This window comes from Nilaparvata lugens, chromosome 7, assembly GCF_014356525.2.
Source record: "Nilaparvata lugens isolate BPH chromosome 7, ASM1435652v1, whole genome shotgun sequence".
Taxonomy (NCBI): domain Eukaryota; kingdom Metazoa; phylum Arthropoda; class Insecta; order Hemiptera; family Delphacidae; genus Nilaparvata; species Nilaparvata lugens.
This window is the reverse complement of record NC_052510.1, coordinates 35,563,238-35,707,416: the sequence shown is the minus strand read 5'-3', so window position 1 is coordinate 35,707,416 and position 144,179 is coordinate 35,563,238. Positions and strand designations below refer to the sequence as shown.

At 36.2% G+C, this 144,179-nt stretch overlaps 2 protein-coding genes across 5 annotated transcripts; one reads left to right on the top strand and one right to left on the bottom strand.

The window, feature by feature from the left end:
* Positions 1 to 35,418: 35,418 nt before the first annotated feature.
* LOC111051291 (leucine-rich repeat protein 1) lies at positions 35,419 to 117,315 on the bottom strand. Of its 3 annotated transcripts, XM_039432632.1 has the most exons (8): positions 116,852 to 117,315; positions 112,551 to 112,850; positions 110,014 to 110,247; positions 73,627 to 73,739; positions 57,196 to 57,369; positions 51,069 to 51,305; positions 45,695 to 45,802; positions 44,131 to 44,627 (listed from the first exon to the last, which is right to left on the bottom strand). In XM_039432632.1, exons 1-8 carry the CDS (start codon positions 117,020 to 117,022, stop codon positions 44,507 to 44,509), a joined length of 1,458 nt encoding a protein of 485 aa, XP_039288566.1. In that variant the 5' UTR covers positions 117,023 to 117,315; the 3' UTR covers positions 44,131 to 44,506. The 3 variants fall into 3 exon arrangements, with proteins under 3 accessions (XP_039288568.1, XP_039288566.1, XP_039288567.1); XM_039432634.1 differs by lacking the exons at positions 44,131 to 44,627; positions 45,695 to 45,802 and adding an exon at positions 35,419 to 36,192; XM_039432633.1 differs by lacking the exon at positions 45,695 to 45,802.
* LOC111051284 lies at positions 38,172 to 43,702 on the top strand. Of its 2 annotated transcripts, none has more exons than XM_039432636.1 (2): positions 38,172 to 38,287; positions 43,158 to 43,702. In XM_039432636.1, the coding sequence occupies exons 1-2, from the start codon at positions 38,233 to 38,235 to the stop codon at positions 43,361 to 43,363; spliced, it is 261 nt and encodes an 86-aa protein (XP_039288570.1). In that variant the 5' UTR covers positions 38,172 to 38,232; the 3' UTR covers positions 43,364 to 43,702. The 2 variants fall into 2 exon arrangements, with proteins under 2 accessions (XP_039288570.1, XP_022193453.2); XM_022337761.2 differs by lacking the exon at positions 38,172 to 38,287 and adding an exon at positions 41,848 to 42,127.
* Positions 117,316 to 144,179: the final 26,864 nt, after the last annotated feature.

Genomic DNA, 144,179 nt, shown 5'->3' with positions numbered 1-144,179 from the left:
TTCACCAGCAAAACAAAAAATCAATAAGTCTCTTTATTCTGACGAGAGAGAGAGAGAGACACTGGTCATCTGAGTTTACTGATTACAATTCACACAAGTCTAAGCTGAGGGGCGCGTGGTGGTGGTGGGTGGTGGTGGTGCCCTCCCCCCCCTCCTCCTCTGTGTGCGTGTGTGCAAGGGGGTGGTGGTGGTGGAGTTCTTGCATGCAAGACGCAAAAACATCATTTGAATAATTTATTGAGACAATGACAAGAGTGTGCAAAAACATCATTTGAATAATTTATTGAGACAATGACAAGAGTCTACTAGCCTACCCTATCATTATCCCCCTTCGACCCTTGCCATCCCACTTCTGTTGAGACTTACCACCTCCACCGCGCACTTTCTCCTGTTTTGTAAACGACATAAAACAGTTTCAATTTGACCGGAATGTTTTATTGCTGCCTGTAAACTCAAACGGAACACTTGTCTCTCTGTATAAGCAACTACCATTGAAAGCAATCACACTTACCAGCCAGCCAGCAGCCTTTTGTGTGTGTGTGTGTGTGTGTGTGTGTGTGTGTGTGTGTGTGTGTGTGTGTGCATTCATTCTTATTATTATTTTATTGAGAGAGAGAAATAACAATTGTCGTCGTTGTTAACAAAAACTTCTTCTTCTTCAAAGGTATGTTTCACAACTATTTGTAACATCTTCTTCTTCTTTTCTCATTAAAATTATTTCAAAGTAAAAAATCCAAAAAACAACCTCTTTTGGAGCATCAGTGTCTATGTCCCATAAAAATACTTAGTAACGTACAAATGTCGTTGACAGGATTTCTTTGACATTACATCGCATATGTTTTAATTTCAAAATAAGAGTAGATATATCGATCCATTCATTTTTTGAGAGAAATCAACCCCGGAGAGATATCGTTCATTTGACAGAAACCCAAAGAGTATACTTTGATTTTATTATGAGAAACCTAATGTATTTTCACTACTATAGGTAGTGGACACAAATAATGATAACAAACACACTAACGTGAAAAATACTAGAGTAAATATTATCATAGCATTTTTTTTCTAGTGTAAATAAATTAAAAAAATGACACCAAATGATCTATGGACCTGTGTCGAATTACGAAAAGATATGGAAAGTGTTTTGTGTAATTTAGTTAGAAAATATGAAAATAACCTATTCATCTTACAGTTTAGCATTGAATAATGCTAGAAGGTTTGCTAATAATGGTTGGTATCTCCAATTCAGTTTTGTTGCAAATACCTCCATGTTCTTTTGAACATATTCTAGCCATGGATGGTGAAAACTGGTATTACAATTGCATTAAATTAACTTTTCAATTATACCACTTGGGCTATCACTCATAAATACACACTAAATTCACCGTCATTTGTGAATTATAATTGGTGGTCTCGTCTTTTTCCAAGAAGCACACCCACAACAAATGAACAAATTTTTTTTCTTAGGTGACTGCTAACAAAATTTACTCGCAGACATAGGTAAAATCTATTGTTTAAAGAAACAACAAGTTCAAGATCAAACATTATCATTGTGTAATAAACTATTTTGTACCGAATAAATACCATGACTTTCTCAGATATCAGCTGAAGAATTAGTCAAATCAATTTCAGCAGAAAACGCTTCTTATAAATTTACGAGCTTACAAGAACTGTTACCAGAACAAAACTATCCTTAATATTAAAGTAAACCAGAGCGAGTGTACATCATCAACACAATAGAAAAAACTAAACAGGTAATAATCTTTTTTCATTGTTACTTTGTATGTAAATATTGTTGCTGTATTATGTTTTTTTCTACCATAGGTAATTTGTAGTAGTAACTACAAATATGGCACCAATTGAACGGAGAAGATTGGCGCAAACTGCAGAAGAAGAAGAAGAAGAAGAACAGCAGACAGCTGTTAGTGGAGGGGGAAAACAAATAAAGGACAAAACAGCAGATAGATATAATCCATTTAGTTTATTAAAGAATGAATTTAGAGGGTGTTTGAAAACTTATTATTATAACAATTATGCACACAGTAAATCCGGTCACGAACCATTTATAGACTACAATCCAATGTTTAATGGTTTAAAAAATTATATTTACAATTTATTAGCTCACGAGTTTCATACAAGCGGCGCATTAAAGTTTAATATTGTGGTGGAATCTATATACCAGAAAATAAATAAAGACAGTCAAGAAATTGTTGAGATAGCTGATGTGGCTTTTAAAACAATCAATTTTATTGTTACATCATTAGACAATTTACAAAAACAGATTCGCGATTCATTTTTTAATTTACTTATAGAAGAGACAAATTATCAAGGAAAATCCAGTGGTTGGTCCTTACGAAATATTGACGGATTGATGCTGAGAATTAATAGATACAGACCATTGAAAGAACCAAATGGTTCTTCATATATTAAGCTTCCCAACAGTATATCTAAAAGAAATTGTATCATAAACCCACAGAATCAAACAGATTCTGAATGTTTTATGTATGCATTACTAGCGTGACACATTAAAGGTAGTTGTAAATTTCGTGTTGATAATCATTATTTTCGTTTGTTAAACAATAGCAATCCAATATATAATTTCAACAACATTGATTTCCCAACCCCAATTTGTCAACTAGATAGATTCGAAAAGAATAACCCGACAGTTTCTGTTAATGTATCTGTTAAAAATCTAATTTATCCGTGACAAATTAGCGAAACAATTAGACAAGACCATTTTGATTTGTTACTGCTTGTTGAAAAGGCGGACACCGATGATGATGATGAGGAAGAGGGCGGGGATGAGGGAACAACTGATGTAGCTACATGTAAAGTAGAAACCAAATCACACTATTGTTTAATTGTCGATTTTGAAAAACTTGTTAGGAAACAATTAACGAAACATAAAGAGAAAATATTAATCTGTCGTCGATGTTTCACCCATTATACCTGTAGTCGAGATGGAGAGAGACGAATGAAAGAACACGAAGAATTTTGTTCTCAGCAGAAAGTAACCAGGGTTTCTATGCCTAAAATTCAAGAGAATGGTTCACCGCCATTTTTAGAATTTAAAAACCCATTGAGAAAGTATAAACTACCCCTAACCTGTTATGCTGATTTTGAATGTCTTCTCGTTAAACCAACATCATCATCATCACCAGCAAACTCAGAGTCTGATGATAATGATGATGGTGATGATGATGATGGAGAAATTGATAGCACTGCACAGAGAAGGTCAAAGGGAACAACAACAAAAGTAAAGCAAAACCATGTCGTCATGTCCTACTGTTTGTATTTCGTTAGGGATGAAACACAAATACCGGACAGTTCGCCACTAACACAGAAAATACCGTCACGTCCTATACTTTATAGAGGAGAAGATGCTGCCATACATTTTCTAACCACTTTAACTGAATATGCTACCCAGGTCATAGAGTCGTTAGATGAACATCATATTGGCATGTACCCATTAACAAGAGAACAGGAGCAAATGCATTCTGATGCAAAATTTTGCAACACATGCGAAAAGCCTTTTGAAAACGATAGAGTTTATGATCTCTGTCATCTCACTGGTTACTACAGGACTGCTCTTTGCAATGCATGTAACTTACAAAGACAACGCCAAACATACATCACAGTATTTCTACACAATTCAGCATCTTATGACACCCACCTAATTGTCTCTGCACTCGGTTCCGTTTGTAGTAATAAATTTGAAAAATTACACGTGATTCCTCAGACAAGTGAAAAGTATATATCATTCACTATAGGATTGTCCAATCGACTCCATCTCAGATTTCTTGATTCGTTCAAATTTCTACCTGATAGTTTGGATTCATTAACCTCTAACCTATTACAACCAGCTGGTCTTACACCATCTATTAAGGAAATAGCTGGTATTCTCAAACACACATCGAAACATTTCGAACATCAAAGTTTACCTCTTGTATCACATAAAGGAGTTTTTCCATACAAATATTGTGATTCTTGGGCTAAAATGAACGAGGAAAGTTTACCACCTATAGAAGAATTTTACAGTTCTCTTTGTGATAGTACAATAAGTGCAGACGATTATCAGCATGCACAAATGGTTTGGAAACACTTCAATTGTCGCACACTTGGTCAATACAGTGACTTATATTTGAAAACAGACGTACTACTCCTAGCTGACATAATGGAATCTTTTCGCAACATTAGTCTCGAGACTTTCAAACTTGACCCAGCACACTATTTTACACTTCCTGGTTTTTCTTTTGATGCTATGCTTAAATATACTAAAATTAAGTTGGAACTTTTAACAGATTACTTGATGTACGCATTTTTCTATTCCTCTATCAGGGGCGGAATAGTTACGTGTGTTCACAGACATGCAGTTGCAAATAATCACTATACTGGGGCACCTTACAATACCCAAAAACCCAACAGTTTTCTAGCTTTTTTGGACATTAACAATTTATACGGATTTGCCATGTCTGCAGCTCTTCCCAGGGCAAATTTTGCTTGGATGAGTTGACATGAAATAGACAATGCTGTTGCCAACATGAAAAATTGGAGCGAGGACCAAACAGTAGGCTATGTTTTCGAAGTAGACATAGAATACCCAAAAGACTTGCACGATACACACAACGATTTTCCTTTTCTGGCAAGAAATCAAAAAGTTTTCCCATCCAATCAGACTCGACTCATAACCTCACTTACAAATCACACAAATTATGTATGCCACTATTTACTGTTGAAACAAGCTATAGAACACGGATTGAAATTGACAAACATTCATAGAGGCATTTCTTTTGAACAAAGCAGATTTCTAGAACCATACATAAGTTTGAACACACAGCTAAGACAACAGTCTAAGAATAAATTTCAAAAAGATTTCCACAAATTACTCAACAATGTGATTTTCGGTAAATCGTGTATGAATTTATGGAAACAAATGGATTTAAAGTTGGTTAATAACCAGAAATCGCTATTGAAATATATAGCTCGTCCCTCGTTCAAAGATCGTTTGATTTTTGGGAAGAACATATGTGGTATAACTCTACACAAAGAAAATATTTTGCTAAACAACCCTATTTACATTGGTTTTTCGATTTTAGATTTGAGTAAAACAGTAATGTATTCATTCCATTATGATGTAATTAGAAAGCTATATGGTCCCTGTGCCAAACTCCTTTATCAAGACACGGATAGTCTGATGTACCTGATTAAAACCGTGGACTTTTATTGTGACATAAGGACAAATGAAGATTTAAAAAATTGGCTAGACATGTCAAATTATCCTGTAGATCACCCAGCTTATTCTACACATAACCGTATGGTTGTTGGTAAGATGAAAGATGAATTTGCTTCTAGAGCTCCTTATCAGTTTCTGGGTTTACGGTCAAAACTATGGGCATGCAGATTGTATAATGAAATTATTGGTCAACAGCAGCAACATTTTGATAAAGAAATAGAAGATAGATTAGAAAATGAACGTAAAGTAGGTCTAATTAAAAAAGCCGAGGGTGTGAAACGATGTATATTGTCACGCGAATTAACAGCACAACATCCAAAGTCTAATCAATACATTTCATTTCAAGACTATTTTAATTGCCTATTCGAAGGTAGAGAGGTGTACAGAAGCCAGAATTTAATTAGATCGAAAAAACATAAAGTAATGACAATTTCACAAAATAGGAAGGCGCTTAGTTGTCAGGATGAGAAAAGGTATATCTGTAGTGATAAAATTAGTACATTAGCTTTAGGACACTATAAAATTCCACTATTAACAGATGAGGATCCTGTTGTGTCTTCTACAACCTCAACCTCTACATCCTACTCTCCTTAACCCTTAGAGAAAAAAAACATCTTCTAGTAGCAAATAATTTTATTTGATGTGTTACAGATGATATCAAAAAATTATTAGGTTGTATGTTGATTCCACCGAAATAAGTTACAATATTGAACAACAGTGCATGAGAATAAGACATGCAGATTCCGTGATTGTATCAGCTTGTGTTCAACAAGAAAATTGTGGAGCTTATTGTGTTAAATTCATATTCAAAATGAATATAAAACAGATTATGGTTTGAAATTGAATTGACAGTGCGGAAAGCTGATTTTACATGTGTTGAAACAATTGTAAAGTCAAACAGTGCGTCATTTCTTTTGAAAGGTACATAATTATTAAATAGTGAAATACTCAACAACTTCAACCTTATAAAGACTCTATAGTGTGTGTGTTTATTCGTGTTTTTATATATATATAAATCTTTTCACTTATTGTTGTATGTTACTAACAACACTGACACTATTTGTTTGTTATTCAGAAGAAAATCATAGTGTTTCTAAAAACAAAAGATGTGTATGTGTTTTTGTCAAATCAAATTTGTGACTTGTATGTCACTAACACACTCTAGTGTTTCACATATAAATATTAAATTTATTAATATTGGTTACTAACACTCTTGTTTGTTATACACAATACACTCACTCTTGTTTGTTATTCAAAAGAGAATCGAAAACAAATCAAATTTGTGACTTGTATGTCACTAACACACTCCAGTGTTTCACATGTTTTTAGAAATCTTTCACATATAAATATTAAAAATTATTAATATAGGTTACTAACACTCTTACAATAAACTCGATCTTGTTTGTTATTTCAAAAGAGAATCGAAAAAGTTTTTGTGTGTTCATTACAATAATGTGTTAATAAAAAAAGCATAACTGAATCACACTGTGTCTCTCTCTCTTTCTTTCTTCTCTTTTCCTTACTCAAACTACACTAAACACACAACTGAAAACTGTGTCAGTTGTAGAGGAAAATCAATATAGCAAGCTTGTCTTGTGACAGTTATTTTTACATGCCCTACCCCAATGGGGGGGGGGAAGGGGTAGAAAAAACAAAAAAACACTACAAGCAAAGTAACAAATTATTCATTCCAACAACAATTATTCAGCTTCCATTCCTGCCAGCTTGTTAGCCAAAAAGGAGAAAATCAATAGCTACAAAGGTAAGTGGAGAGGTAAGAGAAGACGCGGGGTAAATTATGCAACCCGCAGTACACCAAATCAATACTCTCTCTGGTCTAGTGTCTATGCACTTTACAAACCTTACTGGGTAAGGTGGAAATCAATAGAGAGCTAATATTAATATTTAATTTCAATAGCCTATTAGATGTACAACAATATTGTGTGTGTCTGTGAAATCAATACTTGCTCACTGAGCGCTGTGCGCGCAATTAGCAGTCTGTGTAATAGACGTCTGGTAATACTTCTTAAATATTTAATTTCAATAGCCTATTTCATACTACACCAAACAATTGAGTGTGTCTGTGAAATCAATACTCTCTTGCACTAGTGACACTGAGCGTGTGCGCGCACCCCTGCTTATGGCGGGAAAAAAAGATTTGGTGGTTATGTTGTCTAAACTTCTAGTAGTTTGAGGATAGAAAAAATGGAGGCGAATTCCCATGGCGGGAGATTCAGAGGTTATGTTGTCTAATCGAGGTTAGGAAAAAAGGAGGGAAATTCCTATTGCGGGAAAAAAAGATTTGGTGGTTATGTTGTCTAAATCTTCTAGTAGTTTGAGGATAGAAAAAAATGGAGGGAAAATTCCCATGGTGGGAGATTCAGAGGTTATGTTGTCTAATTGAGGTTAGGAAAAAAGGAGGGATATTTTTGGAGGGAAATTTCGAGGTCAAGTGACGTCACTGAACAGCTGATGACGTCACAAACCGACCCACCGACCCTGCCTAGGCCGGGGGGGGGTGGTGGGGACGACGCTGGGGGGAGGGGAGGGGGAAGAAACAGCTGATTTTGATCGGAACTCCCCCTTTTTATACTACTGCAGTACATGCCAATGAAGCCCATAAAGAGGGGGTTCAAAGTTTGGGCTATGGCATGTGCTGTCACAGGTTACCTCATTGCTTTTGAGATGTATACAGGAAAGGATCCCAGTGGAGATGTAAAACATGGTTTGGGTGAACAAGTTGTTTTTAAATTCACAAAAGTCTTGGAAGAGTTTGGCTATTGTGTATTTTTTGACAACTTTTTCAGTTCTATTCCTCTCATATTCGAGTTATTGAAAAATAAAATATTTGGATGTGGTACAATAAGACCAAATAGGAAAGGTTATCCAACAGCTCAACTTCTTGAAACAAAAAAAATGAAGAAATCAGATAAAGATTACATTCAGAGTGGGGATGTTTCCATATGCAAGTGGCTTGATAGAGGTAAAAAACCAGTAAGTGTCATTAGTAGCATGCACAAAGGTAGTCATGAAGTGAATATACTATGCACAAATTCAAAAGGGGACAGGGAACAAGTGAAAACATTTGCTTCAATTAGCGATTATAATAAATATATGGGAGGGGTGGATAGGTTTGATCAGCTAATGTCAGCCTATTGTATTGGCTGGAAGTCACGATGCTGGTGGGTAAAAATATTCTATTACATGATTGACTGTGCTATAGTAAATAGTTATATATATAACAAAGAAAGTTCAAAAATGTTGAAAGAGAAAAATATTATGTCTCAGTTGGAATATAGGCTGAAATTGGCAGATGAACTAATAGATGGTTATTCCAGTAGACAACGAGCTGTGTTCAAAAAAGGTAAAAAATCAAAATTTATTGGGGAGCACAAGCCAGTAGTGGGCACATACAGAAGATGTGCTCATTGTAGCACAGCAAAAAAACAAAAGAGGTCGAATTTAATTTGTAAAGGCTGTAATGTTGCTCTATGCAAGAAATGTTTTACTGTTTATCATGAGAAGAAGTAGGTATTAGCATTTGAATTAGTATTGAATTATTATTAGTTCTGTATTAGTATTTTGAAAGTAATTAGTAATAATTTGTAATGTTGCTCTATGTGAAAAATGTTTTACTGTTTATCATGAGAAGAAGTAGGTATTAGCATTTGAATTAGTATTGAATTATTATTAGTTCTGTATTAGTATTTTGAAAGTAATTAGTGATAATTTGTAATGTTGCTCTATGTAAAAAATGTTTTACTGTTTATCATGAGAAGAAGTAGGTATTAGCATTTTGAATTAGTATTTTAGTTTTGTATTGAATTATCATTTGTTCTGTATTAGTATTTTAAGTAATTTAGTAATTTTTTGTAATTTCCAATTTAGTACTATTTTTAGTAATTTAAAAGTCACATTTATGAATAAGAACAAATAATAGATTCCAACTGTGACATAATATATTGACTGTATTGAATGTATAAGCCGAAATAATGTCAAACTGTAGCAATCTTTTCAGATCACTTGCAAAAAAAATTGTTTGTAAATAATTATTAGATATAATTTTGAAGTTTCAATATATTTCAGGAATGAAGAAAGGTTTTACATTTAAGCTACGTATATATAAGAACTGAGATTAGAATATATTTTTACGCCTGAAAAATAATATGTAACTTCAATATTTTTTTTATGATTACTTGAGAAAAATAATTATAATAATATATGAATAATTTTTTTTCATTCTTGACTATTCTTTTTTTCACATTGTAATTGTAATATAGAATTATTAACATTGTTGTAATAAAATTAATGATTACAATAGCCATGGTAAATTATTTTACCACTTACCACTTATGCCCACTAGTAACTGGTCAAGTGTCTGAACATTCTCTGGTATAATAATTTACCACCCATTTTCTCAAAAGTAGGTAAAAAAACAGTATTTTTTATGATCAATTCTCAATTATAAGGTCATAAACAATGTATAAATGAATTTTTAAGTCTACAAAACAATTGGAACCTTATGCCCTATAAAGGGTTAAATGTGTCCTAAATATTTGGGCGAATGCAGGGGTGCAGGGGGGAAGAATTTGGAAGGTCTGGAGGTTTTCCCATAGCCTCCAGTGTAGTATGCAACAGATTTGATGTTCAGTTTTCTCAGCGATCTTATAGTTTTGGCAGAGAATTTTTTGTATTTGGGAAAACTTCAAATTTTCGATGAAAACTCAATTTCCTGGGTCGCCATTCGAATTTGGTTGAAATTTAGCTATGGTTATAGGTTTATCTCCGGAAACTGAACGAAAAAGCTACTATTAAAATTTTCGGTTGAAACAAATTTAAATGTGTCCAAAATATTTGAAAGATTACAGGGGTGCCGTGAGGAAGAATTTGGAAGGTCTGGAGGTTTTCCCGTAGCCTCCAGTGTGATATGCAACAGATTTGGTATTCAGGTTTCACAGAGATCTTATAGTTTTGGCTAAGAATTTTTCGTATTTGGGAAAACTCCAAATTGTTTATGAAAATACAATTTCCCGGGTCGCCATTTTAATTTAGTTGAAATTTAGCTATGGTTATAAGCTAATCTCCAAGAGCTGAACAAATAGCTTGTAATAAATTTTTTGTGGGAAACAAATTTAAATGTGTCCCAAATATTTGGGCGAGTGCAGGGGTGCCGGGGGGAAGAATTTGGAAGATCTGGTGGTTTTCCCATAACCTCCAGTGTAGTATGCAACAGATTTAGTATTCAGTTTACACAGCAATCTTATAGTTTTGGCTGGGAATTTTTTGTATTTGGGGAAACTCCAAATTTTTTATGAAAACTCAATTTCCTGGGTCACCATTTGAATTTTGTTGATATTTAGCTATGGCTATAGGTTTATTGGTTGCAAGCTTGTGATAAATTTCTTGTGGGAAACAAATTGAAATGTGTCCCAAATATTTGAGCATGTACAGGGGTGCCGGAGGGAAAAATTTGGAAGGTCTGGAGGTTTTCCGGAAGCCTTCAGTGTAGTATGCAACAGATTTGGTATTCAGTTTTCACAGAGATCTTATAGTTTAGGCTGAGAATTTTTCGTATTTGGGAAAACTCCAAATTTTTTATGAAAACTCAATTTCCCGGGTCGCCATTTGAATTTAGTTGAAATTTAGCTATGGTTATAAGCTAATCTCCAAGAGCTGAACAAATAGCTTGTAATAAATTTTTTGTGGTAAACAAATTTAAATGTGTCCCAAATATTTGGGCGAGTGCAGGGGTGCTGGGGGAAAAATTTGAAAGGTCTGGAGGTTTTCCCATAGCCTCCAGTGTAGTATGCAACAGATTTAGTATTCAGTTTACATAGCGATCTTATAGTTTTGGCTGGGAATTTTTCGTATTTGGGGAAACTCCAAATTTTCGATGAAAACTCAATTTCCCGGGTCCCCATTTGAATTCGGTTGGAATTAAACTATGGCTATAGGCTTATCTCCGGGGGCTGAACAATAAAGCTTTTATCAAATTTTCTGTGTGATGCTGATTTCAAATGTCGAAAAAATTTGGGGGTGTCTAGGGGGCCAGGGGTTTGAAATTTTCGTGATTTGGAGTTTTTCCCATAGCCTCCAGTACATTCCCTAATTGATTTCGAAGTTGGTTCTCAGTGACAATCAGCCGTATTGGCTGTGATTTTTTGTCTATGTGGCTTTCATATAATAAAGATTCCCCTCAGCTGGCTGAACACATAAATCATCTTCCTCAACCTACTATTGAGATATCTAACATGAGTGCTCCATGTCAGTCGACTATGTATGCACATACCTAGGTATTTGTAATCATAGACAGTTTCTATCACGTCACAGCTGCATTTGTCACACCAATCAGCACCGCATGTATGAACTCTCAGTTTAATGTTGGTAGGAGGAGCACAGCTGTAACGTAGGAAAATGGGCAAACATTTGGTCTTTTTAGTGTTCATACTGAGTATATTTGTATTGAACGAAATTTTCAATTGCCTCAGCTCACTTGAAGCAATTCTTTAGACATGCTCCCACCTGTCCCCCTCAAAATAGACTGCGGTGTCATCAGCAAAAAGCATCATTTTCCTAGACATATTTTCCTGAATGATATTGTTGATGTAAACCAGGAATAGAATCGGACCAAGCGTGCTACATTGGACCACACCATATCTAATGTATTGTACGTTGCTTTCTACTTCTCCAATGGATACCAATTGGTGGCGATTCGAAAGAAAACTTTTGACCCAATCATGTGCTACACCTGTAATTCCTATGGCCGTTAATTTATTTATCAGCAAATCATGATCAATAGAGTCAAATGCCTTTGCCAGGTCAATAGTAATAGGATATATTTATATTATTTATGCCCTGTCTCAAATAATCACTGAGCAGGAAGAAACAGTTGGGAGAGTTGCAGTCATCCCTAAACCCAAATTGGTTATCTATTGGTATGTTATTATTCTTCAGATATTTGGTGAATTGCTTCTTGAAACATTTTTTGATAACTTAGAAATGAAGCTGAGAAGACTCTGACAAGACCCGAAAAATGACTGTTTCCAATGTCAAGAGTCACAGCAATCCAAGTGAAGTTGAAGATTCTCTTGGAGAAAGACGATTCTGACTCTGGATACAATTCTGACTGTGATGAGATTCAAAAGAAGACTGTTTCCACTGTCGAAAGTCACAGCAATAGTAAAGGCATGAGAGTTTATGATAAAAAATCAGTTTGTTCCTTTTGCTGTGAATTATGTTCAACATGAACAATGCATCACAATCCTGGTTCTATCATATATTTTCCTTCTTCAGTTTCCAACGACAACAATTCTACTATAATACATGATTATTCCAAAGTTCAAGAATTTTGAACTATGGCCCACAAAAGTTCGGATCATCATGAACCAGCTTCAATGCTCTTCAATTCTTCTGCTTCACAGTTTCATTCTCCTGATATCATCAAGGATCTTCCCACAATATTCTGTGATTCAAAAGTTATTGATTCAGTTGAAAATAACAAATGTAAAAACGCCAGTCATCTCAGCAATTGAATAAATTATCATTCAGACTCTTCTATTTGTGAGAATCAAAATAGATCTTCTGCATACTCAAACGATCTTATTGGCCAGAGGTAAAAATCCTGTTTTGACAATTCACGTGAAGAAGAATATTCTGATGGAGAATGGACTGATTTTGACTCTGAATTCAATTCTGACTTGGACAAGACCCAAAAAATGACTGTTTCCAGTGTCAAGAGTCACATCAATCCAAGTGAAGTTGAAGATTCTCTTGGGGAAAAAAGAAAGATTGTTTACCTGCTTAATCTATTATAGGAATTAGCAATAATGTCATCATCAATACATCCTTAGCATCAAGATCAACTGAATCATTCCCTGTCACATGATCGGTGATGTCATCATCCTCTGAGTTTCCTATTGGATGGTAATCTCTTTTCCCCTTACCACCTAGTTTTCTGTGACCCTGCTCTGCTACAATGAGACCTGGGGTATAGTCAGTTGTTCGTAATCAAGCCAAGTGAAGTTGAAGATTCTCTTGGAGAAAAAAGAAAGATTGTTTACCTGCTTAATCTATTATAGGAATTAGCAATAATGTCATCATCAATACATCCTTAGCATCAAGATCAACTGAATCATTCCCTGTCACATGATCGGTGATGTCATCATCCTCTGAGTTTCCTATTGGATAGTAATCTCTTTTCCCCTTACCACCTAGTTTTCCGTGACCCTGCTCTGCTACAATGAGACCTGGGGTATAGTCAGTTGTTCGTAATCAAGCATGTGAACAGGTCACATTCTCCTCTCTGTGCGACGTTCCCGGTACTAATTTACTATAGAAGAATTATCCTATTTTTGTGTTTGATTAAGTAGAAAATTGTGGGTCAAGTTCCAGACAACTTGAAGATAGATTTTCCTTGCAGATTTTCTTTCTTATAGTTATTTCTCCCAACTTGTATCACTTGGGGTGTGTGAGTTAACCCTGAGTTGAGAAAAACTGTAGGATTCTTAAGTTTGCCATACCAAACAGTTAAATGTTAATTTAATTAATTTAATTTTCTTGTTTAACTTTCATATTGTAGGGTGGTCCCTGTATTTATTTTTGTATAGCAGTTTCGGACAAGCTATAATTCCTAGTACGGAAATCCCGTTCTATTTCCTAGAGAACTCAGGTACAGCTTAAGTTTGTCCCCATCGAAGTTCTCAGACTGCAACAAACTTCCTCTTACTTTCTCTAAACTTTTTCTATTCTAAAATCCAAAAACAGCTTGAGATCTGCCTCTGACAAGACCCGAAAAATGACTGTTTCCAATGTCAAGAGACACAGCAATCCAAGTGAAGTTGAATATTCTCTTGGAGAAAGACGATTCTGACTCTGGATCCAATTCTGACTGTGATGAGATTCAAAAGAAGACTGTTTCCACTGTCGAAAGTCACAGCAATATTAAAGGCATGAGAGTTTATGATAAAAAATCAGCTTGTTCCTTTTGCTGTGAATTCATGTTCAAAACTTCCTGAACATTTAGAGATGTGTCATACTGATGAAACTGAAGTGATGAAGCTACTTGCAACAAAGAAGGGTAGTAGGGAGAAACAAATTTTCCTGAACGCCCTGAGGAAGAAAGGCAATTTTACTTGTACAACAGAGCAATAATTGGTGAACAGAAAGGTTCAATATTGTCTTGTAGGCATCCAGGTAATACTATGAAGAGTAGTGTATTCCTACCTTGGGAACATTACTTGGACTTCTATAAAAAAGTTCATTAGCCAGACATGTCAATAAATGTCCCATAGAGCCTGTTACATCATTCAAGAAAGGGAGACAGAATAATGTAGCAATAAATGTAGAAATTTGGTAGGTGGAGATACCAAATCGAACTATTTTAAAACTGTCCTAAGCTGTATAAGGGATGACAGAATATCCCTCATTGCTCGAGTAAATTGCACCAAGTGGAGAGATCAAGACCATCTTAAATATGACATCATCCAAAAAATGTGAAAGCTTGCAAGGCTCCTGAGAGCTATTGGAGATAACTCTGAAATTACTACTTTGAAGAGAGCTATTCAGCAAGCGAATTTCAACGTTTGAATAGAATCAGTTGAACATGTAGCTGAACTTGATGGAGCAAGTGGAGAACCAACGCTTGCACTGAAAATTGGTTATTCTCTCCAGAATTGTGCTTACATATTGAAAGTGAAGCCATAATAACATTGTAACAATGCGTTTTAGCACACCTCAGAAATGTTTAAAAGAACTTATAAGTAACACAGCAGTAAAAATCTGAGTAACACAGATTTCTAATCAGGCAGCCGATGCGGTCACATTGCTACTTATAGTTCTGTCTAGTTGAAGTTTTGTAACAAGTTTTTGCTGGCCTCCTGTTGCAATTACAATCCTAGCCTACAGTTAACCCCAAATTAAGTTATTCAATTATTCTAGATTATTATTTGATTGCTGATTTTTTGTGATATCAATCATGACTGGAGAGAGTTATGGTTGCAAAAAACAAATGAGTGATAGCATAAATTAATAGTGTTCCATATCCAGTTTGCCAAACAAAATATCATTCCAAGCGTGTCATCAATGAGACCACTAAAAAAAAGTGGAACTGTATCAAGTGTTCATCTGAGACTTCGTTGTCATCTGGAAAAATCATGAAAGAAGACTACAGCATACTTCTTAAAGCCATCAATGACTTTAGAGCAAAAAACAAAGATATATGGCTCAAAAACAACAAAGATGGGACAGCAATGACTCCAATATAGAACAAGTTCAAAAATGAATCAAAGGTATGAAACAAGATATCATAGACATTAAAAATAGCACTGTTCAAGTAGCCAAACAATGTGACACAGCCTGTCAGACAGTTGAGAACATTCATCTTGAAAACGAACAGTTGAAAGAAAACCTGAAAGGGGTAAAAGAAAGGAGCTGGGGCCGCCGAAAACAATCAATGAACAGGTAGAAGTTCTAGTGACCCCTCAGTGGTCACCTATTGTTATTGAATTTCGACATTTTCGTGGTCTATTGTTAAGGATTTCACTCCAATGAATAAATTGGTGGACCAGTCTCATTACTTGAAGGCATTTTCAGCTGTAAACCAGTGGTAGCCTACAGTGATTGGATAAACACACACATTACTATTGTTTATAAGTACAAATTTAGTCAAACTAAGAACGTATATTATATTATTTTTTATAGATTACATCCTAATACGTCCTTTTATACATATTCTTACCTCCTATAATATTCAGTGTACATGATGAGACTAAATAGATGAGCATGAACACACACCATACACTTTCCATAAGCTGATGCTATAATTATCATATTATACATATATTCTATGATTATTATATTTATACAAATAAATATAATACACATATCATCAGCTGATAAATAGTGCACATGGTGTGTAACCACAAATTATATGTAACTCAAGACAGTCTGTATACTGCTTGTGAGCAAGATGAGTTTCATCAAATGAACCATTGGGAATAATTCAATAACAAGTACTTGATCACTGATCTGGATTCAATAATCAATTTTAATGATACAATTATTATAATAATTGTATAAATGATAATAATTGTATTATTAATAATACAATTTCAATAATACAAGTAACAGATGTAAGGTTCAAAGTAATAGATGAGTCCCTACCAGCTAAAACTGCCTTCAAGAAAGCAGACCGGGCTACTCCAGCCACTAATGAGGGTAATGAAGCAGATTCAGAGGACAATAGAGTGTGATAGACGAGAGTTGAAGGATGAACCTTTTTGGAACAATAACCCAGTGTACAGGTAGCGCAGCCCCATCTCCTTTATTTAACCCCCTGAAAGTAGTAAATCAAAAAGTAAACAGACAATGTTCAAAATTCAATTTTCGTTTTCAGTGCAATAATATTAGTTTTCACACTTAGCTTGTTTCGACCACATGTGTCTTCAAAGTGAACAATTTCAAGTACAGTGTTATTTAACTTTAAATGGAACCGTAAGTAGGTTTTCTCACGTCAATCCACCATGAGCAAATGATTTACTCAATTTTACATATTATTATGTTCTAACAATTTTAAACTCTTGGACTTTAGCTTACTTGACCAATATCATCCGGGCTCTTCAGGATAACCTTCCTAGGAGTCATTACATTACTTTACATTATTATTATCTACTCATTGGACTGTGCCTCTCAGCATCAGTATTTCAATATTGTGGAACTTAGCGCAAGTGCAGGTTACCATTCTCTTGGACTTAGTGTAACAATTTACATAAGTTTCTTCATCAAGTAAAATTATTTTCAAGCATAAAAGAAAGGAGTACAATAGATTTGAATAGATTTTCAATGGAATAGAAAATAAACCGCCAACCAGTTGCGGTTAGTAACCACTAGGAGGGCTGTCTCTAGAACCTGCGGAGCTGATTAAACTGTTGTTCACCAAGGAACCATTCTTTGAAGGAGTCATTCTCGAGTCAGCGTTCACCCAGTTCAGTAAAAAGAGTTGATCCCGCCTTGCTGCAATGTATCGTGTTGTTTCCCACTCAAAGTTAGATGTATGTTGATTTTCTACAAGATTAATCTGATCCAAGTGTTTTATTCCTTTGATACCGCATCTATATGAACCTGAGACTTATTATTGTTGTGTATAGTTCATAAAGACAGTATAAGAACTAAGCAAGTTGTGCTCCCGCCTAGTATTGAGATTCCCACCTTCATATGAAAGACTTTGTTTTACACTGTGTCAAGTTCTGCTCCGGGGAGGGGCATGAACATGCACTAAAATTGATAATTACAAACTTTCAACAATTAAACCAAAATTACAATCATAAACCATGAGCAATATTTCTTAACGTTTGATGCCCCACATTGTGTCGGCATGTGTCAGATTCCAGTCTCTGGAGGGGCGTCATGTGTCATGATCTTACTCCAAAGGGGGGACACGGAAAAGTATAGTTGGAACTATGTGATAATAAATTGGAATTATAATTGTTCGGTCTTGAGTACGATTTCCTTGTACGTTGGGTCTTACCTTGTGTCGGCGAATGTTGTAACCTATTTTGTTCCGTAGAAAGAAGAGGACGTAAAATGAACAAGTAATTTATGGTTAGAATAGTCAGATTAAATAGAATAGTTGAACGGTTGTAATATTTGAGGTTATGATTCAATGATAGATATTTGCAGGTTAGATTGATTGATCTTTGTTTAATCGAATTGTCGATATCACTTAAATTGATGTATCGAAGCAGAATGACTAGTATATGGATGGGACAGATTGAAAAAGTTAATTTGCTCAACAGAGGGTTTGTCGGTCTACAAAGGTAGCCGAAGTAAGGGACCTGAGACTCTAACTTAATATGGTAGGTGGCTATAATATAGTGAGGTGGAATTAAATTCACTTTAATAATAAAATACAGTTCAACTTGAATCTGCTGAAAATAAATCCTGTTGTCACTATGATCAGACAGAGATAGTAACTTTGGAGTGAACCTTTTCTCCAAGTGATGACCAATATATCCAGAATCCAATACTTGTGCCGTAATTTGGAAATATATTAGACCGCATGAAACAACAGATAGAATGGCAAATCCATGCGAACCAGGTCTCTGATAAATACTATAGGTTATGTAGCGAAGTGCTGGACCAAAATAGTAAATATTTCGAGTACCGAGTTTAATTCTAACGTTGTCTATACGATCTATTACCTCTCTTTTCAACGTTGATCGGCTGATGATGCGGGATTCACTTCACCTCGGTGTAGCAGGCCGGTGGGAGTCGATTTACTATTTGATTCTGTGGGATACTCCCAATGACAGAATTTATTACTTGATAAGAAAAACGACCACCACTTACCACCAGAATAGATAATAGTCTAATGATAGATACTATACTCGCTACTGTCTGGCTATTGCAAAACAGGATGTGTCCTGAATGACCAATGTGTGTCGGCCGAGAAAGAACGAATTTGGAGGTAAAAATGAAGTAAACCCAGTTTAACAAAACGGTAATATGGATATATTCTGAGAGATAAACTGTCACAGCAAATATGGAATAAATTAATGAACAGATTATTTGAATAATAATTTTCAATAGATACAAAATAAATATTGGTTGATAGCAGATTTGAATCTTTAATTTATAAATATTATATAGAAAGTTCGGTATTCTTCAATTAAACAAAATGAAATGGATAATAGCCCTTGGAAAGGGTCATAAACTGAACTAGTTCAACAAGAAAAAACAAGTTAATATGAAATAGTGATTCAGAAAATAGAATAAATTAATAATTGAAATTATTCTCAGGGTGTGGTTTCGCCTAAGGAAAATAGACCTTTTAGCTAAATACAGCGTGGATAGTTAAATGTATTTAATATTATAAAAATTAATTATGATAAGTTTTGTACCCTTAAAACTATAGTCATGACTTTTCTAAATGAACGAATTTATGCGCTGTACAATTTTCGCAGATTTATGGGGATCCCCTTTTATATATTCGAACAACTTACGCAGACTTTTGTTTCCGTTTTTTGGTTTTTTCGAAATATATTCGGCCGTAGAATAGATCGTTCCGGCTGGGTCCTTCCACGTGGCGAAAAATGTTGAACAGACTTCACTGATATAATTTCGGGGTTTATTTAAATGAAATTTAAAATCTTAATATCACAATTATTATAGGAACTTTGGAACAACTTTTTTAAAAAACAGAAAAACGAAGATTAAGTTACATGAAACAGAAATTAAAGCTTTTAAACAATTAGGTACGTGGACTAGGTCTGCATCCTACCGATGATCCTTGCAAAAAGGCCTCGAGTCTTCCTCTTCCAATTTTCACTTCAATTTCTCCTCCAAATTTTATCTTGCCAAATTTACATATTAATTCGGGATTGGTCCGATTCTGTGACGTAACCAATACGCCGAATGGGTGGTGTCACTGTGTCCAACTTTAAAGCTTTAAAAATATGGTGAAATTCCTGATTGGAAGTTGTTCCAAATTATCATATAGTTTTTTATAATTATAATAATACACAAATAATAGAATTCGTCTATGATGATAGGCTTTTAAATTGGCTTCAATGAACAGCTAATGATTATAGAACATAGACATGCTAGTATAAGATACAGTAGACAAGGATATATATGTTTATAACAATAACGAATATCATAATAAATAAATATTTCTTTCTATTTTTTTGTTTATATTGTTTTTTATACGCTAGAATATCGACCCTCAAACGTCATATATGGCTAAGCTAATTTGTTCATATATTTTTAACAAGTATATTTTTCTTTGTAGTTTAAATAAATAAATATTCGGGCTTATTTGGCCTAGAAACGAAAGTATAAAAATGAAAAATTTAATAATATATTATTTCTTCGATCGATGTTTAGTCGAACTGCCTTCTCAATTTGCTACTTGTTAATGAGCTAGCCTTGGTTTGTTTCGGGGTTATGTTTTCATTTCGAAACTAACCTTCAAATATAACTTTACTATTCCAATCCATAGGCATATAAACATATATGGTTTTTTCCATTGACTAATTTTTTGGAAGGCATACAATTACAGATTTATTTATTTCTTGCCTTGTAAGTTAGATAACAATCGTCTATCGACCTCAGATAAGATTATATGTTTCTACGGTGATAGAAGCTATTCCGTTCTTGTACTAGCCTATGAACAAATTTATTCTGTATTTTGAGGGCTGTATGATCATTGGTACATCACAACTGCCTTGCTGTATTGAACTTGATTTATGTGTTTGAATAGTTCATTTAATAAACTTATTGTTGGTCTGGTCCTACGATTATTGATAAAAGTGTATTTGTTTCAACTTGTGTTCACTCAGTCTGGTCTGACTTTACCATTTAGACGCTACTAGGTAATTTGTTATTGTGCCCACCTTGGTGGCTGTAACAAAAACCCTGGTCCATCTCCGAGCCAGATAAAAGTGAACCAAAAGACCTATGGATGAATGTAAAAAGATTGCAAGTATAAAAAAATGCATTAAGTTGAAAGAGTTTGAGGTTAGATATCAATTTGAACAACAAATATCGATTATTCTCAGAGTATCGATTGTGACTATCAAATGAACTTGCTATTGACATCATCAGAGTATCGATTGTGACATTGAATGAACTTCCTATCGAAATTGTCAATTGTCCAATTGTCAGAACATCAACATAACCTATTTTTGTAGTGTGACTGCAAGTATCTAAGTATTTTATCAACATGGAAATCTGTACACCACTCAATAGAATGAAACAGTTGAATCAATCCATTTTATCACTTTCTGAAAAATATCAGGATAATGTGCCAATGAAATTGTGTTATTTATACTTGAATTACAATCAAAAGTTCAGCAAGCTGATTGACAAATTTGAACAAATTGAACAAAATGCTTTGATGCCAGCTCAAGTTTTAGAATTCACTGAGTTGACCGCACATTTTCAAGAAATATCTGACCAAATTAAATTAGTGGAAGCCAAGCCCACTCAAGTAAGTACCACTACAAGTTTTTCTGCTATCAATTCATTTGTCAAGGCTCAATTGAAAATTCCCAGGGTTGCTGGAAAAACTAATGAGTGGAATTCTTTTAAGAATGTTTTTGATGCAGTAGTGCATTCAAGCCAAGAGTACTCTGATGATGCTAAACATCATTTCTTGACATACTACAACTGGGGATGCACTTATGCTTGTTCAAAATCTGGCCAACACTGAAAATTGCTAACTACCTGGTCTTCTCCATTCCCCAGAAAGTGTAGACCGAGTCAGAATGGCACTTGTTACTAGTCCTAGATGATTGACTCAACGACACTGACTCGGTCTATATTTTCAGGAGTATGAACTGGATGGTTTGGAAAACATGCATTCCCTCTACACAATCATGTATATGTGTATCTGCTCATTCCCTAAATCACAACACTTGTAATGTAGAAGCAGCCTCGTTTGACTAATAAAAAGAGCAATCAATAATATTTCTGCCTTACAAGTTATTGTTCATGTGTGTAATATTAAAGTTTTTTCTAAGAATTTTAGTAATAGAACAAATTTGAATAATTTGGGAAATTTACTGTTCATTTCAGGTGTGAAAAAACACACTTTGGAGGTGAATCAACCATTACTGATCCTGAGTTCACACATCCTGAGAGACATGAGACACCATATCACTATTTTAAATATTTATTTGATGATGCTCTTATTGAATTGAGAATACTAATTTATGCTCTACACAAGTGTCCGGTAAATGTTTGGGTATAAATAAATATGATATAATGGATTTTCATGCCAGAGTTACTTATGGAGGTTGTTCAAATGCCCAGCTATACCAATTACTGATCAGGTAGTCTCAGATTCGATAAAATAGCCAATATAATGCCATTGAAACGATCCCAACATATTAGGAAGTTCTTACATTTTGCTAATAATAAACACATGAATGATGATTGTAATTACAAGATTAGACCTGTAGGCTACTAGAGCACATAAGACAGAAATGCGTTTCATTGGAGCAGGAGAAAAACCTCCATTGATGAAATGATGATCCCTTTAAGGGTACCTGTGCTGGCTCTAGATGCCAGTACATGAAGAATAAGCCAACAAAGTGGAGATTGAAATTGTATATCAGAGCAGGCATCTCTGGTATAATACATGACTTTATTATATATTGTGACAATGATACATTTAGGGATAATGTGTAGACAGATGAGGTGCAGCAACTTGGTTTTGGTGCTAAAATAGTTGTTGTGGCCATTCTTGAATTGAGCGCGCTGATGTAGCACTGCTCTGTGCAGTGCTGCCTCCTGGCGGTGGATTGTCAAAAACTGTCGTCAGCCCAGGCTTCTTGTCAGTCGGGAAAGAAAGCAGACGGAGTCAAGAGTGTACAAAGCCATACCATTCCGGCTCACTTTATTTGTTATTTTGTTATTTGTCTAGCCGGACAATATATGTCAATAATTGATTGAAGTGTTTAATGAATGTCGTGAATATTTGGGAGAAGCAAGGAGCAGTGAAATTAATATTGCCAAGCAGCTTGTAATCATCACCAGGCCACAGTATCAGAGTATCAGAAAGGTATTTCCTTTCCCAAAGGTATTTATCCTTCTCATATCTATATTCCATCCTGTATTTCGATTCCAATACCTTTGTGACATGGGTAGTATTTTATTACTTATTTATTGATTGATTTTTTCGTGTTTTGGATTTAAGATTTTTTCAGGAGAAAAGACTCTGATTTTAGAATAATGATTTCCGTAGTTGGACTTTAGTGAGAAAATATATAATTTAGTGAGTAAGTAGTATTTTTGCAGTGACAATAAGATTCTGCTAACTTATGTCTAAACGACTCTGGGAACCAGCAAATTCAGGGATATTTGCTAGTTCTCACGGATGAGGCGGCTCCACGAGGCAAGGACAAGGCGGATGTTTGGTAGCCTGTAGATATTTTCAAAGAGGAATACTGCAGACCTGGCAAGTACCCGCTTGCCGAATCTTGTGAGAACCAACTCTTCCAATAGCAGCAGTTAGGCCTTCTGGCACACTGATGTGGAGAGGGGGGAAGTTTTCCGGACAGAAAGCTTCCAGTCGTTAAACAACTGAGGTATTGAGCGGATCAAAATCCAAACCGTATTGCAAAAAGTTAAGTTATTTTTGCGGCATTATGATATATGTGAGTGTCCTGTGGTTTGGGATTACGGTGGGAGTGATAGCTGTGGGTAAGTGCCAAAATTTCTAGCTCCTTATAAAACATTTTCACCCGGCCGAGACCCTGATTAATAAAATCATTGTTGTAGTAAATTTCTAGTTAGCAGGAAGGTAGTTTTTGAAGGAATAATATTTGAATAAAATGTACTGCATATTTCATTCTTTAAATTTCAAGTAATTGTCATAGCCTAATAAATGAGAAATTCTTTAGGTAATACCATGTTGTTGTCTATCCAGTTCCCATGACTCCTTTGAAGTAGTAATAAGATATCTTCAACCCCCATCAAGGGCGGTTACAAAACTGGTGGTGTGCGGTGGGATAGACTGCAAAAATGTCTATCGAACGAGTTTGGAGTCATGGGACAAAATTTCACTGTTAGAAATGAGAAAATAATAGAAAATTTGAATTGAAAAATAGATTTAATTGAGAAAGTGAATGATGATTACTTTATTATAATCAGATCTTAGATGGAAATAGAATTGTTAGATTAATAGAAATAAGATTTTTCAGAGAAACCATTCAAAATTTAAGATTTCAAGTCAACCCTTCAAGATGAATGAAGTACAACCTGATCCACCTGTTCAAAATGTAGATAGATCAGAAATAGAGTGTTTACAAGATCAATTGAGACAACTTAGGGCACAATCGGAACATGAACACTTAGAAAAAGCTAGATTACAGCAAGAGTTAGACACTGTTAATGCTTCAAACAGTCAACAGGTTCGACCAACAACCTTAGTATGTAAGGATTTAGGTTTACAATCACTTGTAAGAACATTTTCAGGTGAAGAAGGTGGACAAAAAGTAGAGGAATTTATTCAAAATTTAAAATTTGTAGCACAGTCTGGTAATTGGTCTGATAACAATAAAAAGCTCATATGTAAATTAAAAACATCTGGGGCTGCGTCTGTCTGTTTGAATACTCATCCCGAATTATTATCCGAGGGAGCAACTTTAGTTGAGTATGAAAAAGTTCTTCTAGAAAGATTCAAAGAGTTACGAGAACCTGAAAGTCATTTATTCGCGTTGAGTGCGATTAAACAACACCGGAATGAGCCAATACGCGCGTATGCGGATCGCTGTCGAGAATTAGGCTTAAAGGCAATACCAATCCTCAACGATCATCCTACAGAAGCTAAATACGCTCGCCTCCAACTAGATAGAACGGTTTTGACAGCTTTCATTCGAGGATTATTTGGTTCCGAGTCCATAACCCTACAAGTTCATCCCCCAAAAACCTTGGAAGAGGCTTTAGTTGTAGCCGAACGAGTTGAACAAGCGACCACAGCAAATCAAGACAACGTGTTCGCTCTTTCATTTAAGAAGGATCAGAATGTGAAATCATCCGGATATTTTAAGAGCAATCCAAATACACAGTTCGTACAGTCTGATAAGAAGGGACCTTGCTTTGCATGTGGTAGGATGGGTCACTTTGCTAGGGAATGTACCAACACGGGAACAGACCATTCCCCAAATAAGCAGAGACATTTTTCTGAGTCACAACCGCGTAAATTCTACAATAAATTTGTGAGATACTGTTTTGTTTGTGGAGAATCTTCTCATACAGCATATAATTGCGCCAAACGCGCTGCTCCTGTGAAAAATGAAAAAAATAGTGCCCAAAAACCACAGCACTCGGAAAACTAAGATTGGCTGGGAGTCGCCCAACTACTCAGCCTAATCATGGAGAGGGGCATTGCAATATAGTTCCAAGAGTATCAACTCGCGGTAGAGGAAGTCACGTTACCATCGAGATTGAAGGTCAGTGCAAAACATTTTTAGTTGACACCGGCATGGAGATATCTATTTTGAAAGAGGCTATTTCAGGTGTAAAACTAATAGAGGAGAAAGCTGTTGCTAAGGGTGTGACAGGCATGAATTTAGCAGTGATAGGAGCACAAGTTTTACAAATAAATGTCTCAAAGTTCAAGTTTGAACATAGATTTCTTATCGCCAATGTTGAGATTAAAGAGGATGGTTTGCTTGGTTGGGATTTGTTATCCCAATTGTACGCAGTTATCGATGTAGGTAATAATTCAATAACATTTGGAGGTGAGAAAGTAGGTGAAGTTCAAAATGAGTCATACAATAATATTGAAACATCATATTTTTGTGATTGTGTTAGTGAAAATGAAAGTAGGAAAACTATAAGCTGTAATGCCCCGTCCGACCCCACCCATCCACTCCATGACAGGAGGAGGTCTGAGTTCAAAGATTGCAGAATGCCAAGAAAGACCCATTGTTTAAATGATCAAGTAAGACCGGCTACAGTATGTACCTCACAAAGCACTTTTATCCCTGCTCATTCTGAAATTTTGATCGATGTTTCTCTGAGAGATGTAATCAAGGAAGGGCTTACATTAATTGAACCCCCATTAGATCCACTGCCGGGAATAAGGGTTGCTCGTAGTGTTCAGCATGTCAACAATTCAATCTCATTTGTTAAAGTTATAAACCTTAATCCATATCCAGTACAGCTATTAAAAAATAAATGTATGGGTATTGCAGAGCCTGTGAGGATTACTGAACCCTCTTTACAGATAGCATCTGTATCAATGGATGAAAATAATTCAAAATTAGAAAAACAAATTGATGAGACTTTATCACATCTAAAGACTGAAGAAGCTGCGTTAATAAGTAAAGTATTAAAGTGCTATATCACAACATTTGAAGAGCCAGGATTAGAGGGATGTAATGTACCCGTTGAACATCATATCCCCACATTTGAAGAACGACCGATTGCGAAAAGACCCTATAGAGTACCTTACCACATGCGCCCAGTAGTGGAAGAGCATATAGCCGAAATGCTGAATAAAGGTATAATTGTACCGTCAAACAGTCGTTGGAGTGCACCGATTGTACTTGTAAGAAAGAAGACAACCGATGGAAGCCTCAAATATCGTTTCTGTTCAGATTTCAGGCTTTTAAATTCAGTTACTAAAGCAAATGCATATCCATTACCGCTTATAAATGAGACACTTGAAGGACTAGGCAATAGTAAATATTTCTCAACTTTGGATTTGCAAAGTGGGTACCACCAAATAAAAATAGCAGAAGAGCACCAAGAAAAGACTGCTTTCACAACCGTCGGTGGGCATTTTGAGTATAAGAGAATGGCTTTTGGATTGACAGGTGTCCCTCATACATTCCACAAATTGATGGACTCCCTCCTGGTCGAAATTTTAGGAACAGAGTGTTTTGTTTATTCAGACGATGTAATAGTTCACAGTCAAACAATCAACGAACATGCAGAACGTCTAGCTCACGTGTTAGCGATATTCGAGAATGCTTATTTGAAAGTAAATCTCGAAAAGTGCAATTTTGTGAAAAGTTGTGTTCGTTATCTGGGTCACCTGGTGACATCAGAAGGAGTGAAACCTGATCCGGAGAAAATCAAGGCGGTTAAACAATACCCTGAGCCGAAGAACGTGCGAGAAGTCAGGAGTTGGCTTGGTTTAGCCGGCTATTATCAACGTTTTATTGATGGATTTGCCTTAATAGCTCAACCCCTAACACAATTAACAAAGAAAGGAGTGGACTTTGTATGGGGGCCACAACAGATGGAATCATTCGAAAAATTGAAGAAATTATTGTGTTCGGAGAATGTTCTTATATTCCCTGGCTTTGATCGCGAATTTATTGTTGCAACAGACGCGTCGAGCACATCGATTGGCGCGATACTTTCACAGCAAACGGATAACGGAGAGAGGCCTGTAGCATTCGCCAGTCAACAATTGAATGACGCCGAGAAAAATTATAGTACTACAGAACGTGAACTGCTGGCTGTTATGTATGCAACAAAACAGTTTCGATGCCATCTTTTAGGAAGGAAGTTCATGCTAGTCACCGACCATGCAGCTCTGAAATGGATGCTAAGTCTATGCGACCCTTCATCCAGACTAACCAGGTGGGCTCTGAGATTGGCTGAGTTTCAGTACGACGTGGTTCATAAGCCGGGTAAAAGACACTCCAATGCAGATGCTCTGAGTCGCGCCATAAATGGAGTACAAATAGAAGGATTATCGGAAGATTGTGTTGCAGCCGAACAGCTGCATGATGATTGGTGCAATAAACTGTTGGAATCAAATCTGGGTCAAATAGAGAATGGATTAGTATGGTGGACCAACAAAAACGACGATCCGTCTCACTGGAAATTAGCTGTCCCTAAAACACTAAGAACAACTGTGTTGAAACTGAATCACAGCACCCCTTGGGCGGGACACTCAGGACAAGAGAGAACCGCTAGTCGTGTGAAACAGAGATACTATTGGCCCGCACTAGGAAAAGATGTGAGAAAGTTTGTAGCAGAATGTCATGAATGTGCTCGTCGAAAAACTCCCGTGTCTTTGAAAGCCCCTGTCCAACCCGCTAAAGAGCCGAGTTATCCTTTCGACCTTTTATCGATGGACGTAGTCGGCCCACTTCCAACAACAAGGAATGGAAACAAATACTATGTTAGTTTTATCGATCATTTTACGCGTTATGCAGAGGTCATTCCCATCATCAATCAAACAGCCGAAACAATAGCTAAAGTCTTCATCACCAAAATTATAACTCAACACGGTGTACCCAACCATCTACTGAGTGATCAAGGCCGAAACTTTTTATCCAGTTTATTTGTGGAAACTTGTGAAATGCTGGGTATTGACAAAATCAGAACGACAGCGTATCCGGAATGTAATGGAAGAATTGAGCGATTACATCGTACCCTGAACGAGTCCATAGCACATTTCATAAAAAGAGACGGTACTGATTGGGACACCTGGTTGCCCTATGCCCTGATAGCATACAGATCCACACCTCATGCATCTATCGGTTATTCTCCTCATTTCATGCTATATGGACGAGAAACAGTGCTTCCAGGATCGTGTGTCATACCAGATGAGGTTCGCGGAAAAACTACTGAGTTTCATCTGAAAGAGTTGAAGGGAAGATTCTCAGAAGCATACAAAATAGCAAATGAACGATCTATACAAGCGGCGCAAAAACGAATGAAGCAAGCCAATCTCAGTAGAAAACTTCGGAGTTTTGAGGAAGGAGATTTAGTGTATCTGTTAGAGCCAGCTGTTAAACCAGGAAACTCAGCGAAATTCCACCTTCCTTGGGATGTTGTTAGTAAGAAGCTATCTGATGTAAATTATATGATAAATTTATCGGATGGAAAAAGAGTAATAGTACATATTAATAGGATGAAACCATGTTATAAGAAAATGGAGGTTTTTGAACAAGAAAATGAACCGTTGTCAGATAAAGACATAGCTGGGAATGATGAGGATCTCGATCATAGGAGGAATGAGGAGTTCATCGATTATCGTGCACCCAAGGATGAGGATGACGAACTTGTTGAAGCCGAAGAGATTGAACGAGAAGAGGTGGTAGAAAATATTAAAGAAAATGTCGAGGAGGAAGAAGAAGAAAATCTCCCTAGCCCCCTAGCCCCGTGTTGGATGAGAGAGAAGACCCACTCTACCCTCCAGGTAGAAGTAGAATAGTTGAACGATCACCTTATTTCACTAGAAGTCAAGCTAGGAGTAATGCTTTCGATGGACGTAGAAATTTGCATTAGAAGTTCAAACTAATTATGTTATGACAGCTTGATAATTATTGGACAGTTGGATCGAGTAGACTGTTCTTATTATTGAGGAGTCAGTATAATTAGTAAACAAACAAATGCCCCGAGTAAGGCGTTAAACTGCTCATCATCATAATGAAATAGATTTCAAAAATGAACTATTGATTTGAATTGATAAAACATGAAAGGAAATTGTTTGCAGCGAGCCTCTAAACTGCTTTATTTTTTAGAATTCAGCTAGCTGAATGTGAAGAAAAGTGAAATGGAAAAAAAAGGAAGAGTAATCTGAGTAATTGAGTATAAGAGAAATATCAGTGGAATAATATTGTGTAATAATTATGTGTTATTTTATAAATGAGTTGAATTTGAGTCATGAATTGGCCTTTATAAGTATTGGCCAGATGATGAATTAGAATAGAATTATGTAGTTATATTATATTAGTTGAATGAGAATATTTTCGACAAGGACGAAAGATCAGCCTTCAAAAGAGATAGAGCGAGAAATACAACGTTGCTACTTGCCGTGAGACAATGCAATCCTTCGTCATCAGAAATACATCTGCGACGAACCTATAGGATTAGTGACAATGGACTATAGATATACTGTAAGTTGTGTGGAAGGACCTACGACAACATATTGACGAAGAAGAAGAAGAAGAAGAAAATAACACAAACAGCAGTAGCCTTGTTTGTAACAAAGTTGACCCGGTGAGGGAGATGAATGATCTACTGTTTACGTTATTGTTATGATGAAGATGATGAACAGATGTTAAAAAGCAGACGTGTACAAAAATTAGACTATTGTTCTTGTAAAATAGTTTGAATGAATTAGGAGTAGGATGCTTTGAGACTATTGTTTGATACGGTAGGGAGGAAAATATTGTTGATATTTACTTGATTGAATGGAATTTATTATGGATGATAGTTGATAGATAATTATGTGTTCTTATTGTTGTTAATTAGGTGCAGAAGTACTTGAGAGTAATTTTTATAGAACTTTAGTATTAGAGTTGGAAATGATATTGCTATTACATAAAGGTTGACTAGAACTTCGGGTGTTTTTATAGAACTTTAGTATTAGAGTTGGAAATGATATTGCTATTACATAGAGGTTGACTAGAACTTGGGAAATGAATTAGGCTATTAGTAATTGAGGCGGTAGACGGAAAAGGGGCACATAAGCCAATGTGCCCTTTTTCCAGAGATTGCTTTATTGGATCGGCCATCATGTTTTACACATAACCTGAAAAAATCAAACAAAAATATTGAAAACTAACGTTGGTACAACTGTCTTTATACAGCTGTATCAAGGAGGGATTTGGTGGTCAGGGTCAGAGAGATCAGTGCTCCTATTGTTGATTGATTGTGGTTATGTTTCCATCATGGATACAAATGAGAATAGTTTGATTTTAACTGATAATAGTTTGGATTTAAAGATAGAGAATGGAAAATAGAGAATCTATAAAGATTTTATAGAGAATGGGATGTAGCTCTCAGTCCCATGTTTCTGCCAAAACCTTTATCAAAGTCCAACAGGTTCACTATCATGAAGTACGTTATTATGAAGATAAAAGAAGATGGAACTCTGTTGTGCTCCGAAAACTTCAACACTTTAAATTTGAAGCCATTCAAATTTTTTAAAGGTCCTATTATCCATGACATTCAACCACAGGTGATGCCCTACCCTGCAGTGAGTAGTGAAAAGATCAAAGACGTAAGATCCCTGTACAGATTCCTTGAAGATCAAGACAAAGATTGGATTGAGAACTTATTTAATAATGAATGATTGAAACCTAAACAACATTGTCCTATGCATATTTCAATATTGATTTTTTACTTTACTTTTTTTTACATGAGATTACATAATAGCATTTGAAAATAGACATTTTAATCAAAAGATGACTTTGAAGCTTTTTTATGTATGTGTTTTTAATTTTATAAGCAATATAACACTCAGCATTGAATAGAATTTATTTTCTTGTTAGGCCAGTTTCACACGGCAGAGACCTCGCTCCTGGAATATCATATTACAGAAGATCATATTTCATATTTTGCAGCTCTCCTGTACTTTCACATGGGGATCTTACGAATAAGCCGACAGATCTAACAACTATGCCGACGTTTGCTCAAACCTATGACTCATCACTTTTCCTCAAAGTCTAACTTCCTTAAAAATATAGATAGAAGATTTCTGATTTCGGATTTGGATTCAGCGACCCCAAATTCTTTAAAGCGTAAGTCCCATTTTCAAAAATACCCGAAAACAAGGGAGTTATAGCTGTTTTTAATATAGCTTTCCATTATCATATGATTATATAGTACATACTAAGATAATAATACTCCTGCCTCACAAAGGGACAGGCAAAGGTTTTAAGAAGTTTTTGAACACCTGAGAAGTTTATACATAAACATTTTTAATTTTTAAAAGTTCTAGTTTTCCAAAAAAATATTGAACTATGAAAAGATGAATCCAAATATGAAATCATAAATCATCTCCACTCATCACCCAATAAAATAGGAGGAAAAGGAATGTTGTACAGTAAAATTCACTGAATTTCAATTGTCATTCAACAATCCAATTTATCAGGTTCAAATCGTTGAATATCACTTTAAATTCTCAGCAATTATTGACTATTTCTTTTTACAATCAGAAAAATCTATTATGAACATACAGTATAAACATTGTGCTGATCTGAATCGATCTATGGTAATAATAGGAATTGAAAGAATAGAAAATGTCATGGCATTCCAAGTAGTGATGTCTGTGTATTAGAACTGCTGAGTTGATAATGCATACTGAAAAAAAGTCATGAATAGCTCAGACCAGCCTGGCGACTTTGATGCTTTTGAAACCGGAATCTTGTTTTATTTTTATTAAAGAATGATACAGAATGAAAACCATGTATCATAGTACAAAGCTTTGTATCATGAGTAAGATTGACAATCATGGCTTGTCGATTTTAGTTGCTGACCTAAATCCTCATTCCTCAGTCGTAGAACTATGGACCAAGCGCGAGCATTTGCCTTTTATGTCATATACCGTCGACACAAACTTATGAAATTTATGAAAAGCTAGATAGCTTGAATAGTGATCTGATATTTGTTACACGTTTTTATTCTAAGACATAATATGTCTTGTAGACTAATTTTTAATGTTTCTTCAATCGGCAGGAAAACTTTGGTTTTTCAAAGTTATCTTACTCCCTTATTTTGGGGTATTTCCAGAAATCAAGATAAATAACCTACCAAGTTTCCTACACGAATACAGTGTAAGTTGTATTATAATAGCTAGAGTACTTACGTACTGTATAGTACAGTACCTGTTCGTTTTTACCGTATAATTATATGATAATAGAAAGCTTTATTAAAAACAGCCATAACTTCCTTGTTTTCGGATATTTTCGAAAACGGGACTTACGCTTTAAAGAATTTGGGGTCGCTGAATCCAAATCCGAAATCAGAAATCTTCTATCTATATTTTTAAGGAAGTTAGACTTTGAGAAAAAAGTGATGAGTCATACTTTGTGGAAACGGCGGCGTAGTTGTTAGATCTTGCCTCTGCTTGCCTCGAGGGGAAAAGACGTGACAAAACGAGGTTCCTGGATAGGAGTCACCATGTGAAAGACACGATTTGACTCAATGTACTTCGACAAAAAAACGAGAACACTGTTCAGTGTTCAAGTTGCACGTCTCCTATGGCCTCTTTCACACGATAGGAGACGTGCAACTTGAACACTGAACAGTGTTCTCGTTTTTTTGTCGAAGTACATTGAGTCAAATCGTGTCTTTCACATGGTGACTCCTATCCAGGAACCTCGTTTTGTCACGTCTTTTCCCCTCGAGGCAAGCAGAGGCAAGATCTAACTACGCCGCCGTTTGCGAAAAGTATGACTCATCACTTTCTTCTCAAAGTCTAACTTCCTTAAAAATATAGATAGAAGATTTCTGATTTCGGATTTGGATTCAGCGACCCCAAATTCTTTAAAGCGTAAGTCCCGTTTTCGAAAATATCCGAAAACAAGGAAGTTATGGCTGTTTTTAATAAAGCTTTCTATTATCATATAATTATACGGTAAAAACGAACAGGTACTGTACTATACAGTACGTAAGTACTCTAGCTATTATAATACAACTTACACTGTATTCGTGTAGGAAATTTGGTAGGTTATTTATCTTGATTTCTGAAAATACCCCAAAATAAGGGAGTAAGATAACTTTGAAAAACCAAAGTTTTCCTGCCGATTGAAGAAACATTAAAAATTAGTCTAAGACATATTATGTCTTAGAATAAAAACGTGTAACAATATCAGATCACTATTCAAGCTATCAAGCTTTTCATAAATTTATTTGTCTCCTCATGGCAGAAGGTTTGCGCCCAACGTTTTCACTTAAACATTTCTATGATTAAATTGTGATAAAGAACATTATCGTATTGATCTTCTAAATCCAGTTACATGTACATCGATTTTCGTAAAATTGATTTTTTACCGTTCCTCTGAATTCTAAGAATTCTATGAATTGTTTATACAGGTTCATCACAACTTCTTAAATAACAATATGTTTGCTTCAACAGAATTCATAAGGACGACAAAACATCGAACAACAAAAAAACGCTTTCTGAGTAACTGGCTTTAACAAAGCATGGCTTCACGAAATACAGTACGATAATTTAGAATAGTTGGTACAATGGTTATGCTTTTCGCATTATGGCAGCACTGGGCTTTCTCACTCACTTCTCCAGTTGACACTTGTTGACTTGTCAGTTGTTGACTTGACTTTGACACCTGTCATTACGCGATGTCCGAGTTTGATGTGGAGCTGTTGATTACTGCAGTTTGCAACCGACCTGCTCTTTGGGATAAAAGTCTTGACATCTACAAGGACCGGAATGAAGTCGCCAAAAGTTGGATGGAAGTTTGCAGAGTGATCAAAGAAGATTTCGAAGCTTTAACCATTTCCCAACAGAAAAAGTTTGGTAAGTAGGATATTTCTATAATGATTTTGTTTTCCTCGGTCTAGTTCCTGGAATAGTTTGAAAATCTATTATTTATAGGTTTTTCAATTTTGCTTGCTTTCTTCAGCATGTTTTTAGTTTCCTATTGATTCATTGCTGTATTTAGAAAAAACTACACTAAGATTTGGTGATCCCAGCATAAAGATTTTGTTAGACATCAAAGGAAAGTACTGCCTATCCATTCTAAATTAATTCATCTAATTATCTAAGAATTAACTTTCAATCAACGATTGAAATTTTCAATAAACATTTATATGAAATTTTCAGTTGATATGTAAATGAATTGAAAATAAGAATACATTATATAGGAATGAATTATTTATTTTAAATACATTCAGTCAATATAGGAATTATTGATTTGATTGAAACATTTATTTTATGAAGAAATGTTAGGTAGTCCGGTAGTCATTGAATATTGAGAAATCAATGACTCACACCCAAAATGCTCAATTTGTTCTGGACCTTTGGAGGTGATCTCTCTCTCTCTCTCGCTTTCTCCCTCTTCCCTCACAAGTTTTACATAATACCAACTGCAAAAGTCAGTCTAAATTTAGTGATGACAAAATTCTTCAAAACATTGATGTTCCAATACAGTAGGTACCTCGATTTATTGAGCAGATTACCATCGATCTATCAATTACTTACTAATTTTTTTAGCCATTTATTATAAGATAGAATACAAACTGAAAGTAGCAATAAATTATTCAATAGTTTTGAAAATGTCACAGACAAATTTCAGAAACAAATATTATTTAAATCTACCGTATAGCTTGTAAAATATTCATTTAAATATAAAATTATTGTTATTATTTTCATCTATCATTGTTGATACAGCATTAATCTCCATTTCAATACTAAATGTTAATAATGTTAATACTAAATACAATTGAAATTCAGTGAATTTTACTGTACAACATTCCTTTTCCTCATATTTTATTGGGTGATGAGTGGAGATGATTTATGATTTCATATTTGGATTCATCTTTTCATAGTTCAATATTTTTTTGGAAAACTAGAACTTTTAAAAATTAAAAATGTTTATGTATAAACTTCTCAGGTGTTCAAAAACTTCTTAAAACCTTTGCCTGTCCCTTTGTGAGGCAGGAGTATCATTATCTTAGTACGTACTATATAATCATATGATAATGGAAAGCTATATTAAAAACAGCTATAACTCCCTTGTTTTCGGGTATTTTTGAAAATGGGACTTACGCTTTAAAGAATTTGGGGTCGCTGAATCCAAATCCGAAATCAGAAATCTTCTATCTATATTTTTAAGGAAGTTAGACTTTGAGAAAAAGTGATGAGTCATACTTTTCGCAAACGGCGGCATAGTTGTTAGATCTGTCGGCTTATTCGTAAGATCCCCATGTGAAAGTACAGGAGAGCTGCAAAATATGAAATATGATCTTCCGTAATATGATATTCCAGGAGCGAGGTCTCTGCCGTGTGAAACTGGCCTATCGTGTGAAAGAGGCCTTAATGAAACCTGAATTTGTACATAAAAAATTAAGTCTCTGGAAAAAGGGCATATGTAATCTATTTTTCAATCATCTTTATTGGAATGAGTTAAACATATAATCATGTATAACTTCTAATGAACATGGAAACAAAATATTGAATTTTTATAAGGTAGTAACAGAATGTTTAATTTTTTCATAAAATATATATTTCAACTCAAACTAAAACTTTGGATGCATTTTTCTCAAAACGCAATTTTGCTCTATGTGCCCTTTTTCCGTATACCGCCTCAATTATATAAATTTTGCTTTGAAATGATAATTATTCTAGGATTGAGTTTATATTTGAGTTTAATTGGATAAATGATTAGGTATAGATTTGTTAATGTTAGATCAGTAAAAATTGTGAAGGGCTCGGTCGGTTATCCTTTCCCCCAGAGAACTAGAAACGAACAATATTATTTGGGACTGGCACTTCCCGTATCTGTGTGATAACTGTGACTGTTGTGATAGAACTTTACTGACTGTTACACCAGACTTTTAGGTGAAGGTAAAAAGTGTTCCAGACCACTCACTACACTACCAGTGCGAGACTAAAGCAGCCATTCTTCAGTGCGTTATGAGCTGAGTCATCTTTTGCTACTCATCTTCCTTGATCGAAACCGCTACGCTACCTTCTCTTCTGAGATGCTACAGAGTGTGAGCCGGGGACAATCACTCTGTGCCCGATCAAATCAAAATCAAATCAAATCAAATTTATTTGCCATAATATCGAAAATACAAATCAAAATAGACAATACAAAGTTTTACACATTAATATAAACAATTTCTATAAGTACATAAAAATAAAATTTGATAATAAAACTTATTATATAGGCGCTGCCTGCAAAACCTCTAAGGTTTGTGTGCTGGCAGCGAGTATCAATAACAAAATACAACACTAACAAATTTATTGAAGTGAAAAAGAAAAAAAGAAATGAACTTGGACCTAATTATTTAAAAAAGTTGTTAAAAGTACTTCATATGTGTATAAAATGAGCTATGTTTATTGATTTGATCCAGTCTGCTATTTTTTTTATATTAGTTTTTGTTGTCTTACTTGTAATTAGGTTCGATGGTATTAAATTGATCAACCTATTGCTTATATATGTGAATTGTCTCCGGCATACAGTAAGGTCAGTTCTGTTAATTTGGAAATTGGATTGCATTCGAAAATTATAAGTTCTGATTTGTGGTGTGAATAGGTTTCTGTTTTTAATTATATAAAGTATAATATTTTTCACATAAAGTTGTTTAACTGTCAAGACTGGGAATTCTGTAAAAATAAGATGTGTGGGGTATCATCTGGGTCGACCAAGGGCAGCTTTTATTATATGTCTCTGAATCAAGGAAATTTTGTTGAAATGTGTGTCCAATGCTCCACCCCAAACCCTAATCCCATACTGAAATACAGACTGAGCATAAGCGAAATATATTAATCTCAAAATAGATAAGTCTCCCAGACCGTTCAATCTGTAAAACTTGTGGATAATATGTTTCAATTTTTGACAAGTCTTATTTATGTGCGTATTCCATTTTAGTTGAGAATCTAATATCACACCTAAGTACTTGGTCTCTCTCACTCTCTCTAATGACTGACATGCACAGTCTCCACCTCCCTCCTGTAAGCCTTCACTATGGTGATCAGCCACAGACATCGTGTCTCAGCTTTCTACTCTTCGGCGAACACCAGAGTTACAAGGAAACGACAACGAGCATATAAGAGCAATAACAAGGAGGCCAACTCTCCCCTGGACCGATCAGCGTGGATGAGATAGCTATCTCCAATCTCATGTATGCTGTGCAGCAGACTAAGAAGCTGCAACCGACGTCTGCCGAGGACAACACCATGAAGTTCATCTGTGGAGGACTGACACTCCTTTTTCTGGGGCTGTTGGGAGCCTACTGCTTGTACGAGAGGTGCTACTTCCAGGTGTGTAGTCGCACGCCAACTTCACTACCACGATGGAGGCGCGTGCTCTGTCCAGCACGCCCGGAACCGGCAACAGTACCTGTAGCAGCCAAGCCACTCAACGTAGCGCCCCCAACTGCGATTCCACCAGCAAGCAACTCCATCCCTTTAGTCGACACCGCTCAACCAGTGCAGTACAGCAAAGTGTTATTGTGGCAAGTGTGAAGTGGAAAGAAATCAAAAGTATGAAGTGAGAAGCAATCGGGAGGGATAGTCACCCTTTTGCAAAGAAGGGGGTAGTGTGACATGGGTAGTATTTGATTACTTATTTATTGATTGATTTTTTCGTGTTTTGGATTTAAGATTTTTACAGGAGAAAAGACTCTGATATTAGAATAATAATTTCCGTAGTTGGACTTTAGTGAGAAAATATATAATTTAGTGAGTAAGTAGTATTTTTGCAGCGACAATAAGATTCTGCTAACTTATGTCTAAACGACTCTGGGAACCAGCAAATTTAGGGATATTTGCTAGTTCTCACGGATGAGGCGGCTCCACGAGGCAAGGACAAGGCGGATGTTTGGTAGCCTGTAGATATTTTCACAGAGGAATACTGCCAACCTGGCAAGTACCCGCTTGCCGAATCTCGTGAGAACCGACTCTTCCAATAGCAGCAGTTAGGCCTTCTGGCACACTGACGTGGAGAGGGGGGAAGTTTTCCGGATGGAAAGCTTCCAGTCGTTAAACAACCAAGGTATCGAGCGGATCAAAATCCAAACCGTATTGCAAAAAGTCAAGTTATTTTTGCGGCATTATGATATATGTGAGTGTCCTGTGGTTTGGGATTATGGTGGGAGTGATAGCTGTGGGTAAGTGCCAAAATTTCTAGCTCCTTATAAAACATTTTCACCCGGCCGAGACCCTAATTAATAAAATCATTGTTGTAGTAAATTTCTAGTTAGCAGAATCGTATTGGAAGGTAGTTTTAGGAGGAATAATATTTGAATAAAATGTACTGCATATTTCATTCTTTAAATTTCAAGTAATTGTCATAGCCTAATAAATGAGAAATTCTTTAGGTAATACCATGTTGTTGTCTATCCAGTTCCCATGACTCCTTTGAAGTAGTAATAAGATATCTTCAACCCCCATCAAGGGCGGTTACACCTTATGATTGATAATCTGGCACATATAAAAATTACGACTGGTGAGTCTATTATCTATACTAATTTGAGAACTTCCATAGCTTTGCTCACAGTAAATATTTCTTTTAATTCCAACTTGGCAAGTATTTTCATTAAATACAATAATAATTTAGATACAGTCCTCTCATTCTACAAAACATTTTTGGTCCTACGAGCCTAATTATCATTGAATCAGTGAATTTATTGAATTTGAAACTTGCTTTTTCCATTTATTATTTGTATTTAGATGTTGGAATCTCTATTTCAATACACGAGTTTTTTTTTGTATTTGTCGGTTCACGCTCAAAACAGGTTCAGGCTCAAGGTCGAATTGGACGACCTCATTATCTTCTTATCTCTGTCGAGCGTTCGACTTTATCGATCGATTATCAGCGAATAAACGATGAATATTATTGTAGTTATTGCTTTATAGCTTTGTACTTGAATGAGTCTGCTTTTCACTCGACTGCTTGGAAGTAAAGAAACATCGAATGGGATGTTCTTTTATTGTTCCTATTTTGCCTTTCGTTTTTTGTTGTTGTTTTTTTGTCATTTTGTATAGTATTTGTTTATGTCATTTCGTTGGTTAATATGACAGACAAGGTAGAAAATACGTTGAAAGTCTTGCAAGCAAGAAAACAACATTTATTCTTACAAATTCAGCATTTGTATGACTTATCAAAAGGCATTGAGGATAAAAAGGTTGCCGATCAATTCATAATCTTAGGAGAGAATCTTCCAAAGACATTGGAGGAATTCGAAAGTTGCGTCTTAAGAATTCAAGAGTTGGAAATTGAGTTGAAAGAGGATTATGTTCCTGAATTCACAGATGCTCATCTCGATTTAGTGGCTTTCATTAAACAGGAATTGAAAAAATTAAATCAATCAGCTGAAACTGAAGTTGTATTAAATCCCACAGTTTCAGCAGTTACTCAATCAAATCCTGATCTCAATTTGCCACGTATAGAATTGCCGACTTTCGACGGGAACCAATTGAAATGGGCCAGTTTCTATGAGTTGTTCAAGGTTTTAGTCCATGATAACGAATCTTTGACCAATCAACAGCAGATACAGTATTTATTCTCACGATTAAGTGGTGAAGCGGCTAATCTTATTCAGCATGTATTGCCCATTGGGGCCAATTACCAAAATATATGGACGTCATTGGTTACTCATTATCAGGACACAAGATCTCAGACCGAAGCCTATTTGAAACATATTTTTGAATTCGAGGCTCTTAAAGTCGAAAGTAGGTGTGGTCTGACTGCAATTCTTGATGAGTAATAAAACGAGTTCTTTATGCAACCAGATGCACCACACATTGTTACATTTCGGGTTGAATGAGTCTAAAAGTAGTGTAGCGTCTGTGAGTGTTGAGAAAAATCTTTCTGTCACCTGTTATTCTGCTACTAATGGTAGTAATAGCATTGTCGTTTTGTCTACTGCTAGGGTGTTAGTGAAAATTTCATCTGGTGGATTACATGAACTTCGTGTTTTGTTGGATAGCGGTTCTCAATCGCATTTTATTACATCCAGTGCTTGTAAAAAATTGAATCTTCCAATTAGTAAATTAAATACTGTTGTTCACGGTTTTGGAGGAAAGGAGACGGTTGTACGTGGACGTACATGCTTCTCGTTTCAATCTAGAATTGACTCAGATATTTGTTTCTCCGTCAAGTCTCTCGTGGTAGAGAGTATTGTTGAACGGTTGCCCTCTTGTGAAATAGATAGGTCTAAATTGTCTCATTTGAGTGGATTACAATTGGCTGATGAACAATTCTATTCACCGAATACAATTGATGTGATTATTGGTGCTGAATTGTTACCTCATTTGCTGAAGTCTGATCGTGTGGTGGGAAAGGTGAATGAGATTACAGCTATAGACAGTCTTTTGGGTTATATCCTCATGGGAAGAGCTCCGGTTTTGTCGTCGTCATGTGATACGAGCAGTCATGTTGTGTGCAATCTTTCATTGGATAAAATGGTTCAAAAATTTTGGGGATTGGAAGAGTGCCCTGCCTCAACACGGCCGCTAAAACCTCAAGAAGTCGATTTTAAGAATAACTACATTTCATCTGTTTGTTGTACTGAATCGGGGAGGTTTATCGTTTCATTGTCATGGTTGAAATCCCCTGATAATTTGGGTGACTCATATAATTCTGCCAAACTACGTTTTTTGAATTTGGAAAGACGTTTGGAGTTGGATTCTACATCGTGTGTTGCCTATCACGAAATATTGAAAGACTATTTGAAACAAGGACACATGTCATTGATAACCGATCAGTCTGATAAGAGTGGTTATCACATCCCACATCATGCAATTGTTAAAGCAAGCAGCTCCACAACGCCAATTCGTATTGTGTTTGATGCTAGTGCTAAGACCACCACATCGCTATCATTAAATGAAATATTGCATGTTGGATCGAAATTGCAAATGGATATTTTTGCTGTGTTACTCAATTTTCGAAAGAAATTTGATCAACTCATGAAATATCTGTTTGTATGATATTATATTCTTAATATTAGTAGACAATAGAAATTTATACAATTTTTAAAATATTTTATTCTATTAAAAATACCAGCCAACAAATATTTCTGATCTGCAATTCAAATCTGAAATGCGTTATCTGGAGTCAGCCATTTTTGGTAGCCGCTCAGCTGATATAATTGTTACAACTTTAGCCGATAGATGGGGCAATCGGCAGTGCCAATCAGCCGACCGGTTTTTAAGTTTTAGATTTTAGGTTATGTTGTTAGGAAACATTGTCACCAATACGTAAGTTATTAAAATGATTTTATTTGCAGTTTCTATAAAAAAATGTAGATGGAGGAAAAATGTTGTATACATCACGAGCGAAAAATACTTTTTTTCCCTCAGGAAAATTGTTGCCCTCGGCTTTGCCTCGGGCTTCAAACTTTTTCCCACAGGGAGAAAAAGTTGTACTTTTCACTCTAGATATACAAATAACTATTGATCAGCTGATTCGTCTTACTCTGTAAGAACGAATTCTCATAGTGAAAGGTTAAAACAAAACAAGAGCTTATTTCAATCGTAATAAATATAACATATAATCGTAGTATAACAGTTTAATCATTATAAGTTTAATTTAAAGTTTATTTATTAGTTTTTCATTCAACTTAAATTATTTGCAATAATGTCAGGTAATAATATGGAAGATTTTGAAAATCAAGAAGAGGTTACACTCTGTTTGGAGAATACACTCATTTTTTTAGCAATGAATATTCAAAGTTATCCGGAGGTATTACAGAAGAGTCAAGCACCAGAAATGAAAAGAAAAAAGGATGCTGCATTAAAAACCCTAGTAGTACGTTACCAAGAAAACTTTGGGATCCCGATAACAGCCAAGCAGTTGATGAAGAAGGTAAACAACATGAAAACGAGACTAAGGAAGAAAACTGACCTAAACAAGACTGGAAACGAGAAAATTGAACTGAATAAATGGGAAAAAATCTTATTTGATACACTGGAGGGGGGAAGTAATCCCACAATCGGAAATATTCCAGGTAATTAACTATTAACCGGCTGCTGTTCCATATTCCTCAAATGAGTTTCAGCTGTAACATAACATAAACATTCATTTTTGTCATTCATGTGAGATAGGCGAAATATCATATTCCCGAAAATCATACAGTTTCATGTAGCCAAACTGTAAAGTATAACAACGACCTAAAAGATGAAGAAACCTTGAAGAGTTTGAAAAGTGAAAGGGTAGGTCAGGGGGTGAGGTTTTTGCTTTTAAATGTCAAAATTATTGTATTATTCGAATGTTTTGATAATTGTAAAGCAGAAACAGGAAGTTTGTGTTAAATAGTTTGGCTACACATCACCATACGACTTTTGGGAATGCGATATTTTGCCTACCTATCAACATCAAGACCAACTGGATAACTTGTAGTTATTTAGAAGGTCAAGGTTGTATTTTAGGCCGCGGTTACATTGGATTGATTGGATGCGAGTTACGCGCTCACATTTGATGCAAACTTGCGAACTATAGTGAGGTCCACGTTATAATGGCACTGAAGAAAGATAGGAGAACAAAGTTGCTGATCATCTGTCTTGTCAATGCCTTCTATAGACGGTTACTGATGGTATCTGATACAGGTTTATTGCTGTAATTAACTGTTGATTATCGTTTTAAATGATCAATTTTATTTTATCAAGCAAGAAATCATATTTTTCAATAATTTCATAATGAATTCTTATAACTAAGATGAAATATTTTGTTAATTAATTATTAATTCTGCATTGTTAAAAGACGATCTGGCAAGAAAAGCGAGGAAGAGATAGCGCTATCTACTTTGTTAAATGATAGACAAGGATAGTAATACAATTGCCAATCAACACTGCCATTATAACGTAGACCTCAATATAGGTATAATCTTAAACCAGCTATAGAATGGACATGCTGGGAAGTCTAGCCTCCGAAGCCAACATCTACATCCATGTCGCCCCATCGTGACGTCAGCATCGGATAGAAAACTTTTCTGTTACTAACATACTGCATTGGATTACATTTTACATTTACATTTTCAGGAGCAATACAATGTGGGGTTTTGACACCACAAAACAAGCAGCAAGAAAAAACAAAACCAAGCAAACTATCAAAGAGAGAGCTGTCAACTTGTGATCTGACCAGCAGCTGGCATGAGGACTCCGGGTACAGCATCCAGAGCTTATGCTCTAATCTTGTTTTGGAGTATAGAGAGGAACCACCAAAAAAAAATCCATTCAAAGACTGAAAAATTTGAAACTTTAGAAACAAAAAACCTCTCAACTGCAGAACTGCAGAGACTTGTTCTGTTAGAACAGTTGAATGCAGCAAGAGCACAAAAAGAGGCTGCTCTAGCCCAGATTGAATATTTTAAAAAGCAAAATGAAATCATTACTTTCAATCTCGTATAGCAATTTTTTACTTTTTTCAAATGTTATAGGTTATGTATGTATAAATAAATTTCTATAAAAACGTTTGATCATAATATTTTTTTAATAATGGTAAATATCATGTTTTCATATTTAATTTCATAATTTGATTTTATATTAAACTAGACAAGAAGAAACTTTTGAATTAAATTATTTAATAACAACTTTATCTTGAACTTTCCTTTTTATATTCAAATTAGGATATTCTAAAGGTCAATGTCTGAGTAACTTATAAATGAAACTGAACTCATTTTTATAATTATAACAAACAATCGATGGTAGCTGTCAATTGACGCCTGACTTGACATCCTTTCTGCCGGATTTGTCTCTCATTATCATTTTCAACTATAACTGCTTGACAACTGTCATCATCGCCATTCATTTCTTCATCTAATGGGTCGGGAAAGTCTGGATCTTGCAAGTACTTGGCAACATTATGCAGTATTATACAGCATACAACTAGTTTTGGAACTTTTCTTAAAGGTACTCTGCAAGGGTGGTGTGTAAAGGGAAATCTCCTCTTTAATTGACCAAAACATCGCTCAATAATTACTCGTTCTGATTTGAACAGTTTGTTGTATTTTCTTTTTTCAGGGGTTTGTGGATTCAAATAAGGGGTCATTAACCAGGGTTCAATTGCATAGCCAGTCTCCTAACATCACACAATGTTCAAATCATTTCACCTTTTCTCGTATCAGTGAGTTCTTCCATATTCTGGAATCGTGAACAGAGCCCGGCCATCTTGCATCTACACTTGTGAATTCTTCTTTTGCATTACAAGTACATTGTACATTAATGGTTGTTAATCCCTTCCCGTTGACATATTCATCACCATGATCAGTTGGCTTTAAGATTTTAATGTGTGTGCAGTCAACAACTCCAATACATTTAGGAAACTTGAAGCGTTCTTGCCACTCTAATTTTGCTGCATTGATTTCACATTGATTAGAAGGAAATTTCACTCAAACATTAACTTTCTGGACAATCAAATCGCTCACTTCATCAATTGTTTTGGACACTGTTGATTGATGAACATGTAGTTCCTGAGAAATTCCTGATTGATATCCAGGATTGGCCATGTATCTGGAAAACAGACATTTCAGATGATAGAAATAAATACTTTTTCAAGTACAATTTAAAATGTTATCGGCCAGTTGCACAAAAGAAAATTACATTCAATTATAAAGGATGACATCATCATCTTATGGAGCTGAATAGGGAAGTAAGCTGTTGCAACAGCTCAGTTAAATGTTGTCATCTAAATTTAATTTTCTTTTGTGCAATTTGACCAAAGAATTAGTGCTTTCGTGTATGTGGAACTTTTGTGAAAGTAAAGTTGTTACTTAAGCAAGTAATAGCTACCTACTGAGACAGATATTACTTGCAAAATTAAACTTTTAAACATATCCGCTTTGCAAGTCAAACTTTCGTGCATGTTATTGATGTTTAGGCCTAAAGTAAGGTCCACGTTATAATGGCAGTGTTTGGTTAGCAATTGTATTGCTATCCCTGTCTATCATTCAACAAAGCAGATAGTTCTATCTATTTCTCGCTCTCCTCTTACAATGTAGAAAAATAATTAATCAACAAAATATCTTATCTTGATTATGAAACCATTGAAAAATATAATTTCTTGCTTGATAAAATGCAACGTTGTTCTCCTATCTTTCTCCACTGCCACTATAACGTGGACCTCACTACAAGTTGTTCTGCATGTTGGTTGCAGGTGCTACTCACTTGAGCGCTACATGCTACATGCTAGTGTAAACACCGCTTGTTTTTGGTCGTCTGCTCTGTTTTCTGAATTGAGTTTTAGGTTATTTTGAGATCTGAATTTTAAAATAATAGCGTAAAACATCTCTATAATTATCTCCAGCATAATCTTATAATTTCAATAGCCTTTTTATAATTTTCTAAATTCTCATCTTCTTAAATGCCTATTTCCTATTCTGTGATGGCAGTAACATAACAACAAGGGCACTGCCCCATTGGAACTCCATCCATTAGGTATCTTTAGTATTTAATCTCTTGTAGAAATAATAGTGCTATATATCACTTTTAAAAAATTCAATTAACATTTAACTTGTTAGAATGCTATTACATCTATTGAAAAAACAGTCAATTTTGCTTTAATAATTATTTATACTAACCTCAAAAAAATCTGCATCTTTTGTATAGATGTTAGAGCTCCTCCTCTCTTTTCATTTATATTTCCAATGAAATGTTCAGCCAGCCACTGTACATTTTGATGGTTGAATCTAAAAAGAGTTTTATAGTTCTCAACTATTGGTTGTGATCGTATCTGGTAAAGTTTCCTCTTCCTCACACGAATTAGTTGAGCCATTTCACTATGAGCAAAAGGTGATAAGCTGCTCTAGACTAGACTCACGTTTTTTGAAGCATTTGCTTCAAAAGTTGAGCAAATGCTCTAGTTTATTCATACAATTTTGAGCAAAAGCTTTTACTTATGAGCAAATGCTCAAATTATTTTTTTGATGAGCATGAGCAAAAGGTTTTGCTCACGTTTATTCATAAAAAATGGAGCAAATGCTCCATATTTTAGAAGTATGAGCAAATGCTCAACTTTATTCATATGCCCCAATGTATTACGAATATATTAGCAACGAATGAATATATTAGCTGGCTTCAAGAAATGTGGCATCGTGCCTTACAATAGGAACATCTTCAAGGAGGATGAATTTGCTCCTTCAACGGTAACAGTTCATCCTGCTTCAGCCCAGCCTAACTCAGCCTAGACAGTAAATGAAGAGATCCAACTTGATATCAATGAAATTCATCCACTTGCTGGACCCTCTAAAGCAATGTCACCGGAAGAAGTGAGACCATTCCCAAAATCTGAACCAAGAAAAGCAAATAGCAGAGGAAGGAAGAAAGGAAAAACCTGCATATTAACAGACACGCCTGAAAAAAATCGAATTGAGGAAGAAAATAGATTGGGGATGGAGAAAAAAGCTAATCTGATTCAAAAAAGTTTCAAGAGAAAGCTAAGTTTACCAAAAGTAAAACAAGAGAATAGACTTATTAAGAGATCTAAGAAATTGAACACAAACAAAAAAAATACACTAAGCCCTTCATCATCTGATACAGATGACTTGCAAAAATCAAATGAACTGAGTCCTATTGATAGTGAGGAAAGTGAGAGTGAAGATGAATTCGAGGAAGTGAAGGAAGATGGGGAAAACATTAACATAAATGATTTTGTCTTGGTAAAATTGTGCTCAAAGAAAACTGTTCGCCACTTTGTTGCACAAATAACAGAAACACATGGAATCTCCAAATTTACTGTCAACTTTCTAAGTAGAAAAATGTTCCTGGTTCTTTCAGATTTGTGATGCCCGATGTTTCAGATCAAAGTACTGTGGATATAAGAGACTTGGTTGTTAAATTAGCTCAACCCAAGGTTTCAGGACGGACTAAAAGAGCAATGAGCAAATTTTGTTTTAAATTTGATTTGAATGATTTCAACATGGGCTGATATTAGATACGATGTATTTGTGAGAGAAAAAATAAAGATTTTCAAATAAATATATTCAAACAAAGTTTTGGAGTTATTTAGTACAATTTCCTTATGATGCGTGAATTTGAAACGACTTCTAATCTAAAAATAGGCGAGAGCACATTTTTCTGTCCGATCACTGGATTTGGCGAAAATAGATGAAAACTGGAAAACGAACCGAAAATACGAGGTTTTTGGGCCATTCTGTATCTAGTACAAGGAAATTTTGCATGAAGAAATTGGTTCTGAACTCCTCTGAAGTAAGCAAATAAAATACTGTATTAAAAAATCAGAACTACAATATAAATATTGCAAGCACAAATTTATGTAGTGAATAGACTATATAGGTTACAAACATGTCTTTTTTGGGACATATCGGTGTATTTCGGGTGGAAGGAGAAAGTTGGGACAGCTATATTGAACATTTCTAATTATTTATTACCAGTAACGATATCAAAGATGAAAAAAAGGTCAGTATTTTTCTGACAATGGTTGGAGTCAAAGCCTTTTCTTTGCTACCTACGTGACTTGTGTAGTCCAGCTAAACCAGCAACAAAGAAGTTTGAGGAACTCACCAAAGTTATTATCAAAGAACTTTTGTATCCTAAACCCAATATTATAGCAGAACAGTCAGAGAAATCAACTACTCAATGAATTCGTATCTGAATATTCTGTACAGCTTAAGAAACTATCTATTCCCTGTGATTTCAAAGATAGGCTAACCTCATAACCAACTTCGAGATTGGTTAGTGAGTGGTCTTATCAAAGACAATATTAAACAACGACTATTGACTGAAAGTGATCTTACTCTTGAAAAAGCATTTCAAATTGCTACTTCATTTGAAGCTGCTGAGAAAATGCTGCTGCATTAAGTTTGTCAACAACTTATTCACCAGCCGTGAATCAAATTGTATCTGATTTGTATCAAATTTTGTAAGGACAAAATCAATCATAACCAGCCCAGTAGTCTCGGTCTACCAATCAAGAGGTTATGAATCAGTTTGCTACTGTTGCGATGTGAAAGGTTATCACACAACCAATAAACGTAAGTATCGTAATCTTACTTGTAATTTCTGCTCTAAAAAATGACATTTACAGAAAGCTTGCCGTCAGTACAAAAATAATTTTTCAACTAATCAACAAAAAGCTGAAACAAGTTCCAGTCGATGTATCATATATAATTAACTGAATTATAATTCAGTATATTAATTATATATTAATTAACTCCTTCATATATTAATTAACTGAAAATAAGTGATACTATCGCCAATTATCAAACTAACACCTATAGTGATGATGAACACAAATTGTTTAACATGGACTTCTCTAGATTGGAAAAAGTTGCACCAATTACTCTACATCTGGATGTGTCTCATGTTATCATAAATTTCGAGATAGACACGGTTAACATTTTTAACACATCAAGTTGAATCCGACAGACTTGGTTCTCAATGGGCCCGTTCTGTGTACATAGAATGTGGTAAATTGTCCGATTCACAATTTACCAATTAAAAAATTCCGCGTCTCATGGGAAGAATTTTGACAGATTCTGTACCAGAAACCAGTTCCAGTTCCAACTTTCTGTTGCACAAAACAGGTGCAGGCAAAACAGCAACATCTTCTGCTTTCTTTACATGATAGAACCAACTCCAACCAAGATGTCAAATAACGACAAACATTATGATTTAAATGGATTTATCTATGTTGTGAATGCTACAGAAGAAGTTCATGCTTCTCTTGAAGGTAAGTTTATTTTTTATTTTGACTATTAATTGTCTATTATTGAACTATTATGGAAACCAACCTGTCCTGAAAACATCATGATAATAACTGTTGATAACATGATAAAAGCTGTTCATATTTTAACCGTTATTTGGTAGAGAGTTAGTGGGGAGGATATTTTTATATTCTTTCCGAAGAATGGACATTGATATGTCCAAAGCTCCGCCAATTTATGTAGATGCATAACAATATAATTATTATCTATAGTTATTATATTACAAATTGCTTTTTCATATCATATACAGTTCAATAATTATTTTCTTAGTCTATATCATGTAAATTCATCTATAATTTTGCTGTATTGTAAGGTATTGTATATAAGTGTATAAGACAGTATATATTGTAATCTACATAAATAAAGTACTCAATCAATCAAACCGTGATTAACTTTATGATCCAATCAGAGAAGATGTTTTTAAAAATACGGCTTCTCTGATTGGTTCTCGTGGAATTAATCACGGTTAAAATTTAACCGGTTTTAGTGCAACCGGCACTGATAATTATAGAATATTTCCATTTACAACATAGCCAACCTAGACGAACCTATAAAGTATTCTTTGATCTGTTATAGCCAACATAAAATATTTGCGTGCACTAGCACCAGCTTTAAATAATAAAATTGATTTGATAGTTGAAATAATTATTATCATAATACACTACAATAACTGAACCAATAACCAATAACTGAACCTTTGTTAACTGGAACAATTTACTGTACACAATTCCTACACTCATGAAAAGATTATGCTTCTAGGTTGCTTATTTTTTGATGTCAAATATTCTTTGATCTGTTATAGCCAACATAAAATATTTGCGTGCACTGGCACCAGCTTTAAATAATAAAATTGATTTAATAGTTGAAATAATTATCATAATACACTACAGCGGCCTTTGTTAATTTACGCAGTTACTCTACAACACTTTTTGGTGGAAATTAATTTCAAAACTGCGCGCCAAAAACTTGAACCACTTGATCTGAAGTGGTGTTCCATGGGAACAACCATTCACGTGATCGGCACCAGTCACGTGATGGAACAATTTACGATTGGAACTGGGACAATTTACTGTACACAGAACGTACACAATTCCTACACTCATGAAAAGATTATGCTGCTAGGTTGCTTATTTTTTGATGTCAAATATCAAGGACTCACTCAAGAATTACCCTTGTATGTTAGATCAAATGATTAGAGGTCTTTAAACGCCTCTCTGATTGGTTCTTGTAGCATTGCATTTAACCGGCATTTACAGAGTGTCCACTAAATCAGGCTCAGAAAATTCCCCTTATATTTATTTGTGATTAAAAAATTGAAACAATTTTAAGTGGAAATTTGCCTTTACTAATATAATTGACTATTCATTCCAGAAACGTTGATCAAGATTGATTCTACTAATCAATAGAGTTGCTTGAATATGACCTTATACCTTTACAACTGGTTTCAAATTTTACATAGATATTTATCACTGCTACTTGATAGACTATTGTGTTCATCAATGATATTGTTATCAATAGTGAAAATAAATTTGTAAAGCTGTTCAATGTTAGGAGGAATTTAGTGATTCAGAAATATTTTTAAATTCTGCATATAGACTAATGAAAGCCACTGTACTATGTCAATTAACAAGCGGTTTGTGCGAAACAAATTTTAGCATTCCTGTATGTGCCGGTTTTATTATTTGTATTGTGAAAAAATACGTTGTCAAAAAAATAAGAGATTAATTACGGTACGATGATTTGGCCAAAAATCTCAAATAATTAAAAAGTAATTTTGATTCTATCTCTTTAACAAAACTCACTCAAAGAATTATTAATAGATGAGTCAGTGGCGGTACTTCTGAAGACAGCAATCAGTGGTTGAGCTGTGTTAGTATTTATACTGATTACTAAGTCTTTCATTTGGAAGTTTTGTGGTAAAATTTTGTGATTTATCATTACTATAAGACCTACAGTGTGTGTTAGCAATTACCAGCTGGCCAGAGGTATCTAGCCATGAAACGCACTCTTGCTGTACCCTGTACTTGAAGTCTTATTAAATAGAGAACTATTACATTTTTATAACATTAATAGCGATATACAATTAATAGTAGCAGTAGCGATATTACTATAATGATTAGATGTAAGTTCATTTGGACCATGATTTAGTGAAGCATTGTCAGCGTCAGCCATCGTTGTGAAGTGGTTGGTTTACCTACTATGATAAGAACCGTGTAAAAGTGCTGGTTACCGGTGGAGAGCTTGGAAGTAGTCGGTAGCGCACTGCGGCTGGCAGCAGTGGAGGCCGACCGTCGAGTTGATGCCGAGTGCCGAGTCCCACACGAGCGACGAGCACACTCGGCGAGCTTCGAACTCCTCGAGCAGGAATGGCCTCGATGAAAGTGTGGGCCGGCCGCATTCGCACTCCGTAAAGCAGTCCAGGTAGGAGACCAGTGTCGGCGGCAGCGTTTTCGACGAGTATCGTGTACTGCAAAATCAACGAAAAGCCTCATTTCTACAAACGAAAGACAGCATTGAAACTATAGCATGATTAATATTAGCTAAAAGATAAATATAAAAAATGTGTATCAATTATAGCCACCTTGTGACGGCAATGGAGGGGGCTGTGGAGGGAGGGAGGGTGCTGGGGCGGAGGAGAGTGAAGATGGTGAATGATGTCAGGGAGGAACGAAAATACTTCATGCTGAAGATAATCGCACAGGACAGAGAGGAATGGGCAAGTAGGTATCATGTATGGATTTGCCCTAGGGCAGAACACTGATGATGATTATGATGATGATGATGATGATGATGATGATGATGATGATGATGATGATGATGATGATGATGATTGATTGATTCTTTTTAATCTCCATTTGACCTGACTCTGATATGTTATTAATTGGTATTGTTTTAATCATTAATAGATATGTTGTTGTTGTTTTCCTGTTATAGTTAAATTTAAGTATGATCTAGACTGATTCAGAGAGTGGTTTAAAAGTTGCATTTTTCAATGTTTTGCTTACACGCCCATATCTTGTGAAAATTGCGTTCAACCGACATGACTAACTATTCAGAAATAAAGCTTGATAAATTCTCTACAATATTTGTTCTGTGGTAATTTGTGATATCTCCAACAGTTTTCGAGATATACGCTCTTAAAAGTGTAAACTTGTTAAAATAACAGCTTTTAATCCTATTTTTTGATGTTTCAGGGCCTACAACTCTCCAACAATTTATCGTAAAAATGAATGATCACCGTAGATTTGTAGAGCTTTGTTTTCTGTTGAATTTGATGTATTATTTTACAACTTAATGTTTTGCTTCTATTGTTATAGCAGATTCAATGTGGGGGTGAAATTTTCAACTCTGCAACAAGTATCAACTTAGCAGTTCCACACCTTCAATAGACGGGCTAGAGATGCGTATTTTCGCTATGTTTACCTCCCAACTAATCTTCATTAAGCTACAAAGTAGTCGAAAATTGTGTACCAGAGGTTCCAGACTCGAATTTCATTGTCAAGTGATCAATTGTTACAATATTAAAATTTCACCCTCCACATTGAACCAGCTATACATAACAATAGAAGGAAAACATTAAGTAGTGAAATAATCAAATCAAATTAAATCAAATCATTAGAAGCAAAACATTAAGTTGTAAAATAATACATCAAATTCAACAGAAAACAAAGCTCTACAAATCTACTGTGATCATTCATTTTTACGATGAATTGTTGGAGAGTTGTAGGCCCTGAAACATCAAAAAATAGGATTGAAAGTTGTTATTTTAACAAGTTTACACTTTTAAGAGCGTATATCTCGAAAACTGTTGGAGATATCACAAATCTCCACAGAACAAATATTGTAGAGAATTTATCATGCTTTATTTTTGAATAGTTAGTCATGTCGGTTAAACGCATTTTCCTCAAGATATGAGCGTGTAAGCAAAACATTGAAAAATTCAACTTTTAAACCACCCTCATCCCTTTAGCACAAGGAATAGGGATGGGAACTTTTGATATGTTCACCCCCTAACTGGTCCCAACAAAGCTGCGAACTCAAAAATTGTGTTCAAAACATTCTCTCCAAATTCCTTTGTTAATTGGTCTATTTTTGCATAACTGAAGATCTCACACTCAATACTGAATCTGCTGCAACAGTCGTGGGGATGTGCGTAAACTTGTGAAATTATACATCAAATTGAAGAAAATTTGATGCTCTATAAGCTCATGATCTGCATGGACTTTTCCCATCGATATTCAAAAAGTTATAAGAGCAAAAATAGCAAAAAATTGAAGGAAAATGTGTGTTTTTTATGCCACATCTTTTAGAGGGGATATCTCGAAAAGTAAAAGAGATATAGAAAAAGTTGTTGTATCAATATTGTAGGAAATAATGTAAGCTTTAATTTCTTATAGAATAGTCATGCCTGTAAAATGCATAATTTTCGAGTTATATGCGAGAAACCAAAAAATGGTACCTTTGAACCACCCCCACCCCCTTCGCACGGTGGGTAGGGGTGGGGACTTTTGATATGTTTACCTCCTCACTACCCTAAACGGAACTGCGGGGTCAAAAATTGTCTTCCAAACTTTTCCCTCTATACTCTTTTTTGAGCATTCATTGCCTGGACTAAATGACATTTTAAAAGTTGATAAATAACCATCCTTTAGTGAGGTCCACGTTATAATGGCAGTGGATAAAGATAGAAAAATAGCGATGCCGATTCTCTGAAGTAATTAATTATATTTCTACATTGTCGAAAACATAATAATTGACATCGTTTTGGAACTAGAAATGGATAGTACCACCGGCTTTGTCGAATGATAGACAAGGATAGCAAAACCAAAGTTGATCAAATACTGTCATTATAAAATGGACCTCATTAGACTTCATCCATGCTTCAGTTAGTCTACACGTATAGGTTAGATCTACTCGTACCGGTATAAATAATATTGAAAGGTTATTTCTGAATTATTTCCATTAGAATTACTTATTTTAAATAGGATTTCTATTATTTTTAAAAGAAATTGGAATAGAATACCTACCAAATAACTTAATTTCTGATGTTTTGAAATTTATGTTTTTGAAATATCACTGTCGAAGCAGCTTTTTAAATTAGCCGCCAACTAATCTCAGTTATTAAAGCTAATTTTTGAATCAAATTATGAAAAATTAGTTTTCTTGATCAATTTGACATTAAATTAATTATTTTATCAAGGAAATGATAATCATTATTAGATCAAATTCAATAGGATGAATTGATTAACAGATGTGTTTACTCAGTGAAAAAATGGAGAGACTTAGCAACGTTTTTCTCCTATCTTTCTTTACTGCCATTATAACGTGGACCTCACTATAGTTTTGTATTAATTGTAAAGTAAGATTTACTTTGAACTGTGAGCATTGGTTGAATGGGAAGCGTTTTAACTATTTATAATGAATGCTAACCGTTACAAGTGAATGTCACTGCAGTAGATAGATGAAAATGGTTAACCTGTTATTTCAATATCATACCGTACACTGAACACATTTGTTTGAGTAAAAAATATAATTATTATGATCAGACCATTGTCATAATATACAGAATGTTTCAGAAGTAGTGTCGAACATTTTAGGGTATTGTTCCTGGATGATAGGAGACTACAAATGTCGTATTTGAAGTGTCCAAAACTCAACGATTATCCTTATAGCTGCCATTTTGTTTTTTTTTTTTTTCACTTAGGAATTTTTATCTCTAGAATGAAATGTATTGATGTGAAATTTGGCATGAATATTTATGCTATACAGACTCAACTTCAAAAAATAAAATAAAACATGTTCTAAGTAAATTTCCAAAATGGCGGCCATTTAAAATTTTTGATTGCAAATTTCACGAAAACCGTTCACTTTACAAAACATTTACAAGGGATGTTCGACACTACTCCTGAAACACTCTGTATAAATCATAATATACAGGGTGCTCTGAAAAAAGATGCCTATAAGTCAGGGTGTGATTCCTCACATCAAAAGTAGAAAAAAGTTCTAATTAACATAGGTCCGAAAATGCTTGGTTACCAAGTTTTACAGAGTGAAAGATTTCGTCTGAATTTCAGTTCCCCTGCTGAAACGAAGCCCTATGGGTATTTGTTGGCTGTCAATTAAGATGTATAATTTAGCGTATTTTATGTAAAATTAACTGGAAAATTGAATAAACCGTTTCCAGACGGACGGTTTACCTACAGTAAGTTCCAAGATATATGACGAATTTAAATACACGGAACTTGGTCTCGAAAAACAAGTTCCTTCAAGATTTGAAGCAGATTTACTATATTAAATTTACAATAAACACAACATATTTTTCACAGAACTTGCAGAAAATTTAATTTCGAAGAGAAAGATGTAAAATAAGTCTATAATAGACAAACGCAAACTAAAAAAATAATCTTTAATTACATACTAAACGATGAAAATTAAGACAAAATCTGTTAAGGTTTCTTTGTCAGGGAGGTCTCTTTGTCTCAAAAAAGTTGTTTTGTACTCAGGGTACCTTGAAACCTATAGAAATTCGGGTACCTTGATTTTTTGGAAAGGAATACTTTCCTTACCTATGGTAGGTAATAGGGCAAGGAAAGTGATTGACTAAGTGAGATCTAAGATTTAAGTCGACGGTTTGGCATTTCTCTTAATGTTTAAATGTTTGAATGTTTAAATGTTTATATGTTGCGCATTTACGGCGAAACGCGGTAATAGATTTTCATGAAATTTGACAGGTATGCTCCTTTTTAAATTGTGCGTCGACGTATATACAAGGTTTTTGGAAATTTTGCATTTCAAGGATAAATAAAAGGAAAAAGAAGCCTCCTTCATACGCCAATATTGGAGTAAAAATGAGACTATAGAATTATTCATCATAAATCAACTGTCGAGTGGATTATAAAACGCATGCCATGAGGCATGCAATTCAATATCTCAATGAAACTTGGTAAAAAATCAGCAGCTGTGTAGACTATAAATTGCATACCTCATTGAATGCAATTTTTATGCACTCTTAAATAGGATGCAAAGAACTTAATATAAAAGCTTGTCTGGGTGCTTAGATGTCTTCTGGGTTTCTCGCGCTGAATTCCGGAAAGCGTTATATGATAATTAAATCTTGTATAAGCATGATCTGATCAAATAAATAGTTGGTGTATCAGTGTGGATGTGCATATGGTTTGAGACGTCGTTCAGTTATAAATGTTATTTATTCTATTGATAAAATTCGTATTCCTTAATTTTTATATATTTTGAATTCCCAATTTGTTTCATTTTTACTTTTTTCATAAGTATATGAAATCTTTGTATTTTTCATTTTTGAATTAGGTGGTATTTTTTTGTTTGTATTATTTATTATTACATGAGTTCGAATTATTTTTATCATTATTTTTATTTTTTTCATTTGTATCTGTACAATTTTTATTGTTGAGGAGACATTTGAGGAAACCCGTTGTCTCCATTGTGAATAAATAAATAAATGAACTATTGATTGCGTGCAATAACGCATGCAATTAATAACTAAAATAACATTGTATTGTCTCTCGAACTATCTCTGCTTTAAACTTGGGCTGTCCTGTTGTGAGTATGTCTTGAAGGAGATTAGCTTTTGATGTTAGCATTTTTGATACACCAACCCCAACAGCCATTAGCCGTTATCACACCGATATCTCGCCGACACGACATACAGACAGGATTTACTCTGATGGACAGTATAAGGGGAGGCTGCGGTTTAAACTGCGCGAGGTCTACTGTTCACAGAACTACTAGTAAGCAGCGTACTTATTTTACTTGTTTTGTCTCCATATGCCAGTTGTGAGTAGTCTTTGCTAGAACATCGTAATATTTGCCTTCTGAAATTCTCGCATTTTATGAAGTTTTTGCCTATGTCTGATTCAGGAAAGAAAATATCCAATAGGCTACAGCGTACAATACAAAATATATACCTTTAGGCCGGCCACTAACGATAGAACAAGGAACATGTTTGGACACACATGTTCAACAGATGAGTTATGTCATCGGCTTAAGGTTTCAAACAAAACTTTTCGAGGTTAGGGTTTTGTATCTTCGATTTTTTGTTTTTCATTTTTTCTTTGCTGCCATATTTGAGGTTAAATTATTTCTTCAGCATTATAATTTGAAATTTTCCAGCATTTTATTCATAGATATTGTTTGTTTATTCCATGTTAGGAGGTGCTGCCAAACAGATGTTTTTGTTCGAATTCATTTCTGTTCACACATGTTCGACAGACATATCATGTCGTTAGTGGCCGGCCTTAGAACTTGTTGTAACATACAACATGTTCAAGCATATAGTGTTCATTTATCAATTATACAATTTTTTTTTCAGATAAAACACTAACTTGAGGTCGAGAAATACAGATGCGGCAAGTTGAGCTAAACTCGGGATCTCAAATTCGGTGTTTCTTTGGTTGCCTTGTTTGAAGTTATTTTTGGATATATCAAACAGGGTCAACCTGAGCGATCGAAAGGTCGAGGGCAGCCACTCTATTCTGTTGTTCGCGATTGAAAGATTTCTGCAACAAAAATAAAAGCATGATGTGAGTAGCTCGTAAAGTGTTCTGGAACAATTCTGAATTCAATTTTAGCCGTGCGTGAGAAAACTTCTATTGCAGAAATATCCTAAATAAGTTTTTCTATAATACTTATAATGCTAAATACCACTAACAATCATGATAAACTTAGCAAACGTTTATGATAAAACTTAGCAATGCAAGGCTAACGCAAAATATTAATCCAAGATATCAAATACTTCAATTATAACCTATCTTTTGAAAATTTTACTGTTTATAAAATTTTAAATTATCATTTTTATTTATAACATTAGTGAAAAGAGCAGTTTTGAGCTGAGCATGTTGCTCTATCCCACTCATAGGTATATGATTTTTAAATAAATGAATCCAAGATATCCAATACTCTTTTTAATCTTGTAATGATAAAAACTCAACAGCCAGCACAAGCTGAAATGTATCTTTTCAAGCGGATTTAATATCTAGCGATTTCTGTATTTTCGAAGTTTGAAGTTGGTCTAACTTTAGATAACAGCAAAAAATATTGTACGTTGCAGCTCAATGTAAAAATATGGTCCTATAGAACTAAAGAATTACACTGATAACAGATTCAACCTCGATATTATTGATTCTGCGAATGCTTACATGAGCGAATTTCAAGTTATAGATGAGCTATAAATATGTGAATATTGCAATTATTGCCTATTAACAAGCTACAGAAACATATCGTAGAGATGAAATAAGTTGGAAAATAATATAATATCTGGAATAAAATACTGTAGTATATTTACAGTTATGTGTATGATCAAAACATAGTCAATAGTTATACCCATTGTTATCGTATAGTAGCTGATACAGCACTTATAATAGTATATAAGCTCTAGTAATTAAGATTTTTTGTCTCATTTCTGTATTTTGGGCAGTCACTATGCCCGTTTGTTTCCTGAATAAATCTTTTTAAAAAGGATGTCACGTGTTCCGTTTACCTAACTGGGGCCCGAACAAAAGGGACCGCAGACGTTTCGGTAAAGTTCGATATACTTTTTTTCGCGACCAACTGTCTCGAATCCAAAACGCGAGTGTAACTCCTCATCTGCGGCCTACCCTCATCACTCTGGAACCAAGTGCACAGCCTTCCATCCTGGCAGAGAAAAACAACACCTGGCGGCCCCTGACCAACGGAGAACCAAGCGACACGGATTCATCCACGGACGAGGACCAGGACGATCCAAGTACGCTCTCCAAACCAGTTGTGAGTACCAAACAAAAGAACTTCATCAAACCCTCAAAACTGCATCCAGTCTTATCTTCAACTTCAGATATTTCAAAAATGGCAACAATCACTAAACCTATTCCACATGAACTCTTGAGATACAAACCTCATTACGATGGTACTTCTCACAAGTTACATCAATTCATATCTACTTGTGAAGACCCTTCTATCGGCTACTGTGCTGAGAACATTCAAGAGAAAGAAGCTAATCACTGGATTCTTTTCAAAGCTGCTATGTGCAAACTTGAAGGACCAGCCGAAGCAGTAGCATTTAACAACAGTTGTTCTTCAATAAAAGACTTGATAAAATCACTGAAACAAAATTTTGCTGATAACAGATCTGTACCTGAACTCATTGCTGAGTTGACTGTGATGAAATCCTATCAAAGGGAACATCCTATTGAATTTTTGAACAGACTTAATGAAAAACGTACAAATGTAATCACTAAGTATAAGCTAGATGGTTTTACAGGTTTACTATTAGAAAATTTGATTTGTCAACTGAATGCTACACTTATAAATACCTTTATGCATGGAGTTCACCCAACATTAGGGTCACATTTGCAAGTACTACAAGTACAAGACCTAGATGATGCTAGGAATAAGTTAATAAACGATTGTAGTATTGTATTACAGCAATTACGCTACAAAAACACTATTGAAACAATGAACAGGGTAGATGGTAGGAAACTTTCCAACAACACAACAACATTTAGAAATCCTAATTACGAACAAAACTTTCAAAAACAATGGTCACACGACAATTCTTTCGAACAAACACACAGACCCTTCCAAAGTAGACAACAATTTTCACCACACAATGTTCAACAAACTGACTTCCCCCAAAACTTTTAACAAAATTTTTCAAATCAAAGCTTCCAAAAACAAAACTATCGTCCAAACTTTCAACAACAACGTTTTCCACAACAAAGCTTTCAGCAGCAAAACAGTAATTTCAAACCAAACACTCAAGTGAGTTCGTCAAACACAGTGTCTATGCGCACTCAAAGATCAGACCCTGTACAAAAATTAAAAACTCACAGATCACCATATGAAGTAAACTACTAAGAGGAAGAACCAGAAGATAGCTACAATCAGAACCCGATTGAAGCTATGCAATGTCAAATAAACACTTTGACTGAATCACTCAACAAACTCACGAAACATTTTTTAGGGTCAGGCCCCCAGTTTTCGAGCGACTCGACTTGAACATCTTAAACAAATCTCTTCCTTACTTTCTCGATCAAAAGAAAAGGAAATGGCTAGTAGACACAGGATCTGCTAAAAACTATTTGCATCCATCATTGGTCTCTCCTGAGATCACTCGATACAAGGAAGACTTTATTGTAAAAACTCCTAATGGAGAAAGTAAAGGAAACGAATATATTTTTTTCAACACTGAAAATGTATTTTCACGACCCCATAGAATAAAGATGTATATAATATTTGATTTCTCCACTAAGTATGACATACTTCTTGGAAATGAAACTTTACGAGCGTTTAAGATGAATGTAAACTTTGCTAATGATAAACTTGAATATAAGGATGGAATGAAAGAATTGTTGTTTTTGCTAGATAATAAGAGTGTTACATTACAACCAGGCTACAACGTGATCTCAATCCCGGTTAAGTCAGCCCCAAATGTAACAACAGGATTAATTAAAGAAGTGAATACAGATGTATATACTGTTGAAGAAGGTATTTTAGAAATCACTGATAATAAATGTAAATGTGTTGTTTTTTCAAATGAGCTTCTGACTATCTATCCGGAGCCCATGGATGTAGAAGATGTAGAAGAAATTATAGAGCCAAAACAATTCACGACCAATTCAATCGGTAGAACTAAATATCAGACAGGCCAACGTTCTTCATCTACAACTTCAAACATCAAAGGAGAGATATAATATATTGGCAGTGTACAGATCACCTTCCTACGCCAGCATAACAGAGTTTTTAGAGGACTTTGAAACGGTGCTTGGTAGACTGAGAGGTCAACTTATTATTTGCGCAGGAGACTTCAATATTAATACGCTACAGCCACATCACCATTCAACTTGATGACTATTACGACTTATTGAGTGAACACGGTTTGAAGAACTGCATTAAAAAGGCTACCAGGGTAACAGCGGGAACGTCTTCTTGTTTGGATCATATGTTGACCAACTGTAAAAGTAAATCCATCCAATCGTATATCACGCGAGTATCACAGACCACTTCATTACAATTCTTGGACTGGAAGAACATCAGTTAGACAGAACAAATAGGGAGCATAGACAGAACAGAGCTCAACTAACTGTCAACTCTCATCTAACTGTAAATCTGTCAACTTGATCGGCTTGAGGAGAGGACTGCGAGTGGAACAATGGACGGAGGTTTTTGAGTCAAATAACACAGACTCAGCTTACGAAAAGTACCTAGAAATTCTACAAAAACATATGGAGAGCAATACACATCATTACAGACAAAAGAAGAAGATCAAGAGCATAAAACCATGGATAACACGAGGACTTATCTCAGCTATAAGAGCAAGGGATTCTCTAAATAGAAGAAGGAAGCTGGACCCAGAGAACGGAGAACTTGCTAACTACTACCGAAGATACAGAAATACACTGACGTCACTCATCCAAACTACAAAAGAAAATTATTTCAAGATGCAACTAAATGAAGCGAACAATGATGTAAGGAATACATGGAAAATAATCAAGGATGCTACAGATTCAAATCAGATAAAGGATATACAACTGAATGCTTTGAGAATTAATGGTGACATAGTCACACTGAAAGATAATCCTAGAGAACTATTGAGTCATGTGAATAATTTCTTTGTTAATATTGGAGAGAGTATGGCTAACAAAATATCTGAGAGTCTGAATAAAAATATTAACCAAATTATAGCAGATAATGTACCAGAATTGCATGTACCAAATAATATGTTTCTTTTCCCCATAGATGAAAAGGAAATAATAAACACAATTGATTCTTCACACAGCAATAGTGCACCAGGCCTAGATGGATTAGATAACAGGACCTTGAAAGGAATAAAAGATTTAATTTCTAAACCTTTAACTCATGTTTTCAATCTGAGCTTGTTATATGGTACTTTTCCAAGAGCAATGAAGCAAATCTGTGTCAGACCTATACATAAAGCAGGTGATAAACTAATTATTAGTAATTATAGACCTATTTCACTGATTAGCAATGTATCAAAAATTTTAGAAAAACTAGTTCAATCAAGATTAATAAGCTTTTTAGAAATTAATAATATTCTTTCTCCTAAACAATTTGGCTTCCGCAAAGGTATAAGTACAGAATTAGCTGTACTAGAATTATCAAAATTTGTAACTAGCAATTTCGAGGAAAAGAATAAATGTCTAGCAGTATTTTTAGATTTAGCAAAGGCCTTCGACTCTGTTTCCCATGACTTATTAATAAAAAAGCTTGAGGCAATAGGTATAAGAGGAGTGGCACTTAAAAGTTCAGATCCTACCTCAGCAATCGACAGCAAAAAACAAAGGTTGAGAACCATATGAGTGCAGAGGGTCCATGAAGTTTGGAATACCTCAAGGAACAGTTTTAGGACCAATTTTGTATTCGATCTTTGCAAATGAATTGTGCTCCATTCAAATTCAAGGTAGAATTATAGCCTTTGCTGAAGATACAGCACTCCTTTTTCAATAAAAAAACTGGGAAGAAGTGTTCCAAACAACAGAGATAGAGCTCACAAAAATCACTAGTTGGTTAAGAAATAATTTATTGTCATTAAATTCAGAAAAAACAAAATTTTTAGCTTTTTCTTTAACAAATAGCACAAAACCACACATGACAACAATGAAGCTTCATAATTGTGATAGAAATAGTAACAATAATTGTAATTGCCCACTAATAGAACGCTCTGACAATATAAATTATTTAGGAATAATGGTAGATGATTCATTGAAATGGAACAAGCACATAACATATACAACTGCCAAAATAAGGAAGCTTATATACAAATTCGATCAATTAAGGCGTATCATAGACAAAGAAATGTTAAAAACTGTATACTTAGCATTAGTTGAATCTCTTTTAAGGTACGGTCTGTTAGTTTGGGGTGCAGCTGACTTCAGTTTTATAGATCCATTATTTGAAACTCAAAAACGCATTTTGAAAATAATGGGGAAACAGGGAAATCCGGTTTCCAACTGTAGAATCATTTATAGAAAATAGAGTACTCAGCGTTAGGCAATTGTATATATTGTTGTTATTAAAGTATATGAAAAAACATCAAAATAGGAACCATATCATAAATCATAACCATAATACTAGAATAAGAGAACGTTAAAATCAAGAAGTACCAAGAATGAATACAGCATTTGGGCAAAGATCACTAGGATATTTAGGGCCTACAATATCTAATAGAATACCATTAGAAATCGAAGGAGAGGAAAATTTCAATAGCTTCAAAAGAAAAATTAGACATTGGTTATTCAGTATTGGGATACAAAGTAGTGAGGAACTAGTAGTAAGTAGGATTTAGATTTAAGAAATATTTTTTTTAAATAAGGTAATTTATAGGTAGAAAATAGTACCTCGGTTCAGTATCTTTGTACTAGGTGATGCTCAGGGTAATAGATATAGTTTTAGATTTTTTGGATTTTTTTGTATTATCTGTTGTAGCATAAATTAGTATTAATTTGATGATAACCTCGACACATATATTATATAGTGAGGTATCATTTTATAAAACTTGAATATTGTTATATTATTGAAAATGTATGAAAAAATATGTAATGTATGAATTTATGAATAAACTCCTCTGGATGTGTCGTCCAATATCCAGAGAAATTATTATTATTATTGTTATTATTATACATTGTCCTGAAAACTTGGCAGACATAATTCAAGATATACCAACTCTATTATGAACAAGTCACATGAACGAGGAAGAAAAACTTAAAATAATTAGCCTAGTTCAGCAATTCCCTGAAATAATAAAACGAGAAAATGATCCCTTGAGTAGTACAAATTTGCTAAAACATACAATCAATACGAAAGACGATCTTCCCGTTTACACAAAAAAATACAGATACCCACAGATTTATAGGAAGACATTGAACTTGAAATCGACAAACTTCTACAAAACAAAATTATCCAACACTCCAATTCGCCATACAACAGCCCTATTTGGGTGGTTCCCAAAAAACCTGACGCATCAGGTAAGCGGAAAATCCGTATGGTTCTAGATTACCGTAAATTGAATGATAAAACTATTGATGATAAATTCCCCCTACCCAACATTGAAGATCTGTTTGGCAAAACAGAGCACGGACATTACGAGTTTTTACGTATGCCATTTGGGTTAAAGAATGCACCCCCTAAGTTTCAGAGGACCATGAACATCATTTTTTCAAGAATGACCAATGTACTGGTATACATGGATGATATAAAAATTTTCTCTGATAGCCTCGAATAACATTTAAAGCATTTGAAATCGGCATTTATGAAACTAAAAGAATACAATTTGAAAATTCAACTTGATAAGACTGAGTTTTTCAAGCGTGAGTTGTTGTATTTAGGGCACATCATTTCGGAAAAAGGTGCCTAACCCCTCTAAAGTTGAAGCCATAAAAAACTTTCCAATCCCTAAGATCGCCAAAGAAATCAAACAATTTCTTGGACTGACCGGTTACTATCGCAAAATGATTCGAAACTATGCTAAAATAGCTAAACCACTCACTGCTGCTTTGAGAAAAGATCTAAAGATCAAAAGACCAATCCCAATAGCAAGGACTACAGGGAGGCTTTTGAAAATTTGAAACTAATGTTACAAAACAGCCCCATCCTACAATTACCTGACTTCTCGAAACAGTTTCTTGTCACCACAGACGCGAGCAACTTTGCCATCGGAGGTGTATTGTCCCAGAAGTTTGATGGTAATGACCTCCCAATAGCCTATGCATCACGAACACTTAATAAGAGCGAGGTTAACTTATCGACTATAGAAAAAGAGCTACTTGCTATTGTATGGGTATGCAAACATTTCAGACCATATCTATACGGACGTAAATTTTTGATTCAAACAGACCACAAACCTTTACAATGGCTTAGAAACATAAAAGAACCTAATTCAAGACTACTCAGATGGAAGTTACTTTTAGATGAATTTGACTTTGAGATTAATTACGTGCAGGGAAAAACCAATCACGAGGCAGATGCACTGTCCCGCATACCCTCGCAGCCCATCAATTACAACGATGATAATGACTTTTTAGGCTTCAGCAACGAAGACCTACCCTTTCATGGCTTTGACGAAGTAAACATAGACGATTTGATTCAGTTGAATAGTAACGATGACCCACCACGATTTGGATAGATGATCCTAATGGTTATCTTGATGACATCGCGAATGCTTTAACTCGATTCAATAATCACGATAATGCTAATGCTAATACTTCTGAGCCCCATGATATGGAAAATAATGATTGTGGAACTGGTAGCTCTGTTTTCGATATGAATGACTATATTCTTCTCCGTGAAGACAATGCCGATCATACCGATACTCATCACCAACTAAAGAAATTGACGACAATGCTTTACCAATTCATAATGACACTGACAGCCTTGTGACAATTCATTTAGCAGACAGTTCAAATGAACAAATTCAGATAGTAGACGACGATAAAATATTGAACGTTGAACATAATCAGATACTTATTGAACGCGGAAACAAAACACCTACCCTTCAGAAAATTTTTGATAAGAACAGATTACTTCTCTGTTTTCAAGATCCCTTAGATTTCGAACACATAAACAAATTTTATTTAGAATACCTGAAACCGAATACCACTAAGTCTTATGGTGTATATTGTTCAAGAGATGGTTTATTGAGTAATCAGTACGAATCAATGTTTAATAACTTTGCTAAAGTCGTTAAGGAAAGTTTCACTTCAGTTAAGATTAAACGGTATAAAAATGTTAATCTTGACATTACTGATCCCGACGAACAAAAAGAAGTAGTTTCCAATAATTATCATACTGGAAAAACCTATCATAGAGGAATTCCAGAGAGTTACTCACACATTCGACGACGGTACTATTGGCCTTTAATGATGCGTGATATTACTAACTTCATAAACAAATGCCCAATATGTTTAAAGACTAAATACGAACGTCGCCCCATTCGTGCAGAATACAAAGTATCCTCTACTCCTACAAAGCCCTTTGAAAAACTGCAACTTGATGCCTTTCAGTATGACAAACGTAAATTTTTATCAATCATCTACTGTTTCTCCAAACGACTCGTAGTCTACACCCTCACGAGTCTCAATCAAATCGAGGTAAAAGACCATCTCTTCGACTATTTTTCTCTCTATCCAACCCCCAAGATCGTACAGATGGACAACGGCAGAGAATTTGACAACGCTGGTTTACGTGATTTTCTAAAACTTTATGAAGTCGAAACTTATTATGTTACCCCTGGTCATCCAGACTCGCAAGGGTTAATTGAACGAACTCACTCCACTCTAATTGAACTTTTAAATTCTATCCAACTTCAAAATAGAAATAATACTACTGAAACCAACATGAAAACGACCGTGATTGCGTTCAATAACACACTCAATTCCACCTTAAAAATGACACCAATGGAAATAACATTCGGCATCTCTGAGAATTCTTTTCTGAATGACACTTAGTGATGTAAAATTCCCGGGAATTCCAGGGAATTCAAAGGAAATATTCCCAAAAATCATAAATTCCCGGGAATTTATGGGAACTTAAGGAAATTTATGATTTTTTTCATAAAAAATGACCGAAAAAAGACGTTTTTTGTCACACATGGTCTCAATCACCTGTTATACAACAGATCAGATTTATGTAAGAAATATAAGGATAAATAATTTATAAATTGTAGTAAGTTCAAAGAAAACAGTAATTTGAAGTTCATAGACTGAAATGAAAAATAAGCACTCAATAAATCATTCAATTGCACCACTATAATCATGCTACTTTCATGTCTTACAAGTTGAATAAGATTTTTTTACTTACTTATAAATGCCTGTAAATCAGGTAAACAAAGTCAACAAAGTAATGACTGTAATTTAACTTTCATTGCATGACTTTATTCAATTTCTCCGCACAAAAATAATAGACCCCCTAAATAAAGATTAGAGTCTAATATAAATCCAAAAATAAGAAATTATAAAATACAGCAAAATAGGCTAAACTAAAAAAAGGAGCATACTCGAGTTTAATTCAATATTAAAAAGAAAATAATTACACAGCTCAGAACCTTTCAAGAGTCATTGAGCCTCACTTTACTTGTAATAAAATACTAGTCCAGGCAACGATGACGAATCCTCAAAAAGATATAGAGGCAAAAGATTGGAACCCAATTTTTTTACCTCGCAGTCCTTTTAAGGATAGTGAGGGGGTAAGCATATAAAAAGTCCTCACTCCTACCACACTCAACACTAAAACTGCTATAAAAACTGATGGAAAGCATAAAATGATGAAATAATACATTAAGTTGAAGAGAATTGAATGCTCTACAACTCACTGTCTTTTAAATACTCGTCTTTCTAATACAGTCCAGTCAATGAAAGATTATAAGGGGAAAATTTGGAACACATTTTTTGACCCCGTAGCTCTTCTTTTAAGGATAGTAAGGGAGTAATCATATTAAAATTCCTTACTCCTACCCCCTGTGTAAAAAAATTACATTTTTTCGATGCATTGTTGTTGAATAATAAGCCTTGAAAGTGCAAAAAGTTGGAAGAATAACTGTATTTTCAAAGATTTTACACTTTTAAAAGTGAATATCTCAAAAACTAAATAAGATATCACAAAACTCCACTGTACAAAACTTTTAGGAAATTTATCTTGCTTCATTTTTACTCAGTTGGCTATGTCGCTGAAATGCATTGTTTCCCAGTTACATGCGTGTCAACCAGAAATAAAAAAATGCAACTTTTAAACTACCCTCATCCCTTAAGCTCAAGGAGTAGGGATGAGGACTTTTGATATGTTCACCTTCTAACTAGTTCAAAAAAAGTTGCGAAGTCAAATACTGTGCTCCAAACATTCCCTCCCAATTTCCCTGACAATTGATCTATTGTTGTTAAACTGAAGATTTCAAACTCAACACTATAACGGCTGCAACAATCGTTGGGAGATAATAAATGAGAACATAGATGAAATTGAAGAGAATATAATGCTCTATGAGCCGTGATTAGTATGGATTTTTTCAATGAATCGTTAAAAAGTTAGTTATAAGGCCAAAAAGATGAAAAAATCGGAGCCGGAAGGGGTTTTCTTCAAAATGTGATACCTTAGAGAGCTCATACCTAGAAAACTATCAGAGATATGGAAAAATGTTGGAAATGAAACTTGTAGGATAATTTGAGTGCTTTAATATCATGATTGTGTTCGACAAAAATTTCCGAAAGGCGCATATTGTACGAGATATATGCAAAAAACAAAATATGGCACTTTCAAACCACCCCCACCACCTTAGCACAGGGGGTAGGAGTGAGGACTTTTGATATGTTTACCCCCTTACTACCCTTAAAAGAGCTACGGGGTCAAAAATTGTGTTCCAAAATTTTCCCTATATAATCTGCCATTGACTGGACTATACGAGTATTTGAAAGACAGTGAGTGAGTGAGCAAAAACTGGCTCAAAGAATGATGATTCATTGATTATATCAATGTAAAATGTGGCTGAGCTTGATCAATATGAAATAGATTGATGATTTATTGATTATATTGATGTAAAATATGAGTGGGATTGATCAATTTCAATCATTTTTAGAACAATTTTATAAATTCCCTTAAGTTCCCATAAATTCCCTATAAAGTAACCGACTTGACCAAATCTTCTGGCATCACACCAGTTCGAGTACACAACTCCTTCATTATAAATGGCACATACACATACATACACAACATAAACATTACACGACTACATGTTGAACTAACACTACATGTTGAACTTAAACTGAAGACTCTGTGAACCTTTTAAGAGCTAAGGATAGTGATAAGAATCGTTGTAATATTTTACGTTTGTATTTAGATGATATTAAGTTAAAATTTGATCATATTCATATAAATAATCTTAGAATTAAGAGAGGTCTCATAAACGGACTTGGTTCCGCAATTAGCTGGATTACAGGAAATATGGACGCTGACGACAAAGCGAAATATGACAAAATTTTAGAGAAAGTGCAAGCAAACGAATATCATTTAGGGCATAATGTCGAAAATCAATTGTCAATCAATAAAAACTTGATACACAAATTTAACAATGAGATTGATGTCATTCATGCCAACAATGTCAAACTAAAAAGTTATTTTAATTCAATCACCACTCAATTCACTTCAATAGAGCTAACTCAACAACATTCTTTCTTATTCAACACACTGACTCTCATAAAAAATAAAATAGACGATATTATGGTGAGCTTAGAATTTTGTCGACTAAACATAATCCATTCAAGTATTCTGTCTAGAAACGAATTGACTTTATTAATTCATTCGGCTAAATTGTCTCTCATTTCTGATGAACCCGAAATTTTGTGGCAGCTAGGGTCTGCACATTGTCATGTGAAAAATGATTTCATTACGTATTTTATACAATTGCCTTTGTATTCTCATGCCTATGAGACATTTTTCCTCCTATCTTATCCAGCCGTAAAAGGAAATGAATTGCGAAAAATTGTTGATCATCCGTCATTCATAATTCGAAAAGACAACTCATTGTTTGCAGGAGATTGTGTACTAATAAGAAATAATTATTATTGTAAGAATATGTCTAGAATAGTAGTTAATAAGTGTTCTAACGTTATTTTTTAATGAATAACGATTTGCCTCGGTTTGGCTGCAATCGGTAAAGCATGAGTGTGAAAATATATAAGCCTGGTCGTGGTTTTTTAGAATACAATTTCGATAAATCCTTATAGGCTCGCTCAGAAGCTCTTGCCATTCATTGCTCTTGGACAAAGGACAATTTATAGAAATCTTTGGAAAAAATTATTTCCAGAGGTTTAATTAATAATGCAATATATTGTTGTGTAAACCAGCTTATTCTATTACTAATAAAATCGGATGGTAACTCTCTTAATAATTCAATACTGATAATTAATAAATAGATATGAGATTTGTCCTGCGTGGTATTGGGAAATAAAATAAATGGTACACCATAAAAAACTTGATACATATATTGTACGAATAAATATTAAAGTCGGATAAATATGGAAATATATATAGAGCAACAAACATACACAATAAAAACAAGAATAAATATATCAAAAGAAAATATCACAGACTGGTACACTATTCTTTAGCTCTTTAGCACGAAACATTACCATGTGCTTTTTCAATTCATTGTTAATATGCATTCATTGGTATGCAGCTTAGGTATCGACTTGCTGTTGCTTGTCGATTTAGACAATCTCACTTTATATATTATTCCAAAGATCATAGAATAATAAATTGATAAATCAGAAATTATAAATATATTAATTTCTGTAATTTTCAGTATATTTCTTAATAATATATATATATATATATCTCAGGGTATAAGATTCGGCCCCTGATGGAAATAGATAAATCAATTTATCCAGTGAACAAGAGCTACATTATATCATTACAAATTATTAAATAGAATCAATGATTGAGTGAGCGTTTGTATTACAAGATTAAAATTTAATATTCCTTTAATTTGTGTACCTTTGGATATGTAAATTGACTTATTCTTATTTAATAAAATATTTCTTATACCTTCTTAAGACTTGCACAAGTTTTATATTATTTTTTAATATTTCAATTCAATTCAATTCAATAATTCTTTATTGAGGTATTCAGCACACAATGACTAATGATTAGAACAAATTTTTTTTTATCTAGGCTAAACTACATGAATAGCTATAGTTGAATGACTAAATCGATAGACATACAGAAGAATCCAATAATCAACAAAGTCTTGAAGGTCTTATTTTGCAAAGCGTAAATTAAATAAGTAACATGATAAAAAAACACAAACCTCCATTAGAAAAAATAAATAGAAATAAACATGTAATGAATAGCCTACACAATACCCAATCAAAGTGCTCTGACCCAGCAATAAAGGTATAGTCCCACATGAGTCATAGACTTGTGTGTGGGACGAGTACCGTCATATACTAAGTAATTTGAAATTGAAAGTGTCAAATAAAAAATTCAAAAATGAAAGGAAAAAATAAAAAGTTTTGAGCAAAGAACAGCGGCAATGAAAGGAGATAAATAAGAATCAAGGTAGGTACATAAAAGGCAAGTCATTTATATTATAATTTTGCAGATGGCAAAAATTTTTCCTGATTCCGAAGCTAGGGGGACTTCTTAAACGGTATGTCTGAGTTACTCTTTTATAAATTAAGAGTACAAAGGCTCCAGCAGATGTTCAGAGTTACAGGCACCAGTCTCGTATAACCAATTACAAATAATTTTTTTGTAAGCAAGAATACCAACAGTGGGATCAACTATTTCTCTGTTTGGGGCTTTTCTTAATAGGATGTTGGAAACATAAAACGGGTTTGTGCGGTTTATTGATTTAATAATTCTAGGGACCTGTAGGCCCACATTTGCAGAGCTTCTAGTATTGTAATTATGCGTTACTTCTGTGACAATACAATCCCTATTTCTGAATGTAAAATCAAGTACATTGTTTATAACCTTTCCGACGAGCTAGCTTTTATATTTGTTTCACTCAAAGCACTGAGGGCGCCCTAACTTATATATTTCGATGATATATCACTCACGTGCTGAATTTTTATAAGCTGTTGGTGACGATCCGAATTTCCTGGTAGTCCTGGATTTTTGGTGGCCAAAGTCGTCTTCTCCAAGGGATTAAACAAATATTTAAATGACTTTCGCTTTAATGCAGCATCACTAAGTCTTATAGAAAATTAATAAATGAATTTAAACTTTAAGTCTTTAAAAAGTACAATGTAATAAAGGGTCTTGTGCTCTACAAATTTTAGTGTCCTTCCATAGTGGTGTCTCGCAGGCAAGTGTGCAGGTTCTACTTTTATTTCTACAATTTTCATTTCCGACTTACAAATTTACATAAATTTAAATAATTCATTACTACGCCATTTAAAGGTTCAAATAGTCCATGCCAATCTACTAAACCATTACCTATATCATATTTATGATATTTTATATGTCCTCAGGCCATATCCATTACATAAACTGAGTAATAAAAATTTATAAGATCTTATCATTTATAGAAATATTTATAAATACATTTGAATCGGCTCTCTATTGCCGCCCATCGATTACTACAATTTGATTGGTCCATGCAAATTCACTACTGTATACATGCGCCTAGGAACATCCCACTTCCTTAATACTCTAATTTATTTTTATTTGGTGGTTTAAGTATATTTATTACATATAATATATTTTTATAAGGTTTATAAGTTGTTTCTCCCTCTACAACAATTAGCCATGTGCTTTTTTAAAGTCCTCCAGTTGCATACCATTTGTTTACAATAAATTTTTGCCAAGGTGTCTGGCTAGATTTTACGTTATGCGACTTGATCGATCATTATGTCGCCGATCAGTAGGTATTTTAAGCCTAACCTCAAATTTTCCAATACTTTATATAATATAATATAAGTAGCAAATAACTTTCTTTTTCTATTCGGCTGTTCTAATTTTATACCTGTTATTATCTAATCTTTTAATAATCGTTATCGCATTTGGCGATACTAGACTAGCTATTTCACTTCAGACCTATAAAATTCTCCCAAATAGGGATTTTGTTTGCCCATCAGATTTTAATATGTTACAATGTATGAGTCAACTTTTAGACGATAAGGACCTTCATGATTGTAAATCTCTAGTTATAAGTGAGGCTCAACCTTTTATAAGATACATTCAAGTCATAAATAAATATTTGATGTTCAATATTACCACTTGCACTATAAGTAAACAAAATCAAAACATTACAATTTATCCAAGGAAGACTCAATTATTGAACCCTGAAGAATCAGAAAAGCTGTTTAATTTTTTAGAACCATACGTTTATTGGGAAAGCATTGTATCCTTACCCTCAGAACAGCCTGCGAAAACACTATATACAAATTTATCTTTTGACTTGATCCATAAAGCTAATCTAAATATAGAACCACTAGAAATAGAGATTGACAATGGTGTAATAACCGAAACCGGTCTTTCTAATTATCAATAAATCAGTGGTTCTTTGACAATTTTTTAGTCTTTTTCATTCAATATGAATAATTACCACAATATCAAATTCTCAACTACACAAAAAGTGAAAAAAACCACTAGAAATTATAGAGGATTTTACAGCTGAAAGCAATTACCTACTTCATTATATTCTTATACCAATTGGAATTTTTGTGCTGTTGATAATAATTGTTGTAATTTATTACAAAAGTAAAATCTCATTGAAATTTTGTAATCGAAATATTCCTGATAAGAAACAAATAGCTTGTAACTTAGGCGGACCGTACCTCCCAACCGAAACTCCAACTTGAAAAATTGTTCTCAAACTTTTGTATTAGTATGTATTGATAGCTTTGTTGAGTATTATGTTATATTGTTTTAACCAGTTTTTGTATTTTGGGTCTTATCAGTTTTTGGTCGCTGAGGACAGCTCCAAACTTGGGGAGGGAGAAGTTATACCCACTGTTATCGTATAGTAGCTGATACAGCACTTAGAATAGTATATAAGCTCTAGTAATTGAGATTGTTTGTCTCATTTCTGTATTTTGGGCAGTCACTATGACCGTTTGTTTCCTGAATAAATCTTTTTAAAAAGGATGTCACGTGTTCCGTTTACCTAACTAATGATAAACGATTCTTGAAAAATGTATTATAGTTTTGGATATTTGACGAAAATGTTGATCAGAATTCTCAAAAATGAATAAAAGAGTAGCAGGAAAATATTACAGAGTAATAGAATACAATACTGTCAATGAAATGAACTGATTTGGTAGGATACTTACTTTAATGATTTTAGTTTTCCTATTCCTGGAGGCAATCTGACAATCCGATTATTACATAACCTCAAAGTCACCAAACTGTTGAATCTTCCCAATTCAACGGGTAGACACTTCAACTGAAAAATAACGAATTCTGATTATAAAGGAAATAATTATGTTAGATTCATCCTCAGCACAAAAAAAAACTATTCGAACACATATTGACAGTAACACCAAGATACTAATACAGATCGTCCACTGAATCAGGCTCAGAAAATTCCCGTATATTTCACGTTTTTCCCGGTTTACCTCGCTGGTTAAAACACACGATTGATAAGTAAGAAAATACATTTTTGGGTGGGGGTTGGTGTTATGGGTCACTCAGAAGGGGAGTCCATTTGGAAAAATGTAATATTCTTGAATAACAATTTCACAAGTGCACAAGTATGTTTTTCATCAAAATTTAACACCATTATACGATTATAACTGAACAACCGTATTTCGAATAATATAAAAAAGGCAATTTAGAAGAAAACCCGAAACTCTCTAGCCTACCCTTTAACCTTTGTTTAAAACATTATAGTCCAGTCACTACCTATATATACATTGGTGTTTGCAATATATATAATAGTTTTGATTTTTCAATAATATTGTTTGGATACATTAGAGAAGTCTAGAACCAGTTTTCGCATGCGAAATTTCCAATATCTTCCGATTGTCACAATTTCAAATGTATAATACAGAATCCCCCTGGGCGTAATTTTGTGCTCTTCAGCCTGAGATCGGGTAGAGCGCACAAAATTATGCACAGAGGAATTTTGAATTATACATTTGAACTGTGGCAATTGTTGATTGGAAACTAAAATTCATTAAAATTTATTATTTTGTTGCATTTTTACTAGTTTATGTAGCTCAGTACAGATTAGATATAGAGAGCTCCGGTTGATTTCATTTTATTCAGAATTTTATACCTTATCTGAAAAAAGGCGAGAGCAAATTTTACTGTCCGATTAATGGATTTGGCGAAAATTGCTGAAAACTGGAAAATGAACCGAAAATACCATGTGTTTGGGCCATTCAATATCTCGCACAAGGAGATTTTACATGCAAAAAATTGGTTCTGGACTTCTCTTATGTATCCAAACAATATATTGAAAAATCAAAACTACAATTTTCACACCCCCTTTTACATATCTACATTGACTGGACTATTATTAAAAAAACATTTTAGGTTCTGGAAAACATGTTGTATGATTTGAATTACTATCAATGATTTCAAAATCGATAATACCATAGAGAAACAATAGTAAAAAAGGGGGCGATGTCAGGATACACCACCGTCAAAGTCAGACACATCCATCCTAGCACTGAAAATCAGTCTTGTTTTGGCGGTGGCCACTTTTGTCGTTCTTGTGCTGAAAAAGAAGTGTCTTGTTTTGGCAGGGCGAGTCCGTGACTAATTTCTCTACCTGGAAAACAGTCTCTGGTTGTCGCTATCAGCTTTTGACGCTTATGTCAGAATAGCTTGGAAGTAAACTGGTTTCAATTTTGTCACAGACTGTACTTTCTTTGAAATATTCTTTTTAGAACTTAGTGTGACTGTAGAAGTGTGTGTGTGACCACCATTGGACAATACTCCTGCGTGACATTGTATCTTATCTCAACCTTATTTAGTTCTATTGCTTCCTCTCTCATTCTCTCTCTCTGTCTAACACACACACTCTCTCTCTCTCTAACTCTCTCTCTTACCCGGTTGTGTGCTAATGCTCTCCTTTCTTCAAAACCCCTCAGGGTTTTGTTATTATTTCATACAATGCTTCAGACATAATTATCTACAACCTATCTTGAATTTGACTTTCCCATGCCTAGATTTGTAAATTTCTTTGTGTCAATAATATTCATTACTATCAACTCTTGCTTGTCATATTGTGAATTCCCCCATTCCACCGAGTAGGATTGTATAATATAGTTTATGTAGCATCGTACTGGAGGGTTGATGGTTGAATGTGAGAGAGGGCCGGCCGTGCAAAAAAAAAACTAAAACTGCAATTCAATTAAATCCTCACTTCTTCACTTTCTCACTATAGGCCTATATCCCTCACAACCACACTCTCTTGTGAAATACACAATCCCCTACACTGAAATAATTTGACTCCTTCAAGTTATTGTCACGATGTATATCGTAACTAGAGAAAGGAATTGAGTTTAGGGCTCATTTATTTGACGCTCGGCTATCTTTGATAGAATCTAAGGGGTCAACGTTCAAGCCAGCCACTGGCCTACCGCTCAGCGGTGCTGCGCATCCTCTCTCCCCTCCCTCTCGGTCACTGAGGGAGGCTCGAGAAAGGCTAGCAGGAGGCAGTCGAGTTCGGAGAGCCAGGGCGAGCGGTCGAGAGAGGTGAGAAGGAAGCAGCGAGCAGCTAGCAACGTCACAGTACGTCTTGTACTAAAGTGAACTCCGATCTCTTCAGCGACCGGGAGTTGTGTTGAGGCTAAAGACGATTAGCCTCAAACACGGTGAACTCCTTTGCTCAAGACCCGTTTGGGCGAGTGCTGAACGACATTTAACCCGTTTAGACAATGGGCTACCAGTTTCGACCAACAGCGACACATCAGGTTTGGTCGAAACCTGACTCCCCATTGGTAGACCACCAGTGGGACATCGAGGTGCAAGAGGACCTCTGGAAAGGTGTGGAAAAACCTTTCCCGCAACTCCGCGACCGATCCGGACCCCAGGAGGACAGCTGGTGCCCGGCAAGTAGGACTTAGGAAAGTCCAGAGCGCGAGCCGCCGCAGCGCACTAATCCAGTGCGGGATCGAGAAAGGACCTCTGGGATGGTGTGGGAAAACCTTTCCCGCCACTCCGCGACCGACCCGGACCCCAGGAGGACAGCTGGTGCCCGGCAAGTAGGACTTAGGAAAGTCCAGAGTGCGAGCCGCCGCAGCGCACTAATCCAGTGCGGAACTGAAAAAGGACCTCTGGGAAGGTGTGGAAAAACCTTTCCCGCGACTCCGCGACTGATCCGGACCCCAGGAGGACAGCTGGTGTCCGGCAAGTAGGACTTAGGAAAGTCCGGAGTGCGAGCCGCCGCAGCGCACTAATCCAGTGCAGAACCGAAAGAGGACCTCTGGGAAGGCCAGGGAAGGCCTTTACCAGAGCTCCGCGACCAACCCGGACCCCGGGAAGACACCCGGTGCCCAAGGACTAAGACTTAGTCCTGACACGAAGCCCTTTCTCACGACTAACACCGCAAGGTTCCTATTCCCTTCATTCCACGACCAACCCTGTTTGGCTGTGTGAAAGCACGGCCCCTCTCTCCTAAAAAAGGGAAACATTTCTCCAAAACACTCAAAACCCTGTTTCAACCCCCAACTCGAACGAGGGTGGTTGACGGACGCCCCACCAAGACTCCCATCCCCTGCCGCGGCCCTCCCCAGTCGCCGACTGAGTTTAGCCGGCCCAGAGCGACACTGGGAACCCTGATAGACAGGTGTGGGCAAAAATCTACTCAGAAGATTGGCACACGAACGTGGGGCCCAAGGCAGGAGGAGAAAAGCAGCAATGAGTGCAGAGGAGAAATGTAGTCACGCCGGAGAAGACCAAGAGGCGCAAGAGGATAGCAGCGATCCAGGAGTGTCCTGGATTTACAAACTCCACCGGAAAGAAGCAGTGGACCTAGCAGCAGCAGCAGGGCTACCTACAACAGGTACAATGGCGGAGCTAAGGAAGGTTCTTGTGGACCATCACAGGAAGACGGCAGAGGAAGCCAGCAACCTGAACCAGGCTAGCAATGGAGCTAGCACAAGCTACCACAAGGCGGAAGGAGCAATGTCTCTGTGGCCTCCTGTAGAGGAGGATCATCAGGAGTCTTCTAGACTCAGAAAGCTGCCCGAGGAGGCGTCACCAGCTTCCGATGGCGAATCATGCCATTCATGGGTGTATCGATTGCGGAGCAGAGACACGGTCAAATTACTCCTAGACTCGGTGCCCACAGACGGCACCTGTTCCGAGTTGCGGAGAGCGTTAACGGAGCAGCGGCAGCGATGCCTCACGATATTACCACTGCCTCCCGCTGAAGAGACTGTGATACAACCAGCGCCACCGAGGTCAATGTCGGCGCATGTGGACGCTGGCCCACTGTATCATGCGAGACCTGCATTAGTGAGACCAGAGGAGTCGTCGGCTCACCAGTACAGGCCACGACAAGCACCACACTCACCGATCCGAGCTGCAGCCCATCATACACCATTTATGGACCCAGGGACGGTGTGCGATAAGGTGCAAGGATGGAGGTTGTCATATGATGGCAACGGAGACGCTCCTAGCTTTCTAGAGCATCTCGAGGAGTTACAACAAGCCTACAGGCTGACAGGGGAGCAGTTGTTCCCGGCGCTACCAGAAATGCTAGCGGGAAGGTGTTCCTTATGGATGCGGAACCGAAGAGGGTTCTGGCAGCATTGGAACGATTTTGTAAGGGACTTTCGGTCTCGTTATTATCCAGCAACCTACGAGGAAGACCTGGATGCTCAAATCCTGGGTCGACAGCAGCGTGAAGGTGAGGCTATCGACGACTACGTAGAAGAACTTCAGACTCTCATGAGGAGAAGAGGAGATTTTTCAATCAACCACCAGCTACAGAGGCTGTACAAGAATCTTCTACCCCGGTACAAGCTGTACATTAGGGAAGCCGAAGTCTATTCGGTGGACGATCTACTCAGGCTGGCCAGGCAGTATGAGAGGATAAAATCGGAGGAGAAAAGTGCTCAGCGGAGGCAGAGGGCTGTGAAACAGGAAGAGGTTCGTAAACCTGTGAAAGCGCGCCCCGAGCCAGAGCCTACAACTTCACAACGGCGAGTGGAGTCGACTCCAGTAGGACCTACCTGCTGGCATTGCAAGAAAGCGGGTCACTGAAGGTCGGAATGCCCTGAGATTTCTCTCTGCATGGGCTGTAGGAAACCTCGTCCCAGTTGCAACTGTGAGAAGGATCAGAAGAGGGCGACAGACAAAGCCGCAGTGGTGAGAACTAGGAACCAGCTCCAATTGGAACCGGAGTCGCAGTTCGACAACAGACTGTATACCACAGTCGAGGTAGCTGGCCACCAGTATCGAGCACTACTCGATACAGGAGCTGAGTCCAACTACTTAAGCTTGGCAACGTTTGCGAGCTTAGAGGCAGCTGGATGTGCAAAGAGAACTCCGACGGAGAGGGGCGCGATTCTGGCGAATGGAACCGCGGCGCGGCTGTATGGAAAGGTGGAGATCAACCTGAAAGTCGGCCAAGAAATTCTTCCCACAGTGATGACGATCATGGAAGGATTATCCCCCGAATTTTTATTTGGCATGGAGTTCCTGCAGGAGCACAGGGTGAAAATCGACACCCGCGCACGCATGGCGGAGTGGGAGCCTCAACCCAGGGAGAAGAGTGCTACAACTACCCAGAAAGCTGCGAAGGCCAGAGGAAGAGAGGTGAAGTCCGGTGCAGCCCCGATAGAGAGGCAAGGAAGGTGTCCACAGCCTCAGGAGACACGCGTCTTCATGCTAATACGTGTCCGAGATGTCTGGCTGAATGCACTGGTCGACACCGGGGCCGAGTCGTCCTATGTCTCTGGAGAGGCAGCAAGGCGACTGAAGGAGTCTGGCGATTGCCAGGTGAAACCAATTAGTCATCAACCGATCTTGGTGACTGGAGAAAAGCTTCCCGTAGTGGAGGAGCTGAAGCTAACTGCCGAGGTGTGTAGTAGACGAGTCTACTGGAGAGTGGCAGTGATCAACGAGTTAGAATCCGAAATGATTTTGGGATTAAGTCATTTAAGAGCGATTCAAGCAAAACTCGATTTGAGGCAGAGGAGGATGATATTACCTCCGGCTTTAGTGGGACAGGTGGCAGCAGTCGCTTCAGAAAGGGAGGAGTTCGAGAAATTCCTGGAGACGGAGCTGATAAAATTCAGAGATGTACCAGGTGCGACTCACCTCCTGGTTCATAAAATCAGGCTGAAGGAAGGAGCTGAGCCGTTCCGACAACGTCCGTATCCTCGTAACCCGCTTATGCAAGCGGTGATAAACGAGGAGGTGGACAGTATGCTCGATCAGCAGGTCATTGAGCCGAGCAGTAGCCCGTGGAGTTCACCAATCGTCTTGGTGAAGAAGGCTAATGGAAAGATGCGGTTTTGCATCGATTTCCGGCAGATTAATGCACTCACGGAACGAGATGCATATCCTTTGCCGAATATGACAGGCATTTTGGATAGATTGAGGAATGCCAAGTACATTTCTTCAATCGACTTGAAGAGTGGTTACTGGCAAGTACCGTTGGAGGAACAGAGTAAGCAGCTTACAGCGTTTACGGTTCCTGGAAGAGGGCTGTTCCAGTTCCGGATGATGCCCTTTGGTCTACACTCGGCTGGAGCTACATTTCAATGCCTCCTAGACCGAGTAATTGGGCCGGAATTGGAGCCTTGTGCTTTTGCTTACCTAGACGACGTCATCGTTCTAGAAGAAACGATGGAGGCTCACATGCTGAACCTAGCTAGAGTGTTCAGTAGGCTGAGAGAAGCTGGCTTGATAATCAATCAAGAGAAATGCCAGTTCTTGAAGCGAGAGCTACGCTACCTGGGACACATAGTGACGGAACAAGGACTCAGGACTGATCCTGAGACAGTGAGAGCGGTAAACGAGTTCCCAACTCCGCAGCGGCTCAGGATGCTCCGGAGTTTTCTGGGGTTGGCGTCCTGGTATAGGAGGTTTGTCCCGAATTTTTCGGACCTTGCAACCCCTCTTCACCGGTTGCTGAAGGTAGGAGTGAAGTGGCACTGGGGACCAGAAGAGGAGAGAGCTTTCCAGGAGATAAAGGGGGCTCTCACTAGATCTCCAGTGCTCACATATCCTCACTTTGAACTACCGTTCACGCTCCAGACAGATGCCTCTGAGTATGGACTAGGGTCTGCGCTTACTCAGGAGGTCGATGGAGAGGAGAAGGTCATCGCCTACGCAAGCAGAGGGCTCAAGGGGGCCGAGCTGAGGTATTCTACCACCGAAAAGGAGTGCCTGGCTGTGATTTTCGCCCTGAGAAAATTCAAGCCGTATATAGAGGGGTATGAGACTACAGTGATTACAGATCACCAGGCTCTAAAGTGGCTTAGGGCTATCCCTAACCCGACAGGAAGGCTAGCAAGGTGGGCCTTAGAGATGCAGCAATACAACTTGGTTATCAAGTATCGAAGAGGGAAGCTAAACGTGGTCCCAGATGCTCTCTCACGAGCGTTGCCAGGAGGCGACATGCTGGCAAGTCCACAGGAAGGTCAGGAGGAGCCCACAGGAGCAGTAGCCGCCATCGTCATGGAAGACAACAGATGGATAAGGAGGATGAAGAACAATCTACTCCATCATCCACAAAAATACCCCGACTATGTGGTAAGGGGTGAGGCATTGTATCGACACATATGGGCCCGTCAACAACCTCCTGATGCGCCGGAGAGTGATGGCTGGAAGCTATGTGTTCCGAGAGGTGCTAGGAGGGAGATACTTCAGCAGAGCCACGATGCCCCGACAGCGGGCCATCAAGGAGTATTCCGGACTTATCACCGGATAGCCTGTCGCTACTATTGGCCAGGCTTGTATGCGGACGTCGCGAAGTATGTGAGGCGCTGTGAGACGTGCATGAAGCATAAGGTGGAGCAGCGGCCTCCATACGGACAGATGAACAGCCAGAGGAAGGTGGTGCGACCCTGGGAGACTGTTAGCACCGATATTGTAGGTCCGTTACCTCGCTCGAAAAGAGGGAATAAATACCTGGTGGTATTTCAGGACCAGTTCACGAAGTGGACGGAAGCTCGGCCGCTAGCTCAGGCAGACAGCAATGCCGTAGCGCGAGCTTTGAGGGAGCTAGTCGTCACCAAATTTGGGGTGCCGAAGCTGCTTATATGTGATAATGGAACACAGTATACAAAGACTTTTTAAGTCATACTGTAAGGAGAATGGCATCACGTTATTCTGCACCCCACCCTACACACCGAGCTGCAACCCTACGGAGAGGGTTAATAGAGTCATGAAGACTATGATACAGCTCTATGTGGGCGAGCACCATGCGGATTGGGATCGCTATGTGGAGGAATTCTGTTTCGCCATGAATACAGCAGTACATGTAGGCACTAAGTATACTCCTGCCTTCCTCAACTTCGGAAGAGAGTTGAGAGCACCAGGAGATGCTTGTGGTGAGGAGGAAGACGATCCTCGACAGGAGGATGGAGGCACGAGTCGAGCAACCCAGCTGAGGAGCTTGCAAGTACTGAAGCGTGCACAGAAGCTCGTTTTAGATAACCTAAACGAGGCCTATAATAATACCAGGAGGTATTATAACCTTAGGCGAAGACCACTGGAACTAAGGACGGGCCAGTTGGTGTACAAGAGGGATTATCATCTCTCGTCTGGAGTGAACCAGTTTGCGGCTAAGCTAGCTCCAAAATTTTCTGGGCCTTATGAGGTAGAGAAAATGTTGAGCGCTTCTGTAGTGTTGCTGAAAGGAGCTGCTGGTAAACTGCTGACTGTTCACGTGAAGGATATAAAAATCTTGCCGCCCCTTCCCGAGGAGGAAGAGGAGGAAGATGGAGAGGACGGCAGCGGAATGCGAGCTGCCCGCGACGGCCGAGAGGACAATGATGGAGGAGCCAGTGTGGAGGAGAGCGGTGACAGCAGGAGGAATCGAGTAAGCCGGGTGTCGCTGCCCACTCGGCTGATGGAGTATCGAGGAAGAGTAATTCAACAGCAGCAGTAAGGTGAGTGACCAAAAGGAGTAATAACACCGAAATTTGGAGGAAAATACATTTGGAAATATAGCTCGCTTATTTATGGGGTTTGAGATAATTGATAGCATTGGAATAGTTGAAACTAGCCTGATATTGGAGCATGAATTAATTATGTCTTGATTCAGAGAAATATGTGGACATTAGGCCTATATTTAAAAGGTAGCATTCATAACATTTTTTTTTTTTCGAGTAAATGGTCCTGTTTAAACAGAGTCGAAATTAAGCTGAGTGGCAACCCAACCATTCTAGTTCAATTAAACAGATAAGCAGTTTCTAGGCTTTTTCTGTTAAGTCGAAAAATTATTGTTGCTTTTATTTTCGTCTCCAACAATATCGCCATCTTATTGTCTCAGAGCTCTTAATCCAATTCCCCTTGCCAAGCACGGGTCAAAGAGATGGAATTTGCATTATTTCATTTATCATGTTGTCGTCCACAATTTGTGAACTGTATAACGATAATTAACATTGGAGGAAATTAATTGTCAGATTTTTCTGAATCATATTATTTTGTCCATGAAGTTTTGGATTAAATATTTATTTTGATCATAAAATAAAGCCGGCGATAATTGCTTGGGTCCGTGGTAATTAGTGAATTACGATACAGAAAATAACTGGAGTTATTTTTCTGTGGATAGAAGTATATTATGTTGCAACCGATTATTCATGGTATTTGAATAAGTTGCGTGTGATGGGGCAACCGATTATTCATAGTATTTGAATAAGTTGCATGTGATTGCAACCGATTATTCATGGTATTTGAATAAGTTGCTTGTGATTGTGAGTCATAGTGCACTACAATCGTTTTTGTTGGTTTCAAATTTTGATCAATTTCTCTCCAATATTTTATTGAAAATGAAAATGTCCAGAAAGTGGTTTTACTGAAATAAAATCTTCATTATTTCATTATTTCAAATTCATCTCGTTTTGAAAGGCACTGGAGCTATATTAGTATTACAGTAGCCTAGGCTTTATTGTGCTATTGTTTTAATTGTGATTTAGTCACGTTCAGTAGACAGGTCCGAGTTTCCCACGGCCTGTGCTTGTAGACATTTTCTGTGGCTATATTTCTATCTTCAATAAAACAATTCTAGTAAGGAATTTTATGAGAAAAGGCTTTGTCATCGTCTCATATAAGAATTGGCATCAGGAAACAGCATTTTTCCTATTATACAGTTCTGCCAGTTGAATCTGAATTTCAGTGCTACGTGCCTGTTGAGCGGTCGACGCATAGCGATAAGATAAAATAATCAATTTATTTTGTCTACTAAACAGATTATTCTCGTCCGATCCTGCATTGTTTTTCACTTTATTTAATTCAATAATTCCCGTTTATTCCTGTTTTCCCCCGTTTATTGTTGCTTCTCAAACTTCACTCGGTCAGTCTGTTGTGAGCTACCGAGTAGGCAACATCTAGTGACAGGCTATAGCGAAGCAATTTTATTACGAGTGGACTTTGTGATTTTCATCTTTATTTCTCTCATCAACTCTTCTTCAAATAGCGTCTTCGTTTTCTAGTTCATTTTTTTTTTTGGTGCTTTTTCTTGAGTTTTGGACTTGTGTTTTACTTTCCTCCAAACTTTGTCAACGTCATCCTTGACTTCTCTTCTTCAGCATCACTTATTGTCACTTATTACCTTCCTCCCTATTTACTTCTACAAATTTTCTCATCAACCAATTTTTCAAAGAGAAAATGCCGTCTTTCCGGGCCTCTTTCACAGACCAGGTGTTACGGGAGATGGAGCGGCTGTCTCTAACTGAGAAGGCAAGGTTTACGCCTTTCCAAGCGCTGCGCACTCGACATGCGAATCGTACCCCAGAAGGACTCCGGGACATACTGAGGAATTTGAAGAGGGACACCCTCCTCGGGTTTCCTCTGATTCGGGGGGGAGGTATTGCCCTGGCAGTAGTAAACCGGAAGGAGGCTACCACCACCATCTTGGACCCCGGTCACAAGACCTCGGCGGATGATTATGAGGCCATCCACGCAATCATGGCCAAGTTCTGTCAAGTGAAGAGACTACGCCGCATCACTGGATGGGATGTGCAGTGTTACCAGCACGACCGGGAAGGCCTCACCCGATGACAATCGGAACGCATCATCGGTCAACAGCTACTCCGGCTCCTCCAGCAGCGAACTCCACCGGTAGACAGCTTGGTAGAGGCTGCCTCCAGGGAGTTGTTCGAAGAGTTTCCTGCTCTGCGGACGAGCCGCGACCGCAACATAGTAGTCACGGTGACCCAGCCCGCCCCCCAACCTCTTTCCAGTCCGGTTGGAGCCGAGACTCCAGTGCCATCGACCTCCGCCATCGCTGACACTCCCATGGAGGTCCCAGAGGTCCCCACGGAGGATGAAGACGCCTTGCTTGAAGGAGGAGGTGGGGGCTTCTCGATCTCGCCGGCCTATGGAACCCCTGAGGAAGCCGTCCGACCCACGACCCCTCCTTTCGCCGCAACAAGGTCCGCGACCCCGACTCCCCCTACCAGAGTTTCGATACGAGAGAGGGGACTCACTGAGGCTTGGGGAGCAGCCTCCACAGAACCTCGGGAGCATCCAGAAAGTTCCAGCTGCTTTCCTGTCACCAGCAGCCAGCCGTTGACACCTCCCCATCCCGCCGCTTCCGTCCGCCCTGATGAATCCGAGGTCCTTGAACTTTCCTCCGAGGACGAAGAGGAAGACACCTCGTTGCCACCGGCAGTTCGCCTGTCCACCACCGACTGTGGACGAGGCCTTGCCCTCATCACAATTGGAGATCAGCCTACAGTTAGGAAGGTCACACACCAGTCCTTCCGTCCCGGAAAGCGCCCTCGCGCCGGGCGCCTGAGGATCTGAGTGCGGATCTGAGGGCGACGGGCTTGGGTCAAGCCGTAAGTGAGCAACCACAGCGAAGCTAGGCAGTGCGAGAGCACGGCCATGCAGGGCGCAAGCCCGGCACCTGCAGTACGCAAGCACGGCGAAGCTAGGCAGTGCGAGAGCATGGCCATGCAGGGCGCAAGCCCAGCACCTGCAGTGCGCAAGCACGGCGAAGCTAGGCAGTGCGAGAGCACGGCAGCACCTGCAGTGCGCAAACATGGCAAAGCTAGGCAGTGCGAGAGCACGGCCATGCAGGGCGCAAGCCCGGCACATGCAGTGATCAAGCACGGCGAAGCTGGGCAGTGCGAGAGCACGGCACGCAGTGCACAAGCACGGCACGCAGTGCGCAAGCATGGCACGCAGTGCGCAAGCACGGCATGCAGGGCGAAAGCCCGGCCCGCAGGGCGAAAGCCCGGCAAAGGTAGTGCGCGAGCTTGACCAAAGCAGTGTGGTAACACTGCAGCCAGATTGTGAGCTCGTCCGAACGTCGTGCGCAAGCATGACACATCGGTCAGTGAGTGTCTGGATTGTCATTACGCGGACGCACACCTTCGCGGTGTGGGAACACCGCGGCAGTGTGAAAACACAGCACGCAGTGCACAAGCACAGCACGCAGTGCGCAAGCACGGCACGCAGTGCGCAAGCACGGCACGCAGTGCGCAAGTAGGGCATGCAGGGCGAAAGCCTGGCCCGCAGGGCGAAAGCCCAGCAAAGGTAGTGCGCGAGCTTGACCAAAGCAGTGTGGGAACACTGCAGCCAGATTGCGAGCTCGTCCGAACGTTGTGCGCAAGCATGACACATCGGTCAGTGAGTGTCTGGATTGTCATTACGCGGACGCACACCTTCACGGTGTGGGAACACCGCGGCAGTGTGAAAACACGGCACGCAGTGCGCAAGCACGGCACGCAGTGCGCAAGCACGGCACGCAGTGCGCAAGCACGGCCTGCAGGGCGAAAGCCCGGCGATATGTTTCTGTGTTTTCGTGTTTCTGTGTTTTTTGTGTTTTTTGTGCCCTGTGTTATCCCCTCCTGGCAGTGCGAGAGCACCGCGACTCTTACCTGCAGTGTGGAAGCACGGCCTCCCGGGCAGTGTGGAAACACGGCGACTCGGCAGTGCAAAAGCACAGCGTCCATTTATGTACAGTGCGAAGCACGACACTTCCCGGCAGTGTCCTGCAAGTGTGACACGGCGTTCCCCGGCAGTGCGAAAGCACTGCGCTCTCACCTGCAGTGCGAAAGCATGGCGTCCTGGGCAGTGCGGAAGCACGGCGACTCGGCAGTCCAAAAGCACCGCGTCCTTATTTTTGCAGTGCGACAGCACGGCGACTCATTGCAGTGCGGAAGCACGGCGTACCCTTGCAATGCTACTCAGGTTCTCAGAACCGGTCTGAGGTGTTGTTCACCTCGTTTCTTTTAGTATTTTGTGTTACCCTCCCCCCCTGGCAGTGCGAGAGCACCGTGACTCTCATCTGCAGTGCGGAAGCACGGCGTCCTCGGCAGTGTGGAAACACGGCAATTCTGCAGTGCGGGAGCACGGCGTCCTTTTTGCGATGCGAAAGCATGGCATTTCCTGGCAGTGCGGAAGCACGGCGCCCCGGGCAGTGCGGAAGCACGGCATCCTTTTTGCAGTGCGAAAGCACCGTGTCCTTTTTTTTTGCAGTGGGAAAGCACGGCGTCCTTTTTGCAGTGCGACAGCACGGCGTCCCAGCAGTGCGAAAGCACCGCGTCCTTTTTCTTTGCAGTGCGAAAGCACGGCGCTTCTTTGCAGTGCAATAGCACAGCGTTTTTTTTGCAGTGCGAAAGCACGGCATCCCACATCGCAGTGCGAAAGCACAGCCATCCCCCATTGCAGTGCGGAAGCACGGCGGTCTCTTGCAGTGTGCAAACACGGCGTCCCCCATTGCAGTGCGAAAGCACGGCGCAGATCTTCAAGATCTTCTCCGAAGCTAGGCCTAGGATCTGGCCAGATAGCTTGCTCATTTCTTCGGATGGTGCCGATGCACCACCACCGGTTGGCAAGGTGTCAACCTGGTGCCCAGTTTGTGTTCGGTCTATGATGACCGGCGGAGAGGCGGCAGAATGTGCTCAGGCATTGGAACATTCTGTCTGCCGTTTACCCCTTCCATCCTCACCACCCCCCCTCTCCTCCCCCTCTCTTCCCCCCCCTTCCCTTAGTAGGAACAGTGTGTCACGATGTATATCGTAACTAGAGAAAGGAATTGAGTTTAGGGCTCATTTATTTGATGCTCGGCTATCTTTGATAGAATCTAAGGGGTCAACGTTCAAGCCAGCCACTGGCCTACCGCTCAGTGGTGCTGCGCATCCTCTCTCCCCTCCCTCTCGGTCACTGAGGGAGGCTCGAGAAAGGCTAGCAGGAGGCAGTCGAGTTCGGAGAGCCAGGGCGAGCGGTCCAGAGAGGTGAGAAGGAAGCAGCGAGCAGCTAGCAACGTCACAGTACGTCTTGTACTAAAGTGAACTCCGATCTCTTCAGCGACCGGGAGTTGTGTTGAGGCTAAAGACGATTAGCCTCAAACACGGTGAACTCCTTTGCTCAACACCCGTTTGGGCGAGTGCTGAATGACATTTAACCCGTTTAGACAACGGGCTACCAGTTTCGACCAACGGCGACACGTCAGGTTTGGTCGAAACCTGACTCCCCATTGGTAGACCACCAGTGGGACATCGAGGCGCAAGAGGACCTCTGGAAAGGTGTGGAAAAACCTTTCCCGCAACTCCGCGACCGATCCGGACCCCAGGAGGACAGCTGGTGCCCAGCAAGTAGGACTTAGGAAAGTCCAGAGTGCGGGCCGCCGCAGCGCTCTAATCCAGTGCGGAATCGAGAGAGGACATCCGGGAAGGTGTGGAAAAACGTTTCCCCCAACTCCGCGACCGATCCGGACCCCAGGAGGACAGCTGGTGTCCGGCAAGTAGGACTTAGGAAAGTCCAGAGCGCGAGCCGCCGCAGCGCACTAATCCAGTGCGGGATCGAGAAAGGACCTCTGGGAAGGTGTGGAAAAACCTTTCCCCCAACTCCGCGACCGATCCGGACCCCAGGAGGACAGCTGGTGTCCGGCAAGTAGGACTTAGGGAAGTCCAGAGCGCGAGCCGCCGCAGCGCACTAATCCAGTGCGGGATCGAGAAAGGACCTCTGGGAAGGTGTGGAAAAACCTTTCCCGCAACTCCGCGACCGATCCGGACCCCAGGAGGACAGCTGGTGTCTGGCAAGTAGGACTTAGGAAAGTCCAGAGCGCGAGCTGCCGCAGCGCACTAATCCAGTGCGGGATCGAGAAAGGACCTCTGGGAAGGTGTGGAAAAACCTTTCCCGCAACTCCGCGACCGATCCGGACCCCAGGAGGACAGCTGGTGTCCGGCAAGTAGGACTTAGGAAAGTCCAGAGCGCGAGCCGCCGCAGCGCACTAATCCAGTGCGGAACCGAAAGAGGACCTCTGGGAAGGCCAGGGAAGGCCTTTACCAGAGCTCCGCGACCAACCCGGACCCCGGGAAGACACCCGGTGCCCAAGGACTAAGACTTAGTCCCGACACGAAGCCCTTTCTCACGACTAACACCGCAAGGTTCCTATTCCCTTCATTCCGCAACCAACCCTGTTTGGCAGTGCGAAAGCACGGCCCCTCTTTCCTAAAAAAGGGAAACATTTCTCCAAAACACTCAAAACCCTGTTTCAACCCCCAACTCGAACGAGGGTGGTTGACGGACGCCCCACCAAGACTCCTGTCCCCTGCCGCGGCCCTCCCCAGTCGCCGACTGAGTTTAGCCGGCCCAGAGCGACACTGGGAACTCTGATAGAGACAGATGTGGGCAAAAATCTACTCACATTATGTGCACCCAACTTGATAATACCGCCCGTTGTTCTCTCAATAATATTTGTTGAATGAGCGTTAGCAAGTTCTTACTTTTTACTCAAGTTCATAGTTGTAGCCAGTCTGTGGGTTTGCTTGTTTGTTTGAATGTACTACAATATCTTTAGAAAGAGTTGATCAATCAGCTTCAAATTTTGAACACACACTCTTCGAACCTTTTTACAGGTCAAGTTCGTTGAACAACAAAATATTTTACTCACTTCTTCGTCCTTTTTCAGGATATAAAAGTAACATTGAAAGTACTGCATGGGACAAAATAACTTGCTCCTGTGTGTCTGCCTGACTATTATCCTTCAGTAGCATACGCGTAATATTAATGATACAAATTGTGATGGCAGTTGCTATGTCGTTGGTATTATTGATTTAACAAAATTTGAATTCTGATTCTGAACCATTTACCCATACAGAGAAACCTATGAAGTCCTATGGATTCACGTAGGCCTACAGCGTAATATTAATAGGAAACCAGCTTAATGTTCCTTTTCCAAAGATAATATAACAGTGGGCTCCACTGGGATTCTTATTCAAATTGAAAAACAATTCTGTAGGTAGCTTCAAATTTTGGTCTGCCATCTTCGTTCCGCCACATTGAATCAAAAATTTTCTATGGGAAGGTTTTAATACAAGATTCAAATAATAAAGAATTTCAAGAGACAATGAATGGTGGAAATCGCTCATAAATATATCAAACCGTTTCAAAGATATTCACATTTTAGTGTTGAAGTTTTTGGATATCTGTGATACAGAAATATTGCTCGCCTAGAACAGGATAGATTATTCATCACATATTCTTATCATTATCGTTCCCTAGCAACCTATTTTAAGCGTTTATAGTAGCTGCTGAGAGAGATTTATGTGATAGATATACCTGAATAATACTATTAAATACTATATTCGATTAAACAACAAGTGACCCAAATGAAGCGATTCAAATATAAAAAAAAAGAAAAATGGGAATGCGAAAAATATTATAATATTTGGAACTCCATAACTTATCATTTAATTAAGAGACATTTATGGGATTAATAATTTATTGAAAAACACTAATAATTTAGCAATATTGCACTAATAGTTCTAATTTTAGATGACTCTCTCCTGGATTATTGATTATGTGTTTATTATTCCTCAGTGATTGCTGCATCATCTGAGAAAACTTCGTAAAAGTGATATCTGTTCGAAATTGACAGAATGCTCAAGTATAGACATTTAGAAGAAAACAAACATTTCATTTAATGTTCATTGAAATCGACCACATCAGTATTATTTACACGTGAATTACCGGTAGTGTATTGTTAATGTATTAAGATTTGAGAAGTTAATATGAGCATCTTATTGGTTTTTCTCTCAATGATTGAAATGAATGGCTTAATTGCTTTTATATAATCATGAAAATATCACAGTTTATTACATTCCAGTACAATTATCTTGTTTCAAAATCCATTTCTAAGTAGAGCTCATAAGTATCGTAATCTTGCCATACAATTACCATACAATAATTGAACTTGATTTCATTCAACTTCAGTGGTGCCATTTCACCAAACTGCTAAAGGGGGGGGGGCAAAAACCAAGAGGTATTGGGGGGGGGGGGAATACCCCCAAAGGATAGAGGGACCTGGGTTTTTCCCCATAAATGTTACATTAGAAGATGTTATTATATGCTTCATTTTTTCCAATTTTATACAAATGTGGTTGAAGTATCAATACAAACATAGGTATACATTATTAGTTATTAAATTCAATCATGGAATATTTATTAGAAATATGGGTCTACAGAGAGGCCCTAGAGTAGGAATACACTGAAACAGATTTCTTAAAAATCATGGAAAAAGATAAATTTTTCTTTTACAATGACAATTTCATTTGGGATCATATTCTAATTGGAAAATAACTTTCAGTTAGAAAGCTAAAGATACATCAAGCTGTTCCCATAATTCTCAACAACCCTTTACATACATTTTTGATTGTCTGATTGTGCCCTTTCTTTTGCTTTCACTGTGACATCTTGCAACTTGTTAATTCTCACATTGAAATTTATTCAATAACTCACTTATTGTGCTCTGATCAATAAGTGTACCCATTCTGTATTCAAACTATACCACAGAGAAAAATATATTATTTATTACTCTGTACCCGTATCCATACTTTCAAGGCAATTTTGCTACATTGTTGATACTGTAGAAGGAATTATACTACTGCTGATAAAGAAAAGTATTGAATCATTATGAGACTCTAAGGATTCGTGTAGATAGACCCACATTATCATTATTTATCTGATTCTTGAGGGGGGCCTAGGCTCCCTAGGCAGCTGATTATAAGTAAGAATTAATATTGATATTTTCATAATACAGTACACCTGAAGAATTGGCAAAGTTTATGGTAAGGGGTGAGGAGGTACTCAGCTCTTCCAACTAACATCGGATTAGTTTTGTGCAGTCTACTATAACAGACGTTCCCATATGGATGTTACTATAGACGTATTTATCATCGTATTCAATTTTTGTTTGTTAGTTCGTATGTCTGATGGAAATCGAAAACGGCTCTAACGATTTTGATTAAGTTTGAAATATAGTATATAGTTTGAAATATAGAGTTTGTGATACGAAAATCATCATTTGGATTAGGACTCACTCATGTTTAGGATAACTCACTGAGGGAACTTAAAATGATTAGGTACAGTAATAATATTCACCAACCGAGTAGCAGCTGACAGAGAGTTTTCCGTCGTCAGTTGAAAACAGTTGATCAAGAGAGTTTTTCATCGTCAGTTGAAAACAGCTGATCGAGAGAGTTTGCCATTGCCATTGTCAGTTGAAAACGAGACAGATGTGTTGAGTCACCAAGTTTGTTGACGTCATTTTTTTGAAGTTATTGCATGATTCGAGAAAATAGGTGCAGAGAGCAGCCGAGTGACAGCAACACAACGCAAATTTGAATTTGAAACATAATGATTGCGGTAATATTAATCAGGTAAATGCTAAAGTAGTGTAACAATATTTATTGTTACAATTGTGAGTGATGAGAATTATGCAAATTAGCCTGAGAAGTTAGCCTGTTGTGAAAATGGATTTTGCTGTTTTGCTTTTCGGCGTTGTGTTGTGTTGACTCTGTAAGTGTGTGCGTAGAAGCTATCATCCTAAGAATAACATCAATTTTCCTGGAGCAACAGCTTAGTTCATGAGCCTTGCTTTTCTGCGTTGTGTAGTGTCGACTCTATAGGTGTGTGTGTGTAGAAGTTGTGGGAAGATCAACGATTTTCCTAGAATATAAGTCTGGTTCACAACCTTATAAGGCAAGGAATTTGTAGCTGTCAAGGAAAAATAGTTTTCACTTGGTGGGAGAATGTATCTTAAATTGTAGTTGTAACGTTCCTTTCTATTGGTGGAAATTTTTCTAGAGAATAGTAGCTACCAATCACAGTTGGCGTTGATTGGCTTCCCATCTAGTGAGGCCGTTTGCAGCTGTCTGCGGCAATACGAGAAAAGCGAAGTGCTTTCACTCAGCGTCTGTCCTCCGACATAAGCAGTACTAAATGTAGTCTGATCAGAACTTTGTGTTAATCATGGCTCTCATGCCAGCTTTAGGCCTTTTTAGTGTTTGACTCTGGAACCTTTTGTTTCAGTAGCATTTTTAGTTTTTTCCGCCTCAGTAGTTGCTTTAATTAAGAAGAGAGAGAGTATCAAATTGTCACCTCACAATGGAGATTTTCCTCCTATAACCGCTACTAAAGGTACATCATAGATTTATAATAATAATTAAGGAAATGATTATCGATGAAAGCTTCCATCAGAGTGTTAAATTTGTTGTGATAGATACATTTGAGTGTAATATGTAGAAATGTAGAGTACCATTCTGAAGAAGGAATTGAGAATGATATTTTCGATTTTAAATTATTTTTGAAGAGGAAGCTATTAACCTAAATTTCAATTACTGTTGTTTAAATCCAAATTGACTGATGTTTATAGTATATTATTATGAGTTCTATCAGTATTTTTGTTATAGATTTCATTTGTCTTTTGATTCTAATGAAAAGCTTTCATGTTTATTTAGGAATCACCTATCATGTAATTTATTCTTTTAAATTACACCATAAATGTAATTTACGTAAGAGTACTGACTAAACTAACAACAATACTCGAAATACCTTGTTATGAAAAGTAATTCAATCAACTTGTGAATTATGTAGGCCTATTATGGAATAACTATGTACTCATCGTTTTGTGTATAGGGCATAACCCTGATTACAAATAAATTCTATTCTATTAAATCAAGAGATTGAAGTAGGTAATGTCTATTTATGTTTTTAAGTAATAAGTATTGATTTGAGTTTTATATAACCTAAAATAGGTTGATTTTATTATATAACTGAAGTTAAGTTAATTTGTATTATCCTAGTTTATTTTTTATTCTAACAGCGGTGTAAGTACGGGAACATCAAGTATGGGATCAATGTACGAATCCATCAATTCACGGGTTCATGAACGTGTATCTTTAAGCCGCTGAGACGCCTCTGAATCGATGGCCGTCCTAGAAGCTTGGGGTATGCTGTCTCCTGTCCATCTGGACGTGTAGAGCTCGATCACCGAGCCTAGATTCAAATTGAAGAAACGGCTATGAGGTAACAACTTTTTCCAAATTAAACGAACGTCCCAGGAACTCCGGATGTGACAAAATGGGTTTTAGTGACGACAGACTTTCAATCAATTAAAATGTGCGGAATTAGACTTTTTGTTAAATCATAATTTTGAGATATTATTGGGGATAGATAGATTATTAATTTTATTAATTTGGTTTGAGTAATAGATTTTCGGTTGTATCTTTACATTGAAAAGTGAGGCCATATTTTCTCTGTAAGGATCCAGCTGGGAATTTCAGTTTTCTTCAAATTTATAAATAATTATAATCTTCTAAACTACTAAAAGTTGAATGAGTATATGAATTTTTAAAGGTCCCTTATTGATTAAATTAATGTTTTAAAATAATTCTCATCTTAAAGTTGTAAAGGATCAAATGAAGTTTCAAGGACCCTAACCTTTTCTAAATTTGTTTTGATGACATATATTTTTTGAATAGTTTTTTCCAAGGTAGTATTCCATGATGTGATACTTGAGGAATGTTTGTCTTTGCAGCTTTCATGATATAAAGATACAGAATAGTTATTATTGGGGATCATTAATATTTGATAATGTTTTGATAGTGTTTTAAAGTTTCCAAGTGTGTTCTAAATTTAATGTTCTAAAAATTTTATGAATTTTATGTGGATCTTTTCTTAAAATATTAATTGTCATTTATGATTAACTTCTGAGACATATCTATGATAATTTTCAATAATTGCTCTTTTGAAATTAGAGTCCTTTAAGCTTTTATGATTCAATCTAAAACGTTTTCAAATGTAGAGCATACAGAGTAGGTTATTACCGAATTAAGTATATCAGAGATAACTTTCTAAATTTAGTAATTTTATTTTCGGTTTTCATGATGTAACTTCTTTGTTTTATTAATTGTTGAATTTAACTGTAAGAGGTGACAATATAGTTGATACCTTCTCTCTATTTCGTTGTCTCTCTTGTCATTTCTGGTTTCCCGTTCTCTAGCACTAGGTATGTTTATCAAGCATCCCTTTTATTAAGTTATATTGTGTGTGCTTCTAAATTCTAAATTCAAAATTAACTTTCTAAATTCATAGCACGGCACAGTAGTCAGTTCTAATATACCTGAGTAATTGAATTATAACAATTCATTTACTTCTAAATTTCCATCTCTATGCCTTTGTACTTTCAACTCTGTTTCTTTGATATTGTTATCCTCATAGACGTGAAGTAGATAGATAAGGGTGGGTGTCTTCCATGAGTAAAATGAAATGTCTATTTCCGACTTCTGCAGTTGAATACTTGTAGCTAGTAGTTATGTGAACAGTAGACCTCGTACAGCATTTATAAACAGATCTCATTGTCAATATGTCACCCCAATTAGCCCTTCGGACATCGGAAAAAAGAAACCGGTACCGTGACGAGAAATCGTAAGTGTTGAAACGGCCAATGACTGATTGGCGTTTATGACGATGACAATATTACCTGTTATAAATAAAACCGAGAGCATTGCCAAGCTGTAATCATCAAGAGCTAATTTACAAACATGCCAACATACATATACAGACAAAAGCAAATCCCGTCGTTGAAACGTAGAAAAATCAATCATCAAAATATTATCATGAAAAAATAACATTTTCCCGCTATTTTGGGAAATGATAACTGTATATCTTCCAGTATTGAAAATGACATTCAAAATGAAAAACAATACTGAATAATTTTATTATATTCAAAATTCTCAATGCTCGAGTAATTAACCCTCCAGTAGGCCTAGACTACATTCAACACAGTAGAACCTATATAATTTGTAGCTTACGGGACCAAGCATTTAATACGAATTTTGGAGGGTGACGAATTATATATCAAGCTCTGCAATATCGAGGCTGATAAAACAAAATACGAGAAAATTATATCATTGATATTGATCCCATCATTGCCCATAATTAATTCATAATATAGCCTCTATGGATGAATATTAGAAAATATTGTTAAATATTAATTTGAAATACTTGTAAAAAATTTCAGAGATCAATACAACTGTTCATGAGCGAGTTCATCAATCAAGGGTGTCTCTATTATATTATTATATGTGAATCCATAGAACTTTAAAGTTCACTCCGTATGGGTAAATAATTCACAATCAGAATTCAAAATCCCTAAACTAATAATACCAATTACTATAACGTTAAAGGTATTGCTATCACAAGTTCTATTATCTAATACATATATAGGCTATGGTGGAAACAAACAATACCTAGACAGACAGACAGACATTAGCGAAAGCGAGTTGATGTAAAATTTGTATATTAATCAGCTGAATTCGGGGCATTAAGGACAGTACCTGTATGTGATTATTCTTAAATAGCATTAGCTGTTATGAATAAATGGGTAAATTGTGGTAATTGCATGCAATTAATATTCCAGCTTACTAATGATAAATCACAACACCCTTTTTTCCAATTCACTTCATCAGTTGATGTGATTTTCGGTCTCCTCATCACTGGAGTTATTAGTTACTGTAGCATAATTTTCGATGAACTCATTACTGGAGTTATCAGTTACTATGGCATATTAGTGTATTTATCTTTATGGGAATACTAATTACAGTGTTTTTGATGACAAAACTACGAATTATAGAGAAGTTTCAGTGTACGAAGTGTATGAAGTTATTTTTGTTTTGTGTCAAGAAATTTACTAATAGTTCTATTATTTAAGCTCCAAATAACTGAAAAAAAGAGAGACAACTGCACAAAATAGGAATGATATATAGGACTTATAAATAGATATATAGGACTGATAAATAGGAATTATACAGTTACAAGATAAGTCATCGCCTGATATTACTACGAAGAGGGATAGAAAAGAGTGATAGGTTTCAGAAATAAATTGTCAATGGTCTTGTTAAGAATAGCCTACATGTGAGGATTCATCAGAACAATACCATTGTTTGAAAACCAGACAGCTCTGCGTAGTACAGTCCGTCCAAGAAGTATAACCTGATTGTCTTGTTTTTGAAGTGTCAGAGATTCGATGTGTCTGACTTTGTCGTTTCTGTACGGATGTAAAAGTGTCCCGTTTTGGCGCCTAACGCACACGCCAATTCGAGACTCTTTCAAAACAGTCTTTCCCTGTCGCTGGCGTACGGTGTCGATGGATGAGATAGTCGCTGTCCACTCCTGTCAGGTTCTGGGTGTGTCGGAGGACTAAGGTGGCGCGTACCCGTAAAAAAGTATTTATAATGAACAAAAGTATTTTTAATAGTAGTTATTTTCTACATTTCAACTTAAAAATGACCTAAGTTATGGTCGAAACTAGTCGCTGAAATATTTTAAAGTTGTTAATAATGAAGGGTACTTCAAGTTTTTATATTGTTTTTATTAAGAAACAATAGTGTAAGTGGAAGAAATTATTATTCCACTTATGCTATTGTTTCTCTATTATAATACCCACACCAGATACGGAACTATACCTCAAATGGATATAAAGGTATTACATACATGCCGAACCGAACCTCGAAAAGCGCAGCAAATAGCTCTGTTGGATTTGAGGGATTACGGAGGACCGCGATTTTAAAAGAGAGTTCCAGACAATAGAAATAATTAACAATGACAAGCGGCCAATTCAGATGGCGGTTTGCGACACGATTCTCATAGAAGTTGTAGGCAGACTGGATGAGGTGGTCGCTGCTGGCTGGTGGCTTGCTAAGGGGGATGGGTGAGGGGATGCGCTATCAAAATACTACCTCTTTTGAAACCTTTTATCAGAGTCAGTTCGATTTTCAACATACCGCCCACCAAAGACGACAGTCTTTAAACACATATCAAGATGCATATTTACATGAAAATTACATATACACATGAGAGTCCAGTTACTACGCTTAAGCAACTGGCAGAACAACTAATTTGTTGATAGGTCGAAGAGTGTGTCCTGATGCGGTGCGAACAGTAGCCACTCGATTTACATGATCGCGCCCAGGATTTGTTCTGAATGAAGGGAGGTCAGACATTATAGGCTGTTCAGGTTGAGAGTGGAGTCTTTTCAACATACGCATAGATGAATTCGGTGTCTGATTAAGCTGCGAGCAGAGATAATACTAAATCTTCGCAGAATTATTGACTGAGCAGTACATTTGACTATAGAAAGAAATTATTTATATAGTCAAAGGTAGTACGAGGTACAACATGTAAATTAACCATGTGGGTTTGATCGCATATCAAATTACTCAAGTGACATTCTTTTGGCAATAGAAGTGGATTCTTGCTATCATATGAAGGTGATGAATGCCGAAGGCGACCACCCACGCTGATGCACTCTGAAGAATCCAAGAATGGAGACAACGACGGCATAGAGGTAGGCACTTTTTATTTATGTAAGAGTCCAAGTGCCTCAGCGAAGTAGAACTCTTGATCTAACTTGACCAACGAGTAAAGTGCGGTGCGGTACTCAGCAGCACTGATTGCATTTGAAATGTGACATGTTGTGTTCTATAGCTGCGAAGATTGTATCCTTGTTGAATAGTATGCTTACATTTAGTGATGAATTTTTGAATGTAAGCTACAAAGCGAACTGTCTTGTGGAGAGAAGAGTATTTTTCTAATAATTCTTGAAGCAAGTAAGACTTTTCTAGAATAGAAGTTACGAGTACTGAGGTTGGAGGCTTCAACTCTGACAAATCATCAATCATTTCTGTCTTATTTTGTGGCCATTCGTGCAACAATGATGGTCCATTCCACCACAGTGAGTGATTCGTAAGTTGTTCAGGTGACAATCCACGGGAGGCAGCATCAGCAGGGTTGTCTACAGTTGAAATATGAAACCAAAATTCAGGTGCAGTGAGTTGCAAGGCTTGAATCACTCGATTAGCCATGTATATTTTCATTTTGTGTGGAGGAGTTCTCAGCCAAGTCAGCACCAATTTAGCATCCGAATACAAACGGACAATTGATACAGTAAGGACAAAGCGGTTGAGACATAATTGTAGTTTTGCCAGAAGTAAAGCACCGTTGAGTTCGAGACGAGGTATTGTTACAGTTTTCAGAGGTGCGACGCGAGTTTTAGACATGATGAGGTGCATACATACGAATTTCACATTAGTAGCAACATGTAGATATGCACTGGTGAGTCATATTGAACTTTCCGGTTTTGGAAGGGCGATGCACGAAGAATGGAAGGAGCAGAACGGTGGGGATGGTGTTATTAGACGCGCCATGACATGCAGTTTTAGTGTGAGCAATGGCTTGGTCGGGACAACATTGTGCGTTCGTAGTTGCCGAAGACAACTTAAATTTTACAAGATTCAGGTAGTGCAAGAATTGACAGTTAGAGACTTGGGTACACGAACAAATTTATGCCGCGACATTTAGCAGATCCCCCGCACAACTGTTTTGATCTTCAGTGATGAGGCACATTTTTACCTCGCCGAGACTGTTGACAAACAGAATTTTCGATACTGGGCTGAGAATAACCCTCGAAACCTACACTAACGACCACTCCACACCCCTCGAGTGACAGTGTGGTGCGCTATTGCAGAGTTTGGTATCTGGGGTCCCTATATTTTTGAAGAAGATGGTCAAGTCGTCACAGTTACCTCTGCTCGGTATTGCGACATGCTTGAAACTTTTCTGAAACCGAAATTGGAGAAATTAGCGCAGAATCATGACAACGATAACATCTGGTTCCAACAATATGGTGCTACAGACCATACATCCAGGCGTTCAATGGAAATCCTGCAACAAATGTTTCCCGGTCATCTCATTTCTTTGCGAGGTGAAGTTGGGTGGCCGCCGAGATCACCTGATTTAACCCCCTGCGTTTTTTTTTCTCTGGGGTTACCTAAAGGGAAAGGTGTACACACATCGCCCGCGAACCATCGATGAACTGAAGGCTGCAATCACAGAAGAAATCAATGCTATTCCGCTGAATAGCACTCGACGAGTAATATTATTGACAACTTCCGGGAAAGGCTTCAGCAGTGTGTAAAATAAAATGGAGGTAGACATTTACAGGATATCATTTTAGTCCAGGCGCTGGCTTACATTGAGCATACATGAGAGAGGCAGAGAATTTGACTTCGGATTATTGTTAGGGGGTCTTTAGTGTATATGAAACTCGATGTCGTCACGTCCCAGGGTGGTCGACAGATTGGGGGGAAGGGGGGTAAGTTGTAAAAAACGCGCGTTTATAAAATCGCCTGTCCTGCAGTTACTATTCATAGTACAGCTTTTAATTTTTTCTCAATATTATGTACACATAACTGGCTTTCAATGTGGTCCTATACATTTTTGCGATAAACCGCATAGTTTTTCCGTAAAAAAATAAAATATCTTGAAAAATGTATTTTTTTATTATGGACTTTTTGTTATTTCTCGAATATTCAAGTAATTAGCCGACTTACAGGAAAAGGCTCCCAATAAACGTTGTAGGCCGTTTCTTGCTGAATCCAATGATATATATAGTTTGGGGGTTACGATCATAGATGCGGCGGTGGGAGGGGGATAAGTAGCACTGTTACGATGCGGCGCGGTCCTACCCCATGAATTATGCGCGTAATGGCCTGTCTATCGCATCGCTCCTACTAGTCTATGCATTCAAATTATGTATTCCATGAACGCTATCTTATGTATTTTCGGTCGCTGAACACGATTTTTCAACTCTCAAGCCTTAATAATTGATAATTCTCATCACAATATACTAATTATGGTCAAAATTACAAACTTCATCTCAAAAAATTAAAAGCTGTACTATGAATAGTAACTGCAGGACAGGCGATTTTATAAACGCTCGTTTTTTACAACTTACCCCCCTCCCCCCCAAGCTGTCGACCACCCTGGGACGTGACGACATCGAGTTTCATATACACTAAAGACCCCCTAACAATAATCCGAAGTCAAATTCTCTGCCTCTCTCATGTATGCTCAATGTAAGCCAGCGCCTGGACTATTTTTAAAACCAACTAAATTAAAACTGCAAGTTATGTACTTTCAAATAATAAAATAATTTTTATACTGCATGTCGCTTTGTTTTTAATACACACCTTATTGAAATCGGAAAGTTCAATATGATTCAATATGTACAAGCAGCATAACCTTTTTCAGAAGCATCAGAAAAGCCTATCAGAGACACATTTACATTCATTCGTTGAATGAGGCGAGGTATTCTGATTGAAGACAGCATTTTAAAAGAGTCAGAAATTTTCTTCCATTGATGTACAAGCTCTGCAGTGAGCGGAGTATCCCTTTCTATATTCGAGATCCACACTAGTTTAAGGAAATATTTGCAAGCAAAAATGACAGGAGACAGTAATCCAAGAGGATTAAACAACTTGGCTACGACAAAATAGCTCTTATTGTAATTTCCTTATCAAACGGCAATACATGATAAGAGAACGTGTCACATGAGGGATTCCACTGAAAACCTAACGCTTTTATACTCTCTGAAGAATCAGAGAACTTTTTCATTTTCCCCAATACTCTTATTTACTTTAATAAGTTTGTTTCTTATTTAGTTGGTTCATGTGTGAATGTGTTTTGTATGCATGTTGGTAATAGTACAGTAACTATATTACCCACAGTATGGCCATTGACTGTCACGCTTCTGATTGGTTAGCTCGGTCACATGGTACAAATCCGCCATTAAGATTCCAAACAAACTTTCAAGTCATATCTTATAGCATTAGAAATTTGGAACGTATCACTTATTTTACCGATTGGTAACATATTATGAACTTAAGATTAGTTTGATATATCATTTTCGAAGAAAAATCGATACTTTAATATAGACAAAAAATATAACTTTAAAAAACACTAATAAATCTTAAAACATCAATTTTCCTTCCCTCGGATTCCTCGCGGACCACTTCTAGAGCTTTCGCGGACAACTTATTGGGAACCAGTGATCTATATAAATATGTAGAAAGATATATTTCAATTTTGTCTATTTCCACATCCCATTTATTGGATCGAACTTCAAATAATCCAATTTCAAAATATTTTTGTGGCTCAATTGAATATAACATTTTATGAAATATTCAACTATGATTAAGTGCTGATTAAAGACGTCTTGTCTTCTCTGATTGATTCTCTTCAGTACTGAGTACCCTACCCATAACATGTTGGTACAATAGCTATTGATATTATTTTCGAGTTGCATTACCCACGAGCAGTGGTTAAGATTAGAAATGTAACTAAATATAAACAATAATGGTTATGTGTGTTATTTTTCAATTTCTTACATGTTTATTAAATTCATCAAGTAGTACTATGACTATAATAGTTGGCTCTTCCAGAGTTTATATTCAATGTTGTGCTTTACAATATTTTTGTCAGACTTATTAGCTGAATAGAACAAACTATTTAAATGTTATGGAATCTATTGTGATGACAGTTTCATCATGCTTCTAGAAATATATATGAGAACTTTATTATATTTCTATGGAACAAAATTTATTACAATATCATGACGTACATTTCAAAAGTTTTATGGTATTTTATTGGAAATTCAGCTTTCAGGTTACGTTACCTACCTTTCATTTTTACTCGCTATTATCTACGATTTACTAACTTATTTCAAGTTCCAAAACTATATTGGGAATATAGAAAAAACAAGAAAGAAATTATATCGAAGTTAATAATCACAAAAATATACTTTAATTAGTAAAAGCAAGCGATTTTACTTATAAACCCATATAAGCTCCATTGTAAAATTCAAATATTTGGAATCTTCATGGCGGCGGCGGGAAAAGAAATTCCAATGGCCATACTGTGGGTAATATAGTTACTGTAGGTAATAGTATTATAAAATGTACTTTTGTTCATAATGGAAGGTACCGGTATCTGTAGTTATATTTTAGGTATAGATGAAATAAATTCATCCTCCTTAGCAGAAGATGGTAATAGAACCATAGTGCATCAGAATATACGCAGTATAAATAGAAATTTCGACGATTTTATCACTTATATTAATTCTTGGAAGAAGTTACCATCAATCATTGTTTTGTCTGAGACTTGGCTTCAATCTTGTCATGATCATCGATTATTTAATATTGAAGGTTATGAAAGTTTCCATGCTGGAAGTGATTTTACTGCAGCATCAGGTATAATGGTTTATGTTTCAGTGGAGAGTGGCCTTCGATGCTCTAAAATTAATTGTATAATTATTGATGGATCTGACTCCATTTTCTTAGAGTGTGAACTTTTGAATTATAAATTTAGTATTCTGTGCTTATATAGATGGCATGGAGTTGAGAGCAGTCAATTCTTGAGTAGCCTTGTTACTTTCTTGGAGCAACATCGTGACTCGGATTCTTTGATAATAGGCGACCTCAATATCAATATAAATGATATGAATAATAGTAATACGCTCGAATATCTGGAAATTATGAATAATAATGGATATAAATCGCTTATTGATATAGAAACCAGAGTGACTTCGTCAAGCTCAACATGCATAGATCATATCTTCTTCAGGTCAATAAAACATAATCATAAGTTAAGTAGTTATGTTATTGATACTCTGCTAACCGATCACCGAGCTGTGTCGATTTCTATCTCAGAGTCAAATGTTCATAAAAATAGCCAAGCTGATTTTAAAAAAGATAGAATTGATTATGATAAATTAATATCATTGTTGATGCACCATGATTGGGATCCCCTTTATTTGAGTGACAATATAAATACTAAAATGTCTTTATTTTTAGATGTATTAAAGAACTATTTGAATCAGTCCAAACGCACAGTGGTATTAAGTCAGAGTCATACCCGATTTAAAAAGCTCAAACCTTGGATGACAGACGGTTTATGTATAGCAATAAAAAATCGTGATAAGATTTTTAAGGCACTAGCTAGGAATCCTAATAATAATAGGCTCAAAAATTCTTATATTGCTTTGAAAAATAATATAAAAACATGGATCAAACTAGAGAAAATAAAGTACTATTCGAATTTGAAAGACCTATCTGTAAAAAACCAATGGAAGGAAATAAATAACTTATGTGGACAGACCTCAAAGAAGAATCAGACTATTGAATTGAAAATAGATGATGCGGTAATATCTGATGAGCAAATGGTAGCTGACTCTTTCAATAATTACTTCATTGGAGTTCCTACCACTCTAATTTCTTCAATGAGTCCATTGACTCAAAATACTATAGATAATTACAAAGCTTGTTTCAAATCAGAAAATGTCTATAATACTATTTTCATAAGACCAAAAGATTTCCATGAGATCCTTACTGAAATAAATTCATTGAAGGATGGTAAGTCTCCTGGTCCTGATTGTATCTCCTCACATCTTTTAAAAAAAATTGCCGTTCCATTGGTTCCAGTTCTATATGATATCTTTAATGCAAGTATATATACACGTATTTTCCCTGATCCCTCGAAGATTGCCAAGGTGATTCCTATATTTAAGATTGGAAGTCGTTCGGATCCTTCAAATTACAGACCAATATCTCTTTTGTCTGTGTTCTCAAAAATATTTGAGAAGATTGTGAGGAGAATTTTTCACTTTTTGAAGAGTAATAACTTTTTTTATAAGAGTCAGTTTGGATTTCAGGAGGGTTTGAGTACTGAAATGGCATGATATAACTTCATTTCACAGATTTATCAGGGATTGAATGCAAGAAATGTAAAGGTTTCTGGACTATTCCTTGACATAAAGAAGGCATTTGATACGGTTGACCATTCTATTCTACTTAAAAAACTGAATGCTGCTGGTATCCGTGGCCGAGCTTCAGAATGGATGAAATCATACCTTGAAAATAGGCAGCAGTATGTTTCCATTGGAGGTGTAAACAGTAACATTCTTAGTATTAGCAATGGTGTGCCCCAAGGATCTGTTCTTGGACCCCTACTATTTCTTGTGTACATTAATGACCTATTCTCTTACAAGTTCAATGGCATTGCAACGTTTTTTGCTGATGACACTGCATTCTCTTACTCATCTAAAAATGTTGAAGAACTGCAAGTGATAATGCAGCAAGATCTTGATACACTCCGCCTTCGGTTTAATTACAATAAGTTAACACTAAATGCTGCAAAAACAAATCACTTAACTTTTTCTTTGTCATCACCACTCATGTTGAATTTCCCTATTTTCTATCATGAAATTGACTGCAGTAGGATGCAGTGTAACTGCACTGTTGTAGAAAGAAATCAGTCTATAAGATATCTTGGGTTGGTTGTAGATGATAAATTATCATGGAATATCCATGTTCTGGGTCTAAGGAAACATCTATTCTACTTGTTAAGAGTTTTCTATAATCTAAGGCAATTCCTTCCCCCAAATTTTTTGCGTCAACTATACTTTGCTTTCCTTAACTCCAAATTGGATTATGGGATTGCATGCTGGGCTTCAACTTACATTTCTCACTTCAAATCGATAATTACATTACAAAAAGCAGCAGTTCGAGTTATATTTGGAGTTCACAGACAAACCCATTCTTTCCCTTTCTTCAGACGGATAAATGCATTGCCTCTCAGACATATGTACGTCTTCAAGGTCCTAGCTCTATTCTACAGGATGAGTGGAAGCTATGGTCAGCCCATGGTTGAGGGTAATCATTCCCAGCAAACGCGGCTGATAACTCTGGGATTGGTGAGATGCCCTAAAGCAAGCTGTACTCTCTTTCAGAAGTGCTTTCTATTTCTTGGGCCGAAGTTCTACAATATTCTGCCTGCAGAAATTAAAAATTTGAGAACCTTCAAAAAATTTAAATCAAAACTTAAGCCTTGGCTTTTCGAAGCTCATCCAAATGATGTTGAGGAATGGTTTATTGTGCTGCATTGAGCATGATTATACACCCTTTGAATAATTTTGTATCTCAAAATTCGAGTCCTATTAGGCATTTATAATTTTTTTAATGTGTGTGTGTGCATGTGTGTGTGTGTGTGTGTGTGTGTGTGTGTGTGTGTGTGTGTGTGTGTGTGTGTGTGTGTGTGTGTGTGTGTGTGTGTGTGTGTGTGTGTGTGTGTGTGTGTGTGTGTGTGTGTGCTTGAAGAACCAAACGACTCCTGCTTGCACTCAAGTGATATTTCTCTCACTTTGCAAGCTAGTATTTATTCCACTTGCATCAATATGCATATTATACATTATTTTTTGGTTGTACAATGTCAATTAATATAATATATTTTTATTTTCGAGAAGATATATTTTATGTTCATTTTGTCATAATACAAAATTCCCTTCAAATTTTAAAATTTACAGTTTATTATTTATAAACAAATAGGTAATATGTTAGTTATGTATTATATACTTTTTATTTATTTATTTTTAAATTCTTTGTAATAATATTGAATAATGCATAAATATATACTATGTACTATATATTCATATTGTATTGCATTTTGAGAAAGTGAAATAAAATTTATTCTTCTTCTTCTTCACACTCTTGGATTCTCGAGGAAATCAACAGGTAGGTCTTAATGGCATCAGGAACATTTGAAGACCACTTGCGAAGTTCAAAGACAGCCTTGGCGGTGAGTTGTTTTAATTCTTTAATGAGAGTAAGAGCTTCTTGGAGGATGGAGGTACCAGTTACGATATCGTCGACGTAGGTGTGATTACGCAGTGCATTAGCAGCTAGTGGAAATTCTCCTCCATGGTCGCTCACAAGTTGAAGTATTGTGCGTTGAGAGAGATTAGAAGAGCTTAACATTCCATGGCTTACCGTATTAAGCTGGGATACACACACGTCCTCATTAGGGGAAGGACGATAAAATATGTGTTGGTACTGTCTATCTTGCTCACGAACCTCGATCTGACGATACATCATTTTTATATATGTAGTCACAACCACATTATTAACACGAAATTAAATAAAATCTGAGCAAGTTCATTTTGAAGATTCGAGCCAGCGTGCAAAGCTTCATTCAAAATAGCACCATCATTACAGGGAGCGGATGCATTGAAGACAACACGGAGACCAGTGGTTCAACTAGTAGGTTTCAGTACACAATATATTGGTGCATAAACTCCTCTTCGTACATCTGTTTGACATCTTTGTTCAATGATAAGCGTTTTTCCAAAGCTAAATATTTTTTCATAGTACTGCTGCGATTGTCGCCAGGCTTGACAGGTTGATTTTTGAATGGAAGCGCTACTTTGTAGCCACCTGAATCAGTATGAGTGGTGGTTTCAATATACACTATACAATATACAGTTTCAGTATACAATTTTTCACAGAATATCTTAGATGGATCTTCATTACCTCACTTAATGTTTGTAGGAATAAGTCAGTTCCAATTAACAGATCAATAGGTTTTGATTTATAGAATTCATTGTCAGCCAGTTTGAGGTTGAAAAACTGCATGCATAAGTTAGGATTCAAGTTTTTGATAGGCTGATTACAAGTGATTTGGGACAGGGCTAGAGCTTTAGTCTCAAGTCTAACATGCATGCGGTTGAATAAGTCAAGAGATACAAATTTTAACTTCATTATTATTGCATTGAGTTACAGTTGAGCCTATTCCAACTAGGCCGACTTTTCTGGGACTAGGTTTGAGATGCAATCTATTAAATACATTTTTTGTAATAGCAGTAATTTGAGACGCGCTGTCAATAACGGCGCGCACACAATGTGGTTGGTTGAAGCTGTCGAATACCACCACGATAGAAGTACCTAATAAGCAAGTTGTGTTTGTATCTAAACTTGATGCGTTACAAGCAGCAGGTCTGTTTCCCCAGGAGCATGACACCGAAACTGGCGAACAAAGTGTCCGTGGAGACTGGTTGGGTATCGAGCCTTATGGCGCTTATTAGTGGACAGACGCTGGGTATCCCAAAAAACTGAAAATGATCCCTATGCGCATGCGCCGCCAGAGTGACAAGGCCAAATAGTTATCATTTTCTCACTCCCACTCCAGTTCTTGGACTTGAATGTTTGGTATCCAGTATTGTTTCGATTCGTATCCTCTGTTGACCCACTCACACATTTAGAAAAAGTGTGCGCAAAGTAAGAAATCTTATAGTAAATCTGAATCCTACCTCCAACCCCCATTTTAAAATAATTACTTACCCGATCATCCATGATAAATAGAACCAACAGTTTGTGAATTGAATTTGTGAATCTGTAAAATTAAATAAATCTTTTTTTCTCAACTCATTTGTGAATGGTGATGTATATTTTGTATCATCCTGATAGTCAGAGCGAGTTTCTCTTTTTTAATACATTTATTCAGTTGAGTGTTTTTTCCGGTAATATCCACTTCTATAAGTGATAGAAGCTCATCAAAGGACGGTTTTTACATCCTAAAAAGAATTCTATCAGCGCACAGATCATCGAAGAGCGTATAGTATAGGCCTTTGGTGAGTCTTATTGACAGCATGGGATGGTTTCGAAAATGTCGAATTCTCTTACCTATCTTTTTCAATAGAAGTTTTAGGAGAGAACATTCCAAAGTTGTCAACCCCATCACTGACGACACTGACTGGCTTATAACTGGCAAGTAATGCTTTTTAATACAAATAATGTCAAACGTAATGTGGCCTTTTCGTAGAATTGATATTGTGCGACCAATCTTAACGGGATTATTATTCCTAGTCAAAACTCAAATAGGGTGATCGACGCAACTGTAAAAAATCGTCCCAAGCCCATTTCGCAGGCAATGGAATAGGGGTAGTTGGACTTTCTACTCTTTTGTCAGTGCTCCTACGGTTCACAGAGCTGACAATATTTACACAATGATCTTACAAGAATTACAATATGCATGTTTCTACGTAGTTTGGAGTAATTCTGAGGTATTCATTGTTCCATAAGAGATAACATAAAAGTAAAATATTTACATTCAAAACTATTCTCGAGTTTAATATTGACAAAATTACCAGCAGTATAAATAATTATTCCAATAAAAGATCTTATTCAAAAATCCAAAATAGTGGTTATCTTTCAGAAACACAATTTAAATCAGTGTCAAGAAAATCTGCAATACGTATCAAAAACTAGATTTGTATATTATATAACCTCCAATGTGTTGCAAAGAGAACGAACGAGAAAGAGACACTCGCGCGGGAGCGAGAACAATGACAGAGACTGAGCATCCGTCCTCATTAGCCGTGGAACACTTTGTCTCCGAGGCTCTGCCGCTCACGGCTAATAGGGTCCCTACAGTAAGTTGAAAGTAGATTATTTGTTTATTAAAATTCAAAATTTAATTTCTAACGAGATATTTTTCTTACATGTAGTTATTTTTTGGAATTGCAACTTGCTTGTTGAATTTAAATTATTACTATGTGATCCGTGGTCTAGTGGATAGAGTGCTTGCATAGCAGCTTAGAGATCTCCAGTTCAAACTACTCGCTCATCGCCAAAACGTTTTTTAACAGGTCACTCCCGTGTTATCGGATAAGCACGTTAAACTGTCGGTCCCGGCTGAAGTATGACAGTCGTAAGGCCCATTGACGGCTTAAATGATATATTCAGGCGAGTTCGAACTTCCGTCAGGAACTCCCCACAAATAAAAGCCATGCGAATATTATTATTATTATATTATTACTATATAACTTCAATTTTCAACTGTTTTTTTTAGTTACTTATTGTTTGCTCATTATTTATCAACATCCTTATTTGAAGAGTTTGACAAATTTACGACAGAACTTGAGTTGGTGGCCTAGGCCCGACTTGAAATTAAACACTGGTGTGCCTTTTTCATGTCTCCTAGCTGTAGAATGAATGCTCCGCCCGCTGTACGCGTGTCTTGGTTAGGCAAATTACAAAACCAAGTCAACCAACTACCAATTATGACATCAGTTGATACTCAAATTTTGGCAAATGGATGTTTAAGCTTTCAGAAAATTGAATACAAATTATGGTTCAACAACTTAATCTAGTATCTCACATTTGCTTAAGCTAATTTCTGATAGTAATGATAATTATTATTATAACCTAATCGTTTCCAATTGATTGATGCCTTGCCAGCTTTCCAATCGTTGGCCTATTGATTGATGCCTTGCCAGCTTGCCAATCGTTGGCCTATTGATTGATGCCTTGCCAGCTTGCCAATCGTTGGCCTATTGATTGATGCCTTGCCAGCTTGCCAATCGTTGGCCTATTGATTGATGCCTTGCCAGCTTGCCAATCGTTGACCTATTGATTGATGCCTTGCCAGCCATGATTAAGAAAAAAATTATAGCACTAAATTTTGTGATATTTACTTGTACAAGAGAGAAGACTTTAAATAAAATATCAAAATCGATTAATAATAGAAAATGGTACACTACAATATGTAAGAAAATTGGAGTGAAACATTTCATGGAATATTAAGATTATATTCTATACTTGTTTGAATGAGCATGTGCATACCTGATTATTTGTCAGATCAAGCAACTGTAGCGAGCTTTGAATCATGTCAAAACTGACCCAATTCCAATTCTGTGCAGTCCCAAGTCTATTGTCAGCCAAATAGAGTTCCTTGAGATTCATGAATCCCAATTGTTTCGGAAGATTAGTGATCTGATTGTTGGATATATTCAGAACTTTTAAAACCCTCAAACTATATATCCTCGAATCAATAGTTTTCAATCGAACATTGTTAATCTGCAAACAAATTAATTGACAATAGTAAGTTTAATCCAAGTCAGAAATTGGGGATAACAGGATTTCTTGGATTAGCAGAGGTCCAACATGTTGATCTCGGAGAAAGGTACATCTTGATATTAAAAAATGTACATAACAATATTACATGAATTGTGTGAATCAAAACAGAGAAAAGTCAAAAATGAAAAATTGGTGAGTGACATTATCTGGCCAGTGCAGAGCCACCCTCAATCGTGCAGAATGCACATGGATAAGCAATATTGTGATTCTGATCCCTGAACCCCGGCTCAGAACCCCCCCCCCTCCCGTTTCATCACAGGCGTCACAGGCGTAATGTGATCAATTACGTGTGGTGGGGGGGGGTTAATAAATAAGGTCATTATATCAATTTTGTACGATCAGCCTCCACCCCAAAACCCAGCAGTCGGTACTTGGCTCGATTCTGCTAGAGAAGAGTCTGGAAAAAGGTCTCCCGAAGTCATGTAAGCTACGTGCTTCTTTATAGTCTTAGTACAAGAATAGTTAACATCAATGAGTAAAACATGCAACAAAAAGAATAAATCATCTCAAATAGCACTATTACCATGCATATTCTAGAATATTTACATCATTGGTAATATTAGGTTACTGTTTTACTTTACAGATGACTGACGTATTATGATACATAAATAAAAATATACTGTACTGTACATGTAAATATTGTGCTATTATAACTAAATATTAACTACAATCAGCTAGCAAATAAGCTTTATCTTATGCTAGTCGAGCCAAAATGAATAGACCATACAATCATGTACAGGTTGTGGCATCATAATTTCCTTTTTTCAAAGCTTAATAAAACGCATTGTGAGGGTCAAAAAAGCTTTATTCTATTTTCAGAATGTAAGTTTGTATTTAAAGTTTTGTTTCTTGTAGTTTTGAAGAGTATATCATGGAGGTGACGTCCCCCACTCTGATTACACTTAGGGCCGGTTTCCGAGACTAAAGTCCTAGACTTTAAACAGGTGGAGTCAGAAAATTAGTTTTCCAAAACCGGCCCTTAGAGTACCTATTTCTAGTACTTGACATCACCCTTTCAAGCATTGCAGGCGTAATTTTAGCAATTTCCACCTGTAGGCCTATGTTGTTTTTAAAATCTATGAGGGTTTTCGGGCGGTTCACATAGACACGAGATTTAAAAAAAAATACATGCGAGAAATCAGGAGATTGAACCGGTCATTGCAAATCGCCTCTAATTGAGATAAGGCATTCTGGGAAGAGTTCCTTCAAAACAGCCTTTTTGAATATAAAATCAATTTTGTATGGAAAGAAATGAAGATCTTCGTGGAGAATCTTCCTCACAAAACGATCGGAAAGTCCAAGTGCAGTCGCATATTTGTGTGCTGAACTCCTTGGATTTGTAAAATTCAAGCTCTCACTGTCTCGATGTTTTCACGTGATCTAATGAGCTGTGGAACTTTACATCTTCGTTTTGTTGAGTATTTCTCATTACTGTCATATTCTGTATATTGTACAAAACAATATATTGTTACTATAGTCTTTATTATGATATGCTTATGAATTTTATGTTATATTTTAGAAGTACTGTATTTACTGTTGTGCTGTGCAATATACATCAATTTTGTAAAGTGTTAAAGAGAATAAATTTGGTTTGATTTGATTTTGTACTGACAGTTTTTCTAAACGTAATAACCCAAGGAACAAATAATTTCCAGTCTGGAACAAGGGCCAACGGGGCTGAATTAAACAGAAAGGCGTACTGTACTGCAACCACTGAGCAGCCACTAGAAAAGCCACTCCAGGCCTCAACGGCGAACGCACACTCCTCGCTGTTCCAACGCATGATGGCGACTGAACTGTGAACCAACAAAACTTAAAGACCACCCCTCTCGAGAGTGACTCCTAGCACTCAGCTATGTCATGAAGTAACTGAATAGTGTGCAATTCAAAAAAAGGAAATTATGATGCCCCACCCTTTATTTAAATTTCGCATTTTGCAGTGTTGCACATTATTATTCCATATTTAACGTTATATTAAGATCAAGCAATAATGTGTTCATGCATTTATGTATATTTCACTGCATTTTATTTATTTATTTATAAGAGCAAACAATACAATAGTCGGAACAGAAAAGAGAAGTTTTGTCTACTTGATTGTAATTTTATGGCAAATAAATTCAACTTGTGTTGAAATGACGTGTTTTTCAATCAAGTCAGACATAGGTTGGGAGATATGTGTTACAGTGGGACGTCATGCAAACTAAAATAATATTATATAATATAAAGTGAAAAGAACAATATACCTGGAGAGTAGTGAGGGTGATGGGGTATCGACTAGATGGTAACTCGGAAACTTTGGTAATGACTAGTTTCGTTTTTACTTGCCCTGGCGGCAATCTACGATCAGATGTGGAATTAAGCTTGGGTAATTTACTCTCGGAAGAGTCTTTCTTTACCAACAAACTGGCAAAAGTCTTAAGAAAACATTTCAGTTGAAGAGGATCAGCCTTGATTGATAGATCAACCTCAGGTAACTTCAGTCTTATAGTTGCTTTTCCTTCATTGATGAATCGCGAGAAGATAGTTTCCACATTATTGAAAATCTGAAATGCAATAACTCAATGATAATTTTTTAAATTACGCTTGAGCACCTAAATTTGTATCTTGATGTGCAATTCCTTAGCGACGACTCTAGCCGCACGTTTCTAGTGAAGCAGCTCCAGTCACTCGATAGTCTGCTAGAGCGGCTGGAGCACATAACCTATACATTTATCAGATCAATTCATGAGATTTTCTGTTGTGTAAGCGTCATGGTGGCAAATGAATTAGAAGTGTTGGATGTATTGCTTTTACAAAAAAAGAGAAGGTATTGTTGGCAACTGAAAATATTTCTAACTTCAACTACAAACAGTTGGAGCTTCAAGCCATCGCGGCTGTAACGACGCAGCTCGAGCCACATCACCAGAGAAGCGCGGCTATAATCTTAGTCGTCGCTAAGGTATAACACTTTCAAGGAGAATAAAAAAATGATGGTTGAATTATCCGCTTGCTATGATACTACATTTTTCAAATGTATACTGTAAATGTGACGAGTACTGTAATTTATTCACTTTCTGGAAAACAATTCAACAATACGACATGTTATAATGTGAACATTACAACATCAATCCCGTAAGTCATAGCCACCTCTAATACAAGGCCCCGGCATACGATATTGCAACGTCGCAGTGTAGGCCTAGAATCTAATATATGATTTGTGAAGAAGATCAGCTGGTATTTTTTTTAATCTTTTTCACCAATAATGAATTATTAGATTCTAGGCCTACACTGCGACGTTGCAATATCGTAGGCCGGGGCCTTGTATTAGAGGCGACTATGCATAAGTGCAAAAGAGCTTCCTTTTCGCAATGGATTTTCAAAACATAGCTATAATGAGGACTTTATGCAATGACTTGAACATTATGCAATGGGCTATCGACCAATCACAATGCAGGACAACTTTGTTTTGTGTCAAAAACTTTTGAAATCAGCTGATCGGATCAATAACATAATCTATTGTGATCTAACCTATAAATTAGTAGTAATACCAGAATCTGATTCAAATCTATTTCAATGTTTTAATCTATTCTTATATTATAATAATTATATCTCAATATCTATAAAATTTGAAAAGAAAAAAATTAGTTTTCATCATGTGTTCTGAAGTGAAAGAAGTCAGCTGTTAAGAGTATTATGCAATCACTGATTGTCAAAACTGTGTTGATTAATTTCTAACCTGACAAGTCAGAAATTTGATAACGTACTGTACTTTGTTTGAGTGGTCGTAGATAAAATAGTGTATACAACAGTTTTAAATGGTAAATCTTTGTAAATCTGCCACCAGTGATGAACTGAGGAATACGTACTACACTGCATACCTAAAGGTGCGTACAGATATACCAACCTCCAACACGCTTCGCGCACGCTCTGCACTCACTCCGCAATCGCTCCACGCACGATCCGCACTCGCTCCGATCATGAACGTTACGGGAGATGTTAGCTCTTCTCGCGTTCCACTCTTGATCCCCGGTCGATCATCAATCGATCTGCTCGAGTAACGTTCGATTGCGGAGCAGAGCGAAAGTCTGTACGCATCTTTAGACTTAAGAAAATATATCACCAGGAACTTGCTGATGCCAAAAAGTCCAAAAGTCTTGGAAAGAATAATTAGTCAAGCCACAAACCCCTGTAAGGCTAAACCCCTGTAATATTATAAATCAGTCTAAAAAGAAACAGTCTACTCTGCCAAAAAATAATAGTCCAGATGATTTGAACAATTTTTTTGTTCACTCTGTTACACAGATTGTTGGTGCTTTTACAGAAACTACATCATGTGCGGTGGACAGATTACCATTACAAAAAATGGAAAAGAGTGTCATCTATAGACTTGATAAGAATTGTAAATGGCTACAAAAACTCGAGAAGCCCTGTCATCTATAGCTTGTCTGCCTTTCTTATGAAGGCAGTTATTTCTTCAATAGCCTCACCACTCAGCAGACTAATCAACAGCTGTCTGGAACAAGGTGTCTTTCCTGATCTACTGAAGATTTCAAGAACAATCTTCTAAAAGGGTGATACTGAAGATTTGTCAAACTACCGACCTATATCTCTGTTTCCGATGTTTGCAAAGATTATGGAGTATGTGATGCTCTTTCAGCTTTCGGCTAATTTTGAGGAGAATTCACTCTTCACGGAGGATCAGTTTGGTTTTCGCTGTGGGAGGTCTACTACGGGTGCTGTCCAACGCCTGGTGGAATCCATTCTTGATGCGATGGAGAAGAAACACTCAACTGCCATGACTCTGTGACCTCACAAAGCATTCGATTGCGTGTCTCATGAGATTTTGCTGGGGAAGCGCGTGAGATATGGGATTGGAGGAGTGGTCATGAATACAATGGAGGAGTACCTTCTACGGTGTAGGCAGATTGTAACAGTAAACGGTGCCAAATCACAGGAGCTTCAGGTCAAGAATGTAGTGCCACAGGGATCAATCCTTGGCCGTTTGCTGTTCCTCATCTCCATAAATGACCTTAGTATGGATGGAAAAGCCCTGCTGTTTGCTGACGACACAACTCTCATTGCAGAGGATGAGAATCCTACTCAAGATTGGCTAAGCTGCACACTTGCTATCCAATGCGCGCATTAAAAATTTTCAATAAACTTCCATTGCAGGTGAGAGAGTTGGAAGAAAAAGTGTTCAAAAAAGTGCTCCGAGAGAAACTGATTAACCTCCCTCTCTATTCCTTGAATGAGGAGAAGATTGTAAACTTTGTCAGTCTCTTTGATTGGCCGTATTGAGATAACTGTAAATATTTCAACTTTTGTGTTTTATAAATCGACAATGTCTATCCAGTATATACACTGATCACAGACGGAAGAGAAATTGAATTGAATGGTCTTTAAAGCACTCGTGAGATGTTTGAGACACGCGTTTGCTCACTACACTCGCTCACTTGTGTCTTAACTCTACATCTAGCTCGTGCTTTAAAACCTCTATTATAAAACTGTTGTATAACTACTAATATGCTATTAAATATTAGGTTGCTACAGATACAGACATGTCAATTTTAATGGTGACAAGCAGATAGCCCGTGCTCCACAAGGAGCTGTTTCAAGCACAAATAGATTGAATTCAATATAACTAAATATTTTATAGGCCTAGTGCTAATATTGAAAGTAGGCCTAATAGCAACTGAAATAATTTACAATGGAGAAACGATTTGATTAGGTTTTAATCGTACGTAAAATCTGCATCACAAATTGAATAAGTTAGATTTAATTATTAAAATTATAATTATCCTATCCGATCAACAAAAATGTGAATATGGCTTTAACCATCGTTGGTAAACTTTATGCAAACATGATGATGGATGATGCGTCCCGTTTTTCGTATCCCCAACCATAAGCCGCCTATTTCTTTCTTTTTTGTACCTTATACAGCCTAGTATAGATATAGATGAAAAAATAAATGATTAAACCGTTGAACACACTATTAGCAGAAGTCTAGCCAATTAGCTCCCGCTGTTATCTCAGTTATTATTGAAGATATATCTCGATTTCTTAAATGTAATTTTATATATGACCACTCTAAAGCAAAGTAGGCTATGACAAACTGGAAGCATGAATAAAAAACTTGCCAAAAAAATGTTGTATCATATATTTCTGTAAAACAGGCCTGTGTCACCTTATCTTCCACTCATTTATTGAAAACTCATAATTGTTGATGAAATTATATAAAATATTATTTTTAAAAGCCACTGTTCATAAATAAATTATATTTAGCTTAAAAACATTATAATTAATAAGCTGATAAATAGGCTTCGAGAAAAGTTAACAATCACTATAGTATACCTAATAAGGATAATACTACTACTACTCATTGACTCTACGGCCCTTGAAGAGCCTTGGCCTCCTCCACAAGCCTTTTCCATGAATCTCTGTCCTGTGCTTGCTGTCTCAAACTGTTTACGCCCAAGGATAGAATAAGAATAATAAAGATAGCCTAAATTAGCCTAGGTAGCTTACTAAAAACGACCTTCTTATGTAACAAATATATGTTATTTACCTTATATGTTGTCCCTGAAACATTTTCAGCAGTTTGATGCAGGAGAACAGCAGTGTTGGGGATGTTTCCCATCGAAACAATTCTTAATGTGGATTTTCTGCCCCTGCGTGAAAGCAATGATAGCGTTGGCAGCAGCCGGTTATTAACTTCTACAACACATAATAATTTCATCTTTTTCCTGAAGATGAAACTATTGAAAACCGGAATATTTAGGTTATTGGTTGATGACTTCGGTTGAGTGCTATTGTAGTTGAATACACACTCAACTATGATATTGTAAACAAACGGTCTGTAACAATTCACTTTTTACCAAATTATGATCAATTGACATCATAATCACAAAAATGAAACATCTAGATAGCAATTATCTACTTGGACATTGAAAAATAATTTATTTGTATGAAAATTACACAATACTGGATAAGCGAATAAGCGAGGGAAACAGATCTAGGAACGTTCCGATACTTTCGATACTTACTGGTATCGATACTTTGCTTTCGATACCGGTGGTATCGGTATCGGTATCGGTATCAAATGATTCGATACTTTACTGGTATCGATACGCAAGTTGGAGTATCGAAACGGTAACGAATGGCGAAATGGGTAAAAAATTAGATCACTTCAATTAATTACATAATCATAAATAAATTGTTATATAAATTTTAGAAGATTATAAGGATTAATATAGATGAAAATTATAGTTCTGAATTATAGCCCAGTGTAGCAGTTACCAGACATTATGACATCACTAATAACAAACAGTACATAACTGACTCAAGCTCAGTCAATATTGGTTCAAAAATTATCAATTTGATCTACTATTAAGACCACATTTATAATTCTTGAACAAATATTCCTACAATTTGAAATCAAATTGATAATTTTTGAACCAATATTGACCGAGCTTGAGTCATTTACACATCTTTAGGGACGTTCCAGTTCCGATACCACCATTCTAATTTCAATACTTGGTATCGAAAGGAGGGTATCGTTATTAGTAAAGTATCGAAAGAAACGTATTGATACCCTTATTGACCAAGCTGGAGTCATTTTCCCATCTTGCCAGAGGGTCTTCTTTGTTTCGACAGACTATTGAGACTATACTTGATAGATTGCAGTTTTGCAGTTAGTAGATAAGTATTTTAGTTGGTAATTCCGATACTTAATGCTCACTCCATGCTTGTGGTATCGGTATCGATACTTTTCTTTCGATACTCGTGGTATCGATACTTTTCTTTCGATACTTTACTAATATCGATACTCTCCTTTCGATACCGATTCGATACCAAGTATCGAAAGAATGGCGGTATCGGAACGTCCCTAAACAGATCAACAGAACCTCAAAAAAAACAACAAATAAATTTGTTTTGGAACTTGCATGCATGCCACTGCAGCGAGTCGCCTAAGAAACGCGAATTTCACTAGCAGACTTTGGTGTCGGAAACAGTGATAAGACAGAGCTACCAACTAAACCTGGTAACCGCTACTGTAGCGGATGGATAGCGGTTCTTGTTAGCTGTTACCTTTTTATCACTTCCTATTCCTACTTAACCGCGAATTTTTATTTTCAATCACGAGTTTCATACATTGCGAATTATATTAATTTACTAGGAATAAATTTGTTTGATGGATGAATTACGAGACTAAAATTTTGATAAAATGCAATAAACCTGTCATCAAGCAATAAAGTATGCTGTTACGACCATGCTGAAATGAACAAAAAATATGATTTGACTGACAAAATTTATCTTTTGATAATTATTGAGATTTTTCAAATGCCAGGTTCGATTATTATTTTTCATCAAGCTACAAAACTTAGCCTACCTACTTCATCAAATAAAAGTGAATGATGGTGACTAATTCCTAGATAAATAATATCCTTCCTTATTTATCCAGCATATTGTTGAATTGAAAATTAGAAAGATCTAAGCAAGTAAATAAATAACATTACATTTTAAAAATAATAATTGCAATATGGAAACAAAGTTACCGTATATATTCACTTCTCCTTATATGGCCATCAAAATTGATAGAATCAATGAAAATTCTTAAGTAATTTATTGAAATGTTTGATTATAATATTGATTAATTTTTCAATTACAGTAACTTAATTAATTGAAAATGGCAAAGAAAAATAGTCGATTCATGTCCTGGTAAATTGATGAAACATTTTGAAAGCTATATAGGTAACTAACTACTTACTTGCAATGAGAATTTTTATTTCATTCCGTTTTCAGTAATATTATGAGGATTTTTTTTCATGAATATTACTGCCAAGCAGTGCTAGATTTAAACCGGTGCACAGCACAACAGAGCTGAGCAATATTAGTACCTACCTAGGCATATATTCAGCAGTTTAATTTCATCCCAGTTAATACATTTAAGAGAATTTAAATCCTATTCTAATCCTGTATGTTATGTTTGCTGTCTTTCAACTAAAACTGAAACATGAAAATGAATCGTCATCATGATATAAAATACTATTGACCTAATGCTGATGATTTTTATTTAAACATGACACAGGAAAAATTCCGTTTGAATAGTAATCAAAATTGATACAAATGGGCCAATTTTATTAGATAAAGAAAAAATTTTCCCGGGGGAAGACTACAGTATACTCCCTTCCCCATGGGAGGCATTCCATACCCTCCCGGAGCATAGCTCCGGTACTTTCTTGTGTCAAGTATCAAATAATTAACTATGCTTTTTTAGATTTCTATTTAAAAAAATATTATGCACATAATTATATAGCCTACCTGTATGGGCCTACAATATAGAATGCAGTTATTATACAAGATATTGTATCTTATCGCTCAAAACGATGAAAGATTCAAGGCTGCTACCGTACTCCTTTAAACCAATGACCGCACTTGAACTGGCTCTGCTTAATAATCGAACCCCACCTTGGAATAATATTATATCATATCCATCAAAAATATTGATATATTATATCCTTTCCATATCCACATCATCATTATTTCACATACTGTACCCGCTCTTTCGAGGAACACGTTCAGTAAAAAACTTCCACAAAAAATAGGAAAACAGACTATCATAAAAATTTTTAATTCTTAATAACGTATAAATCATTTGCGCTCTTTATTTATTGTTTAAAAAATATATTTTAGTTTTTTATATCGACATCTTCTATAAAATTATTGAATAAAATCTCAATGCCCATTGCAACTTCAAATTCAAAATAATTAATCACAGTTATATCTATGCAATTGTAAATAAGACAAAAAACTCACGTCCCTTAAAATAAGAGTGCCGTCTCTGGTGGATGTGCTGCCACATTTCCACTTGTTCGTCAAGTAAATTCAAGGGCTCATTTTCGAGCTCGGGATTTAGCTAAGTTCTAGACTTTAAACAGCTGGAGCCAGAAAATTGGCTTTCCGAAAAAGGGCGTATTCGTAGTTTTTATGGTAATCTTCATTTTCTCATTTCTATAATTATTGGAGACGTTTATTGCCTTGACGAAATGATAAATTTCTAAATAATTCAAAATAGGTAGCTGAAACTTTACACTATTTTCTCTTTATTTTATTTTGTGTTCAATTTTATAGTTTTTCAAAATTTAATTTAAACGTGGACTACGACGACGCCCCGTTTCGGAAAACCAATTTTCTTACTCCAGTTGTTTAAATTCTAGAACTTAGCTAAATCCCGAGCTCAGAAACTGGCCCTAATATTTTATATTTTCAAATCACTCCAATTATTCCAGTCCGTTCATTCCATTCAGCTGTATGTATGAGTGAATTAACGAAGTTGATAAATTGTGACCCATTAAAAAAATATGATTCCACCTCTTGGCAGGATATAATTAGCAACGTCCCGTCCGAATCCCTCCTCACAGGGATAATAAACCGATTTTCAGTAGCCGCTACCAGGTCTAGTAGACGCCAAAAGTGGATTTAAATAATAACAATAGAGTACTTAAAGTGAGAAAACGGAAAAAATGACATGAATTCAATAATTATAATAATAATGCTGTTTAATTCATAAATAGTAAAAAATAGACTCAATTACAATTTTACGATATAATTCTAAACAAAAACACTTATTTTAGAGGCAAAATAATCAAATTGTTAAAAAAGATCACCATTACACTACTTCAACAAACAGAGTGCCCCAATATTAGATTTTATCAACTTGTAGGTTATACAATTCAAGAGATTTAGGTTATTACAGAATGACCCAAAAAGAATGGTCGGCTTTTAAGTGACTATAACTAGAATAATTTCCAACATACATCTTATTTCTATATATTATGAGCTTGTTCAATTGTCTAATTTCAGAAAACGTCATAATTAACAAAACTGCTTCAAAGTCGTCGACGTTCCATTAGGTGGCGTGATTATCTTTTGGCCTTTGTTTGCCGCTCTTCCTTTACAGTATTATGTATGTTAATTATGACGTTTTCTGAAATTTGACAATTGAACAAACACAGAAATATAGAAAACTAAATGTATGTTGAAAATTATTCAAGTTATAGTAATTTAAAAACCGACCATCCTTTTTGGGCCATTCTGTATCTTACAACAACACACAACGTTCACATTACACATAAGGAACTAATTTTATCATCGGAAGAAACATAAATTATCAGCCATACTAAATTAGGATATTTATTGAGAACAATATTTTCAATAAGTCAAAATCACACTGATTATCCAGAAGCGAAATGCTAGTTGCAATTCAATACAGAAGTGGAATTAGTGTTAATCTAGCTCTAGAAGATCCACATTTACGAGTAACATTTTGAATGAATAACGCAACACATTGAAAAAACTGGTTATTTATATAGTAATCAGTCTGCTACTATTTACATTTTATTTTACATACTACTATATTCATTTCATTTACATTTATGACAGACTGGCACACTGTCAAACGAGAGAAGGAGGTAGTAATTTCAAGCATCTTTTAAAATGAAATGTTAGTAGCAGACAAATTACTAAATAAATAACCATGTTTTTCAATGTGTTTCATTATTCATTCAAAAAAGTTTTGATTTAAGTTTCATTACTTTACCTATCATTTCTTTACAAACTAAAACTTCAATCAGCCGCCATTTTTGATAGAAGTATCATAGAACATTTTTATTGATGCCATATTTCTAGTTTTAAAAAAGCATTTAAAATGATGTAGCACACAATGGGTGTTAACAATATTAGAGTTACAACCCCTAAGTCACCCCCTTCCTTATGAGGGGTTGAAATTCAGTTGTACGTCAAAAGGTAGAGTATTCGTAAAATAACTTATCATGAAAGTTACAGTATTATAACTACAACAGTCTCCAACTTATTGAAGGGTTCCCATACATTATGACTTACTCTGTATAAATACATTTTCAACTCAACTAACTTAACTACCGTATATGATATGTGCAGAATAATAGTTTCTTCGTGTAGATACCTCTCCAGCCGCTTCCAGTAGAATAGGAAATTATCAATTTTAAAAACAACTTCCTCACTTTACCAAAAGCGGCCCAGAGAGCCTTGTTTGTCAGCTATCTTGTTAACAATAAGTTAATACAAAAGTGGTGAGTCTTTTTTTCCTATTACATGAATATTAATTTCATTTATTGACTGATGGAAATATCGGTATGGATCGCTAACGATTTTTCATCACTGTATAAAAAAAATTATTAGAAGTTCAATTCAAATTTATGTTTAAGTAACTTGAAAGTAAAGCAACTAGGAGACATAATTTTAGGGCCGGCCTCCGAGTTCGAGATTTAGCTTAGTTCTAGACTTTAAACAGCTGGAGTCAGAAAATTGGCTTTCCGATATGGAGAGTAGTCATGGTTTTTAAGATATTTATTTTCTCATTTCTAGAATATTGGAAACATTTTTTCTTGACAAAATGAAGCATTCCTAAATAATTAAAATAGCTGAAACTTTACACAATTTAGTCGTTATTTTATTTTGTGTTCAACTTAAGTGTTTTTGGGAAATTTAATTTAAACGTGGACTACAACGAGGCCCCGTTTCGGAAAGCCAGTTTTCTGACTCCAGCTGTTTAAATTCTAGAACTTAGCTGAATCCCGAGCTCGGAAACCGTCCCTTAAAATATTTTTATGGTAAACTTCATTCGCATTGAACTGGCAAAAACCCATGCACAATTCTGGGTGATTCACAACCGGACAAAGATAATTCAAGAAACATAAATTCGGGTTGACCGTCACCTTTTCAAGTAATTCATCTAGCACTTCAATCTCAAGGGTTTACTATAAAATGAGGATTATGGACATATCGGAGATGTCATCAATTGACTTATTGTAGCATGGTGATCCAAGTCTGAGCAGAAGTAATCTATGATGAAGCCTGGTGTATAGACTAGATTTTTTTTAAGATTTCGTCTTGGAGACTCCAGGAGGGAGTATAAGACAAGTCATTCTTATGAATACTCAAATTCCATACAGTACAGAACAGTCAAAGTGTATAAATCACCAATCCATACGGAATAGTCAAGTGGAATAGATGGTGATGTTCTTGGTTGTGTGGTATAATAGCAAGTTCCGTTGAAGCGGCGACAAACCAGTTCAACTGAAACAGGAGAAAAAAGCGATCAGAAACAACAGCAAAATACCAAGGAATAATAAGCTTTTAATGAAATTTGTTATTACTTCATTACAAGGCATATAAGTGCTGAAATTATTAAATATTGAATATGAAAAATATTCAATATATGAATATTTCTTGTAACCGGTGGAGGGTTTTATCATAGCCACCTCTAATACAAGGCCCCGGCCTTGCAACGTCGCAGCGTAGGCCTAGAATCTAATACATGATTGGTGAAAAAGATCAGCTGGTATTTTAAAAAATCTTTTTACCAATCATGTATTAGATTCTAGGCCTACACTGCGACGTTGCAATATAGTAGGCCGGGGCCTTGTATTACAGGTGGCTATGGTTATTTATAAGCCTCTTCAACTCACACCGTACATAAAATTATGTAGCTGAGAATCTCTCTATACGATGACTTAGTTAATTTTCCAAAATATGTAATATATAGAAATGCATGTGGTTCGATAGACATTATACTACTGCTGTGCGAGGTATATCGAGGGGGTGTTTCTTCTCTTCAATAATATTTTCTAAAATTATACTGCTATGAAATCTCTTTTGATTGGTTTAGGAGCTTATAGTGACAAATGCACAGATTATTATCATTATTCAATTGTCACCTAGTTAAGCAACTAGCAACTACGAGCCAGGAACTTCAATGAAAAATATTCATGAAATTCGACTTCAGGCTTATTAAACTAATCAAAACTAATAAATAGAATCATGTCACATTTGAAATTTTCAAACAAAACAAAGTTATTCAGCAATCAATTCAGGTAAAGAAGGCATATTCAATTTTTAATTTCAATACTTGGGAACTTGCTAACTTGCTGCAACTATTGTAGGTTTGGGCCTCGGTCATTCTATGAAACTGAATTTTGAGCTATAAGCTTATAAGAAAACAACAAGAGTTTGGCACTCACCATTTTAACAATTTAAACTTGGACTCTTCAGAGACACTCACATACGATTTAAGAAAACTCACTATACTTGAGCTCACACGCACAAATTATTTCCTGATTCTTCTCTTGCTAACTCTATAAAATTTGATTTCCTATTTATATAGATAAAAACTGATAACTGAAATTTGTCAATTAGTCCCTCTGGATGGGAAATTGACCCATTCAGAGGACCGAGGCTCGCACACCGTTACACGATGTTTTCCGGTAACGTCTCAATTAGGACTGTGGCCTTTCACTGAAAATTATTCCCCTTCCACTAGCGTTGAGCATAACTTTCAGTGGAAAAGCCAAAGCTGCAAAAAGGTCAACGTTCGTAAAATTCCCAAATAAAGAAGCTTTTTCGACATGAAATTGAAATTGTATTTGAAAAATGCACGAAAATTGCTTTAATTTCGACAACTAAGCAACAAGTTAGCAAATTCAATAAAAACATGGTCAATTTTCACACTAAAAACTCAAGGTTCAACATAAGGTAAAAATCAAAGTTCATTCAGTTCAATAACCTGCAAAAGAATATAAGATACACAGAAAAAAATAACTACAATATCCACTCAATATCACACTATTACATTTCAAACAATATGAGTATGAAATATTCACAATACAGACAATTAAAACTTACAAAACTACAATATGAGATATCCAAAAACTGTATAAAGATTTCCCTTTTGACACTGCCAACTGAATGAAATTTTGTGAGTTGTGATTACAGTAGGAAATAAATAATACTTGTTAGGATGAAGTAAGCTTAATGAGCTCACCCATCATCTCTCGTTCATCACTGCTCATATATTTTCTATGATATGCACAACCATTCTATAGTGAGGTCCACGTTATAATGGCAGTGGAGAAAGATAGCAAAACAACGTTGCCGATCCTCTGTCTTGTCAATGCCTTCTATAGACGGTAGCTAATACAGGTTTATTGATATAATATTTAACTTATTTCTTGTTTGAAATAATCAATTTTATTTTATTAAGCACGAAATTATATTTTCCAATAATTTCATACTGAATTGTAATGATGAAGATGAAATATTTTGTTAATTTATTATTAATTCTTCATTGTTAAAAGACGATCTGGCAACAGAGTAAAGCGAGAAAGAGATAGCGCTATTTGCTTTATTGAATGATAGACAAGGATAGCAATACCATTGCTAATCAAACACTGCCATTATAACGTGGACCTCACTATAGGAAGTTGTATGGTCGCTGAAGAGAATGGATTATTATTGTTTGTAAGCAGGATTATACCAGGGTCATCTTTTTCAACCTCCGATCTCATATCATACGACACAAACAAGCGATAGGGGGGCAAATTTCACAGAGCTCAACAGTTAAATATCATTCCCACCAAACGCCCTGTGATCCATGCGGCCAGAACGTAAATTTTTGTCAAGTTATAGAAACATGGCCGCCTAACTTGAGTCTGCTGCCAAGTGCTAGTTACGTAGCGTTATTAGTTTTTGCAAGCAAAATGCAAAAGTTCAGCATAAATCTGAAAATTATTTTAATAATGTGTGGTTACCGGAAATCAGATGCATTTGAGTACCAAGTACTAAATGAATTAACGTGAGTAATCAAAGTATCGTTTCTATTGAATACGTTAAGTAGTGAGGGATAATGACTGCATCAAGTAGATGCTTAATACCAACATAACAATATCACTGAAGAGAGAAAGAAACCGAGGATTAACGTGCCGTTCGTAAGATTTGGAGCCAAGCCATATGAGGCGTTTTTCAGACGAGTCGACAGGGCAGGAAGCTCTCAGATTGACTGATTGGGTAGGCGTTTCGGAATCAGCTGATAATTAGCCAATCGGTGAGCTTCCTGCCCTGCCGACTCGTCTGAAAAACGCCTCATGTGGCTTGGCCCTTGGATCGTATGGATATATTGGAATATTACGCTAAGGAAGTGGACCTCAAACATAAATTCGGCAGACATCTCTAAAAACATATGAGTAAATTTGTAAATTCTCATTTGAATAAGCTTGAGATAATATGTCAGCAACAGACTAAAATTTTTTAAAATAGTTTTTTAAACAGACTATGTCTAAAACCCCAACAAACCGACACTGTTGGAGTTTTGATAGAACATGTGTGACAAGCTCATGTGAGCATAATCTGTGTTCTAATTTAGATTGACCAATAATTGATGATTGAACAATCTATAAATTTGATGATTGAACAATCTATAAATTTGATGATTGAACTAATTTATAAATTTGATGGGCAAAAATATGTAACGCTCACCTTCAAGCTTAGTATTGATAGAAAATCCAAATCGAGCACTGGAGGAGCATCTACTATTTCAAGATAGAGCCTGCCATAAGCATGAATATCAAGATTATCAATCCATTCTGAAAAAAGAGTTATACAGCATGGGTTAAATTGTGTTTTGTTGAAGAAATTTAATCTAATTATTATTCTTGTAGATCCATCTATTCAGTGCGCTCCTTAATTAATAAATTATAAAAGTGTATGAACTGTCAAAAGTGAGGAAATTGTCATGATGAGCAACGAACTCCAATTTCAGGAAACAGTTTGGAAATCTGTCAATGGCTTATTTGTAAACGTAGAGCATTTTAATGAAAACGTACAGATGCAGCAAATGAACCTATAAATTAAATAAATATAAAGAATATATTATTAATATGGTAATATTATATAATATACAATATCATATGATCGATATTAGTAGTCACTAATAGGCCTACTATATATCGGCCTGTCTCCCAAGATTTTTCTTAATTGAGATTTTGATTGGTTGCCTTTCAGGGATTTGATGTACTCTGGCAATTTATTGAAAAATATGACACCTTTAATAAATTAATCATTCTCTGTTAGTTTCTTATTTACCCTTATCCTGTGATAAAATTTAGAGTTTCTACTGTTCTTGCTATGTATGTCACTTGAAGCAGTCAATTTATGTGAATTTTTGTGGATGAAGATTATGGTTTTATATATGTAGAGAGCATAAACTGTCAATATTTTATAGTTTTGAAATGTAGTTCTACAAGAGTCTCTATATCCTAGTCTAAAAATATATCTCAATATTCTTTTTTGAACGGGAAAAGGTCTATTCATGTATTTATTGGCAGCTCCTCCCCATATTATACCATAGGCTAGATGAGAGTACATGATTCCATAATAAATCAGAAGAAGCCGATCTTCAGTAAAATATTTGGAAAGCCTTTTGAGAATGTAGGAATTTCTATTTATTTTATTTGTGATGTAATTGATATGATCTTCCCGGGTCAGTTTTTCAACAATGTGAATACCAAGAAAATTCAACTTTTTCCTTACTCCTAGTGGTTCATATCTACGAGAGCAGTTTGGATCCAGTGAAAATTGATGTAAACATCTGGTGTGGCGCACTCACACAACTTTTCTTTGCTGTTATGAAAATTATTGATCACCTGACGCTAGTGTTCACGCGCATCTCAAGTCTATTATCCAAAGATCTGAGCCAGCTGGTGACAGGACAATAACGCTGGAGACACACGAGGTCTGCTATCTCTTCATAGTGAATGATTTAATAGAATCAACAGTGGCCAACAGTTTGCAATTGAATAATAACATTTTCTTGAATTTCAAGCTTATTTTCAATTTTAGGTGAACATTTTACTGAACATTAATTGTAGAGATTTTCATTCTCAATCTTTTCCACTTGTATGTTTAAATTGTATCTGAAGCCTGATTATTGGGAATCTAAAATCAAAATTTGCATAGATGGGGCGGAGCTCTTGAAATTTCTACAGATGTGGGACTTGTGGCAGTTGATAGAGCTTATCGATGACTATTTTAAATTTGATTGTGAAAAACCCTGTTTTTGACAACATTTTCGCCATTTTAGCCGCCATCATAAATTGCAGTTGATCGAAATTGTTCGAGTCGGATCCTTATTGTTTAAGGACCTTGTTATAGCCTACACTGTATCTTATAATATTCAACGTGACATTTGCCGCTTGCGTTATATGGTAATTTCTAATGAAAAAGAAATTAGACCTTTACCTTCGATCTTGTTATGGGTGAATCGAGCATCTGATGCAACGCCAACTCTTTCACGATGGAACTCAGCCGGAATATTCTTGCACTTCATTCTATAAAGAAGAATAATTCAAGTTTAGAAGTTGTTAATCAGTTGGTTTCTACAATTGTTCACTAAAGGCGTAATCCCTTAGCGATGGCTCTAACCGCGCAGAGGAGAAAAGTTGTTGGGAATAGCACTTTGGGAAGTAAATTGAAATAAAATGATTTTATATACCGTACACAATTTAACTTAGGCTATGCGTTAAATAATATCAAAATCAAATCATTTATTGTCACACAACATTAAAATGTTACAACAACGTCATTAATAACACAGAAACATCAGTTTAAAAATCTATTACAAAGAAATCTTCAACTTTCATTGACTAATACTTTTTTAAATATTTACAGTAACTATTAAAGCTCATTCTTTTGATATTTTCAGGCAAAGAGTTATAAAGTTTTATTGACATGTATTGCCAGTTTTTTTGGGAACTTGTACACTGGCAATACTCGACTCTTATATTATTCCTATTTCTAGTGTTATGTTAGATAGATAGATAGATAGATAGATATTCAATCCATTCAACACAGTGTACTCATTATTACACAAGCAAACAGTTGAACGTCGTCAAATTATTACAAATATAAATATAGTCTACTAATTAAAATAGTAGCGATTCCTTCAATGATCCTCCAAATACTCCTGCACCGTGTAGTAGGCTTTGTCTATAAAATATTTTTGAAGGTCGGTTTTAAATCTATTAAGAGGAATGCTGGTGGATGCACGCTTTAAATGTATAGGAAGCTTATTATAAAATTTGCAGCCTGAGTAACTAGGCTTACCCTCAAAAAGCTTCCTCCTATGCGGCTGAATCGCAAAGTTGTCTCTGCCTCTAGTGTTGTAGGAGTGCGTATCGGAGATAAGTGTCAGGTCCATTCTATTTTTTACAGTATGCATGATCATTCTAAACATGTAAATTGAAGGCACCGTCAGCAGCGACAATGATCTGAACGCATCTCTACAGGGGTGATTAAATCCAAGGCCCGCTATATACCGTATTGCCCTCTTTTGCAGTACAAAGACCCTCTGCATATTTTCCTTTGTGGTACAACCCCAAAGCTCTATACCATATGTGAGGTAACAGTAAAAAGTAGCGAAGTATGCAGCTTTAACGGTGTTTTGTGGGACATACTTCGCAAGATTTCTTAAGAGGAAGAGACTTTTACTTATTTTCTTCACAATATTATCAACATGCATTGTCCATGTCAACCTGTCATCAAAGTACACCCCCAACATATTAACTGTATCCCTGCACTCAATTTCATCTTCTCCAATACATAATTGAGGAAGAGTAGCGGCAGATTTGAAGTGGATAGTTTGACTTTTTGTAGAATTAATTGATAAGCAGATTTCATTGAAATACTGAACAACAGCATTTGTGGAGATGTTCATGTCTATTTCAAAATTATTCACATCTTTATCTGAGAAAAAAAGAGTTGTGTCGTCAGCATATAGTGTCAAGTGAACTCTGTCAGATACCGCTGAATGAACATCAGAAATATACAGAAGGAAGAGTAGCGGGCCCAGGATTGAACCCTGAGGGACGCCAAATTTAAGTTTCATTTTGGAAGAGGAAACTTCTCCAGAGGTCGAAGATATGGTGACATACTGAATGCGTTCAGTTATGTATGATTCCAATAGTTGGTAGGGGATACCTCTCACTCCCAGGCCTCGCAATTTAATCAGCAGGACCTTGAAATCGACACGATCAAAGGCCTTCGAGAGGTCTAAGAGAACAGCCGAGGAGTAATTTCCTTTATCTAATTCATCTAATATTCTCTCATACAGATTTATTGCTGCACCAATAGTCGATCTCCCCTTGACGAAACCATATTGATAGGAAGGAATAAGCTTGAATTTGAACAAATAGCTAGTTAATCTTATATGGATTATTCTTTCGAAAATTTTTGAGAGGGCGGGCAGAATTGAGATGGGTCGATAATTAGCGATATTCGTTTTATCTCCTTTTTTATAGATAGGAGTGACTTTAGAGATTTTCAGGCGATCTGGGAAAACTCCCTGTTCAAGCATTGAGTTTATGATGTTGACGAGAGGGGAAATTAGCTCGCTAATACATTTTTCAATTACACTCATAGATAATCCATCATAACCTTTACTTCGCTTAGATTTTATACTCTTAATGATGGAGAGAACTTCATATGCATTTGTTGGAGAGAGAAACATATTATGGTTTGGTTCAGGCATACTATTCGCAAATCCTTCTCTAGCACTGCTTTTCAATCTCTCTCTTTCAGTTTGCATTCCCACTGACACAAAATGCTCATTAAACATCTTTGCTATCTCACTTGGATTTCTAATCATCTCATCATCAACTTTAATTTCAGCAATCCCGGACTGACTTGTAGTTCTGCTCCCATCAACTCTGAAGCTATTGATCACGTTCCAGCAACTTTTGGATTTGTTGTCAGATTTAGAAATAAAATCGCCGTAAAAGTTTTTCTTTGCTGTGACAACCGCCGCATCATAATGCTTTTTAATTCTATTTATTGCACTCATATCCACCTCTTGTCCTGCCTTCATCCTTTGGGTAGCCATGTTCAGATATAGGCGCATTTGCTCCAACTCCTGAGTTATCCAGTTACCTTTTATGCCACTCTTTTTATTCTTGAAGTTTTTTTTGGATCTCAGAGGACAACACACATTAAAGTGGTGAAGGAGAGTTGAATGAAATCGATTGAATTTTTCATTTGTGTCACATTCCTCATAAACATTACTCCATGTTTCGTTGGATAAATGTAGCCTGAGAAGATCAATATTGGCATCTGAGCAATCGTTAATCAATGACTTGAATTTATTGTTTGGCCTCTCTGCTTTATCAGTTTCAGATGTACCTCCAGCAGAAATGTCAATGCATTGGGCAGCATGGTCCGATAAGAAAGTATGAATTACCTGAGTGGAGTACTGTGAAGAAGAAATGTTTGTAAATATATTATCGATACATGTACCGCTTTTCAATCTGGTTACCTGGTCAATTGTGTGTGAGAGACCATACTGAGTCAAAATTTCCGTGATTCTTGAGCGTTTAATACTGTCCAACAGAAAATTCACGTTTATATCCCCAAGTAGAACAATAGAATCATTTGAACTAACTGACATTCTGTCCATCAGAGAATCAAGATTAGCAATGAAAGTTTCAAAGACTCCATTTGGGGGTCGATAAATTCCAACCACAATCAAGTTTCGAGAGGAAAGATTTAACTTTATTCCAGTCACTTCTATATCTCCTTCAACACATAATAATTCTGCATTTGACACTGGCAAAACCTCACTATTTTTTAAGTACTCATTGAATTTTTTATGAATAAATATTGCTACTCCTCCCTTTCTTTTTTTGTCTCTACAATAGCAAGATGCTAGGGTGTAATTATTCAGATTTAAGTCTTTAATTTCAAAGTCTCTCAAAGCATGCTCCGTAATGACCAGGATATCAGGAGACTCATCTTCCAATAGTATGTCCAATCTATCCATCTTATTCATGATACTGTCGACATTTTGGTGAATAACTTTAATAGTCTTTCTACATGGTCTGTTGATCAGAGCTTGCCAAGAAGAGGCTCCGATTCGGCGTTTATCTATAGTCTCTTCTGGAAGCTCATCAATCTGAGAGACTCTACTCGAAGAGATCAATCCCTCACATTCCTCTTCAGCCACCTCATTAAAAAAGACTCTTTCTTATCTACACTTCTGCATGGTGATTTATTCTCAACCAATTCCGCCAGTCTAGTACACAGTATATTGTATCCTGATCCATTAAGGTGAAGCCCATGTCGGGTGAAGTTTGCTCGCCTCAATCTCTCATTTATGAAACACATCCTTATTCTCTTCGAATTTTTCCTTGTACTGCTATTGATGTGTTTATGAATAGCGTCATTTATCTCGTCAATTGTCTGGTTAAGTTGAGGTCTGTCAAAGCGATGTGGTATGGTGGTCATGATAAGATTGGTTTTGAGACTCATAGGAACCAAAATATCAAGTACTTTCTTGAATTTATTTACACTTCGTGACGTTTGAGCTCCAATGTCATTTGTGCCACCCATAACTATCAGAAAATCACTTGAACCAAAATTCTCAATTTGCTTTTCAACTCCTTCAATTACCCGTTCCATTGTAGCATTAGGTTTGAAAAAGACCTGGACGTCATAATTAGGAAGCTTATTACCAATAAATTTCCAGATTTTCCTTCCATGACTATCGGCTAATACCAATATCCTATTTTTATTGATGGATTTCTTATGAGAGTTAATTTCTTTATTTTCTTTCGTTTGTGAGCTCGATTGCCTTTTAATTGTGTGTGGATCATTCACTTCATATATACTTTCGTTATCATGTCCCACTCTCTTATCTTTTTTCTCAGTTTTATCAACACTGGAAGAAGTATTTTTTGTTCGAGACTCTGTATTTTTATATTTACTTACTTCAGACAAACTCGATTCAGCAGTTTGGACAAGAGCATTGAAAGAGTTTTCTAGTCTTAGGTCATCATAGTCGACAGATGCATTGATATCTCCAGGTGAATAGAAATTTTTTAGTTCTACTGTTTCAAGTTTGAGCGATTTATTTTCGGCTCTCATAAGAGTATTATCCGCCTCTAGAACTTCAATTGTGGTGATCATTTCGGTATTTCTCGATCTAAGATATTCATTCTCCTGTTCCAAGCATGCTTTATTTCGAAGGGCTAATTCGATCTCAATTTTTTTCTCCTGGAGCGACTGTAATAAGAAATCCTTCTCCTTCCTGCAAGACTCTAACTCTATCTGAAGACTCATAGAATGCGCAATAATATCATCTCTTTGCTGCTGAAGCTCAACTTCTCTAAGAGATTCATCCAAGGGTAGCATACGAGGTGATGAAGAATTTCCTCTATATGAAGGTGTATTCACGGCAGCATTTTTTGTGGCTATCTTAATAAATTCTCCACCTCTTACAGGTGAGTAAGGACTATTCGAGTCACACATATTTTGCTTATCAATATTCACCTTCTCCACATTGATTGGTGATTTCAGCATGCTGATATTAGCTTCGGAAGATTTTGTAGGCGAATGGCCATGGACACCCTCAGCTTTCAAGACTTCCGATTCGCTCAAGTTAGTTCTCACAGTAGCTGAGCAAGACCGTTGCAAGCAACGCCATACCACACTGTCATCAGCTCGACGAGTATCTCGTCTATATCTATAGCCTTTAAAAATTAGCCCTGGCTTTCTTTGCTGAGTCAAAAAATTTTCAATTTTTTCCATGCCAAGTGTCTAAATTTATTATTATGATCTTATTTATAATTCAAGACAGCCTATCTACCCCTGACTTCCACTTCCTTCGTAGAAACACCCTAAAAGCTCTATACTGAAAAAACAGATTTAAATAATTTGAGATAAATTCCTATAGAAAAAAAAAAAAAAAAAAAAAAAAAAAGATTATTTCAGCTCTCAATTTTGTATTAGTGTTAATAGTTATCCCTCAAAATAAACCTTGCCTTATTTTGTATTAGTGTTTAGTATTTTGTTCAATTTGGAAGTATTATTCTATAATCGTTAAGGAAAAAGGTGGTTATTCCATGTTACTAAAGTTTTAGTCAGTATTTTTTGTAAGATTTACGGATTGAAGATATAGTGACAATGTTCTATTACACGTGAAAATGAGTAATTAAATTAACTGTAAACGACTAAATTAAGAAATCTAAATTTTACTAAGAATTTTTATGCTACTTTTTTGAGAAAAAATAAGCTTTTTGAAAGAGAGAAAATCAACAACCGTATAGTTGTTAGCGTTGTTTGAATGGCAATATTCAGGTGAATTGATTAATATAACGATATTATATTAAAGTCTATTATTTGAAGATAAGTCAGAGATGATTTGGGAAGGAAAAGGAAATCTGGTGAGAGCTATGCTGAATAAATAGAGAAACAGTTAAATATATCAGCAGAAATACAAAGAAGAGTCAAAAAAGAAGGAATGAGCTCTAGTGAATTTTCAACAGAAAACAAGTCTTTAACTTTCAGTAAACACAGGTGAAAATTCTATGAAACAGTCTGTCCTCAAATCGCTCGTACCCCGTCTGGATCCGGGCTAAGAGCGACTATAACAAGATGCAATGTTCACAAATCTTACAGAGCAGCCCGCCGATTCTGCAGATCTATTTCAACCCGTGTGTCAATAATTATGATTATCTATGATACAGAATAAGCTCTCCTCTAGGAAATCAAGAAGTAAAAAGGAATGTAAAAAATGGATTTCTTATGGAACAGAAAAAAGGATAGGTTTAAGAACTAGAGAATTTATAAATTTATCGGTTTACTAATACAATTTTCAGTTTTATTTATGGTAGGACTAAGGTTTAGAAAAACATTTACTACGGAGAAAATATTGTGATACGTTTAAGTGATAAGATTATCTGGGTTTAAGAATTGTAAATTGATCAATTTGTTCTAGGAATATTTATTTGAAAAGTTCAGTGTTAAAAAGGTGATTGATGAGTTTAAGCTACTTATGTAACGGATAAAGTGAAAGTTGAAACTAATGATATGTTAAGAAATTAAAAAATATATATTAGAGTTGAATTAATTTATTACATTTGACATTTATAGATTATTGGAATATTGTTAATAATTTTAAACAAATACTTTCTAGGTTAGGAAATGCTACGAAAAACAATGAACAACATTAATCTCTACAAGCAGAATCAGAAACAGTCAGGCCTATCTTATCTGAACAGAGCAGCCACGAAAACACTCCTTCTATCACCACGGCCCGAGCCGAACTGGCTGTTGGTGTATACTGGAGTTAACATCATATTGATTTTCAGTTTTCTTCACTGAAATCAAGCATGACAATACATACAAAGATGGCAGAGTTAATAGTCCGAGTTTAATAAATAATAATTTGCATGGATTACGAGGAGCCTTGCGGAAAATTATTCTCACTGCTTTCTTTTCACATTTAAACAAGATTTCTGTAGTTGAGCCATTTCCCCACAGCTGGATTCCATATAGCAAAAGGCTATGAATAAGGGAAAACTAAACACTCATTAAAACAGACATATCTACAATATTACATAATCTACATAAAAGGAAGATGCCCTTGTTGATTTTTTTATAAATATATGATAGCCTATATGACATTAAGTCAGGTTAGTATCAATTCTCACGCCAAGAAACTTAGGCTTAATTGAGTTTATGTCATTAATTTTTCTGTCAAAGCTCAAAGTTATATCCTCTGTTTTTGTGGAATTAATGCTCAGATTGTTTGCTGCACACCAATCTTCAACTTTAGAGGTATTATTCAATGTGTTAGAATACAAATGAGTACAATGGGTTGTGTAGGTTATTAAAATCCATACAGTACCGTACTGATCAATGTTTATCACAAAAGTCGATGTAGCCTATATTATTTTACTCCCACAGGTTGCAGTGTATGAGCTTTTCTAGAAGTGACGTGAATTTTAAATTAGTATGAACAAACCAGATTTTTTAATGATCTTTCCAGGCGATCAATTGATTACTGTAGATTCATAAATTTGGAAAAAGGTGCACCGTATTTTATTGCCATTTGAAAAGATATTCATCTGAAAAAGAACTACCTATTTAAATCATGAAGATTTATTGACACCCATATAGGGCACTTTTTTTTAGAAATTTTAAGCAATAGGAAGTTTATAATTGAGCAGGATATAGGCCTAGTTTACTAAAGCACAGTTCCAAGTAAAATTTAGTTATGTTACTCTTTATGCTCAAGTTACCTACTCGTGTAAAAATATTTGTTGTACGGTATGAAGTCGACTTGACTTGAATTTCATATTAATTGTTTGTTTTATTCTGATTTGTATATTCAGATTAATGATTTACCTAGTGTATAAATTAAAATGGACATACCTAACCTACATAATATTTGGACAATTCAAGACAAAATTAGGAAATTGAAGAAGTTTTAGGCAATAGCCTGTATTTTCTCCACCAACTATTGTATTGTTTGCTCTATCCAATAAATGAATAAGAGTTTTAAATAGATTAGCATCCTTGCACTCTAATTCTAACCTACAAATTTGACTAACCTTTCATTTACTTTAAATGGTTTTTGTATATTATTATAAAAAATCACATCATTTCTATTCTTTACTTTTACTACTCTATTGAAATATTTTGTCTTCTGAATAAAAACCTGAATAAATGTTACATTTTATGGCCAACATTGGAGTCTTTCACCAAATCTCTATAGGTTACGTGATTTCAATAGTTACCTAACTGAAAGCTTCAGTTGTGAATTGTAATCCTTGCTGTCCAATTTCTACAAAATTTAATTGCTGGCACAATTTAAATAGGCTTAATTGAATCACACAACATAAAAAATTGAGCTTATTAAATAAACTTTAGCTTTAGGCTACTGTATTTGTATTATACACTAGCCTACCTTTAAAAAATACATTTAAGAAAGAATAAGTGTAAAAATAAATACATCAAATCTCAACAGACTGCATAAACTATAAACATTCTATTATAGAAAATTAAAAAAAAAAACTAGTTTTACCTTCAAGAACCGGCTATTACAGCAATATTTGCAAAAAGATAGTTCTATATTCACTTTTAAATATTTTAGAAAAGAAACTCAATTATCACATTCAAAAAACACTCAACAGTATACTAAATAAAATTACATTTTCCTCCACCTACTATCAAAAGTCTCATTTTACACCCTGGAATCGAATACTAAAGTACTACTTTTCCTCCCATGGGACTAAAAATAATTCCCAGCGGGAAAAGTGATCACTTTTACTCCCAAGGGAGTAAAAATAAACCCATAAGATTAACATGGGAAGAAGTCCGACAACGCCGCGATTGAAGAATGAGGAATGTGGCAACACTGTCGTGGTCGGTAGAGGAAAAGTAAAAGAGCTCTATTTCGATCTTTGGAATATTTTAGCTCTAGGAAATAAGTAGCTCTATTTCGATTGTTAGGTTATGTTCAACCGTTGGTGGATATGAAAAAGTACACACCTCTAACGTCATTGGCATCTCTACGAGAGCGTTCATCTAAAGGTACGTTTTCGTTTATGCGAACTTTTCCGCAGTCGACGACGGCAAGCATTGTTGACATTCATATTGTCCAAATTTCAAGTGTGCTAAAAGAGCTCTATTTCGATCTTTGGAATATTTTAGCTCTAGGAAATAAGTAGCTCTATTTCGATTGTTAGGTTATGTTCAACCGTTGGTGGATATGAAAAAGTACACACCTCTAACGTGGATATGAAAAAGTACACACCTCTAACGTCATCGGCATCTCTACGAGAGCGTTCATCTAAAGGTACGTTTTCGTTTATGCGAACTTTTATTTAATTATTCAATATACAAATTATTCATTGTTATAGGTATTGGTGTAGGTGGAGGAAAAATGTTGTGTGCATCACGGGACTAAAGTACTTATTCTCCCTCAGGGAAATTGTCGCCCTCGGCTACGCCATCGGGCGACAACAGTTTCCCTCAGGGAGAAAAAGTTGCACTTTAGTCCCTAGATGCACAAATAACTATTTCATCTCATAATAAGGTCTTAACAAAACATAAGACTGGAAGGTGTAGATCAGTTAGTAAAGCTTGTAGCCTATAATAATTTATTCAAATCAAAACAGTACTTCTATAGTAATTTAAAAATGGAACAGGTACTACATTCTGTAACAGAGTATTAGAACAGTTTATTAACCTCCTTGGAACAGTTATAAGTATGATCGAGATGGCAATGACAAAATCATATAAAAATATAATGGTTAATATTTTGACGGTTAAATAAATTTATTTGAATGGACAAAATAAATTGAAGTTGAATGATTGATTATGCTTATTAAGGATTTTTATTGATTTTTATGCTTATTTAGGATTTTTATTGATTATGCTTATTAAGGATTTTGATATGAAATTTTTACAATGTGACACCAAAGTTCACCATCGAATCTCGCTACGAAGCGCGCTCCCACTGCAGTTTCATGTTTGTTGGAAAAATGAAAAAAAAAGTATAAATATCAACTCAGGATATTAAGAAAAAAAGTGATCAGATATTCAGTGGAATTAAACATCTTCAATATTTATCATAGAAGATGATGATGATGATGATGATGATGATGATAAGAAAGAGAGAAAGACATACAGACCATTTCTGAGAGCAAAACTTACTATCTCGACGCAACCAAAAAATTGCTCGAATGGACAGCAGACAAAGTTTCAGTTGTTTAAGAAGAATGAAGCCCACTTTGGCAAAATTTTACCGCGCGAGCGAATTCTGTAGCTCAGCTATTTTTAGAGATATCGACTCAATTGTTTTTTTACTTGAGAGAGGACAAGAAGTTGAAGCTGCGAAGACCAAATCTTATGAAAGAATGTGAATTTGAACATTAAATATGATAATTTGAAAACACCAAAAATGCGGTCTGTGGTCACTATAGTGAGGTCCACGTTATAATGACAGTATTTGATCAACTTTGGTTTTGCTATCGTTGTCTATTATTCGACAAAGCCGGTGGTACTATCCTTTTCTAGGTCCACAACCATGTCAATTATGTTTTCTACAGTGTTGAAATATAATTAATTAATGCAGAGAATTGGCATCGCTATTCTCCTATCTTCATCCACTGTCATTATAACGTGGACCTCACTATAGGGAAAATATCTGTATTCAAGCGATGAAGTTTAGCCCCCACTTTGAATACTAATAATGAATTATCAATAATTTTGTAGAATCTGTTGAATAATGTCCAATCAATAATTTTGAATTGGATATTATATTTTTTGAACAGTGTCTATCAAAAACATGACCTGAAAGTTTGACCAACTCAAAGTCTAAAAACCAAAACAGAACAACTTAATGCTAATTCAACGCTGACCTGATCTAAAATATTTATTTTTCTACAACTGTTTGTAGAACTCTTTTCCAAGTACAAAAATCATCGTAAAATAAATGACTTTGGGTAAGCTATATCATAGATGAAGGATAAGTAAGGATAAGAAGGATAACTATATTATTCTTGTCTCTGGCTATATTTAGTAAAACCAATAGTCTAATTATTATACACTTGTTGCACTTGCTCATTGTGTGAACGTACATGTCTTTGAACAGGAAACATTCACATGAAAGGATTGAAAGAAAAGTTTGGCAGCAGCTTCCAACATGGAATAAATAGCCAATTACAATAATGATGATACAAAAATAATTTGATCTCAAATGGAGCATCAAAGGTAAAATAAACAACTAATTAATATAAAAAACCTACCACTATAAATTTTTGAAGTCATTTACTGATGACACAACATGTATGTTCACACATGCTCAACACACTTGTTCTATCATTGGTGGCCACCATCACATACTATAACTGAAGCACATTCCCAGTATTGTCTACTCTTGTTATTAATTTATTATTAATCATATCTCATTAGCCAAGATAATATTGCCCAATGATTTAATGATGAATCTTTATAATTGAGAATGAATATTTTGGTAATTAATTATATTTCAGTTGTGTAGGACAGTGAATAAGAGGGTCATCCAATAAGTCACGAGAAAATTATGGCTAAAGCGGCTGAATTGATCCAAATGAAACTATTAGGACATGAAGTTGGCAACCTTCTGATGACATCTGATCAGTTGTTCTATCTTATTTCGTAAACATAATCACAAATTGACTCAGTTCAGTAAATAATGGTGAGTCTGCTTGAGAATTGCACTGTGAAAGAACAATGTGCCATGATCACATTTTTTGACTGTCTGCAGTTTTGACTCTGGCTCATAGTGGTGGATCCAAGTTACAATTCTTTTGAAAAAACATTTTCCTTCAGCTACATACTGATTTTTCAACTGTTGACTTATTTGAAGCCGGCTTTCTTTATGAGGGTCTGTGAGTTGTCTAGGCACCCATCTTTCACAAGTTTTGTTCTACTGCAGCTTGTTGTGAATAATGTTAGTTCCAACACTCGTGTTTACTTTTTCACTTATAAATTCAACAGTGAAATGCCTATTTTCCCATATAAATGATCAAATTCGAGAAAGGAAGTCCCAACTTTTATTGATTGTCCACTGCATTGATTATCGCAAACTTTTGTATGGCAACTTTGAACCTGTTCTACCCATTTGTAAACGTTTGAAAGATTCAAACAATATTCTCCTTACACTTTCAACATGATTGTGGATTTCACTACCTTTCTCACCTCCTGCCACTAAAAAAATGATCACAGGATCACAGCACTTTTGTTTTTTCATGGTGCAATTCTCAAACGTACTCACCATTATTAACTGCGTCATTGGAGTCAATTTGTGATAATGTTCACGAAATATGGTGAAACAACTAATCAGATGTTATCGTAAGGTTGCCAACTTCATGTCCTGACAGTTTCATATGGATCAATTCAGCCGTTTTTGAAAATTAGTAATATGTCTTCTTACATACTGAATAACTCCCGTAACATGATGACATAAGACAAATATTTTGTCAATAAAACTAATGGAGCTTTCCGTGTTGATTAGGGCTTTTCCATCAAACCCATCAACTTTCATTTGAACCACAGTTTTTTACACTCCCAAGAATTTGGTTAGTAAAAGCTGTGTTTTCGTAACGGGCAGAAGCAGAATCGATTGCAGCGCACCCAGGCGGGCAGAAACAGTAACATTCAAAGAACTAGTTCTTTGACATGAATTTTGCTTTATGTGTTATGGGTAATGAACTTTTTGGGTTGTCCAAAAGGTAATTCTGAAATGGTTATTGGAGATTTAATTCAATAAAGTGAATTAATTGCTTTTTAAAACTCAGATAACTTTTCCACAATTATTAGTTACTTCAATAATTATGCAAAATTCTATGCTTTATAGGCATGTCAATCTAAGAGTTAACTTTTCATTTCCTATGCTTGAAATTTGTAAGGGTAAATTATTTGAAGTAACTGATTGTATTTCATTATTAATAAGATATTATTTTATTAACTAGAAGCATTCCATTATAAATAAGATATTATTATAATTATTTTATTAACTAGAATCAATTGCCTTCAGAGTCAATGCATGTTCTTTGAATCACATCGTTTATAGGTAGGCCTACCTACTATGAGTACCGTATTCAACTTCAAAGGCCTATTGAAGCTCTATCGAAAAGAAAATCAATAAATAAATAACAAATAAGTGCTTTAATTTTGGCATTTTTGGAATCTATGGGATATATTACACCAAGGGATATCAATATTGTAAACGTTTTTTAGGCAATTTTATTTTAGCAGTCCCCTTTTTGATCATTGGATGGGTACGGTCCCGGCTGATATACAATCATGTATAAGAATCATGAGGCCAATTGACTGCCTAAATCAATATGCCTTCTCAGGCAATGTTCAATTAGGGACTCCTCACCAGTAAAAACTATACGAATATTGGAAATTATTATTATTATAGATTAACACATATGACATGTACAAAGTGTATTCAAACAGGCGAACTAATTCTAATAATTATTGTTCAGATAACTATATCTTGCTTTAATAAACGAGTTCTGTTATGGTACTTTAAATAACACATAGCCTATTTTAAAATGGATGAATATTTATTAATTATAGAAGGTAACTAGTACCCTTGTGATATTCCAAAATGAAACATGATTAGTTTCGACATTTTCAATAAGGACTCTCTTGACAATGACATAATTAGAAACTGGTCATGCTTATTTTGAATATTTTAGGGTAGGCCTACTAGTTATTTTCTACAATTAACCATAATAGTTGCCCTATTAAAATTAATACTTTATTAGGGTATTAATTAGAATTAGAGTAGCCTTTCAAACTCCTTATTCACTATAATGTTCTAAAAGCTTATCAATTTTAATCAAAACCTTGGAAATATAGCCTAAAAGGTAGAATTGAAAGTGATTATATTTGATGTGGCTTGGAACATCATATTTTCAACTTTTGCTTAAGTTATTTTTCATATTCAAAGAATTATTACCCCTTCAATGCAGTAAATAAGTACTATTACTTAATTCTTAATACAATACATAATAATTGTGATACCCTATTTTTATATCCAATTCAAGTCTATTATTTAACTACGTGTTACCTATAGCATTTGCCAGTCAGCAATGTTAAATAATTTTATTAGTTCCAAAAAAGCAGAAGCCATACAGAACCAATAAAGTTGTTAATAAGAGTTCGATGCTTTTGGGTTAAATATAGTTTTAAAAATCCCTCAAGTATAAACAATTAAAACATATTTTATTAATTTCATGTCACTTGCTGTTTTCTTCAAAACTACCTGAATTGAAGCAGTTAGCAGGAGCGATCAGAAAAAGAAGATATTATTATAAATAACATTAAATAAATACATCAAGATGTACTGAAAAATGAATATATTTCTTAGATTAGTCCATCTCTTTCTTCTGTAGGCTACTACATCATACATGAATCATATACATGGAATATTATTCATAGTTGATTTTCTTTGTCATCCTCTACTTCTGGCTGGTACACCTCTAGGCCTGAAATCAAAAAGTTATTGATAATTATTTATTATTCATCATAAAAAAACTTTGCAAAGTGAATTCTGGAATTGATTGTTTGTAATCTGTATAAGTTTTTAATTATATTTCTTGGGAAGAAACCCCCCAGTAATGACAAAGTAATATTATATGAGAAATAATAAACCAACAATCAGTTAAATTATTATTAGCATCAATCTGTAAGTTGTGTAATTCTGAATGATTGATTGAATAAATAAATAAATCTCCATGCAGGAATTGGGATTAATCAGTGTGCCCCAAGGTCAAAAGAACTTGTTGGTGAACAGCATATTTTTGGATACCATGAACAATTCATTTATTTCTGTGGTCAGTAGGCCTACTTTTCGACCGTTTGGTTTACTAAACTCTTCCAAAATGTACTGCATAAAGTAATTATTAGTTCTACATTCAGAGAAACAAGTTTAATGAAACAAATGGGAATAATCAATAAATTAATTGCTTAATCTGAAATGATGATTATCTACAACATTATAAGTAGAACTAAGTGATTTGAAAATAAATACCAAACTGTAAATACATGAATCTCTCAAAATAATGCAGGCATTTAATAAATTCAATCATAAATTTTAAAAGGTGGAATCACTGTCATTAAAGCTATTATTCATATTATTATTATTATTATTATTATTAGATTATGTTTCATAAATTTCTTTATGGAAGGAATCCCAAATATTATGAACAGCTCTATTCTCTGAATAGATAAGTGAATACATTGTTTTTAAAACCAGCAAATTGGTAGAAAACCAGCACTTGCTGAGTGAATTTTTGAAGTCATCTATTCATAGTTCTAATGTATGGTCATTCATAAAGTTCATCATTCACTCAAGATCAAGATGGACATTTGAGAAGATTGTTTTAAAAACAATGTATTGACTTATCTATTCAGAGAATAGAGCTGTTCATAATATTTGGGATTCCTTCCATAAAGAAATTTATGAAACAAAATCTAATAATGTGATAACATTTTAACATCAAATTATTGATTTAATGTTATCACATTATTAGATTCTGTTACATAAATTATTTCTTTATGGAAGGAATCCCAAATTTTATGAACAGCTCTATTCCCTGAAACAGTGAATACATTATTTTTTAAACATTCTTCTCAACTGTCCATCTTCATCTCATGTGGTTTCACGTTATTTCGAAATATTGTAT

Excerpts from the sequence above, each read along its gene's own strand:
- LOC111051284 (XM_022337761.2), top strand. The coding sequence starts at position 41,890 with ATGAAAAGAAAAAAGGATGCTGCATTAAAAACCCTAGTAGTACGTTAC. Across the intron at positions 42,128-43,157 it reads CACAATCGGAAATATTCCAG|GAGCAATACAATGTGGGGTT; the intron begins GTAATTAACTAT and ends TTACATTTTCAG.
- LOC111051291 (XM_039432632.1), bottom strand. The coding sequence starts at position 117,022 with ATGAAATTATTATGTGTTGTAGAAGTTAATAACCGGCTGCTGCCAACG. Across the intron at positions 112,851-116,851 it reads TTTCAGGGACAACATATAAG|ATTTTCAATAATGTGGAAAC; the intron begins GTAAATAACATA and ends ATTGCATTTCAG. Across the intron at positions 44,628-45,694 it reads AAGATGCAGATTTTTTTGAG|ATACATGGCCAATCCTGGAT; the intron begins GTTAGTATAAAT and ends TCTGTTTTCCAG.